Raw genomic sequence first — 130,000 nt, forward strand, 5'->3', positions numbered from 1 at the left:
GTCACCAGGATGGATGACAGAGAAATTATATTTTATATCATTTAAGCTGACTAATGGTGTGTACACACGGTCCGATTTCCTTTCCGATGTTGACGATATAGTCAACATTGGATCGGCATCAGAATCGGATGCAGATGGCAAGGGTTTTAACCTTTGCGATCCCGATCCGATCCCGATGAACGTTCACGTATCGCAAGCCAGAAAGTCTTGGCTGCCTTGACTATATAGTGCAGATCTGCACTATATAGTCAAGATTTTATGCAAAACGGATGTGCCTTAAGATCCGATCTGATCGGATCTTGGATCGCATCTTAAGGCACATCTGACCGTGTGTACACACCTTTAGTGAGTTTACTTCTTTGTGTTTGTGTGTTCTGTTTGTGTGTTCTGTTCTAAAGGGGTATTCAATTCTGAATCTGACTGTCGGGACGTTCCTGAAAGTCGGATTCAAGGACGTTTTCAACCTAAAATTTACAATTTGTGCCCGTTTACGACAATTTAGAGTCGACATAAAAAAAAAAAGAAATCTGAAAGCCTTAAATGTTGTCGGAAACAGTAGCCCTTTACAGGTGAGTGACACTATTTCTGTTGCCAGAAATAGCAGCACGCACTTTATAGGTGAATGCCGTTATTTCTGCCAGCAGAAATAGCGGCACAGATTGAATACCGCCCTAAAACTCTCCTGAAAATAGTCAATTATAGTTAAGTAGTGCCCCAACAAAGAGACCTTCAATAACAGCAGTCCCTGAACTTTTCACAGATTTTATTTTATCACTTGAAAATGGTTCCTTTTTCAAGTGAAAAAAAGGGCTATAATTGGACAGCAAGTGACCACCGGGCTAAAATTGCAATAAAAGACCATTGTTTGGAAAACCTGTGATATTTAGTATTTTCATAAATGCTAAATATTTTAATTTGATACTGTGGTTCCATTTTATGTGTTTCAAGAACTGACTTTGTAGTCATGTTACACAGCAAATCAACCCACCTCTGATCCTGTTGTGTTTTCCAAACATGTTCAATCTTCTGGTTACTGGTTTTCAGAGATGCTTTTGTGTACATTTCCAACCGCTTCCGTTTTGCTAAAAGAGCTTTGCTAATATCAGCTATATTTAAAACATCAGCACAAATAATAATTAATATTTGCAATTGCAAAGCTGAGCTACTGTACTAAAAAAAATATTAACAAATGGTCTACTTGCATGATGAAAATAAATAATTCTTCTTGCTTCTTAACATTAAAAATATATAAGTGGACTTTAGTGAGTTACGTTAGAAGCCATTTATTATTCAATATTTGTTCTTATTCTGGAGTTTTGGGAGGTGGGGGGAGACACCATGAAAATTTAGTACAACCTCCATGTATTAAGGAAGGTTCTCTGTTGTCTGCTGTGGTTTTTCTGTGGAGATGCGATGCGGACAGGTTTAACAAGCTTCAGAATGCAAAAAATACCTTAACTTGGCACCTGCAAATTATGTCATGAAAAAAGCATTAGCCCATTGTAGCCTATGGGCACAATTTGCAGAAAGCACTGAGAAAGGGTTCCTCTGGAATCCTCTCTGGCAACATCCACCACAAATACGTGTTATCTATCTTCCCCAAATCACATTGTAAATGCAGCTGCCTTCCCCTGCATTTTTCTGCCCGCCGTCGCCTCTCCCAGCACTCCTCAGACGCTAGAGATATTTGACCTCTAGCATCTAACAGGGAGCACAGCAATATGCACTCCTGGGTAACGCTTCAGTGCTTTGCTCTGTCAGACGCTAGAGGTCAAATATGACCTTTAGCATCTGTCTCCTCCAAGGACCCCTTGGCAATGAGCATGAACCCTTGGCAAAGACCATTAACCCTTGGCAACGAGCATTAATCTCTGGCAACAACCATTAACCCTTGGCAACAAGCATTAACCCATGGCAATGAGCATTAACCCTTTGGCAATGACCATTATCCCCTGGCAATGAGCATTAACTCTTGGCAATGAGCGTTAACCCCTGGTAACGACTGTTAACCCCTGGCAGATCCTTGTGCTACATTACAAAATGACTTAGACAGATACTAATAGCCATAGAAACAATAATACAAATTATGATCATTTATTTTTTTATCCGAGTAAAAATTAATTCTCTGGATATTAAAACGAATTGAATTAAATCAGAGATGAAAACTTACCGCCGAATCTTTCCAACATGTTCTGCACTTCTCCACTATAATTTAGAATGAAAATAAAAATGTTCTGTTAGTAAATAGCCAAGATTTCTGAAAACAAAAAGCCAATAGGAGAAATTTTTTGAGTTCAATTTCCAGAAAAGTTTTCAGCGATTTTTTATTCTTTTCTTTCTTAATGTGTGTTTAAATGCAGTAAGTAGATACAATTTTACATAAAGAGAATAGTGGTTGGAATCAACCCCATTCTGTACAGTGGGCCTTATTCAGACCCGATCGACCATCTGCAAATTTGCAGATGAATGCAAGTAGTTAGGCGCAGCACAGAAAGAGAAGAGAAAACCTGCCCTGTGTAAATTTGAAAGTGAATTGCAAAAATATAGCAACCCGGTATCCTGTTGCGCATCCATACGCATTTCCCTCACCACTGAATGATATTCCCAGTTTGTGCAAATGTAGGCAAATCTGACAACTCTGCAACAGAGACAGGTTTATCGTGGCCAGCTCTGATGTTACAGACCCTCCCTTAAAATGTATGGACATAGTATGTGTGTAGGCCCTAAGATCGCTTAGAAAATTACCCTACATCACTGTGCGTGTGAAGGGGCGATAGTGACATTTCTTCCATAGACATGGAACTAAAGGGATAAGATCAATGCTGCTCCAACCACATAAGCTTGCATCCATATCCATAGTCTAATCTCATATAGGGCCTTATTCTAGTTCTCTCTTAGAGGCAAATTCCTTCCATGTGCACTGCAGTGGGGCAGATGTAACATGTGCAGAGAGATTTAGCTTTGGGTAAGTTATTTTGTTTCTGTGCAGGGAAAATACTGACTGCTTTATTATTACACTGCAATATAGATCTCACTTTGAAGAAAAACCCCACCCAAATCTAATTCTCTCTGCACATGTTACATCTGCCCCCCTGCATTGCACATGGTTTTGTCCAGCTAAGAAGGAATTTGCCTATAAGAGTGAACTAGAATAAGTCCATAGAGAGAAGACTACCCCATTGATGTTTTGGTCTCTCATGCTGCTTTCAGACCGCATAACTGGCTTTGACCCTGTATTTAAAAACGTTTCCAAAAACGGGTCTGCCAGATAAAACCCCTTTCTTCTACGATCCCATGGCAGCCTTAACATTGGGATTTCATCCCTCCTCCTCGTAATTAGACAGGTTACTTTTTTCCCAGGGACCTCCCCTTCCTGTATAAATCCCTGCTCCTCCCAGACCCTGGTGTCTTTTTTTCCTGTCTCCTTGTGTAGTTAGAGGCAGGAGTGGTTACTTTATTTTTGGCTCACTTCATAGATACAGGAGGTCACTAGGGGAAGAGCAACATGGAAGCGTGGCTCTATGAGTACTGTCCATGTAAAGAGGTCAGGAGCGGATGGGTAAGTCTCCTAAAAAAGGCATATATGTATATCACCTGAAACCGCTGCAGAGATTCAACCAGCATGGTACTGCTACAGAGGGATGCGGCGTCCAGGACAGCGTGTGCGACTACAAGCACCAGGATTCACAGCGCCGGAGGCTAACTTCCGCCGACGCCAGGCTTTGAGAGTGGCGGTGACGCGCTTCCGCTGCGGCAGGACTACAACGTCCACAATGCATTGCGGTACGCCGCTTCCGGCGATAGCACGCTCAGGCGCGCTCTGCACAGTTAAAAGCCGCTGTACTAGCGGCACTATGGCAGCTTGGATGGAAGCAGAAGGATCTCTCAGCAAGCGGTGGTGCAGCATTACTGAGAGGCCAGTGGCAGTGACTTTATTAAGCTGGTTTAAGGTAGGACACGTCCTTTCTATTCAGATACCTCAGATGCTTTAAGGATATCTCTTATGGGAATATGTTCATTCAGATTCTGACAGCATGGAGCAGCAGATACTGCCTTCCCCCACTAGAGAAGAGAGTGCCCCTGTGAGGTGAGCCTTGTTATTTTTTATACTATAAGAGTAGGGTTTTTGTTATAGCATAGTGACAGGCTTTCTTTCTCCATAGTGTGCCGGAGAATGAGGTACAGACTGGAGCTAGAAAGAAAACAATTAAGAAGAAGCATAGAGAAACAAGCTGCATGAACTGTGACAGAAAGTTTGAATTTGTACAAGGCAAAACTCTATGTGAACAGTGTGAAGTGCAACCTAAACGGGACTCAGGAGCAAGTAGTGATAGTCATACTAAGATGCTTAAGGATTTGATGGACTGGATGAGAGACTCTTTCGTTTCTAAAGCAGAGTATAGGGAACAGCAGGGCTCTAAGAGGTCCAGGGATCAAGCAGGTCTGGCATATGATGATCCTAATACGTCTGATGAGCCTGACGAGGCACAGGTTGCCGAGGATGAGCCTGGTGAAATTAAGGAGGACACTAGGATATTCAACTTTGAGACAGTTGAGATTATTCTAAAGAATATATATAAAACCATGAATTATGAAGATCCGGTAACACCCGTGGAGGGGGCGGATGTATTATTTGAGGATAGGTCGAAAAAGACAAGATCCTTTCCTGTACACCGTGTAATCAAGGAGGTCATTAATAAAGAATGGACAAATGTGGAGAAAAAACAGGGCAAGTTGTTCCGAATCGACCGGATGTATCCCATTAAAGATGATGAGTTTATTAAATGGTGTGGATTGCCAAGAATTGATGCAGCGGTGGCGGAGGTCACATCTCGCACTACCTTACCGTTGGAGGACGGGGCCTCCTTCAAGGATCCAATGGATCGAAGAATGGAGAACTCATTAAGGAAATTACACTTCTCCACGGCTGTATCTTTGAAGGCTGGTGTATCTATGGCATCAGTAGCCAGGGCCCTTAGGGTATGGTGTACCACTCTTCATAATGACATTGAGGAGAAGATCTCCAGACAATATCTATTAAAGAATTTAGATGTGATCCAAAGATCGGTGGAGTTCTTATGCGAGGCCTCTTTGGATGTGACAACATTTGCAGCCAGGGCTATGTCAGCGGGAGTAGCCACAAGAAGAGCTCTATGGCTAAGACCCTGGGCTGCTGACTCCAATTCAAAGAACCGTCTAGTATCATTACCTTTTGAAGGGGCATTTCTATTTGGGACCAAATTGGATGCGCTAATTCATAGGCTCACGGGAGGTAAATCCTTGAAATTACCTCAAGATAGGAAAACTCGTTTCCAATACCCTTCAGGCTCTAGACAAGCGTTCAGAGAAGCCAAGTCTTATAGGCCGGGTAGGCCATACAGTCAAAGAGGGGCTTTTGCCTCTTCTCGCCAGTCCTTTCGTCAAAACTTCCGAAGAGGTGGCAGGCAATGACAGTCAGCAGTTTCCCCCGGTAGGAGCCCGGCTGTTACTATTTGCCAGCATTTGGGGGAATTCAGTTCAAGACATTTGGGTTCGGAACATAGTGTCCGAAGGTTATCTGCTGGAGTTTGCTCAGACACCGATCAAGAATTATTTTATGGAGTCGAGAGATCCAAAATCAGGGTTGGAAGAAAGAGAATTGAAGAAAATCATAGTCAATCTGTTACTAATAAGGGCGATAGAACCGGTTCCATCAGAACAAAGGATGGAGGGGTTTTACTCCAATCTTTTCCTGGTAAGGAAAAATACAGGGGGTTTCAGAACTATAATAGACCTGAGGCGCCTGAATCAATACCTGGAGGTAAGGAAATTCCAAATGGAAACTATGAAGACGATCACAGCAGGAGTAAGAAAAGGAGACTTTATGGTGTCCCTAGACTTGAAGGACGCCTACTATCATGTTCCGATCCACAACAGTCACAGGAAATTTCTCAGATTTTCAATCAAAGGGAAACACTATCAGTTCACGTGCCTCCCCTTCGGGTTAGCCTCATCCCCGAGGGTATTCACGAAAGTGCTAATAACAGTTATAGCGAATCTCAGAAAGAAGGGGATTCTGTTATGGCCCTATTTGGACGATATTTTGATAGCTGCTCCCTCCAAGAAGATTCTAATGGGACAGCTCAAGATAGTCATGGAATACTTACAGTCACACGGATGGCTAGTGAACGTAGAAAAGAGCCAGCTGGAGCCAGCACAAAGAATAAAGTTTCTTGGAGTGATGATAGATTCCCTGAGGTTCAACATTTCCCTGTCAGAGGAAAGATGTATGAAGATAAGAGATCTAACAGTCGCCTTGACAGGAAGAAGGGTGGTAGTTCTCAGAGATTGGGTGAGGCTTCTGGGAATGATGTCATCCACGATCGGGATAGTTCCATGGGCCCAATGGAATATGAGAGAATTACAGTGGGCGGTGTTGCCATACCTAAAGAGAAGATGGGCAAAAACAGAGAAGGTGTCAATTCCAGACAAAGCGAGAAAATCTCTGTCATGGTGGAGCAAGCCAACCCTGAGGGACAAGGTGACGTCGTTGCGGGTGCCCAAGTTTGTAGTCATTACAACAGACGCGAGCCAGTCGGGCTGGGGAGCCCATTCCGAAGGAGAGACAGTACAAGGGCTATGGACAAAAGGAGAAAGTCTGAATTCATCCAATTGGCGAGAGGCCGAGGCGGTATGGAGAGCAATCGAGTTCTTTTCTCCAAGAATCAGAAAGTCAGATTTGAGAATCTTCTCGGACAATACCTCAGTCGTGGCCTACCTAAATCATCAGGGGGGTACGAAGAGCAAGTCCCTAATGAATGTAGTTGCGAAGATAGTATCATGGGCAGAGGAGAATCTGAATTCCCTAACAGCCTTATTCATGCCCGGGAAACAGAATGTGCTGGCAGACTTTCTCAGTCGAAAGCAGATCCTCCCAGGCGAGTGGGAGTTGAATGGAGAGACCTTCAGGGAACTGACCAGCCGGTTCGGAGTTCCAGAAGTAGACCTCATGGCAACACATTTGAACAAAAAGGTAGAGAAATTCTTCTCCAGATATTGGCTACCCCAAACATCAGCAGCAGATGCCTTATCAGTCCAGTGGACGTTCCGGCTAGGATATGTGTTCCCACCAATTCCATTAATTCACAAGGTGCTAAAGAAAATAATGGAGGATCAGGTAGAGGTGATAATAATCCTTCCTTTCTGGCCTCGGAGATCCTGGTTCGCAACAGTACAGAGATTGGCGATTCTAGGTCCATGGACCCTCCCTCTCATGGACCACCTTTGAAAAAGCTGGGAGCCCCCCAGCGAAACGCGTTAGGTGCAGTGCCCCCACTCTACCTTTAAACCTTGGATTACAAATCGGGTAACCACCCTGTACCCGGGACTCCCTACTATCGGACCAAGAACCATCATTGGGACTTATCAAGGAGATCCAGCAGCAACCACTGACCCACGGGGACCACACCAGCCCAATCGAGCAAGTGGACTACATCCCAGATATGTGAGTGTCATTTGACTGCAACTCTCCAGCTCCCACTAACATTGTCCGAGGAGTTAAACAACCCATCCCTATCCAGGTAGAACTATTGGGGACACTCTTTTCAGAGAAAGAAGGGCCCACTATACAAGTGGAGCCACTAAGTGCCGCATATGCACAGATATCATATCTAATGGCCAAAAAGTGCACACTTCATGATAATTTCAATTTTAATTTATATGTGTATTAATTGTGTATTATTTATGTGTATTAATTTATATAAAGACATTTTTTAAATTCATCAATTGATTGTTTATTTAGTTCCTCAAACAGCGCAGTTTTTCACCCCAATTTTCTACCCTCCCTCTCAGACCAGATTTGTTAAGACAGGATCAAGTGCTTCACCCGGATCCAGCTACGCTAGCTTTGACGGCTTGGAGATTGAGAGGAACTCCTTGAAGCAGAAAGGTCTCTCAGATCAAGTGGTGGCGATCCTGCTACAAGCAAGGAAGAAAGTTTCTTCGAATATCTACTATAGGGTATGGCGTACCTTTATTAACTGGAGAGGGGTAACTTTACCAATCCAAGAGACATCCACAGCAGAGGTCCTACAGTTCCTGTGTAGAGGGTTCTCCGAGGGTCTGGCCAACTCTACATTAAAAGTGCAGATCTCAGCCTTGAGCGTTCTGGTGGAGAGGAGGTTAGCGGAAGAACAGTTGATTATAAGATTCTGCAACGCAATTAAAAGGATGAGACCTCCAATTAGAGCGCTAGTAGCATCATGGGATCTGAATTTAGTTCTGACGACCTTAATGAAACCTCCATTTGAACCCTTGTCCGAGACTTCATTGAGATATTTAACATGGAAGACAGTATTTCTAGTTGCCATAACATCGGCAAGAAGAGTCAGTGAACTACAAGCCCTTTGGGCTGAAGAACCTTATTTAAAGATACTTCCAGGAAGAATTGTTTTAAAGACAAATCCACATTTCGTTCCAAAGGTGATTTCTGAATTTCACCTCAATCAGGAAATCTCACTACCTTCATTCTATCCTGACCCGCAGAGTGAAGAAGAAGAATTGTTACACAAACTGGACGTGGTAAGATGTATTACCATTTACCTACAAAGAATGGAGGAAGTTAGGCAATCAAGAAGCCTGTTCATCATCCCGGAGGGAGCCAGAAAGGGGCTTACACCTACCAAGCAGACCATCGCTAGATGGTTGAGAGAAGTTATCTCATTTGCATATAAATTGGAAGGAAGAGAAGTTCCGGCAATCATTTCGGCACACTCCACGAGGGCTACGGCGACGTCCTGGGCTCTGAAGGCGAATGCATCAGTCAAGGATCTGTGCGACGCCGCTACTTGGTCCTCAGTTCATACATTTTCAAGGCATTATGAGCTAGATGTATCAAGAACTCAATTTGGGGGTCAAGTTTTGCAGAGTGTGTTTAAAAAGTAAAAATCTATAGAACATGCTATTGTGTCCCTCCCTTTCTTAGTGGCTTTGGTATTTTCCCAATGTTAAGGCTGCCATGGGATCGTAGAAGAAAATGTCGGATTATACTCACCGATAATTCCTTTTCTTCTTAGAGACCATGGCAGCCATGGTTTGCCCTCCCTTTATGTTCTTTTTTCCCAGGAATGGAAGGAGACACTCGAAAAGACACCAGGGTCTGGGAGGAGCAGGGATTTATACAGGAAGGGGAGGTCCCTGGGAAAAAAGTAACCTGTCTAATTACGAGGAGGAGGGATGAAATCCCAATGTTAAGGCTGCCATGGTCTCTAAGAAGAAAAGGAATTATCGGTGAGTATAATCCGACATTTTCACACCGCAGCTCTTAAACGGTATATTACCGTTTAAGTGCCGATTTTTTGACACTGGCAGACCCGTTTTTGGAAACTTTCCAAATACAGGGTCAAAGCCAGTGCAGCCTTCAGCCCTCCCCTCCCCTCCGTGCAGCTCCCCCCTCCCCCCCGCGCGCGTGTCGACACCCCCCGCGCGTGTCGACGACCCCCCCGCGCGCGTGTCGACGACCCCCCCCCGCGCGGGGGGCAGCCATTTTCCAAGTGACTTTTGGAAAATGGCTGCCCCCATACGAAAGACAGTTTTTTTAAAACGCGCGGGGGTGGCGCGGGGCGGCTCCAGTGCTGTGAATATTTAATGAGCGCTCATTAAATATTCACTGTGCTGAATTTAGGACCCAGCTCATTGGCTGGGTCCTAAATACCGTTTCAGAATCCAATTTTGAGCCTAAAATACCGGTTCTGAAACGGGTAGGACCCTGCATTTTAACCGGTTAGAAAAAACTGTATTTTCTAACCGGTTAAGTGGTCCTGCACCTTTCAGACCGCACAGATTACCGTTTTAAAACGGTAAAAAAACGGCAATATACCGTTTACAAAGTGCGGTCTGAAAGGGGCATCAGTTACCAGGATCAAGTGTCAAGTCTGCAGTCAGACTAATGATCTGAATATCACGATCAGTTCTCAACCATCTAGACCAGTGGGAGCCAACTCCAGTCCTCGAGAGCAACCAACAGTTCACATTTTCTATATCTCCTAGCTGGGGCATAGGTGTATTCATTACTCACTGTCACATTATAAATGATCCGCAGGTGGAGCTAATTACTTCACTTGTGATTCTGTGATACCTGTAAAACATTAACTGTTGGTAGCTCTCGATGACTGGAGTTGGCTACCCCTGATCTAGTCAATATCTATAGCTATAAAGGACTGAAGCAGTGAAAATAGTCAAAATACTGTTTCAAAAGAGAACCTAACTGGGTAGGATGGAAAACTAGTAACATATTACGGTAATTGAACCTTGCTTTGGCTGTTAGCCGCACTTACCCGCGGCACCCTCGGCGTCCCCGTCGCCCTGGTGTGCGGGTTTGTCGGCAGCGGGTCTCCCATTGGCACCCTGCTGCTGGTTGCTTTGGCGCTTGAGCCCGGCGGCATTACAACTTCCGCACAGTGGTTGCCGAAGTAACAGGAGACGCCTGGCGGGCGAGCCTCTCTCCAACTGAGGCACTCAGAACAGGGGGAAGGACGGATTTTCCACAGGTGATTTGTCACCTAATCTTTTTTAATGGATTCAATGCAGGCCAGCTCCGCCGGTGATAGTTTCTCTTTGCAGGTACCTTGCTGCTACCTGTTTCTGTTCCCCTGCATTAGCCTTCTGACTATAGTTGACATCTATATTTTGGACTCCTATTTGGACTCCTGCACCCAGTCCCGTTAACCGTAAGTGTTCCACTTTTAGAGCCCCTGGGTTTACTTTCATATTCTGGCTGGCAGGTTATTGGGGTCAGTTTGTTTGTGTTTCATATGGGTGCTTTGAGCAATTCAGAGTATGCCGCAGGTTGTGCACCCGAAGGGGGTGTTTACCCCAGTGGGGTTATTTCTTATTTCAGTACCTCTTGTACCTCTTTGTGTGGTTTGCTGTGCTTATTTGTTGTGTGGTATTGTGATCTTGTGTTGTGTTGTTTTGTTATGTTTGTGACTAGGTCGCTTGTGGTTTGCGACAAGGTCGCCTGTCCCGTTAGAAGCTCCCTCTCCCAGGTTTTGGCTCAGGAGACGTTAGTTAGTGTCTATTCCAAGTCAGGCCCTTATTAGTTAGTTTCACCTTTTGACTGTTCCTGGGGGGTTTCCAGTGACTTGCTCCATCTTAAGACCTGGTGGCACCTGAGTTGGGGTGGCCCTAATTCACCCCTTCAAACGTGGCTATTATAGGTGAAGCCTAGCATCTGCAGGTATTAGCTACCCCTCAGGACAGATCAACGGAGCCAGTATAGGGTTCGCTGTGGCTGTCCTAAACAGTGGTCATAAATGCTGGGTAACACCCAGAATCATAACAGTGACAGTTTATGTTCTGTAATAGACACAGGTATATATATCATATGTTTAGCCACAATTAAACTGGTATTTGGGTAAATAGTTATTGAATAATGGGACTACCAGATATATAATTGCTGTTATACACTTCAGAGACACAGACACATAAATGGCCAATCATAGACACACTAGAGTAACCAATGGACAATGTAATGCTTTTTAACAACAACAACAACAACAAAAATTTACATTATTTAAAAGCCAGGACGTGCAAATTCGTCAGTGTTAAAATACTGGGCACTTGTTTAGTTTCACGGCGGCAGCGTCTCAGTCGCAGCAGCATCTGTGTCCCCTTGCGGGGCTCGCTTCGCTCGCCCACGCTACGCTCGACATGCTATATAAAATCAACTCCATGCCAACGTGGATAGTGGGGGTATGAACTATTCACGTTGGCATGGACTTTATTTTAGAAAGTTTGCCGAGCGCCGAACCCGGAATTAGCTGCCGTGAAACTAAACAAGAACCAAATACTGTACACAGTCACCCCATGTGATCTTCATCTGTTTCTTGGTCAGTCACTGGTGCAGGACGCTTTTTTCCATGTTTATCAGTAACAGTAGTCTTATCTGCAAAAAATCAGAGCCGTACACAGCTTTTATGAGCAATTATACAGTATTAATACGAATAACTAACATTCTAAAGAATATAAAAAAAGATGACAGTGGAGAGACAGATTGAACAGAAAAATATATACATAGAAACATAGAATTTGATGGCAGATAAGAACCACTTGGCCCATCTAGTCTGCCCCTTTTTTAAACATGTTACCTCAAACCATATTTGATCCTTATTTTTTTGTAAGGATTAAAAAAAAAAAAATACAGTACGTATAAATGTGAAATACAGTGTTAAATATCAACACTGACATCCTGGTGCAGATTTGGAAATAAATCAGGCATGTAGTGTGCCAAAAAATTGTGCACAGAAAAATTGTGTCAAATATATTCGCCTGTATGGAGTTGTGTCCTTTTTATAGTCTGACTTTCTACAAATCATCATCAGGCATCTAAACTATACTAATTGCAGATTAGATGCCTCCAGATGGGTGTATATTTGTTTACATCAAGCAAAGAGACTATTACTGGTGGAATTACCAGAAAAATATGAACTACAATTAAAAACGGTACTTATGTATTATCTGGACTCCCATGTTAAATGCACCCCATTTTTTCATACCCCTACTATCCAACTATGCATGGAGTTGATTTTATATAGTGTGGAGAGCGCAGCGAGCCACCGTGCCCGAAGCGTGGTGAGCGCAGCGAGCCCCGCGAGGGGCCGCGGTCTCATAAGAAAAATAGGAGTCCAGATATTACATAAGTACCTTAAAAACACAAACAGAAGATCAGAAAGATCAGAAAACAGGTTGCACAACACCTGCTGTTGAATTTGAAAAGATCTTGCATTATACTGTAGTGTTGGATTCTACCAGGTTCATGAAGTCCCTGTTTGTATCTAGATATTGGGTGGGATTGAATAGGAGAGATTCACAAAGTGAGAGATTTGGTAAGAAATCTCCAGGTTTTTTTTTAAAGTGGCAATCATTTACACTTCAAAATCTAACTGGTTTTGCAGTGTAAATGGTTGCTGCTTTAAAAAAAAACTTGAGATTTCTTACCACATCTCTCACTTTCTGAATCTGTCATCCTATTAAATTTCCCCCTCTATCTAGTTCCAGTGTCCAGCAGCATTCACATATTTGGGGCTGATTCTCAGTAAAATATTTGAAAAGTCTCTGTGCTGTAATAATGTAATAAGACAAGACTGATATTGTATTGAATAAATATAAATTGATACTTATTTAATTAAAAAATGAGTTTCTTTAATAAGAAATAATAAAGAGTATATACATCCTAAATGTATCACTGTAACATCATATAGACATACATTATTCTAATCAATAAAGGAGGTGGATCAGATGAAAAAATCACATACAAAAATAAAAAATCATTGAAAAAGTTCTGGCAATGTCAGAATATATAGGAAGTTTCGGTATTTATATGTTAGTTGGGCACCCACTATAGTTATTACGCTCATACCCCCACTATCCATGTCAGCACGGAGCTGATCTTATATAGTGTGGCGAGCACAGCGAGCCACTGAGCCCAAAGCGTGGCGAGCGTAGGGACGCGCAAAACTAAGCAAATAGTTTAGTGGGCGCCCAACTAACATATACTGTAAGTACTGACGTTTCCATATCATATCAATATACTGGTACTTTCATTTTATAAGTGATATTCCCATGGAAACCATCTCTGGCTGCAATCAATGAAGAGTTCACTGTAAGCACAATTGATTTCCTACATCTCCTGTGATAGAGATGGGAGCTGCATATGTTACCTCTCCCGATCAGAGTGAGTGTGCCGCTGTTGTACGGCAATCCTCCGCAGAAGGTGCGTGCGGCTGAGGGATGGCTTCCGACCTAGTTCACACTGGAGATACGATGGTAAGTATGTGCGGTCTTAACTCTGCACTGACTGGCGGCAGATAGGGGTCCCGGCTGTATTCCAATTGCTCCTCAGGAGGGAACTTGTGGTGACAGCAAAGTGCAGATTTGTCCAGTGCGTGATAGTCAAAGGTTCCACAGGTTTAAAGTGCAATAACGGGGGGTCCTGTAAACGATCTCTGACCAGTTTCGCTCCAGCATGGGAGCTTTATCACAGAGTAATTTTCTGTTCAATTTGGACCCTTTTTATTCACTCAAAATGCATGCCGCCTCTCCCCCCACAGGTATTGTCCCCAGCAAGACTCTTGCTGTACGTTGCTTTGCTGATGCTACAGAGAAATTCAATCCACACAGGTCCTTTTTAGCGGACAGACAGGTCCCACATGCACCTGTCCAGTGATAGTGTTATCAGCACAGCAACTAATGAAGATTTGACAACAGAAGAAATACTGGGTACACACCTGAACTATATATCATTCATTGAAGCAACAAACTATATATCAGGGACAATGCTGAAATTCTACTTATGATTGTTGGAGTACACTCACAAAATCTATATGTTCATAAAGAAATGTTGCAGTCTACCGTAAGCAGAGCAGAGCAGAGCTATATCGCATGCGATCCCATTCCCCAATGCTGGAAGGCTGTCTGAGTCGGAGGTTGGACATGCAAGCAGGTCCGATCTCCGACTCCACTGTGCATGGGACTGTGCATCGGATCGAATGTAAAAAACATGGATTTGCCCACTTTTAACCTTATTTCTCAGCCTGATCCATCGGAATCAGATGAAAAGTCTCCAAACTGCACTTGTGTCTGGCCAGCATTACAGTCCTATAGTGATCCTTCCAGCTGCAGGAATAGTTACTGCAAAACTTTAAAAACTCTGTGGGAAACTGTAAAAAATTCTAATTAGCCATCTCATCCCATAGAATTGTGGCTGTTTTGTATCACCTTTCAAGCAGAATATAACAATAGCCAGTGTATTTAGCAAATAATGAACTGTCCATCCATATACGTATTATATAAAGTGTTAGTAGTTTCAAGTGACCAAATTTATAAGTCAGCCTTCTGTGTTTGCAGTTTGCATTCACATTTAACTCACTGCCTAAGATTACAGATCATTCTGCTCTAAAAAATTGCGTAGCGTGATGCCAAATCTCAGGTATGACACTCCCCGGATGGCAACAATGTATTACTAAAACTTTTGGGCTGTGAAGGGTACTGGTTTCAGATGAGACTTGAAAGAACAGTAGCAAACGTTAGCATATTTATGCTGGCAGGTTGATGGCTTCCCTAGCAAAGTGACATGTCCCTCCTTTAGGATTGCAATCAGCAATTCATGACCCTTCAATAAAAAGGGCAGGGATAATTTCTTCATCAATTAAATGGGCAGTTCCCTATTTAACAGCCTAGTAGAAGCAATGCCTAATAAACTGTCACCACTGTGTGTACTCACAATATGCTTCAGTTTGAACCACTTGTATTATAAGAAATAAGGTAGCAGCACAGATGAAGGTGAGGCAGAAAGCACTATCGTCAAGATGTATTAACATCTCTGCTGCCTGAGAATGGTAGTGGAAACTCCCCTTTCTGGCGATGCCCGTCAGATCACTGCATAGTGCTGATGCGCTGTGTCTCTCCCATGGCCGGCTCCAGCGCACATGCGCAAGATCTTGTGACCGTTGCATGATCTCACACACAGCCTGGAGCCCATCAGGCACAACAGCCACTACAGTGGCTCTGAAAGGGGCAATAATGCCTTTTATTGACCGTTCTTACATTGCCCTGAACATCAGTATGCTACCTTAAAAATTGCTGTGCCTATATAGACATACTGTACTGCACCTATCAAGTAGCATTAACATTAATAACTAGGGGAGAAGAAGTATCAGCGAACATACCATGTGCTGATACGCCTTGCATGTGAGGGGGCATGTGATACCTCGAACAAATGTATGGGGGCCTAAAGAGTACATAAAGCAGTATCATGAAGCATATGTGGTCATTCAGTATTATACCTTCTGTGATGTCTTCATCTGACCCACTAGGAGACTTGTGTTCTGTATCTTCAAAGTTATAAGAAAGTATTTTCTCATCTTGGACTGTTTTAACAGGTTTTGCTGACTTCCTTCCAGGGGCCATGAACACAATACCTACTATCTTTATGGGAAAAAAAAACTTCATATATTAAATTAATTCACATAAACAAAAAACAGGATTGCATAGCTCTACAATGTAGCAAGATGGAATCTCCTGCTTTTTGTCTGCCAGCCCTCGTGGGGAGGAAAGCGTAGCTTTACTTATCTTACATGCATAGGCTAATCCACTTTCAGATGGTGTTAGCCCATTAGCTTCAACGGGACAGTCATGTCCAGAGCCAGATTTGCCCCATTGGGATCAAGCCTCCCTTCACATAAACTATACAAAAACAACGGTTTAGCTGTGCCATCGATGGAAAACATCTGGTTCTCCCCTATCGATGGCAAAACTATTCAACATCAGCCATAAACCATCAATGATTTCAGATCATCGATAGCCAACAGCCATCCCTAGCCCCAAGCCCAGAGGGACACCAGCATGTACAGCAGCACCTGTGTTGCTCATATAGTTAATTGGCTCTGTCCCAGGAGCCCTGATATCACCTTCAAAAGGAGACAGGACAGTTCCAGCCTAGTACCACTCACCGGGGCTAATATAGCAGAGCATCCTGGAGACAACCCATCAGTTCACACTGACGCGCTGTCTCCTTACCCCCGGCCGGCTGGACTGCATATGCGGGATCTCGCTACTCACGCAAGATCTCCAGCGCAGACCAGAGGCAGCAGGGAAAAGCACTGTCCTTGCTGTGGAGATAGGGCTTCCCCACCCAGATGCTGGCAAAGCAGATATCGGCAGCGGGTGGAACGGTCAGTGCTGCTGACCGTTCATACACTCTCCCTGCAGATCGGCCTGCTATCATTTAGCGCACACTGGCTCCTTCATAAATGGGGGAGAAGCGGTATCAGTGCACCTAACATGCCCTGATACCTCTTCTCCCCCATAACAACACTTCATACATCTGCCCCACTATGAGCTGCGGCCAGTGACAGTGCACCTGTTGGACTGGTGAAGACTGAATCTTGTGAGTCTGTCTCCGGCCTACCACCAGTCATTGTCACACAGCATAGCTGCATACCTCTCTGGTGTTGGCTGTTTCTCCCCCCTTCTGAATATAGCTGCATACCTCCCTACTGTACTTCTAAGCAAGGAATCGGGACTGCAACTACATGTTGAGTATCCCCTATCCCTGCATCCTGTATCCGAATTATTCCAAAAACCGTGTATTTTTTTGGAACAATTCAATTTTTTTGTTTGTTCCCCCCAACCCTTTTTTTTATACTAACCAAGTCCCCCGGCGTCCATGGCAGGCCTTCAGCATCCTCTCCGGCGTCTCCAGCGGTCGCAGGAGTGCTGTGCACGCGTGCGCCGGTGATGTCATCGGCGCGCCTGGGAACTCGCACAAAGCACTCCTGGGACCGCTGGAGATGATGCTGAAGGCCTGCTGTGGACTCCAGGGGACCACTGGGCACCACCTGTATTTCTAAATGGGATGTGGCTTATGAACCACAGAAATGTACAGAGCTTAAAAAAGTAAAATACACAGGGGCACTGAATTATGCAAGTATCCTATTCAGGGACCGCAGTCCTATGTATTGTATGCTTAGTTGTTTCATTATGTGGCCATCATTTTACTAATCATCCATGTTAGTAATAGCAAAGGGATAGGGCATGCACTTATTATGTATTAGTGAGAAGTCTCCCTGTACACGGTACGGGTACGTAGACATTATAGAGAAGAAATGGCATATGTGCAGCAGCTAGCCATATGCACGGCTGCTACTTCGTATGATACAGTTGCAATGAATAACCCTTGATCACTTACACAGGCTGCTCCTGTCACGGTGTCTGCGACGTATACACTACACAGCGCTGCACATACGCCGCAGTCTTACGCGCGCCTCAGGTGCTAAGAAAGGCGGGAAAGTGCAGTTATCGGGAGTAAACCAATCGCGGGCAGGTGTGGGCGGGGCTTCAGCGCAGACCCGGCGCCGCGCTTATCACATCAGGGGCAGAGATATTGTGACCATAGAAAACTTACATAGCTTCTACAAGTTTAAAGCATACTGTATTCAAGTTTAATATTTCAGTTAATATATAAGAAGCTTAATTCAGTCTACACTGCTGTAGGAATTGTTTATTGATTGACAATATTCTAAATATTTAAGAAATGCAGTGTATCTACCATGAGTTTGCTACTGTTCATGTAAATATATAAATAGAAACATGAACAGAAAAATATTTTTTGTAGTAACTATGTGCCTGATTCAGACCTGTTTGATAGGCTGGGTTTAATCGCTGTAAGCTTGCAGCAGGGCCCTCCTACCTCCAAGTCTGTCTGTTGTTACCCAGTTTGTCTTATCACTGTCTACTATTGTAAAGCGCAACGGAATCTGCTGCGCTATATAAGAACATCCCCTAGCAACTGGAGCAATTGGAGTCAGTGAATAAATCACCGGCTCTTTTTATGGGGCGCAGCTACACCCAGTAAAATAAACACAATTTTTAATAATGATAATAATATTTTTATTTCATAGAATATCATCAATCAAAAATATAAAAACAATTTTGAAGTGCACTTCTAACACAATAAAATAGACATATAAAATATCTCAGTCTTCTAATATGAGGCTATTATGATTCTATAAAGAGGCTTTGGTACTTATGGCTTTAGTTTTTATATATAAATGAGGCAATGGAATCTCATAGTTACCAGTCACGCATCAAGAGTTAATATCTCCTATGGCCATAGAGATGTTATATAGGCATTTCTTTATGGTGTATTCAAGGCAGTCTCTCATATGAGGTATAATTGCCCCCTTTCAGCTCCTTGTGATGGACTCCAAACACCAAGGGCTAGAAGATAATAGGTCCACAGTAACAAGATGTTCAACCAATCACTCAGTTCTTATTAGTGAGGTGCAGATTAGCAGCGGTAACCGGACTCCTCATTGAGGCTTACAATACGCGTTTCTCTGACTGTACTAAGTCGGCGGCTTCCTCCGTTATCTGAGGTAGCCGCCGACTTAGTACAGGTGGAGAAACGCATATTGTAAGCCTCAAGAAGGAGTCCGTCACCGCTGCTAATCTGCACCTCACTAATAAGAACTGAGTGAATGGCTGAACATCTTGTTACTGTGAACCTATTATCTTAAAACCCTTGGTGTTTCTAGTCCAGCACAGCCTTGGGGTGGTTGCTGGTCGGAGGAGCATGCTCATGCGATCAGCAGCGGGATATGGTCATTAGGTCGACAGGGTCAATAGGTTGACAGTCAAAAGGCCGACAAAGGGTTTTTTTACATGTTTTTTGGGCCGACGTGGTATTTCATGCCCTACCATCCACTAGGATGTGTGGGAGAATAAAAAAGCATGGCGAGCGCAGTGAGCCTTGCGAGGGGAAACGGTGCTACGTTTCAGTTCCCATGTCGACTGTGTCGACATTAGGGACAAACAAATGTGAAAACACCATATCAACCTTTTGACTGTCGACCTAACCTATATCGACCTTCCTGCATGTCGACCAACATGCTGGTGACCTTATGATCCACACCCTAAGCAGCATCCCCTAGCAGTCAGCTGTTTCTTTGGGCGCTGATGAAATAGGACATGGAGCAATATACATATACTGTATGTGTACATAGCTAAAGAGTTAAGGGTTGCATATACTGTAGGAAATGTATAATCTGAAGAGAACATTTTTTTTTGTCAATTGTTATTGTAGTTAGTAGTGTAGGGTGCTGCTATACCAACAAATCTACCCGAAGAAGTTGTCAAGGTAATTTTTTTACATTGAGAATATTACATTTTAAGCCATCTACACAAATAACTATTTTAGAATTACCCATTTTTACTGGTCACATGTAAAATTGTCTGTTCTGTTTGGCATCTCAGTATACAAATAATGATAAAACAGCTTCACACAGAGGAACATGTGAGCTTGGCATTCTATTCCTCTATCTAAGTACCCTTTCTGGTACTTTCACGGTGCCACTTACATAGTTAGCGTAGCGTGCCTTTCAGAATCGAGTGGTTAGCGTAGCGAAGTTTTCCCGCGGTAGTCGCGTGAGCGTCCCTGTAGTCAGTTCCCTAGACTACGCGGCAGTGTCCCTGTCAGGTGCAGCATAATGTTCCCGCGGACATCGTAGCGTAGTCAGTCAGCTGTTATAGTGAGCGGTATGCAGTTAGCGTATCTGGTAGTTTGAGTGGTACGCAGTTAGCGTAGTCTAGACATTCCCAACCACGGTCCTCAAGGCACACTTACAGTGCAGGTTTTTGTGATATCCTGGCTTCAGCACAGATGGTTTCATCAGAATCACTCAGGTACTAATTAAGTCACCTGTGCTGAAGCCTGGATATCACTAAAACCTGCACTGTTGGTGTACCTTGAGGACCGTGGTTGGGAGTGCCTGGCGTAGTCAGTCAGCTATTGGAGATTGTAAGAGACACTGTGTGAGATGCATTGGAGTCATGGCTACTGAGAAGCTGACCTTATTTTATCTGCCCCAGACTGAGGAGGATGATGTGGCATTTTTGCAGAGGCAGAAATTCCTGCCTGACACACAGACCTGCCCCAATGGACACCCTTATGAGGCTGAGTGTCAGGGAGCGGATGTGGCGCTGCCATATCCATAGCTGCAGGAAGAAGGTCAGTGTCAGGGCTGCCCAGTGGTTAAGAGGGTGCCATTGGACGTTTGTGACATTGATCAGATTCGTCTTCTGCTGGGCAGAAGAGCTGACGAGCATCCGGTTCTGCGAGCGACACCTGGGCATCTTGCAGAAGACAACTGTACAGTATAACAGCTTAATGTGGGAGGCCTGCACCTTCGACCTCCTGTCGCAGCCTCACCAGCCTATTGGAGGGCCAGGCACCATTGTGGAAGTGGACGAGAGCCTGTTCACCAAGCGCAAGAACCAGGTTGGGCGCGTTCTGCCCCCGCAGCGGATATTCGGAGAGTGCTTCATAACGGCAGTTGAGAGGTCGTGACGCCAGCACCCATCGAGAGGCACGTGCTCCCGGGGACCACTATTTATTCTGACTGCTGGAGGACCTACAATACACAACAGTTGGAGCAGGCTGGGTATCACCACGCCAGGGTGAACCACCGGTACCACTTTGTGGTTCCGGACACCGGGGTTCACAAGCAGAACATAGAAAGGTTGTGGGGTGCTTGCAAGTGGCACAATATGCACCAAAGGGGAACAGCGCGCCATCAGCTGGACTCATATCTCCAGGAGTTCATCTGGAGGAAGACAGTTGGCGCCGAAGACTCTTTCCTGCGCATCCTGCCCGCTTTGATCCTGCACACTTTGACCCTGCTCCCCCAGGCAGAGAAAGATGACGCCGAAGAGGCAGAGCCAACTGCCAGTGCAGTTTCACAGGAAAGACTTTTTTTTGTGTGTGTGTTCTATATTGTTCTTATTAATTGTATTGTTATTGAATCATTAATCCTTCTTTATTCTTCAGTAAATTACAGTTAACACATGTCGTCATTACTGTCTCAGGTGTATATGTCAGGTGTGAATGTGCTCCTGAAACACCCCCACTATCCACGGCAGCCCAAAGCGTGGCAAGCGGACGCAGTATATGGCCTCCCGACCTTTTCATACCCCCACTATCCCCGCGGCAGGGAGTTGATTATATATAGTGTGGCGAGCGCAGTGAGCCACCAAGCCCAAAGGGTGGCAAGCAGACACGGAACAAATATGAAGTTATCCACTTCCCCTCGCCACACTATATAAATCAACTCCATGCTGACGTGGATAGTGGGGGTATGAAAAGGTCTGGAGGACGTGTACCGCGTGAAAGTACCCACTTTCTTTACACCCACAAGCAAAATGTAAGATAAAACGGTTATTAATATGAATGAATACATGATAAAGAATATATATTTTTTTAATGTATCTGTTTATTAACAGTTACTTATATATTGTCAGCATGATGGGCGAAATGTAATAGGGTGTGATTTTTGGACGAGTTCCAAACTCGCCAGAAATCGCACCTTTAAAAATTGCGTTTTTTGCCGCGAATTTGCATATGTAATGAGATGCGAATTAGCGGCAAAAAATGCGATTTGCCGCGATTTCGGGCGATTTTCAGTCATGAAAATGTGCGCATTTTCATAAATGCGATTTTGTGCAAAAAAAAAAAAAGTAAAAAAAAAAACGGCGTGGGGTCCCCCCTCCTAAGCATAACCAGCCCCGGGCTCATTGAGCCGGACCTGGTTCCAAAAATACGGGGGACAAAAAGCATAGGGGTCCCCCGTATTTCTGAAACCAGCCCCGGACTCTTGGACCGGTCCTGGTTCCAAAAATACGGGGGACAAAAAATCTGGGGTTCCCCCGTATTTTGAAACCAGCACCACGGTGTCATGCCACAGCCGGGGGACACTTTTTATACAAGGTCCCCCAGCCAAAACATGAGCACCGTGGCTGGTCAGCCTTGGACGGGGTACCTGGAGGAGTGGGGACCCCCCCAATAAAGGGGTCCCCCCCCCAGGCTTCACCCGTCCAGGGCTGAAGCCCGGGGCTGTCACCGGCGTCCGTGGCCAGTGGACGCCGGCCTGATAGGGTTAAATCGATCATAGTTACATTGCTTTATACCGGAGAACTACAAGTGCCAGCAGACCTCCCCCGCATGCTGGGACTTGGAGAACCACAAGTGTAGTCCACCTGTAAAAAGAATGTTTATAAAAAACACACACACAGAGAAGTAAAAGTTTATTACACACACATCCACACACCTCACTTTTACACCAGTGTTACTTACCATTCCTGGATCCAGCGCTGGTCTGGCTGCTTCACAGCCGGCTCCCCCCGCACTGACAGGCAGCGGGGAGAACCGGCTTTCTCCGTTGCCTCTAACAGCTTCTGTAGCTACAGAGGCTGAGAGCGCGATTGGCCGATACGTCTCCATGGAGACGCATAGCTCAGTCCTGATTGGCTGAGCTATGCGTCTCCATGGAGACGCATAGCTCAGCCAATCGCGCTCTCAGCCTCTGTAGCACTGGGACAGCGCTACAGAAGCTGTTAGAGGCAACGGAGAAAGCCGGTTCTCCCCGCTGCCTGTCAGTGCGGGGGGAGCCGGCTGTGAAGCAGCCAGACCAGCGCTGGATCCAGGAATGGTAAGTAACGCTGGTGTAAAAGTGAGGTGTGTGTGTGTAATAAACTTTTACTTCTCTGTGTGTGTGTTTTTTATAAACATTCTTTTTACAGGTGGACTACAAGTCCCAGTGGGCTCATTAATGCCCCGCATGCTGGGACTTGTGGTTCTCCAAGTCCCAGCATGCGGGGGAGGTCTGCTGGCACTTGTAGTTCTCCGGTATAAAGCAATGTAACGTATGATCGATTTAACCCTATCAGGCCGGCGTCCACTGGCCACGGACGCCGGTGACAGCCCCGGGCTTCAGCCCTGGACGGGTGAAGCCTGGGGGGGGGGGGACCCCTTTATTGGGGGGGTCCCCACTCCTCCAGGTACCCCGTCCAAGGCTGACCAGCCACGGTGCTCATGTTTTGGCCGGGGGACCTTGTATAAAAAGTGTCCCCCGGCTGTGGCATGACACCGTGGGCTGTTGGAGCCCGGTGCTGGTTTCAAAATACGGGGGACCCCCAGATTTTTTGTCCCCCGTATTTTTGGAGCCAGGACCGGTCCAAGAGTCCGGGGCTGGTTTCAGAAATACGGGGGACCCTTATGCTTTTTGTCCCCCCGTATTTTTGGAACCAGGTCCGGCTCAATGAGCCCGGGGCTGGTTATGCTTAGGAGGGGGGACCCTACGCCGTTTTTTTTTTATAAAAACACTTTTACACATTTTTATTAACAGGACCATGCACAGATCTCAATGATCTGTGCATGGTTCTGTCAAATTCGCCTGTCAGAACCTGGTCTATTTTTTTTGCGATTTTTGGTAACATTTACCAAAAATCACACCCTATTACATTTGCGAGTTGTATACTTTATAATGGGAAAACATCTGGATGTGAATTGAAATGTGACTAAAAATCGCACTTCTAAAAGTGCGATTTCGCGGTAAAAAGTGCGATTTTTTTACCGCGATTTTCAACCTATTAAATGTGCGATTTTCGGAAAATGTGCGATTTCGGCCGTTTTTGACCCAAAATCGCACATGTCCAAAAATCACACCCTATATCATTTCGCCCATTGTGTTTTATGGCATACACACGGAGAGATAGGATATCATAAAGAGCAAGCGAATTCTAACTATATAAAGCCTGTAATTGTCATTATTAAACCAGCGCATCTAGGCATAGCTATGTGGTGACAACCGGTGCACACCATTCACTGACACATCCAATCCCCCCAAAATGGGTTGTGGTCTAATAAAAGGGGCATGGCCTCGTGGAAACCCCATTTTTGTCACTCCAGGGAAGTGTCTAGCATCTCCATAGATGAGTGTTTCTGACGTGCCTGGTGAGGGCTGCACCACTCGCACCCGGCTAGTGATTCCATTGGTATGCAGCTATACAATCAATCCCTGACGCCACACACAGATCTGTTGCGTCTGGACATGCGCAGTGCCCATTAGTTTCACAGGAGTTTTAGGGCAGGCTTAGAAGTGTGTGAAACCTTATGCTGATTCCAGCATAAGGTTCTAGAATGATCTGGCACATCTCCAGATCATTCTAAAAATCTTGAGAGCACTGGCTTAGATCACAAGCTAAAATGAACACAAAAGTGACTGAAGTGCTATATAGGAGTGAGAGATAGTGGAATTTATTGTAATACATATTCAGACTGGATGGTAAGTGAGAATGGAGGAATAACATTTATACATTTGTTAAAATCAAAGCCACCATCTTGCATAGTGCAAAAGACACTTAAAGCACGGTCAATTTGCTTACAATCATTTTTGGACTTTTAGCTAAATTTAGGGGACAATTGTGTTAGATAGGATTCTCCTTGTGGCATAAATAAGCAGGGCTGCCATCAGAAATTGCGGGGTCTGGGACTGTCAAAATAGGCAGGGCTCCGGGCCCCCTCTCCCCTCCTATGCTGTTTGAAAAATTACCTTTCCCCTTGTAGCCAGCATCGCAGACAGGCTGCTCACTTCCCTGCTCTTCAGGATGGTGGCCCTCTCAGGCTGCTGTTCTGACGTGACAGGAGGCAGGCGTGTGGCATGCAAGTGCTGCGGCAGCAGATGACCCGTGGCCTGTCACTGTCAAAACAAAGAGGCTGGTGTGCAGCAGGCTGCGGCAGCAGGCAACCGCCACTGTAAATGTAGGTTGCTGGCAGGAAGGGGACGACCATCAACCAGGGGGTGCAACTGAACAACCCGGGCCCACCCCTCTTTACTAGTACCCTTGTCAACCCCCTGATGGCGGCACTGCAAATAATGCTGGGTACACACCAGGACGACAAGGATCCGATCCCATCAATCTAGATCCAATTCCGACCAATTGGATGTAGATTGTGTGGTGATTGGGCCCTTTTCCGTCCTGGTGTGGACCGATACCGATCCGATGCGCGGTCACGTGGGTCGGTCATTATTCAGATCCTACCTGCTGCAGGTAGGATCTGAAGAACGGGTGCGGGTCACCATCGGATATATATATATATATATATGTTTAGGGGAGGACCGGCACTCTGTCCCTAAAGTAGGCTGCTGCTGCTGCTGTGCCTTCCGAAAAAATAACAATCCAAAGTCCAAACAGACGGCGGCACTCACAGACTTAAGTACAAATAAATTATTTTATGTACAAAAGGGTACATGCAAAAAATCCCAACGTTTCGGGCACTAGCCCCGTTTTCAAGGTGCAGATGCATCTGCACCTTGAAAACGGGGCTAGTCCCTGAAACGTTGGGATTTTTTGCATGTACTCTTCTACATAAAAGGATTTCTTTGTACTTAAGTCTGCAAGTGCCGCCGTCTGTTTGGACTTTGTATGTATATATATATATATATATATATATATATATATATATATATAAACAACATACAGAAACCTCCAGGGGGTAGCAAAATAATATACAATATAATGTGATAACTTCCTAAAATATAAAAACAATCACTGATAAGAAAGTGTTTTTCAATAGAATAAAATGGAGTGGATAATTCTTCAATTGTAAATCCACACATCCATTAAGTTTATATTATGGTGAGCAAATGTTTAGTGAAATCAGCAATGTATACCTTTAAATGCTGGTATTGGATGAACGAAGTCTTGATCAGTGCAGAACCTCTGTACTTGACTGTGTCTGTGCTTCAAGTTTGGCCTCCTTAATAGGCAGATGGCTGGCACAGCTAGCGAGGTGTTGTAAGGCACACTGCCTGGTTCTTTATTCAGCAGCAGACTGGTGTACCTGTTCTGCTCTCGGTGGGGTCGCCGGCAAGGATGGAGTCTACAGGCGAGTGAACTCCATTTGTGGTGAAGCTGTAGAGACAACACCACAGGCAGGCTGTGGCCAGGGCCGGCAACAGAAATCTTGGGGCCCGGTACTTTGATATCTCTTGGACCCCTTCAACCGCACACCCAGATTTTCATTACATTGAATTTGTTTTTATTATTAGATAATATTCATTATGCAATATAATACGGCAGGGCAGATGGGAGGGCACAGCATTGTGCATTGTATAGTTTGCTGTGTTGCGTGATGTCACTTAATGCATTATTACTGGTGGTTGGACAGGTGACCAGACCGAGGGGGTTACTGGATTGGGTTTCCTTGTAAGTTACCTTCCATGAACCCAGGTTTGCAGGTAGCACCTTTATAAAACATTGCTAGGGATGCACTACTGGAGCCATGTGTTGGGGCCCATCACGAGTATCCCCTTTGAATCAACCTGTCGCCTGCCCGTGCTGTGGCTGGCCATGGCTGTCAGTGAGCGCTACAGACATGGGGTGAAAGGTCAGCGGGGCCCGAAAGTGCTACAGATCTCGCAGCAGATGTCAGCAGGGTGAGTCGTGGGCTCTTGTATTGTATGTGATATTATCATCCATGTGTCCAAAACCTAAAGGTGGAAGCATGCTCCATGACCAAAGGTTAAGGCCATGCCACCTGGTTTATTACCAGATACTGTAAACAAAATTGTCAGACGTTGGTGACATACGTTCCTGTATCTAGAATTACTTGTGTTTGAGAATGGAATGTATAAGCATTACAGGGTGAATGTTAGGTTGTGTGCTAGGATGATGTAAATATAGCCCCTGAAGGATATTGTCTAATCCTTGCTGTCATGGTGTCAGTCACTGAGTTCTAAGGAACTGAACATAAAAGGTTAGGTCCCGTATAACATATTGCTTTGGCTTCAGCTTTCAACACATGTAACAGAACACTTAAGTAGCTAGATGATCAAGCTCTGCCTGCGGTGAATCTGTGCAAGCTGGGTGGGGCCCTAAAGTTCAGCTATGGAAGAACAAAACTAAAATGTAACAAGAATATAAACAATCACTTAATAGAAAATGCCATCTTATTTTTAGATAACAAGTATCTGTACACATAGATTTACATGGAATTTACACAGTACGGACGGTGTAATGGTTAGGATTGCAGCCTCACAGCACGGAGTTCATGGGTTCGATTTCCACCATGGCTCTAACTGAGTTTGTATATTCTCCCCGTGCTTGCGTGGGTTTCCTCCGGGTACTCCGGTTTCTTCCCACAAACTAAAACTATACTGGTAGGTTAATTGGCTCACAACAAATTAACCCTAGAATGTCTGTGTGTGCGTGTACATGTGGTAGGGAATGTAGATTGTAAACTCCGCTGGGACTGATGTGAATGTTCAAATATTCTCTGTAAAGTGCTGCGGAATATGTGTGCGCTATATAAGAAACTGTAAATAAACAAATAAATAGACGTGTAGGCAGGACCTGATGAAAAGCTTCAGCCACCCTAAAACGAATGCACTTGTATGGCCCTAGTGCCAGAGGCCGATCGTTCACAGACCTTAACTTAGTTGCTAGGGCTCCATGAGGCTTCCTGCGGGGCATCTGATCACAATTTGATCCCAATACGTGGCCTACAGCATCAGAATCGAAAGTAGAAGTAGAATGTGCAGCACAGTCTATTTCTGCTATCTAGGAATGAGGGCCATGCTGCCCAATGCATTATCACTCCCAAAAATGTTTTATCTTAAAAATCCTCCACGATGCCGTAACAAAAACTGTTCCAGGTACACATTTGCAGCATTCCCAGACATTGTATAGTCTGGGAACGCCACCCCTCTGAACTCGTTTTAATTACAAGACTGTCTAAAGCTGGGGTAGCCAACCCTAGTCCTCGAGAGCTACCAACAGTGCATGTTTTGCAGGTCTCCTCACAGAATCACAAGTGAGCTAATTAGCGCCATCTGTGTATCTATTAAAATGTGTCAGTGATTAATGAGTGCAGCAGTGCAGCAGCTAGGTTGTCTGGAGAAATGTGAACTGTTGGTAGCTCTCGAGGGCTAGGGTTGGCTACCACTGGTCTAGAGTAATCCCGGATGGGTGGTTGTAACCCTAGGCGGAATGTGTCTGTGCTGTCAGAGGGGGTGAATTTTTTAGTCATGCGCCTTGGCAAGGTTATATTTAGTAACTATAGTGGTAGCCACTTCCTGTATTGCACCAATAACAGGTGACGTAGAAGCAGCATTACCCGCTAAGTGCCAGCTTAAGACATAGACCCCTATATTCCTCAAAATCGTGAGCGACAGGACACAGGTGGCATCCATAGTGCATTCCATTCCACACACATAGTGCATTCCATTCCATTCTGCACACATGTACATTTCATATCACACACAGCTCACCCGAAATACATACATAGTATATCACACATACAAGCACAATGTATGTGCAGCCGGACAGTGCACACACAAGGGAGCTCCAGGCTGTGGCTGCTCCCGCTCACCAGGTGACTTCATCCTGAAACCGGGCACACACCCACCGTGCTGCAGGCACAGCCCACCCTACACTGTCTGTGAGCAATCACGGTGGCAAACCACCTAAGTTACAGCCCACCAGCCAATAGGACAGCAGGATGGGGAGAGAAAGCCCAGCTATATCAGCTACTGGGTGAGAGGCGGCGTCATCACCTCCCCATCATCACTACAATCATTACTTAGTAGGTGCGGGTCGTCAGTGTCTCGTCCGACCCGCTCACGGTGATGCGGGGGGGCACGACCCGCTCACGATGTGCACCGTGAGCGGGTCCGATCCAATGGCGACCCGCACCCGGCTGTATGGTCGTCATTGAGATCCTACCTGCAGCAGGTAGGATTTCAATAACGACCGACCAACCTGCGGGACCGCGCATCGGATTGGTATCGGTCCACACCAGGACAGAAAAGGGCCCAATCACCACACAATCTACATCCAATTGGTCGGAATTGGATCTAGATTGAGGGGATCGGGCCCTAGTCGTCCTGGTGTGTACCCAGCATTAGCCTTCAACGGTATAAAAACCTAGATTCCCACCTTTCAGGAGGTGCTGGGGACTTGGGGATCATAGATCAGGAGCCAGAGCAATCCATTGACAAAAATATAAAACTGTACACCAGACTTTTGGAGCTGGAGCAGGGACCGGCTGTCGGAAGACCGATATCTCTGGTTCTGGGTATGATAGAGACAAGCCGCTAGTGTTGCCGGAGAGGGGAGAGTCCCAGCTCTCAGAAAAACACTAAGTCAGAGAGAACCTGAGAAATATGACTGGGAATTGCAATTAACAGGTTGGATGTGGACTGCTGCTTTGAAGTTGGATATCTCCAGTTCCCCAGGGCCGATTTTAAAAATTCTGGTATCCCTGGAAAAAGGGGATCCTCAGCTATCAGTATAGTCATATAATCGTGCCATTATAGCTCTAGCCCTCTGTCTGAAAATGTCTGTAGCATTGCGAAGCCAGGGTGGGTCCATAATAATACCAATTTGTAGAAATGCCCTCATCCCTGACCCCCATCAACCCCCCCCCCCCTTCCCCGCACACACACATTAGCAACATCACCCCACAATGCCAAGCGGATTGCTTCCCCAGATAGAATATCAGCAAATATGGATATACAGAGTTTCACACATTTAAACAGCTAAAAATGCACCACTATCCATAAGCTGGTTAGAGTAGCCGCAATACTATCAGACAATATTAGCCTGAAATTATGCTGATTTCTGTGAAATCTCAAGTAAAGATTCCACCCGCAAAAAGCAGTTGCTCCTACTCTCCAACTGTACTGATTTAGTCAGTACTGTTCCATTTTTTAACGGTCTGTACTGGCTATAAACCCCTGTACCGACTGTACCGGTTTTTAGCTAAGACCTGTGATCAGACAGAGCGCTACTATGCAATCTGGAAGTCCGCACAGGTCACAAGACAATGAAAGCCGAATAATGAAATTGTCTCAATACAGTCCCATAGCGAGGCTTGGAAAGCTTCAACTGTGTTTCTGGTTTAGGGATCTAGGTCAGTGTTGGAGAGAAGAGATTATAGCGAGACAGTATCTGGATCTGATCTGCAGGAGTGGACAAGCCTCTGCCTAGCGAGAAATGAGCTGTTACAGGCTGTGGAAGGGCCATTAACAGCCTGATATGCCCCATTCATATATAGGGGGGGGGGGGATCTTGAAATGCACACCCTAAAAACATACATGCATCATGAGGTGCTATCGTGCTGGGACTTGCAGTTCTACAAAGAAGGACATGCAGTGTTGGTGCACACTCCATTATATTAAGTTCTGCTATCTAATATAGAGCAGTAAATTGAGGTTCTTAGAAAATTTGTTGGCCAAGAAATACTAGCCCACCAACCGTGTCTAGGTGACCTTGTATATTTCTGGTAGGTCCCTAATACTGTTTGAACCCAGGGCACAGCACCACAAAAAAAGACATTCATCCATTCATAACCTGCGTTACTGTGTTAGTTCAGACATGTCTACGTGAGATGGGGCAAAAAAAAAAAAGTGTGGTCATTGCCTCAGCTGATAGAATGGTATTTACAGAAATATAACCTAGATGGGCATTAGGTTTCATTATATTTGTGGTCATAACGGAAGTGTAGAGGACAAATAGACATCAAGGATATTGATATGGGTCTATTGTGCTAGACCTTGGCTTACAGCATGCTTGCTTTAAGTGCATAGCATCCTCAAAGGCAACACAGCAAAACTTAAGGTCCATACACACTGGGCGATTATGCCCAGCGTGTATGGACAGCGATGATCGCATTCATTGCTGCGGGGAAAGCCACTCAGTGCATACACACTGAGCAGCTTTCCCCCTGCCCAGCACCAACAGAGGCGGGAGGATGGCATTGCATAGCGAAGCGCTATGCAAAGCCGTCCTGAAAGCAGCTCATCTGCTGGTATAACCAGCAGATGAACAGCTTTCCAGGCGATGAGCGCTGCTGCGCGCTCCCGCAACATCGCCGGGAAAGCCGTACACACAGGGCAGCTTTGAGCTGAAAGCTGCTCAAACCTCCTGATTTGAGCGCCTTTCAGTTCAAAGTCACCCAGTGTGTATGGGCCTTTACTGTACATGTGTTTGTGTTCACTCTAGGATGTTGTGCGGGCAGGGCGCCGCTGCACGGGGGACGGACCAGGCCTGCCGACGTCACAGTTGTGGGCGGTCCCAGGCCTGGGAAGGTCCCAGGTTGCTGTGCTGCCGGGGAAGTGCCGGGCATAGCCGTCTACGGCGGCGCTGGGCTTCCCCGTGCTCACCGTTGGGGCAGACACCAGGCTCTTTTAGCGGGGCGCTGCTAGAGGGGCAGGTCGCATTTTGCCCTTTAAAAACATTGGGCAGGGCGCAGCACCCCGCTAAAGCAGCCTAGCCTAAGTTTGAATTTTTATTTAACACTTTTAAACAAGACAGATTACATTAATACATACATATACTGCTGACTCGGTTTATCTTTACAGTGTATAACATCTTATATACATTACTAGACATACAGAACACATAAATATATATATAAAAAAAAAAAATACAATTATTCCCTTGGACAGATCGAATAAATGAGGACAGTGGGGCACCAGGCTACTTTGAATCTATAGCTGCAAGGATTGGAGATTTATAAGGAATCCACTCCTGGATAATCCTTCACTAGACGACACCCATATTGCCCTTGTGTGAATTTCTATTCCACAAGGCCGAATACACACATCTTTATAGGCGTCTTGCATTCACACAATCTAGGGGTGCCAGTAGTCCAATTTAATACACCAACATTATTACATTGTGCACACGACCTTAAGTTACTTTTGGATTCCACAGTATGATCCCGCTTATTAAATTTACACATTTTATTATTATTTATCGATTAAAATTTTTTTTTTTTTTATATATATAGATTGCAGTTGTACTATCTGGGTGCTCTTATTGTGCCTTCTTGCTTTGTGTTTAGTTATCCTAGTGCCTAATAGTGAACATATACTTTACATTCAAATGTGCCGTGGTTCTTTGTGACACTTCATTACATATAACGTGTACTATACAGATTATACCATACTGTTTAGCGATATACTTGTTATAACCAGAATCTTGCGGGAACACTATGTTTAGTGCAAGATCAAATCATGTGCAGTATCTCCAGCGTTCTATGACTTTCTATTACGGACACGCCCACTTTACTTATCTGTACATGTTATTAGCCAAGAGATGCTGGAGGGTATGGTTGTCCTGCCTCAGCCTTGTTATTTTAAAGATCTTATGTTAGCTGCAATAATCCTCCAGACTTTTCCTTCCGAACCCACTAGAGGGCCTCATAGGTCAAACAATATTATAAACAGTAATTATGTTTTTTTCTCTCCTGAACTATAATTTTTATACTTATGAATTTCTGTATAATTTCAATGAATAACTGTTTTGCTAAATATTTATAAAACTCCAATAATTTTTTTACAAATTCATGCCTCCCTAATATAAAATGGAGAAGAGTGCATAGCAGCCATGTTTCTAGGGGATGCGGTTATTTGGTCTACAGCATGATGGTCGACATGGGTCTAGGGCGACAGGTCATTAGTTTGACTGGTCATTAGTTCGACAGTCAAAAGGTCAACATGGGGTTTTCCACAGTTTTTTGAGCCGACGTGCCGACAGGCAGTATTTCATGCCCTACCATCCACTAGGGCGTGGTGGGAGAACAAAATAGTGTGCCGAGCGTAGCAAGGCTCCATGCCCGAAGCTTTGCGAGTGCAGCGAGCGATGCAAGGGAATGCGGTGCACTTTAAACTGTGTCCATGTCGACATTTCGGTAAAAAAAAGCCATGTCGACCTAGACACAGTCGAACTAATGACCTATTCGACCTAGAACCATATCGACCTAGATCCATGTTGACCATTTCCCATGTCGACCAGGCATGTCCAAACTGTGGCCCTCCAGCTGTTGTGAAACTACAAGTCCCATCATGCCTTGCCACAGTTGTGCTATTATGGAATGCTAAACCAATGGCAAGGCATGCTGGGATGCATAGTTTCACAACAGCTGGAGGGGCCACAGTTTAGACATGCCTGCTGTAGACCAAATGATCCCAACCAGTTTCTAGACCACGCATAAATAGAGCCTTCTGACATATTCCATAAAGTTGCGTTCAATGATGGAGAAAGGCAATAAAAGAGCGCAAATTTTTTTAAAAAAAAATAAAATAAAAGCTAGGACACAAGAAAACCTACCTTATTTGCTGGCGTATAAGAGGACTTTTTTCCCCTGAAAAACATGCCTCCAAGTGGGGAGTCGTCTTATACGCCGGGTGCACTTCGTTGGGATAGACAAAGCTGCCCCAGGGATACACTTTTATACATTTTGCGACTCTCTCCTCGCCCCCCCCCCCCTTCTTATGCCTACCTTGATACTCCCTATCCAAATCTATTATCAGGTCATATAAGAGTCCTGGCAGTGCTGCCGCTGTCCCCCCCTGCCTAATCCGCCTGTCACATTCAGCAGTGACGTCGGCGCGGCTCGGGAGCGCTCAGGCACCCGAGTCCTCCCAAGCCGCCGCGAACATCCCCAGCCTGCCGCAGACGTCACTGCTGAATGTGACAGGCGGCTTAGCCAGGGGGGACAGCGGCAGCACTGCAGGGAAGCTCCGGCGCACTAACGCCGGAGCGGAAGTGAGGGGGCTTACAACTTTATGGGGTGGGTTTTGCTGGGGCAGGACAAACCTGCCCTGATGGGTTTGTCCTTCCCCAGCAAAACCCACCACTCAAGGGGTATAAGAAGGGGGGGGGGGGGGGGCGAGGAGAGTCGCAAAATGTATAAAAGTACCCCTGGGGCAGCTAGGTCTATAATACTGGTACTATCCATAATATGGAAATCAAATGAAAAAGCATTAAAGAGTATGCCAAGGGGTAAGTGTGCATTAAGAAGGTGTGCGGAAGAGGGGGTAGTCTTATACGGCGAGTATATAACAAACTCTATATTTTGAGTGGAAATGTTGGGGGGGGGGGGGTCGTCTTATACGCTGGCAAATACGGTAATCTAAAGCCAACATTTTGGCTTTCTGCCATTATCTGATAATGTGATTTAAATTCTGCAGCTACTTGGCCTATTCAATTAATGACAGCTAAAATCCCTGCGATGTGGGGAAAGACAACTCAATTAAATAGCCTTTTCCGCATGCCTGCAATCAGGGATTACTGCGCAGAAACCCACTGCCTGAACGTCAATGGGTTTTCCCTGCATGTGAACCTCTGATTTTGCGGTTGTCTAACTGACGTTTCTTGTAACTCATGAAGCTACGAGTTTCAGACCATCAGGGAATCCACGCTAATTAAACTGGTCTGGCCAAGGCAATTAGCTGCATGGTTAATCTTGCCGTCAATTGAATATGCCAATAAACGAAAACTAATGGCAGAGCTGATCCTTTATGGTGGAAGTGAACTGCTGGAGTTAATGCTTTCCTTTCTTAAATCTATGATTGTTAACAACGACTTCTCTGAAGAATAATAAAAATGTCTATATAGTTCTGGAAGATCCAGCTGCCTTTGTCTCTAAAGCCCTGTGCACACGGGGGAGTTCTATTGCTCAGCAATATATTGCTCAGTTTCTCAATATATTGCTCAGAGATGGTCGCTGATGAAAGGGAACCTCTGCCGGCAGTGCCGCAGAGGTAATCAGCTGGTCGCAGGAGCGATTAGAACGGGGCTGAAAACGGGAGCACGATTTATCGCCGGGGCACACTCCCATCACTGGCGATATGGTCGCCAGCAACCATATTTCCAGCGATTTCAGCCCCTATCGCCCCCATGTGTACACAGCTTGACAGATGCTCTTTACCGGTGGATCTGAAGACCATAAAAACGATTCTGTTTCCATGACCGGCCCCATCACCTGTATCATACCTTTTTAAAAACTTTCGTGAGATTTCCTGCACTACACCCTGCGAAGTCATATTAGTCAATACAACATCAATTTTTGGCAGTTATTGAGGCTATCGCTCCAAGACATAAAACTAATATGTCTATAGATACAAAATGTCCCTTCATATGTGCCTTGGATTTCTCATATATACTCTAGTTCAGCGGTTCTCAAACTGTGGGTCCTGACCCCAATGTGGGTCCCGACCTTCTCAGCATGGGGTCGTGACTCCATGTTGCGGGCCATCAGGCTGATGACTTTTCTAATGTCATTCAGTGATTCAAGGAGTCTGAAACATCTGTTGAATTGTCTGTTATTTTAGACTCCTCCCATCACTCTGTGCCTCCACAATGCTGCCATGTATGTGCTGTCTGCTGCCTACACATGTGATATGACGACCTTCTGCAGTAACTTTCTGGGGTCCTGTAAAAAAATTGTATTGTCTGATGGGGTCCCAGAGCAAAATAGTTTGAGGACCCCTGATCTAGATCAATGTTTGACTTGTTCACTTTGTCTGCCTATTCAATGCTCCCCAGTATCTGTACAATATTTATTTATTAACAGTTTCTTATATAGCGCACACAGATTCCGCAGCACATATTTGAACATTCACATCAGTCCCTGCCCCAGTGGAGCTTAGTCTATATTCCCCACACATGTACACGCACACACAGACATTCTAGGGTTCATTTTTGTCAGGAACTAATTAACCTACCAGTATATTTTTGGATTGTGGGAGGAAACTGGAGTACCCGGAGGAAACCCACGCAAGTACGGGGAGAATATACAAACTCCGCACAGTTAGTGCCAAGGTGGGAATCTAACCCATGACCTCAGTGCTGTGAGGCAGTAATGCTAACCATTACACCATCCGTACTGCCCAATATTTAACATGATGCAAACTTGTTTGCTTGTCTATAGTAAGAGACCTGAACCAGTTTCTTGACTCGGCAAGCAGCTGCCCATGCATGCAGATAACTATCACACCCACAGCTTTTCTGCCAGCATCAGCCATCTTTAATATCTGGACATGCACCCACCCCATGCTGGGTATAAAAGATCTGTCTGAAACAGACCCACCACATAAAAGTAGCTTGTATGAAAATCAAAACCATAGTAAAAAATCAATAGACAAAATATACATGTCACAAAATTTAATTCATGATCTCATTTCGTAAGAATTGTTAAAATGACATACTTCTGAAATTATTTACATGTGAACACTTATTTCAATTTAATTATTTTCTAAAAATGAACAGAAGCACATTCTCATTAACCCATTTCACTGATCTACAGAGATGGGTAGCTTAAATAAAGAAAGCACTCACCAAGTTAAGACATTTCGCTTACATAAAATGGGTCACGGGACACCAGACATGCAGCCATGTTTTTGGAGGATGATGTTTGGGGAAGGATTGGTTCAGTCAAACGTACATGCATGTCATTAAGGTTTTCTATTGAAAGAAGGTATAGCTACATTAAACAAATTGAAAACAATAACTCTAGTCTTTTTCTGCCATAGGGGAAATCCTAGAACCCGGCACTACAATTCGTTGACAAATAGGGCAAACCATTATCTGTACACAGGCACTTGACTTGTAGTTACATAAACAAAACAAATACATTCTTAGTGACACAATTTTTGATATCAGTCACAACTTCGTACACAAAATAAATTCCATTCCTTTGAAAGGGAAGCAAAACAGTCCAAACAGAAGGTAATTTCAGCTACGTAATTCTTATAGTAGTTTTCTTTCACCAGACTGGCCGGTCACTTTTAATGGCACATGAATTCAAAGTGTTGTCATTTCCAAATCCTTTGGTTTTTAAGGTCAGATGCTCAAAGCAATAGCTGACCTTGAACAGGTTCTTTTAGATTATATTCCACTGGTAATAACATGATGCATTCACACATGAGCTCTCTGTAATAGGATACTTAGAACGTGGAACCACGTGGACACAGCCAGACGATTCAGTCCCTCTCGTTTTTGACATACTATGATGACTGTTGATGTGGAGACTTTTAATTTCTAACCTGATGACATTCTGACATTTCCACATCACAGTAATGAGGTAGTCTAAAAAATAGTCACTTTTGTTTTACACTTTACTTCTCTCTGTGCTTACTTCGATATGCATTCTCCTCCGGGGAAAAATCTTTCTTTTAAGTGCAATCAACTATCAGACAGTAGAATAAAACACAAATTCAGTTATTACTTTATCTTTCAGTTTACAGTAAATAAAAAAAAATATATATAAAAACAAATGTATAGGTTGGTGCAATATTTGTAAACGATGTTGAATTCAATATGTAACCAAGGCTTTAAAAAAATATTTACTTTCACACAAAAACAATTAAGGTAAAATATAAGAACCATACTGGGAGAAGAATGTCCATTCAGCCATTTTGTTATCCTTCTTTGTTTTTGGTTTTATTTTTAATAACTTGGCTTATCTATCTCCTCCACTTTTCATTTTGATTCTTCCAGTATTTTTTCAGTGTAGTTTCTTTTCAAACACTTATAATGGCCCTGGGGTACATTATTTAACCATCTTCAATGGTGTTCACTATTTGTTTCTATGTAAGAATTAGAATCCGTGGCTTTCCGATGAGTTTTCGTGTGAATTCTACCGGATTCTATATAAATTATCGGTACTTGTTTCCTAGCACGGCCACAACGATCATGATCGTGGGCATCGTGAGTAAAAATCGGGTGCATCGCGGCCATCGCATGCACTAAAAAATCGGGTGCGATGGTACCGACGCGATGCCTGTGATTTCCCATAGGGAACAATGTTAAATGCCTCAATTTACCCGCGATGCCCCCGATTTCCCATAGGAAACAATGTTAAATGGCTCAATTTACCCAAATCATCATAGGGAACAATGGTAAATGGGCTAGAAACCCCCCAAAACACCCCTGAACAGTGAAAATGTCCCCCCAAAAGTAGTTGACGCCACCCCACGATCAACACGAACCCGAAGCGTGGCGAGCGCAGCGAGCCCGCGAGGGGCGGCGGTACGCGTCCTCCGACCTTTTCATACCCCCACTATCCACGTCGGCGCGGAGTTGAGAATAGAATAGTGTGGCGAGCGCAGCGAGCCCGAAGCGTGGCGAGCCCCGCGAGGGGACGCGGATACCTGTGAAGGCCGCGAAGGGACGCGTTTACCTGTGAAGGTATCCGCGTGCGCTCGCCACGCTTCGGGCTCGCCACACTATTCTATTCTCAACTCCACGCCGACGTGGATAGTGGGGGTATGAAAAGGTCGGAGGACGCGTCGGGGGCATCGCGTCTGGACCATTAAAGCCTTTTTTAGCCGCATACGACGCGACCGACGCGATTTTGACTTTTTTCAATGCATTTCAATGGGAAAATCGGGGGCATCGCGTCGGTCACCACTAAAAATTACACCCGATGCCCGCGATTGTGGCCGTGCTAGGAAACAAGTACCAAATTATCAAATCTAAAAAGATTCATTCTGTCTTGCTTATATTAAAAAGTTAATTTAATACTAAAATTATTTTGATTTAAAAACTCGGAAAGGACACTATGGTCACTATAGGACACTATAGTACCGCAGACAGCAGCGGAGGCTGTACACAGCCCCTGCCCAACCTCCGGACTGACCTCAGGGAGCTGCAGTCCGGAGGTGGGTGCTCCCTGATTGGAGGAAATGGGTCCCTGGGTCGGATGACCCGGGTTACCCATTTACACGGCCCCTGACCCCGGGGAAGCCCCGTGTCCGACCCTGAACATTTGCTGGGTCTGACACCGGGTAACAGGACCCGGGCTATTTTTTTTGCCCTTTTACACCAAGCCCTACCCCGGACTGGAGCGGCAATAATCCGGGTCGCGGCTTTGATGTAAAAGGGGTATATGGAGTAAGATAATGCCACTGGGGTGGGCATTGGTGTGGTGTAGATGGTTACTCCCCAGAAAGGTCTATTAGATCTTGGGAAATGGGGCCAATGGTGACCAGAAGTCAGTGATGGTTAGTAGGATACCGCTAGAGATCAGTAGATGGACCATTCGCTTTTGTAGTTTGCATTTGAAGTTTGCAATGTGGGCCTATGGAACCATGCACAATAAACTGCACAATAGAATATTTTAATACAAGACAATGTTAATTAATGTCAACAATCTTAAGAGCGTGTGTGTGTGTGTGTGTAGAAATACAGTTTAATCTGTGAGTGAAAGCATGTAGCTTCAAAAAATTGAGCAGCAAAATTGTAGAAATGTGCCGTGGCATTATTACATTTATTATTTATATAACCTCTAAAACCAAAGTGAGTAAACTGGGATTTAAAAAATAGCAGCTCTAAAAGATTGCACAATGAAATGTAGCTTTTTTAGAAGGATACTTTTAATGCACTTTATATCATTATAATATATGCAAATACTTTGTTGTTGTATAGTCTCTTGATGTAAATGTGCACCGGAATTAGTTCTATTAAACCTACTCAGGGAATCTCCTAGTAGGTTAGAAGGGATGCAGTCAAAATCCCGACGGTCAAAATACAGACAACCATTGACAGACGGTCAAAATCCCGACAAGGTCAAAACACAGACATTTAAAATCGAGGTCGACATGGGTTTTTTTCACTTTTTTTTGACCCGACATGTACTGACAGGCGGTATTTCATGCCCTACCATCCACTAGAGCGTGGTGGGAGAATATAATATAGTGCCCGAAGCATTGCGAGTGAAGCGAGGGGCTGCGGTTGACTTCCAACTGTGTCCATGTCGACTGTGTCGACATTTGAGTAAAAAAAACAGTAAAAAAAACCATTTTGACCTAAAGTCATTCACCGGCTACATTCTATATGTCGGTATTTTGACCTTGTTGGGATTTTAAATGTCGGTATTTTAACCATGTCGGGATTTTGACAATCCCGACATGGTCAAAATCCCGGCAAGGTCAAAATACCAATATTTTAAATCCCGAAAAAGGTCAAAATACCAACATGTAGGGCAGTATTCAAGGATTCGCTGCACTGTCGCCGTGTTCCAGAGGGCTGGAGCCTTCACTGCCAGCCCTCACTGTCCAAGTATTCAATGCTGCAGGGGGATCGCTACCCCCTGATGGCGATTCTTAACCCCTGCGCCCGGGGGATGGCGGCAGGCAGGGAGATGGAAGTCTCCCTGCCTGCCCCAGAATGTATGTGGGGGGGAGGAGGGCTCCCCGGGACCCAGGCAGCACAAGCTGCCCCCCGGGAGAGCTAGCAGAGGACTGGGTAGAGAGTCACAAGCACTGCTACTGATCGTGCATAGGTAATGATCGGGAGCAGTTACTATATGAATATATAATGAGCGGCTCCCGGCCCCCTGCTGGCTGTAAAATATATATTTTTTAATTAAATATATATTCCTGTACTGTAAGCACATGAATAAAAATAGCATGCCCCTTCAGATAATAAAATAGCAAAAAAAAAAAAAAATACATTTTTTTTTTTTTTAAAGTTCATATTCCACATCAGCATAAAAAGATGGCGATTGCTACACGGTGACACATGGCGGAAATCACTTAGAAAGCAATTTGCCATCTTCTCATTGAATACACTCACGGCGAATCACATTGAAAAACCCATTGAAAAACTGTGGAGACTATAAGATGGCGAATTGTCCGTCATTCACTGTTCACAGACAGTGAAAAGTGCACGTTGAATAGGGGGAGTCGCTTTCTGACACAAAAAAATCACCTTCCAACGTGAAAATAGCACAAATTCGCCATGAAACATGGCGAATTGGCCTCATTGAATACTGCCCATAGAATATAGACAGGTGAAAAAGTCAACATAACTTTCGGTCGACAGATCGTGAGGGCGACATGGGTTTTTTCACTTTTTTGTTTAACCGAATGTCGACATGGACAAAGTTGGAAGTCAACCGCAGCCTCTCGCATTGCTCGCGATGCTTTGGGCACGGTGCCTCGCTGCGCTCGGCACACTATTTTATTCAAAATACCGACAACCATTGACCGACGGTCAAAATCCTCAAAATCAGTCAATAGCTGTCGGTATTTTGACCGTCGGTATTTCAAACCGAATCCGGTTAGAAGCAGTGCACTTAAAAGAATAACTTAGTGCAATTGTTACAGGAAAACTTACCTGTTCAGCAAAAAAAGAGATGACGGTAAATACAATCAACGTTCCCAAGACACAGTGTGTCCAAAACTTTAACTTGTCTCTGTAACTCCTCCTAAGCAAAATAGAACATTATCATTTTGAAATTAAAAAATGAAATTAAATATGTACATTAATGATATGTTGATCAGCCACAGCACAACTATTCTCATACATACACACAAAACACAAGCAGTAATGAAAAAAACATAAGCTGTCCAATGTATATTTTATACGCACAATACAGACGACTTGTCAACAATCCCTTTTGCGCCACATGGCTCAAGTCACCCGGTGCAGTTCCCATGCCAAGTACTTTTTCCTCAAATTTACATCTAGGTTTGTATATAGTGTAGTACCAGGAACTTGGGATACGTATTTGCACAGTAAAGGAATTGGTATATACACAGTAGTTGTAATTTTATCATAAGGATGGAGCAGGCCTTAGTCCTGTCCTTTTTACCTACTTCTTGTCATCATCCCCTGCCCCCACACACACTTGAGCTTGACACCGCTTAACTCTGTCTCTCTACTCTATTGTCCATGTACTTTTTGCATTCCGTTTTCTCATGCGTAACATGCTGTATATTTTCTCCATAAAAGTGAGAAGATCCATCTTTTAGACATCTATTTAGAAATTTACTTCTTGTTGATTCAGACTGTAGAGTTAAGTTCCCAGTTTTAGGCTTACACACGGAGATGGATTCTGAGGTAAGAGTAAATCACAAAACAAATAACTATGCATCTTAAAAAAAACACCTGGAGCAGATGTAACAGGTGCACAAAGATTAATGCTGGGTACGCACTAGACAATCCAGGGATCATGGCCAATAGAAAGCCCAATGGGACAAGATGTTGGTTGGCCATACATACTAAATGATGGTGCATGGCTGCATTCAGCAACATTATGTTGTTGTTGGCTGAGTTGTCCCAATAATAACCAGTATTTGTGGGCTGCATGCAAAAAAAAAAAAAAAAGAAAAACAGCTTGCTCCGGATAGTTAATTTTTTTTTTTTTGCTTTACTACAAGTTAAGAATCATGCCAATTGTTGCCATCACTTCTTATCCTCTTGACTAAGTAATAGTTTCTCTTTGGTAAGTTTTTCTGCCATCTTTCCACTCCTGCCATACATTTATTTGGTGCATTTTGCTCAGGGCAGCCGAGAGATGGTGGGAGGTGCTGGCGGCAGCTGGATGTAAGCCATGTCTTTCTCTCTTCATCCGTCTGGCAGGCGCCCGGCGGTGATGTCACACACTAGCCACGGCTTGGGCTCAGATATCGGGCAGGCAGGGGGATAGCAGGCGGTCCAGGGCAGCGGGTTACACCGAGTTTCATGCTAAATGCACTTTTTCAAGAGGTTTGTTGCTGCTAGTTTTTATTCTTTTTGAAGGGTGAAAAACTTTATTGTAAAAATAATTGTCACCATTTTAGGTGGGAACCTCATGGAAATGGTGCCATCTTGGGCTAAAAAAGCTCTTTGCTTTGTATAGTTTGACAAATAGAGTAGAAACAAAAAAATAAATATGCAAATCAAATTAGAAAATGAAAAAATATATAAAATGTAAAAAACATAAAAATAATAAAATAAAATGAAAAATAAATATTAAAAAATAATAAAAATGAACGAGTGAAAATGAATATAAAAATAAATTAAAAAAGAAAAAATATAATGAAAAAATATAAAATAAAGAAAAAGATAACAATAAAGGATTAGAGATCGAGAGAAAGAAGTAAAAGAAATAAAGATCATAGAATAAGCGAGGTTTATAAATGCTGGTGCTTCGGGAAAAAGTTGGGAATAGAAACCGAAGAATATTAGCTGGATTGTGACATGGTACGGAATATATCTTTATAAAAGAAGTATTCAGTTCGAAGTCGATATTCATATCCTGTGGCTATAGAGTTTGTAATTCAAAAATCCACTTTGACTATCTTTGTTTTAGTTGTTTTATAAAGTCTCCGCCTCTCCAGGTTGGGATCACTTTCTTAATCCCCATGCATTGTAGACCCTTTGGATTTTTTTTGTGTGCTAGTAAGAAGTGATTGGAGAGACTATGAGTTAGTCTTCTTCTGATGTTGTACAGTATAATGTGCTCTGAGAGCCATATATTCAATTGTCTTTTTGTTTGGCTAATCTATTGTTGGCCGCAGGGACATTGGAGCCAAGTACACAACGCCCTCGAATTGGCATGAGACCAATTATTTTATCTGATATTCTTTTTTGTTACAGAGGAGGAGTATGTTTTTATGGGTTTGGTTGAAATCATTCCTTGGTTTCTGCAGGCCTTACATCTTAGACATGGGTGGAAGCCATTATTTATTTCTGGTCCTTTCTCTGACTTGTCTGGTTTTATTAAGCTTGAGACTAGTTCTTGTCTCAAGTTCCTTGCTTTTTTATAAATGACACGTGGTCTATCGGTCAGTAGGGGTTTTAGATCATCTTCGAGTTTTAAGGTGTGCCAGTTTTTTCTAATATTCTTTCAAATGCTTGGTGGCTACTGTTGAACTGTGTGATAAAGGCGATTTCATGTTTCGGTTTTGTGTCTTATTTGTTTTGTATTTGATGATTTCTTGACGATCTATGTTGGTGACTGAATTTAGTTGGTTTTGTAGGTTCCTTGCTTTATATCCTTTTTCTAGAAAGTTTCGTCATCACTTCACTTTGTTTGAGGAAGGTCGTCTTTTCTGTGCAGTTTCTTCTTATTCTTCGGTATTGTCGCAGTGGGATGTTGCTTATCCAGTTCCTATGATGGTTGCTATGGGTCAGAAGAATATTATTGCCATCTACTGGTTTTGTGTAAGTTTTTGTGGTGATGTTGGATCCTTGAATGATGATTTCTAAATCTAGAAAGATTATTTTTTCTTTTGTTGGTGGTAGTAGTGAAGTTCAAGTTTAAAGTGTTGTTGAGGCATTTTCTGTAGTCATCTCTGTTCCTCCCCAAATGAAGAACATAATCGATGTATCTCTTCCATAATATGATGTTTTTGAGATGTATGTTGTTAGACCAGATCACGTGATAATCTAGATTTCAGTGTCTTTATTGCTGCTATTTTTGTCAAAAATGCATCAAGGTCACAAAGCAATGATGATCAATTTGATATAGGGCACTTGTGTGTGACTGAATCTCTAAATCTGTATACTGTATAAAGTGCTACAATGTTCCAATACAAGTTCTGTTCTACTCTGTATGCTGACTCTGTATGCAGAAACATGCCTATCAGGATGCCAGACACTAGCAGTGCTTCACCGGACATGAGATCAGATGTATGAGGACACATTTAGTTTATTCTATCTGCTATATATGCAATTCAATGCCCATAAGGTAGGCCTACTGTGTACATAATCCTCTTTGATAGTGGGGATTAACTTTTTAAAATATTATTCTCAAGTCACCTGAAAATGTATTTTGTTTTTACAAAAAATTGTATTTCAGTATTTCAGTCTAAACCATTTTTAAAAACAATAAAAAAAAAAATTAGCCACAGTCCTCACCCCCACCAACTGAACCACCAACTATATTACCCGAACCAAAACACTCTGACTAAATCATCCACAACACCTTGGGTCAAAAAATCTTTAGATGCCAAAACCCACCCCAGTGGCACCACAGTTAATCTAACATGGTCATTAGCCCCTCTGATTCCACATGCAGAGAGGGTCACCGGAGGACTGATCTCATTGGTCCCCACTGTTAATCTCTGCACTAAGCAGTGCTCAGAAGGGAATTTAAGGTCCCCTCTTTTTTACTTAAATTTAACAATGGTCAAATTGTGATGGCTTGACAACCGGTGTTGGGCATTAACAAAAGGTCAGGTCCTGTGGAGTTCTTGGTATGACAATAGGGAAGCTGGCCACTGAATCATGGAAGTCCAAGGCTCATTGCTGTGCATGGGAAGTAAAGGCTAGCCCAGTTGTAGCCAACTCCAGTCCTCAAGAGCTACCAACAGTTCACATTTTTCAGACAACCTAGTTGCTGCACAGGTGCACTCATTACTCACTAACACATTTTAAAAGATCCACAGATGGAGCTAATTACTTCACTTGTGATTCTGTGAAGAGATCTGGCAAACATTAACTGTTGGTAGCTCTCGAGGACTGGAGTTGGCTACCATAGGTCTAGTTGGTTTGGTCCTATCCCATAGAAAGCTGCTGTACTTCAATTTTCTTAAAAAGTATTCAATGCATTAATTTGGATGTTTCTTTATCAATCTGAACATTGTCGTCAACCAAGCACACCCCTTTAAAGCAACTGTATATATTATTTAGCCATGGTTTGTAGACCAAAAGTGTTTGTGGACCAAAAGTGTTGATTTGGTCTTTAAACTCCCCAGATATCAATCCAATTAAGCATCTGTGGGATGTGCTGAAAAAATAAATCTGAGGCATGGAGGCCTAACCTCGCAACGCAAGGATCTTCTGCTAATGTCTTAGTGCCAGATAACACAGGGCACCTTAAGATGACTTGTGGGATCCATGCTTCAATGGGTCAGAGCTGTTTTGGGAGCACAAGCCAAATCTACATAACAATATTAGGAAGGTACTTTCACTGTTCTAACTAATCAGCTGAGGTACATATCTACAATAAGCAGCACCATAACAAACCACACCTTGTGCACTTCCTTTCACTCATATCATTATCAGAGACATAATGCAGATTACCATTCCTGCAGTTCATGCGTGTGTAGGAACCGGTTACGATATTCTCTTGGTAACTCAAACTGAGAAGGTATTGGAAACATTGACTCATAGAAGTCTCGCAAGACTGCTTTAACAGTTTGTGCATCCTTGTGAATATGATTAATATTATCGTTCAGGCAGATGAATTTCCTGGAAAGGTGAAAACCTCTGATTAGGTTATATACATATTATTTCTGGAAAGAACAATTTCAGATGAAAAGCACAGCTAACTTTTTAAGGCACTCTGACTCTGTGTGTCTCTGGCTTTATGTATAACAAAATAAGGAAAAGATAATAACTCACCAGACCAAGAAAAGGTGCATAAAGATATGTATAAATAAGTCATATACAGGGGGGTATTCAATGGGTGCCGATTTTGCACTTTTTTGCTGTTATTTAGGCTGAATATTTAATCGACATTCAATTAGAAGTGAAGATTTTTTGCCTATTCGATAAATCTGGCGTGGACGGAAAATATGTGGATATTCAAAGCCTTATGTTTTTGCTTATTTTCATGCAAAATTGCAGGCATTTTTCAAGCCAAACAAAAATACACAATTGAATACTAAACCCCCGAAATAGTCCCTAGCCGACAAAACAGCATTAATTGAATACCCCCCTAGATTAATAACATTTTCAGTAGCACTCCACACCAATAAACCAACCTTCAGCTGCACCTATGAAAGACATACATTTAAGAAACCTACTACAGGGGAGAGAAAATGTTCCTACCTTGGGTTTTTCCTGATATCATCTAACTGGCCAACAACATGGGACACATTGGTACGAATCATTTTGAATGCAATGTCCTCTTCACCCATAATTTCAAATCTTGCAAAAAGAAAGAAAGTGTCCTTAGAGCACTGAATGCAACTATATCTCAAACATGGAGAACATCATCCCCCCCACCACCGCAGCCTAAAGCTACCCCCAGTACTTACCACCTGGATCCTGACAGCATCCCCTCATTCATATGCTGCAGCATAGCTACTTGTATATACATTTATACGGACTTCTTTCCAAATCCCCCTTTTTTTTTGCATTTTTCAAACACAAAACATATAGGATAACATTACCTGTATTTATTCTTATCCTTGTATGCTTTGCGTATCAGATCAGTTACTGGTTTACAATTAATTGCCAGCTGTTTGGTAACAGGAGGCTGAAAAACAAGAAACACATTTAATCTAGGGCTGTTAGCACAGATATACAAAATAGGCCTTGGATTACTGAAATGTTAATTACTACAAATATAAAATTATTAAAATAAATATTGCAAACAACATAAGGAATATACTAGTAGAATGGGAGAAATCAAAGAACAAATCAATCAAATAGTCAATTCACCCTACCTCCCATCTATTTTTATGAAAATTTGGAAAATTTTATTTTATACTAAGCAAAACTATTATTTATTTCCATTAATCTTAAAATCAATGCATTTCAATGGGTCCCGAAATCCTAATGAAATTACTTTCCCATGGATTGGCTTGGGAGAACTGAATTCCAGTTCCAGTGAAAACAGTTGGAGACAAAGCATTTAAAGCAGCAGTTCTCAGGGTAGCTGTCTCAAGCCTTGGCGGTGGAGAAGTTGCGCAAAACAACAAATATTAGCTTCCAGCGGTCATCTAGTCTTTGAAATGAGTTAGAAAATGATTTGTTGCTTTGGGCAAGTGCTCAACTTATCTCTTCTCCATGCCATGCTTTATCTCCCATCCAGTTTTCCTGGTCTAAAGGTGCCCATACACAGTACAATTGCTGGGTGCAATGAGATGCGCGCTCCCATCGCACAGCTCATAAAGTATGTGCTGCACATGTTTTTTGTACTAGATCTCATCTCATTGCAAATCCGGTGCGATCTAGTCCAAATTGTATACAATAATTGTACTGTGTATTGGCACCTTAACACAGCATGCTAGTGCTTGTAGTTCTAACAGTCACAACAAGCCCTGTCTGACCAGTGTTTTTTAGTTCCACAAGAGCCAAAAAGTCAAAGCAGATGCCAGGGCATGCAGGAATTTGGTTTTCCATAGTCATTTTTTATTTTTTGGTTTTAAAATATCATTTTCTTATTTGTTCAAATGGCAAAACAATTATTTGGGATTACTGTTTCCAATGAAATGCACTATGCATTGAAATAAATCTTATATCTTGATTGTCTAAAGACAGTAATATGTACAGTGTATCAGTCCTCAAGGCACGCAAATGCTCCAGGTTTAGTAATATCCATGCTTCAGCACATGTAACTTCATTATTACTTCAGCTATTTTGATTTAAACGCCTACTGTATGCACCGATATCACTAAAACATGCACTGAGCACATTTACCTGGTCTGAACCACGTGTACCCTTGAGGACCATGGCTGAGAATAACTCATATAGAGACAGAGATCTATCTATCTATAAATGGCTAACCTCTCCTCGCCTCTATGAGGTGAAGTATGGCCACTAACCACTAGAGTCCACTCAACGGACCAAAGTACTCCTTTGAAAGTGAAAGAATTTTAGAATTTTTGCATGGACACGGATTCAAACTTGCTTGATATGGAGAGAGGGAGCTGTAAAGACAGATTGAAGGTAGGAGCAGATAGGGACTGGGGGTGGAGAGTTTGTAGGTTAAAAACCATCACAGCTCAAAGTGAAAGTACATTGCAGAAGTCGTCATTTTGACAGGCTTTTAATTAGTTGTCTATAAGTTATTGTGATGTATAGAAAAGTGGAGATAAATGTGTTGCCATGAAAATAACATAGCTAAAGCTTAAAAAAAATATATTTACCAAATTTGGATCATAATAAGACTCTTGTGTTGTTGAGGCAACAGAATCTTCAGTGCTGTTTAATTGGAGTGATTTGGAGCAGTTAATTAGCATATGTTCTAAACCAGTCAAGTCCTAGGAGGATAAAACAATGAATGTTTTTACAAAAGTAGAATGACCATATAATGCATACATACTGGGGACATTAACGCAGTGTTCACTAGAGATCCAGTTGTCCTCAGCGGTTTGTCTCTTTATTTTACATATCCAAGCTTGCATTAGTCTCTCGAGTACAGTACTTCACACTAGAGATTTTCAGCATCAAGACAGGTAACATTTATGAGGAAAGTGATTGGCAACCAATAACTTCTTGTGACACCATCTATAAAATGAACTAAATGTCACATGCTTAGCTCATGTGATATATAACAAATTATTTAGCAACAGCAGCTCTGTAGTGTGTACCCCTGCCCTAATTCTCTGAAGGAGAGGACATGCAGGGAAAAAAAAATATTCCTAAACAAACCACAAAAATGAATAAATGCAGGTGACAAATAACGCACCATATTCTAAAAGACTATAGCGGGCAGTTAATTTGTTTGAAAAATAACTTAATTTTTCATCACTTGTCTAGACTATCTTCCTACAGTTGTCTCCGTGTTTCATGTCAACCAGGAGATCGTTCTGTTCTGCTGGAGGTTGCTTCTAGGGAAGGTGATGCTTTTGTCGCCTTTGCTGTTGTTCAGGCCTTGAGTTCCTATGTGGATCGCCCAACATCGTTTCATAAAATGGACTCTGTTTATCCTTTATGACAAACATCAGAGAGGTTGGCCGGTTTCAGAGCAAATAATTGCCCAGTGGATTAAGACACTATCCGCCAGGCTTATCTGCTATCTGGGAAGCTGGTTCACCTGTCCATCAAGGCTCACTTGAGCCTTCATGGGCTCCCTGTCGGGGAACCTCTGCAGAGCAGATGCGTACTGCAGCTTTGTGGTCCTCTGCAAATACATTTATTAAATTCTTCAATTGACACCTTCACCTCTGCCGATGCGGCTTATGGGTGTCGTGTCCTCTGTGCAGCTCGGGAGCTTTCCTACTATATAGTAAAAATTAAATAGAAAATTATTTAGAATTGCACTGCGTGTACACATTCTGCAATGCTTTTGGTTTAATTTGGGGAGATAATAGGCCAGTGGTCAGGGAACTCGGCCCTCATTACCCCACACAGTGCATGTTTTGCTGGTAACCCAGCAGGTGAACAGGTGTACTAATTACTCACAGACACATATTATAAGGTCCACAGGTGGAGTTAATTATTTCACTTGTGATTCTGTGAGGAGACCGGCAAAACATGCACTGCGTGGGGTAATAAGGACCCAGTTCCCTGACCACTGCAATAGGCTGTCCCTGACTACAGCGCCATGAAAGCCTTACTTGTTCAGTCATGGACTTTAACAATTGCTTAGTTGAAAGAGGTTTCTTGGTCCCTGAATGTAGATTTTGGATGTCTTATCAATTCTTGGAGAAGCACCTACTTGGGTAATTACCTTCAGTGTTCTACACAGTCAGTTTACTGACAGTCAAAATACCATAGACTATTGGCCAGGAGAGCCCACCATTAACCAGCAGCATTTACATTAAAACACACCTTTTTTAATAAAATAATTTAGCATCATGACAAGCCACGAGCATAGCCCTAAGCACCATTGGCATTTACTGATCGCCTAATTACATAAGGGTTCCGGGTTCCAGAATCAGGTGTGAATAAGATGACAGGCTTGCGGTACAGTATCTATAATGGTCTAGCCGTCAAGCCCACAGCACACTCTGGCAGCGCTTGGTGACAGCGTCAGATCCAAGAGCTGCCTCCTTCATACTGTGAACGGGATCCGGGTCGCTCGACTGGGGTTACCCATTCAAACTGCACCGCAACCTGGGTCCAACCCGGGATTAACCCTTTCTTTAACTCAGGTAGGAATGTCGGGTGGCTGGACCTGGGAAATTGAAAAAAGGCCCTTTTAAATTGCACGGAGAGAAGGGTCGACCCGGCAACAAGTGTTATTTTTTTTATGTGAAATGGGTAGTAGTACGGTAAAGACATAATACCTGTAAACTTAAAGGCAACTGGTGTATTCTGGTAGCCAGAGTTCGGATCTCTCTGTCAGAGAGGACTCCTGACCCATCAGTGTCCACTTCCTGGAAAACCTGGGAGATGTTCAGTGGTTGGATGGCACTCATTAAATAGTAGAAAAAGGAGAAAGCAAACTGCATATCTTCTGAGTGACGCACTTTATGAGCAGACGTCTTGTCAAATTCTGCAGGATATCTACAAAAGTGATAAGGAAGATCAGAGACAGGAAGCATTATTCTGGAGACCCTTAACTGATGCAGATAAAGGAAACCTTCAATCACAGGAATTACTAGTATGCAGATGATGTGCACATATCAGGCCCGTCCACTGCTCTCATGGTTCTGGTTGATAGATCTACATTGTCTAGACAGAAAGTCAGTAGGTCGACACAGACAAAAGGTCAACATGGTTAAAAGTTTGACACATGAAAAGGTTAACATGAGTTTTTAACTCCATTTTTGAGACTTTTACTGTTCTCAACTGTGGTCCACATGGATCACAATTGAGAACAGTAAAGTGTGCCAAGCAATGCAAGGTAACAAATTCGAAACATGGCTGTCTAACTAGGCACAAATCTAATAATCAACACCACAGCTGAAATTTTTAGTCCCGGATTTTAGGTATTACAGTGTTCCATCGATATTTCTACTGGGTGATTGCCTGGATGTTCTGCTCCTTTAGATCAGCGACAAGATTTTTCTCTCTTCTGATCTGAATAAAGCACTTAAAGCCATCATCAAGCAGCAACACAGCCACTGCCTGACTATCCTGACAGATTACATGTCAATTTGTATTAGCGTACAGATGCCTAGGAATTTTCCTTGTAGTAGTATTAGGTATATTAAATGCTGTAATTAAAAGGGAGGAGTCTGATAAGCAGACAAAAAAACCCTTTTCAGATGAAGTGGTAGTAATCAATTAGCTGCGGTAATTACCACAGCTGATCAAACCTCAACAGTCATGGCAAGCTCTTTTTACTTGCCCATGGAGGTGAAAAAAATCCCAGAAATGACCTGTTTTCCCAATCACGGCAGCAGAAACACCTGAAAAATGGAACACTGGGCTTCAATTGAATTGCCCAATAATGAGCACCGGGTACAAATTGCTGTAAATGCGTGCCTTTTGCTCCTGATAATTTGGCACTGGAATTTGCTGGGTCAACCTGGCTCCTTTACATGTGTGAAAGAGTCTACCCTGATCCAAAGAGCTGGGGCTTTGACACTGGTTGCTACAAGGGTTTACACAGGGTTTTCACAGCTCAACTTGGTTACCTCCACTCTGAAAGGGTATAATCTAGGGGTTTTGACCCGGGTCAGGCTTGAATAGAGAAGCTTGGCAGATAATGAACACAGACTCATCAGTCTGACATTCATTTTTGAGGACCACGTTGTTGCAAGGCTAAAACAGGTTAAAGCTGCAATGTGAAAGGAGTATAGGAGCTAAAAATTGGGTCCAAATAGTGTTCATTGTTAGAAATTAAGTGTTTTATGTGTGACTGTCCAGTTTTTTTTTTTTGTTTTTTTTTGTATTTTTACCTGATCTATAAAACAAATGGAGGGGTTGATGGCTAAAGAGGCATACACATGGAGCAAATTTGTGCTATTCAGCTTGCTTAGAAAGTAAGCACAGATCTCTTCATGTGTATGCTCCAGAGATTAAATATATCTTGCTAAATCAGTGCATGCAGTCAAAATCTAGTCAGATTGCTTAGCAAGTGACTACAAATCTCTCTGTGTACAGAATGAGAGATTCTGATCACAATCTCTCATTCTGATCCACTACCCGGCCTTTTTTTGCTTAAGCAAAATTGCTTAGCACATATCTCTACGTGTGTATGCCCCTTTTCAGATGAGGATTACAAATTTTGATAAATGCATAAAATATGCCCAATGAAAAACACAGTTTTTCTAATGCATACCTGATAACCATACACAGTGAGTGTATCAATATGTATTATTTTTTGCTAATAAATGCATCCAGACAGTGGGCATCAGAATGCAGTAATTGGGTGCCACACCTGCCGATCACATACATGTAGCCTGCTGTCTATTGAGCTGCTGCTGTGCAGAGTCCCTCATATAGGAGACTTGCTGAACCTGTACATGGCAGATGGGCACTTCAGACATGATTGGCTGACAGTTCAGAATGCTGAACTTCTCTTTTTACATGTTCTGCTACGATTGGTTGTGTTCATAATACAGCCATGCCCTACCAATCACAGCAGAGATAAAAGTTGTAAAGCTTTTTATTGACACTATTGCAGCTATTGTTGACAGGACACATTTGACAAAACATTTGCATTTATGAAAATGCTTTTTTTTTTTTTTTTAAAGAAAGACTTATTTCATGCAAAATTGCAAACTACTGGACTTGCATTACCCAAAAAAAGTCTGTAATAAAACTAACCTCTCAAGAACCGAACTACCTCTGATTTTAGAAAACATGAAAAAAGGTGTCGCTGCATACAAAAACCATGTACTGATATATTGTTAAACTTGCTGTGAAATACTTTAACATTTATTTTCCACGTTTGCATCACTATAGCTGGTAACACTACCTACATGCTGCTAAAGCCACTAAGTTGTGTTTATAATTGCTCATGATCTTCGCAATACTTGGCACACTGACTATAGCTGCAGTAAGTGATCAAGGGGGATCTCCTTCAGTGCCAGCCACCTGGTGACAGTGTATACTCACAAGTCCTGCAGATCCTGCATAACGATACGGTCAATCATGTGTGGCATGTGAGCAGGAACTTTCCGAGATGTGAAGCCAAATTTACTATTAAGGAGTTTATTCACATAACGGAGGGAATCGGCAAATGTGTCTTGAAGTTTCCTGCCAACTTGCTTGCCATCAGTGAAGTAAGCAAGATCACGTAATAAAGCATCTGTCTCCTGCAAAAAAAAGCATGATTAATAGATGGGGTTTGTGTGATCATACAACTACAATCATTTATCACAACAGCACTCACATTACCCAACCGGATCACATAGGTGCAGACAGTAACTATGCAGAATGTGTAACTGTCAACACTGATCCAATCAGCTGTTCTGTGAACTTATATTACTTAATTATAAAGCTTTAGTTCCACGGTAGTCTCACTGACCTTTAAGATAACAGGGTATTCTGCAATAAGAATTAAAGGCAATGTTTCAATAAAAAGCTACCTATGCACACTTTTAGGCATTGTTATAGAGGAGCATTTCCCAATGCCAGTCCTCAAATGTATGTTTTATAAATCTCATTATTAATTAGGGCGGTATTCAATGCAGCTATTTTGTCGAAAACATGCGAAAAAGCATCCGTTTCCGCAAAGAATCTATGCATCATTCCATCAAATATGCAATCTACTTCCTCTTTTTGGAATCAATTCGAGAATCAAAAAAGACGTGGATCCCGAAGTTAAGTCCTTTTCAATGTAAATGGCCGCTGATTCGAAAATTTAGCAACTGTTTCCATGAAATCAGATTTAGCATTTCAAAAAGACGGGTCTGTGGTCGCGAATCCCGTCCATTTCCTTGGCTCCATCAGCAGGGATTAAATAATGAAATAAGGGGAGTAACAATAGATGAAATAATTAGCTCCAACTAATTGTATATTTTAAATTGTGTCAGACAGAAATTATTATATCTGGAGATCTGTAATACTTGTACCATTAGGGATGGATCCCTGAGGGCTGGAGTTGCAGCAGTAGGCACAGAAAAGTAATGCCGCCGAGAAGATTGAATACATTTTAAAAAAATGCTTGCAGCAGATATAAAGTAAACTAGATGATTCATCGCGCCCTATGGGCGCTCTTCACACCGTCGTAAGGGGCTGCGCCCCCTTAATTTGTGAACGTTTGTATTGTGTGAAATATGGTTAGAATTGTATGAAAGATGGCCTGTATTGCAACTTGAGTTATAGGTGAAATGTGTTAAATAGAGAGCATATGATTTGGAAGGGGGTGTGTATTGTATTGTTTTGTTTAATTCAAAAGCGGTTACAGAGTAAGATGTACATTGATCGTGTGGAGGGTACAGTGACATTTGTGGGTGTGTGGGGTGGGGGTGGGTGCGTTTTGTTTAGGTGTGTGTGCAATAGTATAGTAGGGTGTTTTTGAGTCAGCGGCTTCCCACTGGTGGAGGTCACGACACAGAAAAACAGGAGGCTGGGTAGTGATAGGGGTGTGTGGGCATAAGGGGGACTAAATAGGAGGGTGGGGGACACTGTGCAGCTTCTGCCAGTGGGTGAGGATCCAGCGTGACAGCACAGGAGTACAGCACGGTGGCCCTGAGTCAGTGTCTCCTCCTACTGGGTGGGAGTTAGGGTGCATGAGAGCAGGAGGCTGGGCTATGAGGCATGATAGGGGTATGTGGGCAACACAGTGTCAGCGACTCCCCAGTAGTGGAAGTTACGGTTCAGGAGAGCAGGAAGCTGGGTAGTGATAGGGGTGTGTGGGCATACGGGGGACTAAAGAGGAGGGTGGGGGACACTGTGCAGCTTCTGCCAGTGGGTGAGGGTCCAGCATGGCAGCACAGGAGTACAGGAAGGTGGCCCTGAGTCAGTGTCTCCTCCTACTGTGTGGGAGGTAGGGTGCATGAGAGCAGGAGGCTGGGTGGTAAAGCATGACAGGGGAATGTGGGCAACACAGGGTGAGCGGGTCCCCACTGGCGGAAGTTACGGGGCAGGAGAACAGGAGGCAGGGCAGTGATAGAGGTGTGTGGGCATGAGGGGTAGTAAAGGTTTTTGATTGTTGCAGAGTAGGGATGGGCATTAGTGCAGACGCCATCAATGGTTGGCATTGATTGCGATTTTGCACCCTGACATCGATAATAGTAAAATATTACTTGGATAACCATCGATTGTTGTAGCTATTGATGGTCATCCATTATATCTGACTGAATAGGCCGTGGAACAATCAGAACTCGGTGACGGGACGGAAACTTGATCGGTACTCCTTTGCCATCAATGTAGGGAAACCATCTGGTCCTCCCACATCGATGGCAAAAGTATTTAACATCGGCCATAAACCATGGATGATTTGAAATCAGTGATGGTAGATGGGTATCCCTAGAACCGGAGGAGGGCCCGGGACCGTTCCTGGCAGTGGGTGAGCATCTCCTCCCATTGGGAGGGAGTAAGGGGGTGCATGAGAGCAGGAGGCTGTATAATAGTGGTATGTGGGCAAGACCTTGATAAAAGTTGTGGCGCTGGTGCAGAGGACCGTGAGGACACTTCTGGCAGTGGGGGAACCTGCAGCGCGGCAGCCAGGGCCAGAATTCCCACCTAGGGGGGCACCTGCTTGTGGCGGTACAGGATCCCCCATTCTCACAGGGGTACGTGAAATGTGGGAGCGGGGTCGCGGGGGTCTGCTGGGGGGTGGAGTTGCCGGAAGGGGGTCAGGGGGGTCTGCAAATTGCGGGAGGGGGGGCTCCACGAATTGTGGGAGGGTGCAGGGGCGTGAATCGCGGGAAGGGGGGGGGGCGAAAATTGCGGAAGGGGGGTTACGGGGGTCCGTGAATCGTGGGAGGGGGTGCGAGGGTGGCGTGAACCGCGGGAGGGGGTGCGAGGGTGGCGTGAACCGCGGGAGGGGGTGCGAGGGTGGCGTGAACCGCGGGAGGGGGTGAGGGTGGCGTGAATCGTGGGAGGGGCGCAGGGGTGGCGTGAATCGCGGGAGCGGCGCCGTGAATCGAGGGAGGGGGGGCGCAGAGGGGGCAGAATTGTGTGAGGGGGGCGCGCAGGTGTCCGCGAAGGGAGGGGGGCGGCGTGAATTGCGCAAGGGGAGATTGCGAATCATGGGAGGGGGGGCGCGAGGGGTGCCGTGAATCATGGGAGGGGGGGGGGGGGGGGGCGTGAATTGCGGGAGAGGGGCCGTGAATTGCGGGATGAGGGGTCTGCAAATAGTGGGAGGGGGTCGGCAAATCACGGGAGGGGGTGGTGGCGTGAATTGCAGGAGGGGTCGGGGGGGGGGGGGGTGCCACAAATCGCGCGGGGGTCGCTGGTTGTTGCCGTGAATGGTGGCTGTGGAGTAGCAGTGTCTTTGCCGGGCAGCATGGGGAGGCAGAGGGTGTCTGGCACTGTTGGCTCACTGGGCTGGTTCTCTGTTACTATGTGAGTGTGTTTCGGCCGAGTCAGAGGCTCCACCCAGAGTTATGGACACACTCACACATTTTGAGTGACAGATGTAGCCAAATATATAAGAGATTGTTAAATCCATAAATAAATTTAATTTTTATTGACATTGATTTGAAGAGCACTTCATTCTTTTTGGACTACTTATTTTAACCTTTATTTTGGTTCTCCGCTAAGACATAATGGACTTCCGCTGCATTTCGCACAAGGTGATAATCCTAATATGGATATACTTGAGGTAGCCTACGATTACCCTCATGGAAGGAAAACATGCCACAAGAGCATCTTATCTCAAGCCTTGTTGGACAATTTGCCCTTGATTGTGTTTCAATTATTGATACTCGTGGTCTATACCAGTGGTATACTGGTTGTGGACCCACAACAGTGCACGTTTTGCAGGTCTCCTCACAAAATCACAGGTGATATAATTAGCTCCACCTGTGATCTTTTAAAATGTGTCAGCGAGTAATTAGTGCACCTGTGTATCTGTGAGGTGACCTGGAAAACGTGCACCGTTGGGGGATCCCCGAGGACCGAGGATGAGAACCACTGGTCTATACTATGTCCACATCACTATTGTTGATACTGTATGACAATTGTTTGTTATTGAAAAACTTGAAAATCCAATAAAAATATATATTGAAAAAAAGAAAATAAATTTTGAACAGTCAAAATTGCAAAAATGATGTCTGAAATTCACATATGAGGAACTACACTACTGCATCAACAACAAAAACCCTTAAACATACAAATGAACAAGTCATGCATGATATACTCACATCTAAAAGGTCTTTAAAGTACTTGCTTCTTTCCCATGGTAAGAACCCTTCATAAGTTGGCAGATATTGTAGTTTTCTACCAGGAACAACACTGTCTTCCCTACTTCTTTCCAAAGTATCTTTGTTGCTTCCGTGTTTAGAGAAGGCATTGATATTCTGCCCACCAATCTTATCCAGCTGAGATTCGTTTCTAGAAGCAAACTTCTCAATCTGTTTCTTCCTACTTTCAGTCACATTATTGGGTACATCTACTTGGCTGATAAACTGCTTTTTTACATTTAAGTATTGATCTGTATCTGAAAATAAGGCACCAAACGGTTCAAGAAGAGCCATTTTTGATAGATTGTAGCCTTTCCAAGTAATGTCACCATTGCTTAGTTGGAGGTCAAGATTTTGAAGGGACAGTTGTACATCATCTGGTAGATAGGACACATTCACATATGGGATTAGAATACTTAAGTGTGCATTCTCAATTGGCCCCTGTTTCTTGTACTTTGGGAACCGGTCTTCTTCAGGAATGTCCTCAAATAGGATTTCTGCTTCTGGCGTAGGTGTTGTTCCTCTTGCATCTCTCTGTCCTTGAATAGGTAAGGTATTGTCACGTTTCCGGATTTCTGTTGTGTCAACATCTATGGAAATCAGCATTTTGAATATCTTGTCATTTTGATCATGAAAGGTGAGGTTGAAATGGACCACAGTAGCATTTATTCCAGTATACATGATGAGGTGGACAGTTTTCCACTTGTTAGCAATTGAAGCGTGACGGATAATTGGGTTATCACTATAGCCGCCTTCCACCGCTTTCTTAGCGATATTAGCAAAGCTGAAGTAGGGCAAGCACTCCCCTTTTGGAACAACATAGTGGGTTTGATTTAGTATTAAGTTTACTTTATACATCTCCCCGAAATGATCTGTAAATATAGATAAGCATGTTAAAAATAATAATAATAATAATAAAAATATTGATGTGATATGTAGGCTACTTACTAAAAGGACTTTCTGCAATGCCATATAAATAAAATACTATAAAACTTTTCAAAGAACACTGTTTTTAGTAATATATTCAATCTTTTTTTTACACAATTGGTAAAATGGGAATCACGGTTACTACGGCTTTCTTTGATCTGATTAAACTAATTAAAAGCTTTTCAAGGATGTAATTTTCAAGAGAACTCAAAATAAAAATGCATTACTTAAAAAGTTGTTTTCACTTAGACTCCATTTTGTACAAACTAATATATATGTAATAAAGCTTCTAAAAATGAAGAGATGTATTAAGCCTTAAGAGATGTACCAGAGTGTGATAAAAAAACGCCAATAAGCTCATCACTGTAATTTTCCAAACACCATCTATAACATGACAGTTGGGGGCTGACTGGCTGGACTTTTATCACTCTTTGAGGGGTATTCAATGTAGGGTCACGACTGTCAGGCTGGCCCGACAGCCGTGACCCTGTCCCATTTTCAACCAGTTCGATGGGAATTTTGCAGGATGGATTCAATGTCCCGCAAGCCTAGCACCGAAAAGGGGGCGTGGCCGTGAGAAGATGCCGGAAGCTTGTCAATTCCTGGCCATTCTCGGCAGAATGTGCTTGACTGCTTGTGAAGTCGGGCACGTTCTGCCTAGATCCCTGTTCAATACTGTCAGGGAAGACAGCATTGAATAGAGCCCCGCCGCCATTTCCCCTGTCGGGATGGAAGCGGGAGATTGAATATCACCCTTAATCACCCCAACGTTTATGTCTTTTTAAGGCTTAATATATCTCCCCAGAAATAATAGTTTGCTTTTATATTATTTTATCACTGTATAAGATATCAAGAAATTACAAAAAAAAACAAGATAAAAACCACAATAAAGCCAAGCAAATGCTTTCTACCAAATGCATTCAATCATAAACATTATTTTAATGTAGTTTGGGCGAAAATCTGGTAATGTATGAAAGTAAATGAAAATTCTAAATTTGCTCCAAAGCACTGGAAAACAGACAATGGTCACTCAATCTATTTGATTTAACCAAATTATCTGAACAATAACATTTGTCTATTTTCCAGTGTTTGGGAGCAAATTGTTGATTGTCATAGGCTTCCATAAATTACCAGATTTTGCTCCCATCACAGATTGGACAGACAAATCTGTAGGTGTGTATCCATCTTTAGAAACTAATACAAACAATGTTAGAGTATTATTTTGTATTCTATTGGTCACATCCAAAGATAAAAGATGCTAATGAATGTTTAAAAATTTCCAATTGCCCATCACCCTGCATCATGTACGTAGGAGTTCATCCAAGCATAAGATGAATCATTCTGCTAATGGAAGCCTTAGAATATCAATGCCATACCTTGTCCGCAATCTCCTGCATCAAACCCGCAGTTGAGCACATTGCAAGCCTGGTCACAGAACTTATCAGCAAGCCATGAATTGGCACAACCCTGATTACAGTAAGATACTCCACTTATTCCAACTCCATGCTGCCAACCTTGCACATTTAGACCGGCACCTGCCAGCGCTGGGGCAAATCTACCAGCAGCCGTGTTTCCTGTGGGGATTAAAAAAAATTAAATAAAAAAATATAAGATTAGAAGCACATACATTATAGAGCTCATATATTATAGTACAATGTACAAAAATAGTTTCAAATTACCTAGGCAATCACCACCATCCCAGTCACATGCAGAATTATTACATGCCTTGTCACAGTAACCATCCTTAATCCAAGATCCTGGACATCCCTCTGCACAGTTAGGAACAGGCCAAGTCAAGTAAACCTTATTGCAAAGAAGTGGGGAAATTATTACATATCTACATGATTTTAAAATATTATATAGTTTCCAAACTGCTCCAACATTTCAATCTCTCAGGGTCCGCACTATTCAGTTCAGTACTAACAAAAAATGGTCCTGCTGTACTCCACTGGCACTGTTGCAGAGGTGTGAGGATGGGGTAGAACTGCCGTAAATGCACAAATTAAACTTCATCTTTCAGTGTAAGGGGATGTACACACACTTAGTTCTGGCGGCTGACGATACCAATTCAATATTGACAGCTGCTGGGACCCGGCGGATGCAGACATCGAAGAGGAGGGGGGGGGGGGGGGGGCAGATGGTGTGAGGGGGGATGCTGCATTGAGCAGCATGGGGCTGTGTTCGATCTGCTAGCAAAAAAGTCTATTTCTGCTTACGTCCTGAAGCCGCGAGGACACGCGTCGGGATCGAATCTGCATCTTATGCAGCTGAACACCGTTTGATTCAGGGTAATTTTCGATTAGATTTGGACTATATAGTCCAAATTGAATCGAAAATTACCCTGAGTCAAAGTGTGTGTACACAGCATAAGGCAGTGGCACTTCGACATCTCAGAAAGGTAAATAAATTTGAGCAGTGTGTTGCAGAACACACATGTGACTTGACCATCGATTAATCACCAGTACTTTTTTCCTTTACCTTTTGTCCCTTTGAATGGCTATAGAAATCATCAGGCCAAACATATGTTCCAAACATGACATCATCATTCATGTATATGAATTTTTGGGAAAGTCCTGGTATTCGATGAATGTGGCTTTCAATTGCAGGAGAACTAAAGGTAGGTAAATGACTAGTGTTCAAGAAGATTTCCTGGCAAGAAAAAAAAAGGTTTAAAAGAAACACATATTTGGAACATATGAGGTCTTCACAAACTGTTTTTTAAAGGCCTGCAGAAAAAAACAAGCAGAATTTACAGACAGACTTATGAAGATATTGAAATGGGTAAGACATCTTTCACCAAAAACTTATAACCTGGGTTACTACTGGGGTAACCCGGGTCCAAGTATGGTATGAAACGGTCTACTTGGCTTGTGATAACCAGGAATTTGACCATGGTAGCTACCAGGGTCAAACATGGCACAAATCCGGGTAGTCCGCATTTTGTGAACTGGGTCAAGTTAAAGGTGTACAGCGAAATGGATCACCAGCGTTTAGAGATTAGATCATCTGCAAGCTCCAGCAAAGAGAAGACCTGGTAATAGCTTGGATCCAGGCTGTGGCATGAACGTCATTTCAATAACCAGGGTTGGGCCGGTTCTTTAATTATTATTATTTTTTTGTGTGTGCGTGTGTGAAAGGTAATGTACTCCCAAGAGGGATTAGTGATTCTTTGTGATCTGTTTCTGCAATGTGTGATTTGGAAACAAATAATAAAAAAACATTACTTATATAGGGTATCAAACAACTGACTAGATTCTATTGGAGATCAAACTCGCCTTATGCAGACTGTGGGGAGAAAGCTACCAGTCTTCACATTGGACACTTACTATAATACCAGCACAGGGAAATCAGAAGCTCTTTGCGAAGCGTAATATACAAGAGCTTGCATTGGATTGGTTTGGATTAATTGAGGACAGAGATAGCAGATCTGGCTCAGTGTTAAAGTGAACATGTGTAATGACATACAAAGTGCATGGGCTAAAGCTGTAAACAAGCAATGATCATAGCTGTAAAGATCAGACACAAGTGTTTATACAGCAGCCTCACTGTGGGCCAGATGCACTAAGCTTCATAACCCAGCCTGTAACATGGCAGGTGGGAGCTGATTGGCTGCTAGCTTATCACTAGCCACTTTGTCTCTTTTTGAAGCTTAGTGCATCTGGTCCTACGTAATTCCTGCTTCTGACACTACAACACATACACTTCACATTGCAATAATGTATCAGATGGAGTAAGCCGTTTTCATAACTCATTACAGAACGGTATCAATTCCTATATTTTTGAATGCCAGCATGAAATAAAAAAACAGAGGACAAAGGGGATGCCATAAAAATAAGATACAGTCTTACCTCATGGGTTACAATGGTGACGCGCGGATTGTCCAGGTTCAGCCAGGATGGGATCTGGCCATTTGTTACAATGAAAACATGACGCACCCATGGAGCATGTTTCTCAATAGATCTCAGGGAATAGCGCAATTCCTCATTATCCTCAAAACGACTGGCTGATATGTCCTCATCCTGCTTTAGCTATAAAGGCAAATGGCAGTGTTAATTCACAGGTGAAGTTAGTCAAAGTGCAATAAAATCTACGGAAGCTGTGTCATTGCCGTCAAATACAAAGACCTGAAAGAAAAACCCATTTACTGCTGAACATTATGTATAGGAAAAGCCAAATTGATGCTCTTATGGTGTGTACACACTTGTACAATCATGACTATATTACAATTCAGACTATCTGCATACAATTAGACTATATAGTGCAGATCTGCACTATATAGTCTATGCAGCCAAGACTTTCTGGCTGCGATACGGGAGCGCACATCGGGATCGCAAGGGTTAAAACCTGTGCGATCTGCATGAGATCCAAATGAGATTTTGACTATATAGTCAAAATCTCATGCACATTGTACAAGTGTGTACACACCATTATTTGGCAGAACTTCCAGGAGATGTGATCACTTAAGGCAGGCATGTCCAAAGTCAGGCTCGGGGCCAATTGCGGCCCGTGCTGTAATTTCAAGCGGCCCGCAGCCTCCAGCTGAAAGCGGGCAGAGCATCAGATGTGGGAAGCACAGCACAGGACACTAAAGGTGGGGCCCCGGCGAGCGCGCCTTTACCTTGCTGTCTGCTGCAGTGAGGAGGTGCCAGCCACCACAGTCAGATGTGTTTGGCGTCCTACACCTGCTGCTGCAATCGTATATCACCCTACTCCACAATCTCAGTGACAGCAGTGTTTGAGGAGGGGGGCAGCAAGGGGGAGGAAGCTTGCTCCCGTAACATGCAGAGCGGAGGAGGGAAGCAGCAGGAGCCCAAGCATCTCCTGTCCTTGCAGTGCCTGCTTTGCCTCTCCTTCCTCTGGCTCACACAAGGGGCGGGGAAACATACAGAGAAGGGAGGGGCAGAGTGGGGACATAGAGTGAAGGAGGATCAGGCTGGGGGACATACAGTGAATGGAGGCAGTGATGGCCATTCAGAGAAGGGGGAGCAGGGGCAGGCTGGGAGACACAGTAAATGGGGGCAGAGTGGGGTACATAGTGAGTGGGGAACATACAGTGAATGGGGGCAGAGTGGGGGACCATTCTGATGTGATTAATGATTCAAAGAATGTCAGGCTGAATGTTCGGCCCCCACACATTTACACTTCACTAAATCTGGCCCTTGTCGCAAAAAGTTTGGACACCCCTGACTTAAGGGAATATGAGATTCAACTGGAGCCTTAAGTTGTGTAAACATTTAGCAATATTACAAACAATATTGCTCATTTTGGCCCTTCTGAGCGATATTGTTAGTAACAACTGTGGGGACAGGAGGAGGTCACTGAGCGATATTGTTAGCTATATCATTAGGTGTGTATGTACTATATCGTTTGCCTGGTAGTTCAAAAGGAAAACACTGCAGATATCGCTCATGGAGCTACGGTGTCCAGAGGGGTCGCTAATCACATGCGCCATCATTGTGGGACTTCTACAGCTACCTGGTAACTACTGCTACAAATTTCCCATTGAAGAAGTCCTAGTCCAGTTAATAAGGTTATTTCATGTGTGTACTAATGGCCAAATAAGCGTACATTCACTTTTTGTGCTAAAATACCATTCATTTGTTATTATGGTTAGTGTGTCCCAACATCATTTTATGCAAATACATTTCCATTTTTTAGAAAATACCGTTCTCTACCTATTCATCTTACTAACCTATAAGTGTATAAGACTAATTAAGCATTGTTCAGTGAGTGCCGGTATTATTTTTATTTGGTTTTTGAATTTGTTTGCCTAGTGAGGTCTGAAACCTCTTACCGGCTGCCGTTAGCAGCGCACCTTTCCGACAAAACAGAACTGATTGCTTTATAGTCGGATCTGTTTTGTCAAAAACGTCCTTCAACGTGGTCGGAAACTGCAGCATTGAATAGGCGATGACCGCTATTTCCGACGGCGGGACTGAATTCCGCCACTTATCTCTTTTGTACATTTTTAGCTAAAGAAAATATGACTGGTGAATGAGTGTGGGAGAAAATAGGCCTCTAACCCCACTCACAATGGGAAAATGGGCCTGTTACCAAGGTATCGCACCTATGATACCTAATATGGAGGGAAGCAATCTTACAAGATATATATATCTAGATTATGGGCTTGTGTGGGACAGTGTGACATACTTAGTACATCTAAACAAGAGCAAATGTTGATCTCATTGCAGAGATATTTGTCTGACATTATTTAAGAAGTGACACAGGGATGGGTTACTTGCAACAGCGTTTCGATATGAATGGCACCTAACTGTGAAGCCCAATGCCCCCCATCTCCTATGGTCTTAAGATCAGATAATAATGATATATGAGATTAGTATTAAACCTATAATACATATTTGTCCTACATAGAAACTGTCTGTGAAGGACAAGTGTGGACACATAGGGCCAGATTCTCTAAGCTTCAAAAGTGATAAAATGGAGAGTGATAAACAGCCAGCCTATCAGCTCCTGTCTGACATTTTTCAAACACAGTCTGTGACATGGCAGGTAGGAGCTGATTGGCTGGCTGTTTATCACTCTCCATTTTATCACTTTTGAAGCTTAGAGAATCTGGCCCATTGTTACAGTGTTAATTATGTAAATATCATGTCGTCATGCATGTGGTCCGATACAATGGTGCCGGTAGGCACGGTTGCCAGTTTTCTTAAACATAAATAAAAGGAAGAGGTCACACTGACCGAGGGGAACTTTATTGTTGGGCACGTTTGGCAGGAACAACAAAGCTAAAGAATGTTGCACTGCCCAAAATGTTACATTAAGCTCTCACATGACCTCTTTCCATTTATACATGGGAAGCGTTGTCTCTGCTCTATTTGCTTACTGTAAAGAGCTGTGAAAGAAGCCATAACTATACAAACACTAGTTACCAATACTAGCTTGCTGATAATAATAATGAGAAAAAGCAGACTATATGCATAAACTCAATGTTCTGCACTATCCCATTAAAACATGACATAGCCCTTTTATTGAATCCCACTGACCATTGGTAACTTTTCCACTAAAATGCATCTTATTCACACCGTTCAAACAAGACACACAAGCATACCTTGCGGATTAAAAGGATATGCAGCATATCTATATTCTGTGTGCAACTGTAACTGTATGAAATGCTATTTTGCAGAGTTTTCCAGGAAAACACTGTAACATGATAATTTGTATGCAGATAGCACTGCAGCCACACACCGAATATAGGTATTCCTCATGTAATTTTAATTAGCAAGTTCTGCTTGTCTGTATAATACAAATTTTAATGGCAACTGTATTCTGTAGAAAACTAATACTGATTAAAGGATGCCTAACCTTGTGTGTATAGGTGTCCACACTAAATAGGTTTCTTTGAAGTAATACATAGTCATGGAAACTGCTGCGAGATACACAGTCATGGAAAGAGCTGCGAGACAGGCAAATATGGATTCCACCAAATTAACTGTTTTAAAAAGCTGTAGTGACTTTAGCATTGTTCAATTTGGCAAGGGAAGATGGTGAGCCTTTATTATGTAATTTTTTCCCTAGATTTGCTACTTTGTCATACACAAAAAGCACAAGTTGTGTCAGCGTTAGTAGTCAGTGCACCTATGCCGCATGTAATATGATTAAGTTGCATATTTAATATGAAAACCATTTGCGGACATAAAAGTCGCAAAGTCTAAGGTGTTCCATTTGGTACGATTCCTGCAAATGTGTGCATGGATACATCTGCAAAGAGTTTACCATCTGACTTTGCAACCTATTTGCCGCAGGACTTTCCAAGAACAATTTTTTTAAATTAGCTAAAAGTGTGGAAATGAGGAAGATATCAGTTTAGATCTGAAAAGTAAAATGACCATACATCTGACCTTCCACTGTAAAGGCCCCCATACACTATGCGATTTGGTCCCGATTTTACCCGATTCAGATGGACCGGGCAGTGAAATCGGGCCAAATCGCAGGTATAGAAACCCGCTCCGACCCAATGCGCGGTCCCGTGCGCATCGGGTCAGAGTCAGGAGGTCGGACCGGCTGCACATAAGATTTGCTAAATCTTATGTGCAGCCGGGCAGGGGACACAGGCGGCGGATGCTGGCGAGGGAGATGGGCAGGGGGAGACGGAGCAGGGAGCTGTCATTGCTCCGTCCGGTGAAGGGAGCAGGGGGGGGGGATGCTTCTAGTAGCGCAGAGGCAGCGGGGGACACAGGCGGCAGTAACGTAGAGGCAGGCAGGGGGAGCCGGGAGCTGTCAGCGCTGGAGAAAAAAAAAGCCCATACAATGAATGGGCAGACTGTGATTGGCTGAGCGCTCTCTCAGCCAGTCAGCAATTGGCTGAGAGAGCGCTCAGTGTCCCCCGCAGCACCCGCTGCCTCTGGGCTACTAGCAGCGCCCCCCAGCCACCTTGCAGCGTCCTCCACCCGCCACCTGGATGTCCCTTGCCCCCCTGCTCCCTCCACCTTGTAGCTCCCCGGGCAAAACTTGGTATATCAGTGCCTAATCGTGTGTCCCCCTCCCGGGGAGCTGCAGGGGGAAATCAGGTCCGACTTGTCCTTAGGACAAGTCGGACTAATGTATGGGGGCCTTAAGAGTTATCTGACCTGCAAATTGCATCGGATTTCCCTTGAACTTCCCTGGCAGCTTCCCAGGAGGCCTACATACAATTTAACACTTGATGTGCCATTTTTTACATCCAATTTGGGTCAGATAAATCACATGTGATTTAACAGATACAAATTGGATGTACAGATGGAGCCCCTCTCTTCCTTGCCCGGCTTTCGCCAGATCGCCCCCGCTGGCGGAGAGGGACTCCATCAAACTGGGACCCGCGTGCAGGTTTAGGGGGGAGGGGGGCTTGGGGCGGTGATGGGGGACTATCGATGGAGACTATGGATGGTGACCGGGGAGGCGGCGTACGGTGGCACACGAGTCTGAACAGTGCTACATGAAGCAGGGGAAATTTTAACACTTTTTAGGTAGGTTTAATGGTATTTTCTGAACACAAGATTATAAATTATGTCTAAACAAATTCCTCATATAGATGTTGGAATGTGAGCAGCCCATAAAGTACCAGGCTAAACCAAGCACATGTGAGAGTCCCAGGCGAGGAGGAGTTACAGCTGCAAGCTGCAATGATTGGATGTGCCCTCCATAGGTCAGAGAAAGGGCATGTACAGTATAGAGACAGGTGTAATGTAAGCACAAATTTTGGGGAAATATTGGCTCCTATGTCTACAGGCAATATCCATAAGCAACTGGTTAACTATACCAGGAAGTTTACTTCTGTACTTGAATAAAAAGCAGTGCTCCATCGCCTCAGCGCTGAGCTCCGGCAGAGTACGGCACCTGCGCGGCTCTCCGTGGACTCCCGTGTTAAATTCTTATAACACTGGAGTCTACGGAGAGCTGCACAGGCAATCAGGTGACGTACTCTGCCGGTGCTCATCCCGGAGACGACGGAGCACTGCTTTTTATTAATGCTCAGTGCTCACTTTAATTTCAGTGACAGGACGCTGCGGTGGCTTCTCCCTTCTGTTTCCAGTGACATTCCCGAACTGTGGGGGGTGAGAGGAGGGTCCAATTACATAGATATATCAGATCCGATACATCATTGGTGCAAAAGCACCAGTGATGCGCCCATGATGGGTAGGATTCCGATACATCTTATGTTCAGCAGGTCCAATGCGCACGGGACCGCGCAACGGATCAGATCGGATGTCACCCGATTTATCATCCCAAAGTGCCAAAATCGGGTGAAATCGGCCCAAAATCGCAGTGTATGGGCACCTTAAGATCCTACATATCATCATAGGACTGGAAAGGACCAAGAATGGGTGAATTCAAAGTAACTTGACGAGTGCTCACATGACCTTATTTAAGGATGATTCAGTTTGGGCAAGAAACATGTGCAAGTTACACAAGCCCATGTCATTTCTACCATGTTCTGGATGGCTCCCCTGCTGAAAGATGCAGATTAGTCAGGCATGAAACATGATCTGTGACCTTTGAGCCCCAATTATAGATAAGGTAGTTGTCAATTAGCAGACCAGGACCCAGACAGCTTGGTACCCAGCCTAGTAACCCAAGTAGGAAGTTGGTGACTGCATTGCATACCTGGCTGACAGCACTAAGATCCCACAGCAAGTAAGCAGGATTCAGGGTCACCTCCTTTCCTTCTATAGTCATATTTTTTCTTGACTGTATGTTAAGATCATGGAAGTCTTTGGGATCGTTCAGCTGTAGAAGTGCTACACTTGCTTCAGAGTACAGCTGTATCTGCAGAGAAGCAAAAAAGAACATTAAACAGTAATTCTACTGCAAAACTGTACTGTAAGCTTTACTATCTGTCAACCCTTTGAATGGCAATTGAATTTGTCAAAATAGGTGCGAAAATGTTATTCATCATAATGACCTTGTATAACATATTTTTTAACACAACAGTTTTTTATTTAAATTGATATAATAAACATGAGAGATTATGGCATTTTTAGCAGATATTTTGCGCATGACTCACAGAGATGTTGGCACTCAAAGGGTTAATAAGCTGCTATAACCAAAATGTATGTTGCTTTTTTTTTTTATCAAATGCCGGTCACAGCATATAGCACGCAGATCAAAGTGCTACAAATAACTTAACAGGTTTATGTTCTTTATGTGAGGTTGACTCACTGAGCAGCATAAATTCGCTGCTTAGCAAGCCATCTAACGCCTCCTGATGCTACTGTATATGAACATCCCCACCGCAATTCAAATGGATGTTTAGCATAAACATCCATTTGCAGGGGAGCGTACAGAGGCCAAATCATTCGATGGTCACTGATATTAGTGTTCCCGCTAGGCTGTTTTAGCGGGGCACTGCGCCCTGCCCGATTTTTACAGGGCAAAATGCGCCCCGCTAGCAGCGCCCCGCTAAAACAGCGTGGTGCCTGCCCTGGCTGTGTGCACGGGGAAGTGCAGCGCCGCCTTAGACGGCGATTCCCAGCGCTTCCCCGGCAGCACGGTAACTTCGTTGGTGCTGGCCCCGCCTCCTTTAGTGACTGAGCCGGCCGGGCCCGCCCCTTTTTGCGACCCGGGCACGCCCCTTTCCGTGACGTCGCTGCCTGGGACCGCCCACAATTGTGACGTCGGCGGGCCCGGTCTGCCCCCCTTGCGCTGCGGTGCCCTGCCCACCCTCATTTCTAGAGGGAACACTAGATATCAAATGCTTTTTCTCCTGTTCGCAAATATAAGCCAGTCTTGACTGAATGACTAAATTTGCGGCGTCCAGCTCCGAGAATGGGGCTGGCACTGACATCATGCAGAGTCAGCCGCCCGACCCCAGAAGCCGTGTTCGCATGGGAACGCCCAGCAGTTTCCTGGGCACACCCACCGGCCCGCCTCCATCCTGTTCGAACGCCTCAGGATAGGAGAATATATGTATGGGCAGAGCGCAAACATCGGTCCCCAGTGTGAATACTTCGTGGACAAGCTAACCTGGCCCATAGGTTCGACATGACAAAGTGCCATAAAATAGTGTACGGGTATCTACACATCATAATCTCTGCATGGAACTAGTTAGCTTGATTGTAAAACACTATAATTCGACAAATAACAGAAAAACAGAGATACAACACTGCAGGACATGTGCTGGGAGCTGAATTCCACTGACGGAAGCAAGCAGGTCTGTTACTCAGGGTCTAAAAGCAGGACATGGTAAATGATGCAGGATCTCTGCTACTCAGGTCTGACAGCGGGGAATTGGGTAGCATTCAACAAAACCAGTTTAAAACAAGAAAACCATTTGTTTATTAGGGGAAAAGTTTTAGAATAGAAATACAGTAGGTATTTTTTAGGACTGCCTGGTCACCAACATGCTCTGAATGTAAGACCATATACATTGTTGGAAAACGCAAAAATACTCTGCAGAAGTCCTGCAGTGTCCCCTGTTATTTGAGACTGACAGGCTTTCTCAATTTGTCCCAGGGCAGGGAAAACAGGAATCCAAAGGCCTTCTAAAAACAGAACAACATTTACATTGAGACTGGCAGACAATACGCGGAGAAGCAGCTGACTGTGGTGTAATATTCCCGTTATTTGGCATGGACTCTTCTGCTATCCAGGAAGAGCAAAGCTCGACATGAGCAGATTCTATTTCAAGATAATACACAAGTATTCTAGCAGAAAGCAACTGATAAAACACAAATATAGCTGTATATATAACCCAGACGGGTTCTAAAATATATTGGATCTATATATAGCGGCCCATTTATCAATTTTAATCTCTGATAAGGATCAAAATAATATTTATTAATTAACATTTTCTTATATAGCGCATACATATTCCGCAGCGCTTTACAGAGAATAGATGATCATTCACATCAGTCCCTGCCCCAGTGGAGCTTACAATCTATATTCCCTACCACATGTACACGCACACACAGACAATCTAGGGTTAATTTTGTTGGAAGCCAATTAGCCTACCAGTATATTTTTGGAGTATGGGAGGAAACCGGAGTACCCGGAGTAAGCCCACGCAAGTACGGGGTGAATATACAAACTCTGCAGTTAGGGCCATGGTGGGAATAGAACCCATGACCTCAGTGCTATGCGGCAGTAATGCTAACCATTACACCATCCATGCTGATGGAGCTTGTTAAACCTATTGCTAGAATTAAAATCTGCTATCACAACACCATTAGCTATTACAAGGGATGTCCCAAACATTGGAGATAAATCAAGTGGAGACAGAGAAAGTATCAAACAATCCTCTGTTACTTTACAGGCTGAGTTTGAAATCTCTCTCCTCCAAGGTTTGATACATCGCCCCTATTGTTAAAATGTTGTACCAAGTGAAAGTGGAAGTTTAGTTTAGTCAAGTTCTTGAGTAACTTCCCCAGGGCACAATATTGTGGAGAAAACTAAATGAGGTGTATTCAATGCAGCTGGCAAGGAGGTTTCTATGGCAAGGATGGCATGTTTTCAGCAAAGATCGCCAAAAACAAGCCACACTAGCTGTTCGCCCTATTCTATGTTCCGAGGGATGCTATCGCCGTGCTATTAAGATCCAGCATGCTGGATTAATCTAGTTAGATCACCAGTCATGGCCAGTGTTTTCACTGGAGAACACTGGCCCTAACAGATCTTTCAGCACATATATCGCTGACACATCGCTGTGTGCTGAGCCATCTACAGTGTCACCTTGTATGTAGGCTCAGCAGTGTCACCATTATTGTAGATACCGTACTTAACCTGATAACAGTTCAACTTTACTTAAACTAGTCTTCCACAAACAAATAAGCATTATGGGTAAAATGGATTTGCAGCAATAAGTACAGCAATTTTTTTGAGAGATAAATAAATAAAGAAATAAATGGAAGGGTGGTCCATGCTGATAACATAATATAGAAGTACTATATTAGCCCCAGATCAATCTAAATAGATGCATTCCAGCTAACATCTCCATCTTACAAGTCAATCGAATAGAACGGCATTTATAAGGCACCACAAGTGTTTCACAGCGCCACTATAAATACTGAATATGCATCTATGGCCAGGAGTAATACCATACAAACAGTTGCAGCTCATGATGATATCGTGCAACTCCCCCCCCACCCCCCAAAAAAGTTGCGATACAAAGGAAAGCGTTACATATTTAAGTTGCCCATTGTTTAATTGAACACGACATAAAAGATGCCACTGCAGGAGAGGGCACTGTGCCCCAAGCGACACAGGCCTGGAAGTTGTAAAGTTTCTCCCACAGGTTACTGTAAAGCTGCTAAGAACTCTGACACTACTGGAATTCTGGGTGTTAGAAATTCTGCATCCCAACCTGGATTAGTGGCAGTACATGGACGCTGTGTTCTGTACAAAATATTTTGCTTTGAAGATTAGACAGGATACTAAATCTGTCCATAATGTATAAGTAGATATTTAAATCGTTCTTTAAAAAAAAAAAAAAAAAAAATCTTTCATTTGCACAGCCCGCGTACAGTGTGTGCTATGATATTATGAACACTGCAAGCAGAAAAATATCAGGAGTGAGAGGGCTCCACCTAGTGCTTCAAGCAAAGCAAGATTATCTCAGCAGCATCTTATAATGTATTCATTGTATTTAAAGGACTTTTGACCTTCCACTAAATGGCCGCTAGTCGTAACCCTTTGAGTGCCAACATCTGTGAGAGATGCGCAAAATATCCACTAAAAAATGACTTCACACCAATTTTGGCAATTTGGTACTTGTTACCTAGAACGGCGCCCACGATTTTGATCCTAGGCATCGCAAGCGGCCAAAAAAATCGCATGCGATCGACGCGATTTTACATAGGGAACAATGTTAAATTGCCCACAGACCCCAAATAGCCACCCTGAACCACCCTGAAGTGTGAAATGGCCCCCCAATTGTTAACGTCACCCCACGATCAACGTCAACCCGAAGCGTGGCGAGCGCAGTGAGCCCGCGAGGGGCGGCGGTACGCATCCTCCGACCTTTTCATACCCCCACTATCCACGTCGGCGTAGAGTTGAGAACAGAAAGTGTGGCGAGCGCAGCGAGCCACCGTGCCCGAAGCGTGGCGAGCGCAGCGAGGGGACGCGGATACCTTCACAGGTACACGCGTCCCCTCGCGGGCTTCACAGGTATCCGCGTGCGCTCGCCACGCTTCGGGCACGGTGGCTCGCTGCGCTCGCCACACTTTCTATTCTCCACGCCGACGTGGATAGTGGGGGTATGAAAAGGTCGGAGGACGCGTACCGCTGCGCTCGCAAAGCTTTGGGTTGACGTTGATCGTGGGGTGGCTTTAACAATTGGGGGGGCCATTTCACACTTCAGGGTGGCTATTTGGGGTCTGTGGGCCATTTAACATTGTTCCCTATATGAAATCGGGTCAATTGGGCCATTTAACATTGTTCCCTATGTAAATCGCGGTAATCGCATCGGTCGCATCGCATTTGTTTTTTTGGCCGCATGCGATGCGACCGACGCGATTTACCTTTTACCATTCATTTCTATGTGAAATCGCGGGCATCGCATCGGTCACATCGCATGCCATTATAATGGCATGCGATGTACATGCGATGCCCGCGATGGGCGCTGTTCTAGGTAACAAGTACCGGCAATTTTACTTGGCACTCAACTGGATAATAAAGGGTAAGATTTCGTGCTAGAGTATGATTAATTTCTGTGACTTTCCTGTGACAACATTTTTTTGACAGATTATTTACAAGAACTGGCGGAGTGAAAGCTGATTACATTCTGTGAAAAGCTTCAAATTCAGTTGATTTAAGTGATGTATTGAAAGGAATACTCTTACAGAAAACGGTTAATAGTGGACCCAGAACAGTATAAAGTTAGAATTTCCTGTATTTATTGTGATACAGTAAATAGTCAGGGCTGCCACCAGAAAGTCTGGGGTTCCAGGATAAGTGGGCTCACCAGCACCAATTAGGCAGGCTGTGGACTATTTTATTTTTGACTGGCTTTGGCATATTGAACAGTTTGGGTCAGAGATCACTGGTGCCAGTGGGTCCCATACATTAGTCCAGCCTAAGGCGGACATAATAAGCAGAACAAAATAGTAGCACAGACTTGTCTGCTACATAATATCATATCCATTTCACAGTTACCCCATGATGGGTCAGCTACAAGCTGAAGAATACTTAACCAGCTGCTTGCAATCAGTTTATTTGTCCCATAGCCATACCCAAAAGATATCAAAGTTATGCTGTTTCCACCTCATAATATTTCCAGATAGTATTTCCTTACCCGTCTAATCTTAGAGGACAGACTCTCCGGCAGTTTTGCTTTCAACTGATTTGTTTTTTTGAATGATGATGGAAATCCACTCAGGAAAACCAGATCTTGCATGAATGCTATCCCTGGAGCCTCTTTATCTGTGGTCTGCATGACAAAGACAAAACCTCAGTAATTATGAACGGGTCATGCAGTCACCATGTGGAAGCAGGAAAATGTCACATCTCTACTTTACATTAGACACAAGCAATCCTATCTTCTAAGTTAATTAGTTTTCACATGCTTACTTGAGATGTTGCCTTCTGGCTGTACTCTAAAGGCCCCCATACACTGTGTGCTTTGGTCCCGATTTCACCCGATTCAGATGGATCGGGCAATGAAATCGGGCCAAATCGCAGGTTTAGACACCCAGTCTGACCAGATGCGTGGTCCCGTGCGCATCGGATCAGAGTCGGGAGGTCGGACCGGCTGCACATAAGATTTGCTAAATCTTATGTGCAGCCGGGCAGGGGACACAGAGGCGGTGGACACCGGCAAGGGAGACGGGCAGGGGACGCCGGCAAAGGAGTGGGGCAGGGGGAGCCGGAGCAGGGAGCGGTCAATGCTCCGGAAGGTGGAAGGAGCAGGGGGACGCTGCTAGTAGTGCAGAGGCAGCGGACGCTGCAGGGAACACAGAGGCGGGCGGGGGAGCCAGGAGCTGTCGGCGCTGGAAATAAAAAAGCCCATACAATGAATGGGCAGCCTGTGATTGGCTGAGCGCTCTCTCAGCCAGTCAGCAATTGGCTGAGAGAGCTCTCAGCCAATCACAGGCTGCCTATTCACTGTATGGGCTTTTTTTTTTTCAGTACCGACAGATCCCGGCTCTATGTTACTGCCGCCTCTGTGTCACTGTCCCCCGAAGCGTCCGTTGCCTCTGCACTACTAACAGCATCCCCCCCAGTGGCCTCGCAGCCTTCCCCTCCCACCACCTCGATGTCATAGAATGAACATAATACAGTACAGAAAAGCATGGAGATACTGTAGGTCTCTAGGTCGACACAAAGCATTAGGTCGACAGTCAAAACGTCAACATGCGTTTTTGAATTGTTTGGTCTCTAATTTTGACATAAGTATCAGTGTACCGCGTTTTCCCGCATGGCTCACCATGCTTCACTCAGCACACTAATATATCCTGCATACACACCCCAGTGGATGGTAAGGAATGGCTAAAAAAAAAAAAATATATGAAAAACTCATGTCGACCTTTTTCACTGTCGTCCTTCCCATTGTCGAACTTTCGACCCTCTCGAACTACTGTATCCCCCATGCTTCTCTGTACTGTATTATGTTCATTCTACATGTTTAGTACCTCAAGTCCTTTATAAATAAAATTATTAATAATACATATAAATTTATTATTCTTGAACTGTCTCCAATAAGGAATAATTGTTTTTCCTTTCCATGTACTATACATTTTGTGCAGAAGAGCACCCATAGATGAACTACTTAAATGTTGATTTGCCACATATACCATACAACAAAACAACTTCATATGTGACTATTAATTAATGACACCAGTATGCAGGTCATCCAAACCCTTTTCCTAGATTTTAGAAGTGTTTTAGTAATAAATCATTCAAATTGTGCAAACATGGAACAACATTAATTAATACATTTTTTATTACCAGGACTGATGTAAACAACTTTTGATTGAAAGTCAAGTATAACCATTCTTATTAGTACTCCCATCGAATGATTTCACCTGCCTTCGCAAATAAAAGTCAGGGGAGACTGAATTTTATTTGCAGGCGGAACGCGACACCAGCCGGCCGCCCCAGGCACACTTTGTCCCGCCCGCATTCCCATGGGAAGGCCCATTAAGCGCTGGGCATTCCCATGGGCGACACCCAACCCCACAACTGCAAACTGCGCGGTGACTATGCAAGTTGCAGAAGCCGTTCGCAAAGGGAAACTGCACACGCGCAAACCCCAAACTATGGGAACGGGGCCAAATTCATCCCCATCCGAACAGACCAGAATCAACCCCAAGATGCGACACGATCTAGTACAAAAAGTACGGGCTGCACATACTTTTTGTGCTGTGCAATATAATGTGGGCGGGAGCATGCAACACACGGGCAAACCTTTTTCTTTTAACATAAAAACAAATACCTACCATATATGCTCTCCAAATAGTTTCCTTGTTAGTTTCAAAGAGAGCATTCAGTTGTGCAGTTTCCGCTATAGAAAAAAAGATAAAAAATGTATAATGCCCTGTACATCTCAATAGGTCAAAAAACAAACAAACAAAAAAAAACCTGGTCCTGTCCAGAACAAAACACGGCAGGAAGTTCTGTATATTGTGATCTAGGAGTCCCAGCTGCTATGTATACAGGCCCATCTCACAGCAGCAAGAGGAAGCATCTAGTTATTGCTTATCTGGCTTCCAGAATGGGTGAGATACATTGTTATTACAATGTATTATGCTGCTTTCCCACTGCAGACCCGTTTTAAGTTACAGGTAATCTTAAACGGTATTTAGCATTCCCACTGCAGCAGATTACAGTTTTAAATGCCATTTAAGTACCATTCCCATTGCAGGTAAAACGTTTTAGCTCTTCAAAACGTTTTTACAGCACAAATGAGTGCCTGTGACTTTAATGGGCTTTTCAGGGTTGTGGGAAGTGTCACAACACAGGCAACAACCAATCGCTTGAATTGTAGCCTGTTTACATTAAGAACACAGTTTAAGATGCATTCCCATTGCCTCTTAAACGGTAGATTACCGTTTAAAACACTGCTTTGAAAACGGGTTGAAATACCGTTTAACTTTAAACGGTATTTCAACTCTGGCGCTTTCCCACTGCAGCCTTAAACGGTATTTTGCCCTAAAAAATCGGCAATATACCGTTTTAAGGCAGCAGTGGGAAAGGGGCATTACTGTCCGTTTGCTTTTGTTTGTTTTTTTTGTTACATAAACACAAACATATTCAGATTGTAGAGAGATCTATAGAGAGAAGGTTGAAGACTAGTAATAAAACCACAAACCTATTCAAAATGTTTCCAAATAATACAAATAAATATAAAAATATCCGCTGTCTGCATTTTGGGCTCATAATGGGGCACACATTTAGCATGAGAACCAAATGAGTATGTTGGTCATTGGACTTCAATTCATGACAGTCCATGCTTACCATCCTGTTGTGTTTCAAAGACAATGACTGTAACATTAGTTGATGGATTCTTGGGTTTTGCCACATGAAATAAGGAAACCGCTGCATGAAAGAAAGGCTGGGATGTTTGGAGATCCTTCAGGGTTGTGTTGGCAGGAAAGGAAGGATCCAGAACGAGCATGGGAACACGAATGCAATGCGTCAGCAGGCACTCCAACATCTTATCACTAGAACTGAGAGATTAATGTTAGTTATTTGTGTAGTGTTATTAACTTAATCTCCCACAATGCCGTAAGTACTACAGGAACTAACCCTACAACACATGGGGAGATTTCTGCTAGCCTGCATGCCGAGAGATAAAGGCTAGGGAAATCGACCTTGTGCTTTCCAGCGGCTAGATTGTCCATGCACACGTAGCAATGTGTTTATGGGCTATCTGTGCTGACCAGTGTTCTCTGGTTAGAACACTGGTAATCTGACTAGATCTTGACTACATGTAGTACCATGAATAGCTAGGGGGCATACACACGGAGCGATCCGTGCTTAATTTCTAAGCATTGTAGACAGATCATTCAGAAAGAGGGATAAAACTGCAATGTGTGTATGCCCCCTAATGCATGCACGTACACAAACACACAATTTACATCGGGTCTAGTTTTAACTACAGTTTTCTTTTGTGAATAATGAGCAGCCATGTTGGAAGGCAGTTAAAAAATATATATTTTTACTTTGTAGTTATACAATTAGTGACCAATAAGACACTTAGGAGCAGATTTATTAAGCTTGGTGAAGTGATAAAGTGTTTGGTTTTTAATCACCAGCCAATCAGCTCCTACCTGTCATTCTTCAAACCAAGGCTGTAACTTCACAGGTAGAAGTAGAGAAACAAAGAGAAATCTTCCAGGGAAATAATAGCACTACATAGCGATCCGTTTAACTATACACAGACTGAAGTGATATCTCGTCCAGATGTTATAATTAGAAAATATGTTTGGTACCCTCCACATAGCGCGCGTGACTGTAACAGCAAAAAGCAGAGCTGCATAGAGATTTAGCCATGTATTCGATGCGGCCGGCAAGGGCGTTTTTATGGTGAGGATGGCTTGTTTTTGGTAGGGATTGCTGAAAACAAGCCATCCTCTCAGGTTAATCCCCTCGCCCTATTTTACAGTCTGGGGGAATCCTTGCTGTCATTCCCCCGAACGGCGAGGTTCTCGGCTAATGCAACAAGCCCACTGCATATAGCCGCGAGCCTCACCATTTTGTCGGCCACACACACAGTTTCCACCTTGATTTTAGAAATAGCAAGGTGGAAAGGCGAGTGCAGGGGGTCAGTTAAATACTGAGGACAGGCTATGGCGGTGAGCAATAGGAACTGCACTCCGTCATAGCTCGTCTGATCAGCATTGAATATAGCCCATACACTGCAGTGTACTCTTCCAGGCAGTTACCTTCATAAACACAACAAGAAAGATGAAGGGATGGATGGAGGATAGCAAGACAGAAGGAAAGGTGACAAAATACTAAAGAATATTTACCCTTTCCTTGTTGGCTCTGTTCTGTTACTTCCAAGAAGTTCTCTAAACAGAAATAAAATACAGCAGAACGTATTAAAGTTTAGAGACCATATCAAACCAAGCATACCGTGTACTAATGTAGGCTAACCCCAATAAAGAATAAGAAGGAACATTCCAGATAAAGGGGGCACTCAATTTCCTGTGGTAATTTATCATGGACTAATTGATCCCTGGAAATATTCAATTGTCCTTGATACTGGCTTGTCATTGGGAATTTTTTTTTTTTTTAAATACGCCTGAGACAGGCGGAAAAAATATCTCTGATAATTGGCCCCTATCAGCCCCATTTTTTGGTTGCAAAAACTCATGGGTCCAGGAACTTATCCCAGGTTTTATGTGTTTCGGCCAAAAATATAAAAAAAATTGCGGGCACGAAAAAGAAAAAGCAATAATTTAATTGGCTGGAGAAAAAATAGTGGAAAAAGTATAAGAAATAAAATACTATTTTACTATTTTTATCATAAAATAAAATTCAACTTTTAATGAAATAGTTGATGTTTGGATGGTACCTCAGCGCCCTTTGCTCCTCTTCCATTTGTTCCCGTACATCCCGTAGTTGCTTCACAAGCTCTGGATCAGTGCCATTAACCCAGGTGTATACGACGTCAATGGGCATGGGAAGACATAGCCTGGAACCAAACAGCAGTCAATGTGCAAAACTATTAAACAACACGCTAAAAGGTAAATAGCGTCAATAAATAGTGCACACACACTCTCATTGACAATGTATTACTGTTCCAATGTTTTTTAATGTTATCAAATGTATAATGCAAAAAAAAAAATTCAGCATTTTGGGAAAAATAGCAAATAAAAGGGCATATATTTCACAGAACTAGTTTCTGCACTAGAGTGCCATGATCCAAGAAAGATTTGGAACCACTGCATTAGACAATATGCTCTATGAACAATATCATTAACGATTTCCCTTGAACATTCTGGAGCTCCCTTACAGAAGATATCCTTTTATAAAACGTGAAAATTTCACAATAGATATCTAACGATATCTTCATTAGGACGGGACGTCCATTAGTATAGCGGTCGTTGACAATATAGGGCCTAATTCAGCTTTTTAGCAAGGCTGCAATTTTTGCAAGTGGCCAAAACCATGTTGCACTGAAGAGGAGGCAATCGTAACATGTGCAGAGAGTTAGATTTGGGTGGGGTGTATTCAAACTGAAATCTAAATTGCAGTGTAAGAATAAAGCCGGCAATAGAAACAAAATAACTCCCCCAAATCTAACTCTCTCTGCACATGTTACATTTGCCCCACCTGCAGTGCAGTATGGTTTTGTCTATCTGCATAAACTGCTGCCTTGCTAACAGGTCTGAATCAAGCCCATAGTCAGGATTGAGCTGCATGTACAGACGATAGAGGGGGGAGTTAACAACCCGCGGAGGTGCGCATTGTTATATAGTGCATACTCACTAGACGAAATGCACAATTGTGCATATAGTCAAATATAAATGGTCTTGCTTAACTTGGCTATATGAAAAAAATAATTTACATTTATTTTCTTAAAAAAAAAAAAAAAAAAAAAAAATTGGTTAAAACATTGATGGCTGATCTATTGGATTACCAAAGATCGGAACATTTTCCTGCTCCTCTCTGCAGCCGCTGATGGGTAGGTGCTGTTGAGCTGCCTGGTCATTGGTTATTGGCAGGATGGCAGGCACTTTGGGAGCAAACCAGGAAGAAGTGGGGGCCGGGAGACCCCTTCGAGAGTGAAAGCTGCTGGAAGATCTTTAAGCAGCCGCACAGTGTGCTTTCTGACTGTTTGCATCTGGACTGGACACCAGGCAAGTGGTTAAGGAAGAACCAGTCAAGCACTTTGTTCAACAGTGATGATAATATATAGGTGCTTCTACTACCCCCTTTCAGATCTAAACTCTAGATCTGAGCGAGGATCATAAACATGGTTCAAGCCATGTTGATACCCGTTTCAGACCCTTTCACATTGAGGCAAGGACCTGGGATTTATGTCAGATACTGCCGGCCAATCCGGGTCATGTGGATAATGTTACACAGGCATGAAGGAAACTCAAGTAGAGTAACTCGCTACCCCATTTCACACCACGGCTTACCTGAATTGGTCCTGCGGCCTGGGAATAACTTAATCGCAGAGATCAAGATCCCAAGACAGGCCCATGTTGCCATGGCAATATCCCGGTCCAGTGTGAAATGGATATAATACAGCTGTATAAACTATTTGAACTATATTTTGACATTGTTTTACAGTTAGAACCAGGATTTTACTAATATTTGTTCATGGCAACGAAGGGCCTGATTCTGGTTCACTGGCAAAAGCAAATTCTCTCTCTAATGGGAAAAACCCCTGCGCAGGGGGCTGATGTTACATGTGCAGAGAGAGTTAGATTTGGATTACGAAAAACGACTATAATGGAGAACGTTTCCTAATGTACCATAGCCTTTTGCAGCTAGTTTTTGGCAACTGGCATTCATATGAACTAATTATAGCAAGCAGAGCCAATGACAATGGAGCGGAGAAGACTGTAGCTGGGTGACTGAGCTGAAAGCTCAGTTTTGTCGTTTGAGCCACTTTCAGCTCAAAAGCGTATGGGTCAGTAATGAGGGCCGATGCGTAAACCACGCATAATCGCCGGCCACCGCAGCTCATCTGCAGGTGTTACAGCAGATGAGCGACAGGGTGGATGGCTTACCGTACCGTCCGGCTATGGAAAGTCATCCACCCCCTGTGAAAATCGCAGGCAAGGGGGAAACGTTTTTTTAAAATCGCTTTGTGTATATGCACCGAGCGATTTTCATCCCAGGAAGAAGTCACAACAGGAACAAGTCACAATTAGAAAACAAAATCTTACTAATGTGTGTTGCAAGGCTGGAACTGCAACAAGTGGGAGGAGAAAAAGGAAGTGCTGCACACACTTGAGGATATGAATAGAACCCTCAAGTCCACAGTCTATGCAAATGCAGCCATCATCTGAAGATGGCATTCGCTAGATACTTCAAAAATTCAGAGCTGAATACATTTGGGAAACATTGCCATTCCCATAGAGAACATGGAGGTAAATGTGTTAACAGTATATCCGAGACAAATTAGGAAGCAATAGCTCAGATATGAAGCCACTAAAACAAGGACAATAGAAAACGTAACCTCTGGTGAACTCAGCAAGTCCCATAGTGTATCATCTGATGGCTTATGCCATATGCCACTGCTCTCAGAAGACACACTGCAGATGTTTAACAATTATGAATTCCAACAGCGCATGCAAAAGAGATCTTGGAGTCAGCCACAGAACTGACGAGTTACAGCGCTGTGTGTGTGTGTGTGTGTGTGTGTGTGTGTGTTCGGTGACAATTGAGGTTTCCAGCTCTTTGTAAGTGCACCATAATGCTTTTCGGTCATTGCTGGCTAAGGCAACAGAATTATTGGTACTTATGTAATATCTGGGCTCCCGTTTTTCTTATGAGACCGCATCCCCTCGCCACGCTTCGGGCACGGTGGCTCGTTGCGCTCGCCACACTATTTAAAATCAACTCCATGCATAGTTGGATAGTAGGGGTATGAAAAAATGGGGTGCATTTATCATGGGAGCCCAGATAATACATAAGTACTGAATTATTTAATGAAATCACAGCTGGAGGATCTTCTAATTTCTCCATGATCAGCCTATGGGCAGTATTCAATGCCTTCTTGCAACAGCGAGTATTGCTGACTGCTCACCGTCACAGCTTGCAGGTCAGTATTCAACTGCCCCCCCCCCGCCCGCACCCGCCATTTCCACCTCGCTAGGTTTTTACAACTACATGGAAATGGCATGTGCAGCCGCCAAAACAGCAAAGTTTGCGGCTAAATGCAACAGGTTCGCTGCATTAGCTGCAGACCTCACTGTTTGGGGGAATACTCGCCTTCCTCTGACAGTGAGGATTCCCCCGGAACATTAAACAGGATGAGCTGGTGGCGCGGGGATTAAACAACAAGGGTCACTTGGTTTCGGCGATCCTCTCCATTTGACACCCTCACCGGCCGCATTGAATACAGCCCTATAAATACATTTTTAAAAAGCAGCAACAACCCCACTGGCAAAGACACAGGGGGAAAAAAAAAAAAAAGGATCGTTATTGCTTGATCAATGTGTGTAGCAACTAAATGTAATAATTTCAGCCAAGGCATTGTGCATTGTATTCTTGGCCACCTAAGATGCAGCGAGATAGAGAGGAGCTAAACACCCCTAAGCAGGCTTAGGCAAATAGGGCTGCTAGTTTGCCTTGAGGACCGAGGACGGGAATGCCTGGGCTACCTGCTAGTATTACCAAGGTGGGGTTATTCATATCTGTTCGCAGATGTGCAATTTTGCAGAGCCCTGTTATCAGATAATTGCCGCCCAGGCAGTAAAAACTGCGCTGTGCAAGTCTGTGGATGGCTTGCAATAATATCGCCGATAGTCATCCAGCTGCAAATCCACACACAATGCACTAAACATCAAATGATTATTCCAGTGTCTGCAGTGTGTACGTAACCCTGACCCTCCCAAAAGTGTGTGATAGAAACAGTCTGATCAAGGCAAGAGCTGATGTCACATGCCCTCCCTGAACACGCTTGCGCACGCCTGCATTTTCACTTTACTAAAACTGGGCACTTGTCCCTTAAGGACTATGGGTATAAAAGTAAAGGTGTGTACACATTAACGATGTGCGGCCCCACTCCGTCGCTATTGGCTGGCCAAAAAGATACTGCAGGCAAGAGTATTTAGACTAGATGCTGCAGTGTCTATTTGTATGTACATGCGAGCTGCTGCTCGGGATGGCAGCTGGCTTACCTCCGGCAGCAACATCGCGATTTTGACTAAGCAATATTGCATCGTCAAAATCTCCCGGTTAGTGTCCCGTGTACACCCCTTAAGTTATCGCAAAGATAACGATAGTCACTATGTACTTAAAAAAAAAAACATGTTGCAATGCAAGGGGTGCAAATACTGTATATACTTTTTTTTGCATGTGGGGCAAATACTGGTTGCTTTTGCATGTAGCCCACAAACACTGGTCAGCTTTATTTTTACATTGCAATATAAATTTGCGTTTGGACACGCCACTATTAAATCTAAATCTCACTGCACATTTTTAATCTGCACCACCTTTACTTCCTCTTTCTTACTTTGGGGCAGATGTATTAAGCTTTGCGAAGAGATAAACTTGAGATAAAGTGGAGATAAAGTGGAAGGAGATAACGCACCAGCCAATCAGCTGTGTTTGAAATATGACAGTTGGAAGTTGATTGGCTGGTGCGTTATCTCCTTCCAATTTATCTCCACTTTATCTCAAGTTTATCTCTTCGCAAAGCTTAATACATCTGCCCCTTTATTCCCAAATCAGAATCAGGCCCTATGTCTGCAACCCTACGTTGGCTTGTCAGCAGTCGGAGCCAAGCCAAGGGACTCTGGGACTCATTGCTTCATTTGATAAATTGTAAAAGTGGTAAAACAAAGAAACTGCAGTATGTGCGACATATCAGCTTCAGGAAAAATAAACTTGTCTCTGGACCATTCCGCAAATATTTTCCAAATTCTGTAATAAAATGACAAATGAGACCTTCTTTCGGGCTTGCAGAAGAATATCAATCACCATTGAAGAAATGGTAAGAACTTTATTTTTTATCTGCCGCCTTTCAATTTCCAGGCCGCTAACCGCAACTTCTGAGGATCCTGACACATTATGGGACCCTGACTCAAGAGGTTGGGTGACACTGGTAGAAACCACAGATCTGCCACCACCATCGGGAACCAAGCCCTCCTGGGCCAGAACGCAAAATGGCTATTACTTGTCCTTGTTCCATCCTGATCTTCCATAACACTCTGTGTATCAGAGAAAATGGAGGAAACACTTATGCCAGGGGAAAATGCCACATCTGGCATAGTGCATCCACTCTGCACGACCCCTGGGTCAGATATCTGGAGAAAAAGCGAGGAAGCTTCTTGTTGACTGCTGACGTCGTCAGATCTATCTCCGGCTGACCGACTCAAAGGACTATGAGGCGGAATATCGACTCCTCCAGCTCCCATTCCCCTGGCATAACGTATTTTCGGCTTAGGAAATCCGCCACCCGATTGTCTTCTCCTGGCACATGAAGAGCGGATATTGACTGAAGATGTATTTCGGCCCAAACCATAATGTTTTGCACCTCCTCCAACACCGCCAGACTTCGAGTGCTTCCTTGTCGCTTTATGTAGGAAACTGTAGTAACGTTGTCCAAGAATATGCGAAGGTGTGACCCTATGACATCTTCCTGAAATAATTTTATCGCTCTTAGCTCTCTGTGATTGGAGGACAACTCAGTCTCCTGAAGGGACCAGACACCTTGACAAATCTTGCCTAGACAGTGTGCTCCCCAGCCTAGCGCTGGCGTCTGTAGTTATTACTTTGTATTGAGGACTCATTAGAGACAAAGTTCTTGATGCCAATTGACTTCCTTTCCACCAATCTAGGGACTGTACTACTGGAACTGGAATCTTTAGTCGATGATCCAGGGAAACCTGATTTATGGAATATTTCAGCAGACTCCATTGCAGAGGTCTCATTCTCCGCCTCGCCCAAGGAACGATATCTACAGTGGAGGCCATCATCCCTAGAAAACTCATTGCCATCCTCAGCGATATGGAGGCACTTTCTTGGATTAACAGAATCAACTGCTGTTTTTCTCGCATCTTTTTTCTGCCAGGGAGATTTAGAAATCCACTGTATTTATAACTACTCCTAAAAACTGGATCTTCTGAGAGGGAACTAGGCGACTCTTTTCCCAATTGACTAACCATCCGTGGTCATGTGAGAGTTGAAGGACAATGTCTGCTGCCTCCAAGGCTTCATTTTCTGATCGAGCCGAAATTAGAAGATGGTCTAGGTAAGCCCACACCATGATCTTTTGTTTTCTGAGACATTCGACCAGAACCACAAGGACTTTGTAAAAACTCTTGGTGACAATGTGAGGCCGAATGGCAGGCAAATAAATTGATAATGACCTCTTCCCACGCAGAATCTCAGAAACTTTCTGTCTTGTACAGCGATAGTAATGTGAAAATAAGCATATCTGAGCTCTATTGACACTAAATAGTCAACTTTTCTTAGGTCCATCAGGATTGACTTGGCAGTCTTCATATGAAATTTTCTCTTTCTTATTCGGTCGTTTAAACCAAGTCAAAATGATCCTGAATCCTCCAGAAACCTTGTTTATGACGAAGAGGCGAGAGTAAAAACCTAACTCCCTTTCTGCTTCTGAGACTGCTTCGACTGAACCCGAGTCGATCAGACCTTTCAAACTTAAATAAAGAGCTTCTCTCTCTACTCCTGAAAGTGGAAGCTTCAAACTCAAAAACTTTCCCAATCTTGGCTTGGAAAAGAATTCCAGATGGTATCCCGCGTTTGTCCCGAATGGTTTGTCTCCAGACATGTGAAAACTTCAGTAGTCTTCTTGCCACTGGGACTTGTTCCACAGGTGGCACACCGTCACTGTTTTTGTCCACCTTGGACGTAGCAGACGTGTATCTCTCTCGAAATGACCTACCTAAATGACTGTCTAAGTGTAACCAGAAAATCTTCCTCTTTTGTCCTGCGGCAATCTGACTGATTTGCCCCCAGACATTATTTGGATCATTTGATCCAGTTTTCTCCCGAATAGAAATGCACCTTCATAAGGGAGGGTAGCAAGTTTATTTTTTGAATGGGAATCTGCCTCCCAAGCCCTTAGCCACAAGCCTCTCCTGGCAACTACTCCAGATGCTATCGACTTTGCTGAAAAGTTCAACACATCACATCACAGATGTAATCCACCTCCAGCTGTACCTGGGCCAAATTTTTACTAATTTGGTCACGAGACACTTCATCCTGTAAATCCTCCTGAAGCAAGGCACACCATATTCTGAGTGCTCTTGCCAAAGAGGCTACAGCAACCCCCGATTTCATGGAAACTGAACTTGAGATAAGCAGTCTCTTAAGGGCACTTTCCATTTTCTTTTCCATTGCGTCTTTCAATGTCACACCATCCTCCAAGGGAATGGTTGTCCATGTTGTTACTTCAGCCACAGCAACATCAACCTTGGGGATGCTACACCATTTCAAAAATTCCTCTGGGTATATACAATCAACTTTTTTGAATGACCCGACTCTTAACTGTGTTAAGCCACTCTTTAGTCAGAATATCTTTGACAACCTTATGTACTGGAAAGCACCTGCCTTTTTTGAACCTGTCCTCAAATAAGGCGTCATACTCCGTCCTGACTGGTTGTTCATAATTTAGTGTTCTGTAAAGGTCTTTCAACACTACTTCCACCAACTCCAAATTATACAGACGTTCATCTTCAATTATTTCACCAGACTCTGCAGTAGACCTGCCGGAGCATCCATCAGAACCAATATCACCAGAATCCAAATCAAAATCCCGATCCAGACTAGTCTGAGATCTAGACCTTTTGCTACCTAAAAATTCATCTTTGGTAACAAAATTATTTTTCATCCAGTTCAGTAAGTTGTGACGACACATTAGGACCAGTTGCCACTTTCTTAGCAAAATCCTGACACAGGGTCTCTTCACCCACAAAAGTTTTGTCACATGCAGGGCAGCTCTTGGCAACATGTTTTTTCTTACAAACTTTCTTCTTAGGTGCAGAGGGCACACTAAAAAAGAAGAGGAGACCCTTACTACCTAGCTAACCAGAAAACAAATAAATACAACCAGTCCTCAGGACTTACCTGGGCAGCGATACATTAGCCTTACGAGAGGATTCTTCCATACTTGGGGCTGCGTGATCCATGAATCCTGTACACCAGCACCTCTTACACCGGACAGGCGCTTTAAATACAGGCACTTCCGCCTGCTGGAACACACACGGGCCGGTTGTGGAATGCAGGCTGCGTGTCTACTATGCCGTCAGCCAATCTGGCACTTCCGGCCAATGGAACGCACGCGGCCTGCCTATGGACAGCAGGCCGCGTGTTCTACCAACGCCGGAAGCTGTCAGAGCCGCGACTCCAGCATCTGCTCTGCAGCTCCGAGGACGCCATGCCGCCAACCCAGCCGCGTCTCCAAACCCTGCCAGTGGGGACCACCATGCTCTAACCCGCCGGGAAAAGGAGCAGGCACCACACGCTGCTGCAGGTCAGTGTCCATGCCGCCGGTTCGGACCATATTATGGGGTAAAGCGCCACCAGTCCCATCGCTGCCCAGGACCAGCAGCACACTAGCCTACAGGTAGAATAAGAAATAAAACAAAACCTACCTGTACTAAACTGAAAGGAGACAGGAAAAAGACTACAGAACATGGGGAGGAGCTGAGTTATATAGAGATGAAGGAAGAGGAGGGGCAGGGATAGCTGTCTAATTAGAGGGGAGAAGGGGACCCATTGTAACGGCTGCCATGAAGTATGAAGAAGAAATGAAAATACCTTTTGAAACCTCTAGAACGGCCTTATGGCATAATCAACTAATCAATATGTACTTAATAAGAAAAGCATGCATCAGCTAGATATTGTTACCTGTTTTGAAAAGACTTCCCAGCAATGTTGTCCCGATAAGTATCAAATAACACATGATACTGATCCCGACTCCACTCAAGAACCACCTGTCAAAAAAAAAAAAAAAAAAAAAAAAAGGAAGCACACCCTTAATATCCTATGTAACATCCAATTCTTGCAATGTCAGTAAAGTTACATTGGAAAAATAGCACCTCAGAGACAAACTTTAGCAATTGCTTTCTTGCAGTTCATAGGAGGTATATAAAGGAAAGTTAGTGATGTTGGGATACGGCAATTCTCAGGGAGGTGGGCAGCTGAACAAAGACAACCAAATTGTGCAATTACTTCTTCCAGAAATAAAAATGGAGCTTACAAATCTTGTGATGTTTACTCACTATGTACTATTGAATCTGTTTCTTTATTAATTATTTAAGCACAGTGAAATGTATGAGGCACCAAAGTCAGTAGAAAGGATTATAAAGCACAAGCTGTGTGCAACAAATGCTTTAACATGGGTTAAGCACGTATCTCATCTGAAACCACAACCTTTAGTTGAAATGGATAACAAATACCCTTATCTCTGTCTGGCAGGGAAACGGTTGGCAGAATAAAGGAAGTGAAGTAACTGATGCAAGGCTTAAAACAATATGTGTTCACATTTGTGTGTATCCACAATATAAAATATACAGTATATTAGATACATATCTCTCAAAATGTTACATATTATTATTCTATATTCACCAATTATTGTTATAGCACTTTGCAGGAAATATTACTGGATATCATATTAGTCCCTACCCCAATACAATGCAATCGCATTGTAGACATTCAGAATGTGGATGCTGTATTGCCAAATCATTCTGTATGTTGGCATGTAACTGACATAGTGTTGTCATGTCCCTTGTCTACATTATGAACATAAAGATGTCCTCTTTCAAATTAGATGCAGATTGAGTACTCGCTCCAGTATGGGTCGCTAATTAAAGAATTTGCAGTCCGGTTGATTATGAAACAACTGTGAGCACATATGCATATTGAAATTAAATATACATACCCATAGCAATCGCAGTTAAGGGATAGAAACATGGCATTTTGTGGGTGCATTTGTAAATACGCAGATGTGCCAAGGGTTGGTCTCTGATGTCAGCGATGACCACTTCCAGCTTGTTTCTTTAGCAGATTAGTGTGAGCCTTAGGCTGGAAAATAGTGTTAATTCGGTACTTATGTAGTATCTGGGCTGCCGATTTTTTGATTGTATGCCTTAAGTTAAGGCATACAATCAGATGCGATGCGATGCGATATCGCATCGCATCGCATCGCATCCGATATCGGATGCGATGACCCGATTTTTCCATAGGAATCAATGTTAAAATGATTCCTATGGAAAAATGGGTCCTTTTCATACCCCTACTATCCAAGTGGGCATGGAGTTGGATATAAACCTGTGGCGAGCGTAGCGAGCCACCGAGCCCGAAGCGTGGCGAGCGAAGCGAGCCCCGCGAGGGGACGGTATTCGTCCCCTCGCGGGGCTCGCTTCGCTCGCCACGCTTCGGTGGCTCGCTACGCTCGCCACAGGTTTATATCCAACTCCATGCCCACTTGGATAGTAGGGGTATGAAAAGGACCCATTTTTCCCATTGAATTCCATGTTAAAATGGACTCAGTCCATTTTAACATTGATTCCTATGGAAAAATCGGGTCATCGCATCGCATCGCATCGCATCGAATCGCATGGTCGCATGCGATGCGATGCGATCTCCCGATCCGACCCGATTTAGAAATCGGCAGCCCAGATACTACATAAGTACCGTTAATTCTAGCACCCGCTATCTTTGAAAACCCCATGCAGTTCCTCTTCCATGCCTGGGGTGTCGCTGTCTGCTGTAGTGCTTCTAGCACAGTGTGGTCTGTATATCAGCACTGAGGAACTGCATGGATTTACAAATATAGCGGGTGCTAGAATGAACACTAGAGCAGATAGAGGGGTTTTTTCTTTTTTTTTTTTGGGGGGGGTTCAACGTTTCAGTTTTTGGGAATGGATCTCCAATTGCATCACTATTTGCAAAGCATTCACACATCTGCAATGGGTGTGTATTCATTCTGTCTGGGTGGTGACTTTTTGATTGCAGGCAACTGCTTTTTCTTTAATTAGAAAATGATGCTGAATTAGGTCCTATGTACTATTTTTAGGATTAGTGGCAGAGGTATTGGGTAATGGAACTCATTTCCCCAATCACTTACCAACCTCCCACCATTGCCATTAGGTGGACACAGGGTCAGCATAGTGTTGTTTTGGCATCCCCCATGCAAACTATAAATGTGTTCACTACCTTTGTTCCCCTGTCTAATGTGAAAGGGACATAGTATCCCCAATTTAATTTATGCCAAACAGTAGAACACTTTTATTCACATTACACGGCATGTAGTACACCCCTGAACCATATTATAACACACAGTAGTGCTTCTTATTCACATTACACCACTCAGTTATGCCCCTTATTCATATTAAGGCAGTCAGTAGTGGCTGTAATCCAAATTAACCTACAAAGTAGTTGTGCCCTTTATACACAATGCCCACCGTAGTGCCCCCTTTACACTTCTGTCACTCCAGCAGCTCCCCACCCATGTCCTTCTAGTAGCTCCATGCCCTGTGGCCCCAGTAGCCTCTATTCAGCATGCACAGAGCTTGTTCCTCTTATGCCCCCCTTTCAGACCGCACTTATTACTCGTTATATTGCCTTTTTTTACTGTTTCAAAACTGTAATATGTGCGGTCTGAAAGGTCCAGAGTGAATTTACCGTTTAAAAAAAATGGTCGTCGAAAACGGTAAAAAAGCAGGGTCCTACCCTTTCAGACCTGTTTTTTTGCAGTCTGAAACGGTATTCAGGGAGCGAGGACCCGCTCATTAAATATTCACTGCACAGAGCAGGTCCCGCTCATTCCATATACAGGGGGCGGGGACACGCTCATTATTCACTGCGCTGGATCCCACTCATTAGATATGCACAGAGCGGGACCTCAGTGGCAGTGTTTAACATGCCATGTGAAAGGGGTTTTAATGCTGCTTACACAGCGCAAAACCTTCTTAGAACCGGTATAATACCGGGTAATATGTGCGGTCTGAAAGGGGCATAACCTAATTTGACCCATTTTAAGAAACTTTTTAAATACCGGGTCTAAGCAGGTTTTGCTGTGTGAAAGCAGCATCAGTGGCTCTTCACTTCAGCAGTGGTGACGGCATGGCATCACAAACGCTGTGTTGGAAAAGGAAGCCGCTGGGACCTGGTGAGGAGACAAACCCCTGGCTGCATCTGCACGCTGCAGCATGAGTGTTACCACCTGCATAATCTACTGCCATGTGTGATGCCGCAGGCAGAAATTTAATTGTTCCGATGGGAACCCATTAAATAATTGAATCTGACCCTTAATGTCCCTATACATACAACTCATTCATGCATACTGACATACATTTACAAAAGGTGACTATCAGTGACAATTGATGTGAAATAAACCTTTCAATATTTTGAACAGTCTTTATGGGACATACAATGTTACAAAAAAAAAAAAGGTCTATGGACACAAATGTATACGCTCATGTATTTTATGCCTGATACATGGTGGATGGACTTGCTGGTCACTGCAGAAGCAATGATAGATCTCACAGGATGCAATGACCATATGTGTCTTAAGTGCAACATACATTTTATAAGTGCCCATAAAAACAAAAATCACTATAAACAAACAGAGCATATAGTAGCATGTATTTAAAATAGTTGATTTTAGAAGTGACAGCGTTATAGGATCCAGCTAAAAGCTCAGTTTTGTAATTTTTCAGCTCAGAAGCCATCTAGTGTGTACGGTCCAGTGATGTGCGGTGAACGATGATGCTCATTCCTGCATCATCGCCGGTGGCTGCCACTAATCTACTAACAGCAGATGAGCGATTGGGTGGAAGGCTTTCTAAAGCATTCTGCTATGGAAAGTTGTCAACCCCAGGGAACATCACTCAGTGTGTATGCATTGAGCAATTTTCAGCCCAGCAATTTTCCCCATCAAGGTTGTCCATTATGGTTAGAATTAATGCATCACAGCACTAAGTTCATAAGTTCGATTCCCAGCATGGCCCTAAGGCCGGTTTCACACACTCCGGCTCCTGCCGGACGGTGAAATCCCGCACGGCCAGGGAGCCGTGCCGCACACAGTGGTTTATCATGGAGGGGATGGCCACAGCCCAGCAGCCGTCCCTTCCAGTGGCGGGATCCGGCTGCAGCCGTGCGGCCGGGCCGTGGCCGTCCCGTGTGAATGGACACAATAGTGTCCATTCACAACTAATGTGTGCTGCATGGCTCCCTAGCCGTGCCGGATTTCACCGTCCGGCAGGAGCCGGAGTGTGTGAAACCGGCCTTACTGTGTGGAGTATGTATATTCTCCCTCTGCTTGCGTGGACATTAACACATACTACAGCATCAGCTTATGTACATCTTAAGCCCAAAAATATAGTATATAAGAACAGCTGCTCAGGTTCAGGACCCCCAGTGCTAGTACAACTAAACTGTCCACCTACACTAACCACATGGACATGTAATCAGGAATATAATAGAGAGTGAAGAAAGACAAGCCACCGTGCCCAAAGCATGCCAAGTGTAGTGAGCCCGTGGGGCAACGCAATTTAATGATTTTCAGATGCAGTTTAGCTATTCTATCAGAGTAACTCTGGGAGGCAACAGAGTCACCTGCTGGTGTGCTTCTGCTCCCAAAAAGGGCACCTCTCCTCCCCTAAATGTTTGAACCAGTAAATTGGAAGCAATCGGCACCAACGGGGACAAACTTATGCCACTGAATTCTATCCATTGGGTCCCATGATCTGAACTTCCAAACACATAAAAAGACCACATAATGACTTGTATTATCTCATATGAAGTCTAATCACCCATGTAACACCAACAGGTTCAGCATATGGAAGGAAGAGCTGCAGGTGATGCAGTGAATGCCGCCACCTGTCAGCACATGAGACAACCGCAGTACCCCCAGGTACTGCACACACCAGCAGCTGCAGGCTAAGGGGAGGGGAACAAGTTATCACTGACCTCTCCAAACTGCAGAGCGGAGACGATCATCAGCACCAAGCCCCCAAAGCAGAGGTACAGGCCATACCTGTGGGACAGGCAGGTATAGGTCTGTCTCTGCAGCAGCTTCAGCAGGGAGTTGAGCAGCATGGCAGGACGGGCAGCAGCAGCATCACTCACCCTTCTGCCACACTGTCACGTGAGGCAGCGGCACAGGCAGCACTAGCCGAGCGGTTGTGTCATGTGTCACTGCATCCCGGAACCAGTCCCCGGGAGCAACACAGAGCCGGTCCTGCGCATGCCCTCTTCACCGGCAGAGACACGCTTTTTCCTCACTTAGGCTAACATAGCAGAGTATCAGATTGCTCTAGTATAGCGGCGAGGTGCAGTATCAGCTACTTTAGTCTAGGAGAGGGAGAGATATCCGCAGCAAGGAATGGTAGTGTCTAGATCCCATGCAGTTTAGGTAATTTTCCCATCATGCCCTGGGTCCACGTATACCTGGAGGGGGAATATAAATCTGTGGCGAGCGAAGCGAGCCACCGTGCCCGAAGCGTGCGAGCGTAGCGAGCCCGCGAGGGTACAATGCTGCAAAAATAAAACAAAATAAACGACACCTACATGAATTACACATAAATTTAAAAACGTTGTGAGGGCATCTAACAACTTCCGCCCTCACTGAACGTCACTTCCTGTAAGCTATACTGCATGGGAACTAGTCTCTACCAGCAAGGAATGGCCGAACATTCGTGCAATCGGCGCGCTCTGTTGGTTAGGTCTACTTGCTGAGACATGTCATGTGAGAGTGATTGTGTACAGCAGTCGTTCTCAACCTCGGTCCTCAGGGACCCCCAACAATGCACGTTTTGCAGATCTCCTCACAGAATCATAGGTGATATAATTAGCTCCACCTGTGATCTTTTAAAATGTGCCAGTGAGTAATTAGTGCAATTGTGTATCTGTGAGGTGACCTGGAAAACGTGCACCATTGGGGGTCCCTGAGGACCGAGGTTGAGAACCACTTGTGTAAAGTACATACACACAGCGCTGTCAGAGTATTAACTTGGAGTTAGGTCAACGTGTACAGTAGGTTGTTGGTATGGTCAAACCCGTGAAATGTAATTTTGCACTCCTGTCAGGGATAGGATTAGGCTAAGATATTTAAAAAATATATGACAATGGACATCTGCAAAAAAATTCAGTAGTCAAATATTATACATAAAAAAGGGGTTGCCCAGATGGGAAAATCAGGCGCAGTTTTGCTTATGTATGCAAATGATTTATATGAACAAAAATAAATATAAACTTGAATCCACAGCTTATGTGCTGCTCCCAACAAAAGACTAATAGGCCTTGCTGGTGAAACAAAATACCGAAAATAAAGAGAGTGCACTGTGTTGATCTTTGTTATTAAATTTTTACTTGATTATTATTTTTTAATATAATAAGCACCTTAAAATACAAAATTACAAATACATACATGTACACAATAAAAATAAATTTAAAATTAAAAATGCATTCTGACTAGCACCAATAATAGCCCAAGTTCATATTCAGTTGCCAACCTTGTATATTGCTCCCAAATAGGTATAATGGATGTCACTTCCAAGTGAAGTTATTGTGATTATCCAATTTAATTAGGAAACAGTGTTTGTATGAAGGTATATTACCGGCTGATGGTGAGGGTAGCAGAGATCATGCAGCTGCGTGTCCGCTTCCACCGGTGTTGCTCCGATGGACTGGGAGCCGGTACCGGGAGCAGACACTCCTGAAGCAGGTGAGGACTGGTCTGCTAACAACCAGCGTGGCCCCGATGTTATGGGAGCCGGCGCTGGGAGCTGACACAGTTGTGGATGGTATACCTCTCCCGGAGTATGCAGCTGCAGGCGGGTGACGTTTGGTCCACTCGTTACCAGCGTAGCCCCGAGATGGAGGGGGCCAGCGGAGAAATCGCAGAAACCAGGGCGTCTACACCTGTGTCAACTCTCAGCGCCGGCCCCCTCCATCTCGGGGCTACGCTGGTAACGAGTGGACCAAACGTCACCCGCCAGCAGCTGCATACTCCGGGAGAGGTATACCATCCACAACTGTGTCAGCTCCCAGCGCCGGCTCCCATAACATCGGGGCCACACTGGTTGTTAGCAGACCAGTCCTCACCTGCTTCAGGAGTGTCTGCTCCCGGTACCGGCTCCCAGTCCATCGGAGCAACACCGGTGGAAGCGGACACGCAGCTGCATGATCTCTGCTACCCTCACCATCAGCCGGTAATATACCTTCATACAAACACTGTTTCCTAATTAAATTGGATAATCACAATAACTTCACTTGGAAGTGACATCCATTATACCTATTTGGGAGCAATATACAAGGTTGGCAACTGAATATGAACTTGGGCTATTATTGGTGCTAGTCGGAATGCATTTTTAATTTTAAATTTATTTTTATTGTGTACATGTATGTATTTGTAATTTTGTATTTTAAGGTGTACTTATTATATTAAAAAATAATAATCAGGTAAAAATTTAATAACAAAGATCAACACAGTGCGCTCTCTTTATTTTCTGTAAATATTATACATATTAATAATGCACCTGAAGGAACGCAATAGGAAACGGATGGCAAATAATGATAGTCTTAAGGGGCGTACACACATCTCTAAAGGCCCCCCATACACTATGCGATTTTCGGCCGATTTCATCCTTTGGCCCGATAAATCAGGTGAAATCAGCCCAAAATCGCATGTGTTTGACATCTGATCTGATGCGCGGTCCCGCGCGCATGGGATCACGGCGTCGGACCTGCAGAACATGAGATATATCGGAATCTGAGCCATCATTGACGGCTACCGGCGGAGGTAGTGCAGGCGAGGACCGCAGGCGTCGCAGAGCAGAGCAGAGACCACAAATCCTATTCAAAAGACTTCATGCATAGTGGATAGTGGGGTTATGAACAGGTAAAAACTCGCATCGGATCGGCCAATATCGCATCCGATATATCGTCCGCCGTGAAACTAAACAAGTACCCGTTTTTATTATATTGTATTTAAATATTAGTATAATAATCACTATAAAAGTATATTAAAAAATCATTTGACAAGTGTACTGATTGAAATAACCAAGTTCAGTTATAATAAAAGGTTGTACACTTATTCATTTGGAGTTCCACTTTTCACAGCTTTTATTTGCTTTGTGGCTCACTTGTCCACTGGATTTCTTTATTTAGCAGTAGGAAATTTCGGTACTTGTGAGTTATCTGGGCTGCCGATTTTTTTATTGTATGCCTTAAGTTAAGGCATACAATCAGATGCGATGCGATGCGATATCGCATCGCATCGCATGCGATCATCGGATGCGATGACCCGATTTTTCCATAGGAATCAATGTTAAAATTGACTGAGTCCATTTTAACATGGAATTCAATGGGAAAAAGGGGTCCTTTTCATACCCCTACTATCCAAGTGGGCATGGAGTTGGATATAAACCTGTGGCGAGCGTAGCGAGCCACCGAGCCCGAAGCGTGGCGAGCGAAGCGAGCCCCGCGAGGGGACGGTATTCTGTGTCCCCTCGCGGGGCTCGCTACGCTCGCCACGCTTCGGGCTCGGTGGCTCGCTACGCTCGCCACAGGTTTATATCCAACTCCATGCCCACTTGGATAGTAGGGGTATGAAAAGGACCCCTTTTTCCCATTGAATTCCATGTTAAAATGGACTCAGTCCATTTTAACATTGATTCCTATGGAAAAATCGGGTCATCGCATCGCATCGCATCCGATGGTCGCATGCGATGCGATGCGATGTGCCCGATCCGACCCGATTTAGAAATCGGCAGCCCGGATAACTCACAAGTACCGAAATTTCTCACAAGGGTCCATAAACCTTGCAGGATTGGCCGCTGGAGGGATATTGCAGTCCTCAGATGTTGTAAAGAGGCATCCTCACAATGTTGCGATATTTGTATCCAAATGATACAGATACCGCAACATTGCGAGGTTTGCAGAGAGATTTGTAGTCACCTGCTAAGCAATTTGACTAGATTTTGACTGCATGCACTGACATAAGGTGTGTACACACTTGTACAATTTAGACTATATTACAATTTAGACTATCTGCATACAATTTAGACTATAAAGTGCAGATCTGCACTATATAGTCTATGCAGCCTTGACTTTCTGGCTGCGATACGGGAGCGCTCATCGGGATCGCATCGGGATCGCAAGTGTTAAAACCCATACAATCTGCATGAGATCCAGATGAGATTTTGACTATATAGTCAAAATCTCATGCACATTGTACAAGTGTGTACACACCAGTTAGCAGGAGATAATAATCACTTGGGGCACACACGGAGAGATCTGTGCTTGCTTTCTAAGCAATCTAGTCAGATTGCTTAGAAAAGAGCACACAATCGCTCCATGTGTATGCCCCTTTAAATAGAATGGGTGAGAGAAAACCTTTAACTCATGTAGTCAGATTTAATTATTTTCTAATTATTAAATAATTGTTATGATAGTTATGACAAAAATTCTCCTTTGTACTGGCTTTGTATATTATTTTCTTTGAATGCTTCATAGAGGCTATAGTTATATATTCTTACACTGTGAGTACCCCTACTGGCCACCTGATAAAAGTTTCCAAAACTTTACACTTAAAAAAATAAAAGTTTTATTTTCCAATCTATTTTTATATATTTGTTTTCACTGTTCGCGGAACACTCTATTCTAAAGATTTTGATAACATTTCTAAATATATTTTGCATTGATTTAGGGATTCTGTTGTGTTGCAATAGGTCTGATGGAATCTTTCAGCTCATGTCACATCACAACCATGGTACTTCCCACATCACCCTAAAAATGATTAGTCTATAGGCTTTTAACCCAGTTCTTTATTTATGGGAATTTTGCAAATTGAACATTTGAATATGCATCATTGTTATTAATTTAACAAAAAAATTAGGTACAGTATTATTAGTGAAAGTAAACCATATCTTGCTTCAAGCACCCACTACTTCTGCAAGCTGTTACATGAACCAATGATGAATCCCTCATCTCCTTACAACATGTTAAGATCCATAAACTGTTTAGCATTTTTACACATATATTGCAGAATTGATTGACTAAATATTACACATATTGCACATTTATCTGAACAAAATCCTGTGTAATGGCGCCCATACACTAGGGTGATATTGCATACGATCCTTAGATTTTGTCTGCACCTGTGCGATAAATCGAAGGATTGTATGCACGTTGGTATTACTATCGTGTACTACCATCTTTTAAACAACACCATACCCAATTTCTGATTGATTCATAGGTTACTTTTTTTTTCACCACAACAATGCACCAGCTCCCTCATCAGGAATTGTTGCGGCCAAATTGCATGAATTGCACTATGAATTTTTTTCTTTTTCCCGCGAGCCACATTTTCAGTTTGGGGAACAGAAAGAAGTTGCAGGGAGCCAAGTCGGGCGAGTACGGTGGATGCGGCAACAATTCATAGCGCAATTCATGCAATTTGGATGCAACAATACTGGATGAGGCTGCTGGTGCATTGTCGCGGTGGAAAAAAAAAACGAACCTATGCATCAATCTGAAATTTGGTATGGCGTTGCTTGAAAGATGGTAGTACACGATAGTAATACCAACTTTCCTCAGCAACGCCACCTGTATTCAAACACAGGTACTTATTGATCCACCCTTGTATAATGTCACCATAACTTATATCTACAATTCCGCATGCCTGCAATACTATTACGGCATCATTCCGCATGCCTACATGGCTACTATAGAACCATTCCGCATGCCTGCAGTACTGCTGCACCATTTTGCATGCCTTCATTACTTCTATAGCACAATTCTGCATGCCTGAATTGTTACTATGGAACCATTCCGCATGCCAGCATTACATCTACGGCACCATGTGCATGCCTGCATTTCTACAATGGCATCATTCCTCGTTCCTGCATTGTTGCTACAGCACCATTCTGCATGCCAGCATTACTTTTTGGCACCATTCTGCATGCCTGCATTACTACTATGGCACAATTTTGCATGCCTGAAATATAACTACAGCACCATTCCGCATGCCAGCATTATTGCTATGACATCATTTTGCATGCCTGCAATATTTATTCAACACCATTCCACATGCCTGCATTACCACTACGGGACCATTCCACATGCCTGCATTACCACTACCGGACCATTCTGCATGCCTGCATTACCACTACCGGACTATTCCGCATGCCTGCATCACCACTACGGGACCATTTCTCATGCCTGCATTACCACTACGGGACCATTCCTCATGCCTGCAATATTTATATAGCACCATTCCACATGCCTGCATTACCATTACGGGACCATTCCGCATGCCTGCATCACCACTACGGGACTATTCCGCATGCCTGCATTACCACTATGGGACCATTCCGCATTCCTGCATTACCACTACGGGACTATTTTGCATTCCTGCATTACCACTACGGGACCATTCCGCATGCCTGCATTACCACTACGGGACCATTTTGTATGCCTGCATTACCAAAAACGGGACCATTCCTCATGCCTGCAATATTTATATAGCACCATTCCACATGCCTGCATTACCACTATGGGACCATTCCACATGCCTGCATTACCACTACGGGACCATTCCGCATGCCTGCATTACCACTACGGGACTATTCCGCATGCCTGCATTACCACTACGGGACCATTCCGCATGCCTGCATTACCACTACGGGACTGTTTTGCATTCCTGCATTACCACTACGGGACCATTCCGCATGCCTGCATTACCACTATGGGACCATTTTGCACAGTGGCGTAAGTTCATCCAAGTTGCCCGGAGGCAAGATAAATATCGGTGCCCCCCCCCCCCTCCTCCCAAACACACATACCACCTTATATAAATATTTTTGCTTGTGTGTATGTTTGTATGTTATGTGTAATACAGTATGTTTAAAATAAAGATAGTGTGACCTCTATGGTCCTGCTAGGAGGGGGAATCACACACAGAAGCGGTATCAATGGATTTCAATAAACTGATTTAAACTAGCAGATGAGGATAGGTGCCCCCCTTGGGAGCAGGAGCTCGGTGGCAGATTACTCCATTGCCTCCCAGAGTTCTGCCTCTGATTTGGCATGCCTGCATTACCCCTACGGGACTATTCCGCATGCCTGCATTACCACTACGGGACCATTTCGCATGCCTGCATTACCACTACGGGGCCATTTTGCATGCCTGCATTACCACTACGGGACCTTTCCGCATGTCTGCATTACCACAATGGGACCATTCCACACGCCTGCATTACCACAATGGGACCATTCCGCATGCCTGCATTACCATTACGGGACCATTATGCATGCCTGCATTATCACTACAGCACCATTCTGCATGCCTGCATTACCACTATCACACCATTACGCATGTCTGCATTACCACTACAGCACTATTCCACGGCTTCGGTATGAAATCCCGACAGGGTCAAAATCCAGAATGGGTCATAATACCGACAAGGTCAAAATCCTGACATTTAAAATCCCGACAAGGACAAAATCCCGGCATTTAAAATCCCGACATGGTCAAAATACCGACATATAGAATGTTCAGGTGAAACAGTCAACATGACTTTCGGGTGACAGGTCGCGAGGTCCACATGGGTTTTTTCACTGTTTTTTTACCCGAATGTCGACATGGACACAGTTGGGAGTGAACCGCAGCCCCTCGCATCGCTCGCTGTGCACGGCACACTATTTTATTCTCCCACCACGCCCTAGTGGATGGTAGGGCATGAAATACCGCCGGTCGGCATGTCGGGTCAAAAAACAGTGGAAAAACCCATGTTGACATCGCGACCTTGTCAACACAAAGTCATGTTGACTGTTTCACCTGTATATTCTATATGTCAGTATTTTGACCTTGTTGGGATTTTAAATGTTGGGATTTTGTCCTTGTCGGGATTTTAAATGTCTGGATTTTGACCTTGTCGGGATTTTGTCCTTGTCGGTATTATGACCCATTCTGGATTTTGACCATGTCGGGATTTTGACTGCATCCCCTATTCCGCTTGTCTGCATGATCACTGCGGCACCATTTTGCATGCATTACTACTACTGTACTGCAATCTCTTACTTAGGATTTTCCCTCCAATCCAGTAGGACGACCAAGTATGTCTGTGGCAGGAGCACAGAAGGTTATAATGTGTTTATGAAAACATCCTGAAATGGAATAATTATCTCTGTAGCTATTTGAAGACCTCATATGAATCAGAGTTTAGTGTCCACCCCTTTCTATATGGTGCACAGTAATAACACATCCGCATTACTCCTGGTGTCTCTACTGAATCAGGTTTTCATTGTAATACTTCTCTTCATTTGAAGAATGCTTCTCTGCTGGACCTTGTTAACGCCATTGAAATATTTAAAAGTTTTCATCATGTTTATTCGAAGCCTAGCGAGCAGGTTAATGCTGAAATTTGCAGTTATATCTGAAAGCAGGCATATACACAGTACACTTCTGGTCAGCTACTGTATGTAGACAGATACTGTATTCCATCAGCACGTATCCACATACTGTAAGAATACCCTATTCAGCCCAATAAATGTACAGTCATCAGCCGCTGTGCCTTCAACTCGTTAGCTGTTAAGCATACAATAGTATCTACAATAGTATTTAAATAAAGCCAATCTGTCCTTATTCTGCGGTCAAGTAGACAAAGTCTGTGACTTTCATTCCTCACCCCTAGATGGCTGGAAAGTAACTATAAGAGTAGTCATCAACTGTACAAGCTAATATTTACATTCTTTGCATATCTCCTACTAAACAAGAACAGCTAACAGAAGAATTTGTCAGAACACTTTAGATATCTCTAAGTGTACTTTGATGTTCTATGGAAGATACAATACATTTTTTATTTTAAAAGCTGTTATTTTCACAATTCTGCCGTATTCCACTGATTTAATTAATACAACTGTGACTGAGGTTTGTTAATGAAACCAAATAATGGCCACCCACAGGCCAATACAGGGTTATATGATCATTTGGTCTACATCAACTTGGTCCACAATCGTTAGGTCGACACCATTAGGTCGACATGGGTCAATGTCGACGGGTCATTAGGTCGACACAAGCTTTTGGCCAACATGGTCTAGGGCGACAGTCAATAGGTCGACATGGGGTTTTTGACTTTTTTGACCAAACATGTGCCGACAGGTGGTATTTCATGCCCTACCATCCACTAGGGCAGTGATGGCTAACCTTGACACTCCAGCTGTTGTTGAACAACACATCCCCGCATGCCCTGGATCAGTTTTGGCATGGCCAAATAGTAAAACTGTAGAAGGGCATGCTGGGGTGTGTAGTTCAACAACAGCTGGAGTGTCAAAGTTAGTCATCACTGCAATAGGTGGGAGAATAAAATAGTGTGCCAAGCGTATCAAGGCACCGTAGCCGAAGCATGGCGAGCGCAGGGAGCCATGCAAGTGGACGTGGTGCTACATCTCAGTGTCCATGTGGACACGACATGTGGATACGACATGTGCGGACAGGTGGTATTTCATGCCCTACCATCCACTAGGATGTGGTGGGAGAATAAAATAGTGTACCAAGCGAAGCGAGGCACCGTGCCCGAAGCATGTCGAGCACAGCAAGCGCATGTGAGGGGACGCATGTGATTTATCACATATAAAAAATGGCACATCAAGTGCCAAATCGTATATGAGCCTCCCGAGGAGCTGCCGGGCGGCTCACAGGAGAATTGGGTCCGTCGGCCTATACAGTATACAGTTGTAACGCTAGTTTTATGGAAAAAAAAAAATGAATTGCAAACATAAACCAAGTCTGAGGAATCTAAGGCCCAGATTTATAAACACTTGGAGATAGATAATGTGTAGAGATATAAAACACCAACCAGTCAGCTCCTTGCTGACATTTTATGGTGTTTGAGAAATGACAGTTATGAGTTGATTGATTTATACCTTATATCTCTCCAAGCTTTGATACATTTGGTTCTATTCAGGCAAGGATTGGGAATTAAAACCAGCCCGGGAAATATTCTGAAGCAGCCCTAACGTGGGGGGGGGGGACCTGTTGCGCGTGGAATGCGCGCGCATATTTTTTTGGGGGGGGGTGTGGTCTAGCAATATGGGGGTGTGACCTATTTCAACTAGGTCACGCCCCATTTTCGCCGCTGTGGGGGGCATGGCTAGTGGCTCTCTGAGCTGCTGGCTATGTTCCCAGCCCCTCAGGCTGCAGAATAGGCCCATGGGAGGGGGGGCGCAGGGTGGCGTAGAATGCTGGGAGGACATATGCAGGGTGGCATAGGACGCAGAATGTGAGGGGGGCATGGTGGCACAGGACGCAGAGTGTGAGGGGGGAACGCAGAGTGACAGAGGATGCAGGGAGGGGAGTATGCGTGTATGGGTAGAGCAAGGCTGTGTGTGTGTGGGGGCATTATGGTTAGGCTATGGGCGTGGTATGGTTAGGATTAGGCTGCCTGGGTGGGGTGTAGATATATATATATATATATATATATAGAATGCAGAAGGCTGTATTATTATTTATTGCACTTTACCCGGCTCCTGTGGCTGCCCTTAGTCAGTCAGACTTTTTGTGCTGCTGACTGTCTGCTGCTGTCACTGCTGCTCCTCCGATCCGGCTCCCCAGCCCAGCGCGCTGTTGCTGCTGCTGGGGAGCATCACATGGGTGGGCAGGCAGCGCTGCCATACTTCTGCCAGACCGCGGGAGCGGCTGTGGGCGCTCGCGCATGTGCACCAGCCCTCCTGCGGCCATTTTAACTCTGGGAGCAGCCGAGGCTGGCCGTGGCCATCTTCAATTAGGGAATAGTGCTGCGGCCGCGGCCAGCCCGGCCCGGAGATAGCAGTTCGGCGGGCCGCGGCCCATATAGGGTAGGTGGGCGGCCACTTTTGATTTAAAATGTGCCGGCCCACCGGGAAACGGCCCGGTTTCCCGGTGGGCCAATCCACCCCTGGTTCTATTGCTCTAAAGGCCCGTACACACAGGGCGATTATGAGCTGAAAGCAGCTCAGTTTTGTCGTTTGAGCTGCTTTCAGCTTAAAAGCCACCCAGTGTGTAGGGGCCAGCGGTGAGCGCTCCCGCATCATCTCCGGTGACCGCAGCTCATCTGCTGGTAGTATAAGCAGATGAGCGATGGGGTGGACAGCTTTCCATAGCTATGAATAGTCATCCACCCCCAGCGATTTTCCTCATCATTGCTGTCCATACACGATGGGAAAAATCTCCCAGTGTGTATGGACCTTAATCAGCATTTTAAATAACAATGTACAATATTTTGAATTAAAAATAATTAAGGGTGTGATTCACAATACATGTAATTGAAAAGCTTATTAAATAAATATACTGTAGCTAATGCTTACTTATTCTGTATGTACAGTGGCATAATTAGTACTACATTTCTGGAAAATAGGTTCAGGAACTCTGGGTGGGGGGTGGAGCTACCTAAAAATATGTATACACACATACACAACTGGGAATGGGGCTCAATGCCAGGAAGTGCCTGCCCCCATTAGGTACTGTACCTCTACAGGGTCAGGTGTAGTGCTCGCTCTACCTCCCTCTCTTTCTGTCTCTCCCTGACACTATGGGCGGGATGCTGTATCATCCGCTAATCCCCTAATTATCGCATATGCTGTAACATTTGCGATAATTATGGCAAAGGACAGCTCTTGCGTTAAGAGCTGTCCTTTGCGATCTTGCCGGCGATGTGCTGTGGGTCCCACGGCTCCCTCCATTACCCGGAGCTGCTGCTGCCGGGTGGCCTCTTCTCCTCCTCCCTGCACCCGGAAGATACAGTGCAGGGAGGAGGTCACAGGTCCGGGCAGCACACACTGTGTCACCATCAGTCTGTGCCAAACCTCCTCTATTCCAGCACTGCACCCACGTACTACAAAAATGTTCTTGCTTTTAACCACATTAGGAGAAAATCACATTCACTGATTTCTATTACTTAAAATAAGTTCTTAGCCCTTACCACCACTGCCAAGAAATCTCCTTACTACAATCTCCACTCGCCCCTTCCTTCTCACCATGACTACTTGTTTGTTTACATTACCCCATGTCTCCAGGGTAGAGTTCCATACTGTTCTCTTTTTATCTCCATTTGCCTCTGACCCTATCCCCTCTTACTGCCTAAATTCCCTCCACCCTGATGCCTGTTCACGCATTGACCAACTGATACCTATATCTTGCCATGCCCTGGTCTTCTGAATTGTTAAAAATACCTCTATTGACCACTCCTCCCTCTCTAATTAGTAAGTGTCACATTTCGTGAAGCACCATCTGGAGTGTAACGGAGGCTGGGTGCTTTGATGTAGGGTTGTTGCATTAACGACAGAAGGGAGTAAGGCAATTGAATAAAAATAAACCTTATTTAATGAAGATACTGCGGTACAGAAGATGAATAATGACACAATGGTAAAACTGTAGGTATTGGTAACTAATAAAGTCAATAATATACAATGCTTTATGAAGAGCTTGAAGATGACTGGTAATTGAATAATTGGGTAACTGGAAGGTTGGAGGATTGGTTGAAGAATTGGATGATTGAATAAGGATTGGATGATTGAATAATGAATTGGATGATTGGAAGAAGGATTAGATGGTTGGATGAAGGATTGGATGATTGAATGAATGATTGGATGATTGGATGAAGGATTGGATGGTGAAGTCCGAGAGAAGATATGCTGATTGAGATCGTACCTGCAAACCAGGGATGACCCCAGAGAATAACCGTCAGGAATAAGGAGAAAGATATTACCCCTTTGGGGGGTTAACCTTGTCCAGTCCGTATAGGCGGCAGCAGGTTCCATGATGGATGGTTCAGGCAGTGTGACGATCAGCAGGATACCGGAGGAGAACTTTACCAGAGGCGCAAGAACTGCAGTGGTAACTACAGACTCTCCAGTCAATGATGCGTGTGGATAGACATCATTGTACTGACTGCCGGTCTTGCCCGGCAAGTCAGTATTTGAAGGGGAAGCTGCGTCTTGATTGGCTGACACTTGAAGGGAGCCGTGCAGCATAGGCTGGGGAATCCTAAAAGATGGCCGCCGGCAGAGGTGGCGACAGAAACCAGCCGGCGGTGATTATGCGTGGATGCGCTGCAGCCGGTGTATCTAGCCAGAGGCCTAACCTGACACGGACCCATCATGGCGGCTCAGGTCCCACGCCATCCAGACCCCGCACGGCAACAAGGCACACACCACCGCTGTCATCTTGCGATGACAGCGCGACAGCATGCACACTACCAGCATGAGGATTGGTAGCGGAGGTGAGCGCCAGGACAGAAGATACCCTGTCAGTGGACCCAGGGCTAGACATAGCACAGAGGGAACGGGTAGCAGACATGGTGGTCGTGACAGTAAGCAATCTGTTTCCTCCCCATTGCTTCCAAGCTACATAAGTGGGTTTTATACAAACATCTCAGCTCTTCCTCATATTTTTTGATGAGATACATTTTTTGCAACCAATCAGCACTATAATCCTGCTACTGAGGTTGGGAATATTGGGGGTGATTCAGGTTGGTTTGCAATGTGTTTGCAATTAGTATGATCACGCCTTCTGCTCCCTGGACGTCTGTACTTCTGGTCTCCGTCCCTTGCCTCCAACGCGTTTCGAGCCTAGGCTCTTAGTCACGAAGCCCAGCATCTTCTCCATCCTGTGTTAGCTGTGTGGGGGCTATGGGAGCCTTGTGACGGTGAGATGGGTTCATCAGCAGCCAGAACTGGAAGTCTCCAGTGCAGCATGGTTTTATCCATTAAATAAGGAGTTTGCTTTTTGCAAACTAACCTGAATCACCCCTATTGTGTAAGGATGCGTGTCTAGGAAGTGACACCCGTGCTGTTGAGCCATCGGTCAGGAATTTCTAAACTATTGTAATGATAATTCTCAGTATACGGATTAGCAAGAATCAGGAACTGGAAACAAAGTTCAAATAGTAACCAGACACTTCTTTAAATTATAGTTCTTCATGACAATACAGTAATACGTGTTTGTTGTAATCTAAGAATAATTTTTTCTTTTAGTATATGTAAAAAATAGTACGTAAAACTAACAATCTCCTAGCACAACATGCTTCTCTTTTGAGGTGGCCATACACTACTCCAAGATATGGCATGCTAGTCTCCCATGCACTACCCCGGCAACTGACCTGGTAGTTCTGCAACGATTCGTTGGCATGTAATACATTGTATGCTGTCATTTTGAATATGATGTATCGCATCCCATTCACCACTCTGCATATGATAAATCGTTGATGGAGCAGTCACAACTCCAGATACAATGAACAATGCAAGTCACCACACATCAGATCCGAATCATAAGTAAATGACGCACGATTTGACTCTTTTTACCCAATTTATCGGCCCAATGCATTGAAATCATGTAGAAAAGAGCCAAATTGTACTAATGTATGGCCACCTTAACTTGTTTTCAGGCTGGATCACATGAGCTAAAAAAACAGATGGAAAATGTAACAGTATAAATATATACACAAATCTTCCAACAGTTTACAGTATCATTTTAGAGTAAGTGATTTGGTTTGTTTTGTCCATCAGTAAGAGGACATAATAAATGTAACACTTTATTTTCTGAGCCCTTTCTCTTCAAACTTCCATGAAGAACGAGTTTTGAAGGGGAAGCTGCGTCTTGATTGGCTGACACTTGAAGGGAGCCGTGCAGCATAGGCTGGGGAATCCTAAAAGATGGCCGCCGCCAGAGGTGGCGACAGAAACCAGCCGGCGGTGATTATGCGTGGATGCGCTGCAGCCGGTGTATCCAGCCAGAGGCCTAACCTGACATGGACCCATCATGGTGGCTCAGGTCCCACGCCATCCAGACCCTGCACAGCAACAAGGCACACACCACCGCTGTCATCTTGCGATGACAGCGCGACAGCATGCACACTACCAGCATGAGGATTGGTAGCGGAGGTGAGCGCCACATGTGAATGTGAGTAAAAATAGGTGGGAAAAATGAAAAATAAATTAATAAAAGAAATCCTCTAAGTTTTCAGAAATCCAGTATCTTACATTACACTCACATACCACAGTTATGTGACACTAAAACATACAGTATTCTCTTATTTTATCCTTAGACCATGAGAGGGAGGCAATTTCTCCCCTAACAAATTAAGAATAATTTATTTCCCTCCATTTAATGCGACAAGCCACACAGTAGAATAGGAGGATAATGAAACAGAACATATAGGGGCCGATTCAGACCTATTCCTACCGGTATGGGTCATTGAATCGACCAAATTAAGGGCGATGTACATTGGGTTGACCACTGAAGGTCGACACACAGACAAAAGGTCGACATGCCTATGGTCATCAGGTTCAAAAGGTCGACACAAGCATTAGGTCGACTTTGGGAAGGTCGACATGTGTTTTTCACTTTTTCTATACCCGAATGTCGACATAGTAGACATGGACCCTGTATCGGTGCACCGTGCGCTCGCCATGCTTCAGACACGGTTCCTCCTTATGCTCGCACACTTTTATATTTCCCCTTTACACCCTAATCAAAAAAACATGAAAAACCCATGTCCACCTTTTGACTGTTGACCTTCCCAATGTTGACATGATGCTCGCATTGACCTTTTTACCATGTCAACCTTTTGTCTGTGTCAACCAAGGCAACCCAATGTATGTCAGTGGTTGGCCCAATGTATGTCGACCTTAATAGTGTCGACCTAGTGACAGTATACCGTTTATACGGGTCCAAATTCATCCCCTTCCCCAATGTTCAGGGTTTGCGCATGCACTAGCCCCGGGGGCTTCAGCTAGTTTAACCCAGGGGGGAGAGCAGGGGGCAGCAGCAGGGGAACACCCAGCATTTTATGGGTGTCCCCATAAAACAGTTGGGTGTTCCCCTGCTCGGGCTGGGCGGACAACCTCACATGACGTTAGCACCTGCCCTAAACTTGGCGGATAGCGGGCATCTGATAAGTAAGCAAGGACTTACTCATCAGAGCGAAAGCTACATAAATCATTTGATGGTCAGACCATCGAATGATTTCTCCCCTGTTCGGCCGCATCCGAGGGATGTGTTCGCATGAGGGGTTCCGGCGCCGGGGTGGGGGGAAGTAACTTACGCCTGTTCCCTGACCACTGTCCTAGTGGGTTGTCACATACCTCCCAACTTCCGTCCGGAGGAAATAGGGACACTCGCGCGGCAAAGCCGCGCGAGCGCCCGAAAAGGGGGCGGGCGTATGCAAATGAGGGGGCGGCTTATGCTAATTAGCCGCGACCTCATTTTCATGAGGTCATTTTCATGAGGTAGTAATATTCTACTGGATTGGGGGGTCTCCCAACTGCCACCCCCCGCAGCGGGACAATGCCTGCCGCGGGTGGGACGTCGGGACAGGACCCGAAAATCGGGACTGTCCCGACGGAATCGTGACAGTTGGGAGGTATGTTGTCAACCTGAGTTAACACAGTAAATCCAATTTAATAAAAACAATACTTTTCTCTAAAGTCAGAGCAGACTGACATTGAAGGAGATTCATGAAGTAGGTAAAATATAAGCAAGAAGGTATTAAAAAATAAAAAAGTAAAAATGACTCTTAAAGAGTATATATGCATAGACAGCATGTGTTAAATTATATTTTTCACAAAATACAGTAGCTTTGTATCAAGATATCATTAAGGTCATAACCCTCCACCCGCTGATGTTTAGTGTTCAGATTGCCTTTACTGTAGGAGGATATATATTTTTGTTTTTGATATTTATTTGAGTGTACTCCTTTCATTACAATAGGTGAAAATGAAACAGATTTTGTCCCTATTGGTTATTGGGAAATTTGGCAGTAAAATGAGACCATTCCTGCATTTTTTTAGGTTTTGTGGTAAGCTTGTTTTATAGATTTGTCATTACTTCATAACACCTAATGTCATTGTGCAATTTGGGTGTATTTTAGGGAATTTATCATTTGTAATGATAAAAAAGACTATTTGCAGTAATAGTTTATTTCAGTAATAAGATTGCCTTGATTATCGATAATAATAGATATAGGAAGGTGATGTAATATTCTCTTATCTCAAAGGTGATATTATAGCTCAGTGACCTGAGCCATTCCATATAAGGAGTACATCGTCAATATCCCTATATCTGTAAGTGATATGAGATCTTCATTGGTGTCAGGGAAAATGGGGTCTAATTCCCACCACCCTAGGAATATATTGGCATACAAGGGCACCCAAGGACGTGCTTTCGATCTAAATGCCTTTTTTTCTTCTTCATGAAATGAGAAATAAGCAAGTAATTTAAATCTGACAGGTATTCCATTTGTAGGAAGTACTCAAACACTCTCCATCTTGGTGACCTATGCTGGTGCATGTCTAAGTTGACAAGTAATCGGACCTTTTACAGTTTATTGTTGTGGATTTTTCTTAGTATGTCCGAGGTATCTTGTACATAGAAAGCTAATGATGTAACAAATCAAGTGGATATTGTTAAAGTTACTCATGTGCTCTGATAGGCCACCTATCCTGGACACTATTGACTCTGGAGTGGTTTGGGTTTTGTATACTATAGGTAAGAAGTAAAGTTGGTATCAGGAGGTTGGTTATATGTAGAAAACCATATTTAGTTTAGTAATTATTCCCCTTGTCATAGATCTATCAATTACCTTATGCAGCCCACACACGCACCGATTATAGAATGCGTTTTGTACTTTTAAAGTACAAAACGCATCGTGCGTACAATTATCGGGGTGTTTTCGGGCGGCGTGTGCGACGCGATGCTTTGCTATGCGCGTTCCCGGGGACCGATTTTGGATGTCCAAAAAAGTATGTGCAGCAGGTACTTTTTTGGACATTATCGCATAGCATCGGGCTCAGCATTATACAGCAGTAGCGCACGCAGGGGGGGGGGGGTTCTGAGTACCCAGAACCCCCCCCAGGAGTCTAAGGGCCCTAGGCTGAAAGCTGAGGGTCCCCTCTTTCCATAGGTACAAGAATTTTAAAAATCGGCCCTTGGGAACCGGAGATATCTGACTTCAAAGCAGTGGTCCCCATCCAAGCCTGTTAATTGCTCTTCCCAGTCAAATATTTCAGGTTCTGTCTGACTTACAGTTTTTCTGAGAGTATATTCCAAAAGCTGGGACTCTCCCCCTTTGATGGACATGAGAAGCTTGTCTCTACTTTTCCCAGAACCAGAGATATCAGCCTTCCAGCAGCTGGTTACTGCTCTAGCTCCACCATAGGCGTGCGCACGGGGGGTGCCGGGGGTGCACAGGCACCTCATAATAACCGGCACCCCCGCACAATTACAGCACCTCCTTGCCTGGCAGCAGCAGTGATGATGCGGCTGGCTGCTAAGCTGACCAACGCATCGCGCCCACGTATTTTAGTCCCCAGTCCCCACTGAACAGCATAGAGCCCGTTGTGCAGCACCCGCACCCCCCCCCCCCCCTCATTCTATCACAGTCACTGTCTCCGCCGGGCATAGAGCTGCCTGCCTACAGAGTGCAGCTTTATTGTGAATGAGTCAAACAGACTCATTATACACCTCCGCGCTGCGTGCTCAGCACACTCTGGCCGTGACAGCACAGCACACTCGGCTGGCGCCGCATTCCGGGCAGTCAGGAGGAGGAGGCGGAGCTACCCTCTAATCTTTCCCCAGCTCCTCTCCTCTGCTTCCTGTATGGCTGCTGGGGAGTCGGGACTTGTTGGTGATTCTGCAGTGCTGGCTGTGCTGCCGGGGATAATGATTGTGGCCAGGTGGATGCAGAAACAGCTGAACCCTGTCCCTGCCTATAAAAAGAGCCAGCCCATCTCATCCTGCCTAAGGTGTAAGTAAACTTATCAATGTCACAGCCTGTTGCCATCTCACAGCTTTCATCCAATGCCCCCCAGTCACCCAATATCTCACCATCACCCACTATGTCTGTGTCACCCACCATGTCTGTGTAACCCACTATCTCCCTGTCAATCACTATACAGTATGTCACCCACTATCTCTGTGTCATCCACTATATTTCACCCACTATCTCTGTGTCCCCCACTATCTATGTGTCACCCACTATATGTCACCCACTATCGCTGTGTCACCCACTATATGTCACCCTCTATCTCCATGTCACCCACTATTTCCCTGTCTCTCTCTGTCACGCACTATATTGTCACCCACTATCTCTGTGTCATCCACTATATTTCACCCACTATCTCTGTGTCACCCACTATCTATGTGTCACCAACTATATGTCACCCACTATCGCTGTGTCACCCACTATATGTCACCCTCTATCTCCATGTCACCCATTATCTCCTTGTGATTCACTATCTCCCTGACGCACATCACAGTCACACACTATATCGACACTCACAGACTCCCACTATCTCCCCGTCACATTATTCATCAGAGGCATCCCTCCCCGGAGCGGCCCAGATGCGTCTGCTTTTTCCCGGGTTGCTCCCATAAAATGCGGCATCCTGCAATGCTTTGACGCATTCCCACTCCTGTTGGACATTTGAAATCATCTTTAAATAGACCCCAAATATGGGTGTTTGGACAAATTTTCCCATAATTTCCCATCCTTCAGTGAGGAAATCTGGGGGAGAGACTTTATCGCTGAGACATAATTTTGCCTAGGGCATCAAATTGGTCAGGGCCGGCTCTGGTGCCAGGGATGGCCACCAGGGAGCCGGCGTGTTTGCTGAAACTACAGGGGGGAGGGGGGTCTCACCCAGATAAAGATGGCCCTAGGCATATGCAAATGCCTAGGGGCATGAATTCTATGCCTAGGGTCGGTTCAGCTCTGGGTTGTATTGTGCCAAAAGCAAATATCTTCTTAGATAATACCTTCAGGTCCTGCTCAAATTATCCCCCTCTGATACATATTTCTGCGGCTGTGATTGTGTCTAGAAGCACTGCATCTCCACATGGCAATGAGCATGTAATCCCCCGCTGGGCAATGAGCATGTAATCCCCTGAAGGGAAATGAGCATGTAATCCCCTGCTGGGCAATGAGCATGTAATCCCCTCTGTGAAACAAGCCTGTAATCCCTCCTAGGTAATGAGCATGTAATCCCTCTGGGCAACAAGCATGTAATACCCCTGGGCAATGAGCATGTAATCCCAGCTGGACAACGATCATGTAATCCCCCTTGACCAACAACCAGGAAATCCCCTGTGGAAACAAGCGTGAATCCTCTGGTATCAAGCATATAACTCCTAGCAATGAGCAGTGTAGGTAATCAATACTTATGTGGCGTAATATGTAATAGGCATTATGGTGTGTGGCATAATGTGTAATGGCATTATGTGTAATGGGCATTAAGGTGTGTGGCATAATGTGTAATGTGCATCATGGTGTGAGACAGAATGTGTAACGGGCATCACAGTGTTTGGTATAATGTGTAATGGACATTACAGTGTGTGGAATAATGTGTAATGGTCATTATGGCATGTGGTATACTATGTAATGGGTGTGTGACGTGTAATAGGCATTACAGTGTAAATTTTTGGTGTGCACCTTCAGCGCACACTGTACCTATTGTCCATGTTTTACAAAAATGTGTCAAGCCCTGGCATAATGTGTAATGGGCATTATGTGGAATGACCATTACAGTATCTAGTATGTGTGGGGAGGAATGATTCCTTCTGAAGGGCATTTACATAAATAAGTTACCTTCTATTTAGTTTGCATTAATGCCCAAAATACATTGATTGACATGCCCAGTAGGCGGTGATGGACACGCCCAGTAGGCGGTGATGGACACACCCAGTAGGCGGTGATGGACACACCCAGTAGGTGGTGATGGACATGCCCCTCCAATGGTGCACCCCCTAAGAAAATGGGCTGCGCACGCCTATGAGCTCCACACACCTGGTATGTAGTTTTATATATTCGTTGGCAGATTTGCTCTGCCTCCTGAACTCTGATCCCCTAGTCCCCAATACCATTTGGTTTCTCTAGTTTTTAATTCCATTAAAATCTAAGAAATCTATTTCTGGAAACTGGAGATATCTGCAGTCAAGCAAGCTGTCCTCCAACCAGAAAATTATGAATAATAAGCCCACTCCACTATACACCCCTCCTCTGTGTATTAAACATCCTCTACCACCCTGGAAGTTATGTATCAGGGCCTCTTCATTCAGCCCAATGCCCCCTTCTCCACCTCATCTCCCACCATCTGTGCAGTAAAGGGGTAATTAGTGGAAATTACTGATCCAGGCTCTACATGCTGAGCGGTTGATATAATACCCCCTACCACCCGTGGGACATCAAAGCTTCCCCCACCCCTACCGCTGGAGGATAGGTAGGGGCCCCAATACATTGCTATGCCTAGGGGTCTACACGGCTGTTGACGCCCCTGTATGTATATATATGTATGTATGTATGTATGTATGTGTATATATATATGTGTGTGTGTGTATGTATATATATATATATATATATATATACTGGGGGAAAGGCCGGCACTCCTCCTTGTGGTGTAGTAACCTGCCCAGGTGCCTTCCAGGATGCAGCAAGCACCCAAAGTGATACAGCAAATGGAGACGGCGGCACTCAAAGGGACTTGAGGAAAATGAATCAGACCACTCTGGGGTTCAGTTCAACGTTTCGGTCAGTTAGACCTTTATCAAGAATATGCATTAAGTTCTTGATAAAGGTCTAACCGACCGAAACGTTGAACTGAACCCCAGAGTGGTCTGATTCATTTTCCTCAAGTCCCTTTGAGTGCCGCCATCTCCATTTGCTATATATATATATATATATATATATATATATATATATATATATATATATATATATATATATATATATGTATATTGTATTATTATTAATATACATTTGGTCTATCTATAATACTTTAACTGACCCGGCATATACTGGGTCACCTAAGTGTCCATCTCCGTTCTTTGCTCCGCCCCTCTGGAAACCCCCTTCTGAAAATCCTGCGTTTGCCACTGTACAGGCATACGAGCCGATGCTATACGATGCTTTTTTTTTTGGGGGGGGGGGAATAAAGTACCTCAGACTACTTTTTTTCAACATACAAATTGTTATCAACAACTTTATTGCAGGTTTAAAACATGTGAACTAGAACAAAATAAAAGTCAGAAAAAGCAAGTGAAAAAATGTGCTTAAATCGCACAGCATCGCATCGTAGACATCAAAATAACCATCGCATCGGGTCATGCTTAATTCTGGCAGAAAAATTGTAAAGAACCATTGTAAAGCCAAAATCGCATAGCACTGAAATCGGTGCGTGTGTTTATAGTCAGGGAATTAGATGTTTGAAGCATGTTTGCAGTTGGCCTCTCTGAGATAAAGTTCTATGGACCAGGGGATAATATTTCCACCTTAATCTGACCTTTTTACTATAACATACAGTAATCCCATTGTTTGATCTATTGGATGGTTTGTCTCTCCCTTTATATGAGATTGTCATTGGGATTTTTCTTCAGGTCAGGACTTGGTTGTCCATATATGATGCCACCATATCCATAAAACTTCTGCCTGCAGGGCATGTGTTTACACATTCGTCTTACACAGTAATGACAGGGGATATGTCCTACCTACTAGATTTCTCCTTCAATTCCAGTATAGGCCCCATACACTGCAGCCTTGCATGCTGTACCACATCAATGGTGGGTGGACAGCATACAATACATCATATGTGGTCATTTAGCATACGATATATCCTATGCAACACCCAACAAATCTTACATGCATAACTTGCATTCTCTGGATGAGATCCGATGTGCACCGGAATTGGAGTTTAGGCATATATGATTTGGTCACCTTTAACCCAATTTCTCGGCCTGATCCATCGGAATCGGGTGAAAAGTATATGGTCAGCTTATGGCTAGCACTTCGCATTGAGGGTTACTCTAATCAGATTTGCAACATATACAGTAATATGGTACACTTTCAGGGGCAAACGCAGGATTTTCAGAAGGGGGTTTCCAGAGGGGTGGAGCAAAGCCGAGTCAGTTAAAGTATTATAGATAGACCAAATGTATATAAATAATATATACAGTATATAAATAATAATAATAATAAATATATATATAGTATATAGTGGAGTGGGCTTATTATTCATAATTTTCTGGTGGGAGGACAGCTTGCTTGACTGCAGATATCTCCAGTTCAGGATAATAGATTTTGGAATTAAAAACTAGAGAATCCCACCTACCAAATGCTATTGGGCACTAGGGGATCAAAGTTCAGGAGGCAGAGCAATCTGCCAACGAGAATATAAAACTACATACCAGGTGTGTGGAGCTGGAGCAGTAACCAGCTGCTGGAAGGCTGATATCTATGGTTCTGGGAACAATAGATACAAGCTACTAGTGTCCATCAAAGGGGGAGAGTCCCAGCATTTGGAATATACCCTCAGAAAAACTCTATGACAGACAGAACCTGAAATATCTGACTGAGAAAAGCAGTTAACAGGCTTGGATGGGGACCACTGCTTTGAAGTCAGATATCTCCGGTTCCCAAGGGCCGATTTTAAAAATTCTTGTACCCATGGAAAGAGGGGACCCTCAGCTTTCAGCCTCCTGGGGGGTTTTTCTGGGTACTCAGAAACCCCCCTGCGTGCGCTACTGACTTTATTCTGGGACATACCGAGCAAAAGGCTTTCTCTAAATATATACTCTGAATAGTGATCCGCCCCTGCTTTGCACGGGGACATTTACATTTTCAGGTACAAGTCGTTCATCCTCCCTGGTATGTGTCACCACGACAGCCATCGGCTCCCTTCCAACTTCAGGGCCTGTGACCGGGTACTTGCCAATGCTACCCAGGAAGGGAAGTCACTCTCATGACTCTCACTTCCCACTAACACAGATGGCGGCATCAGCCCATCCACTCCACTCAGCGCTGTGCTCCTCTGCAAAGGCACCTTAGTTTCCCCTCACTGGCTCCTGGCTGCTCTCGGTCCTAACTACTACTGCTGCTATCGCTGACACCCAATTGGCTAGGCAGCCTTAGCCAGAGACACCCCCACCGCGCCACGTGACCCGTGCCGGCCAAACAACTGCGTCTCCCTCTCTCCCGGCTCTATTCTAGCAGCAGCAGTGCCACCTCCCTTCCTGGAGACTAAACTTTGCCAGCAGCCAGAAAGGGAGAGTTTGGCCTGTAGTTGTTACCGAGTCACCCAGCCCCTTGCTGAGTCTTCTCACATACTGCCTCAACCTGCCACAGTAAGTTTTCTTGAACTTGATTAAAAAAAAATAGTTATTGCTTGGCTCCCATATGGGATAGGATGATGATTAATATATCTAAACCTTCCTCAAGAACTGCACCACAAAAATTTGTCCATCGGTTTTTGCGGCAGTGGTTCAAGTAGAGATTTTTTCTTAGTGGTACTGATAGCATGCCACAGGCACGTGCAAAAAAATGTCTGTGGCCACATGTCACGAGAAGGTGTTTTCACATGAAACTAGGGAAATGGCTACAGTACATGGCAATAGGTGTGTAGCCACATTATGACATACACCATAATGCCCATTAAATATGCCACACAGCAGAATGTCCATTACACATTATGCCACACACCTTAATGCCCATTAAATATTAGGCCTCACAGTAAGGCTTCTAATTAGTTTCATAGTACAAGATGCACTTCCTGGTAACGCTATACACACAGTGGCATAATTGTACATTTTGCCGGTACTCTTTACCTAGAAGGGCGCCAGCGATTGAAATCGCGGGCGTCGGGGGTAAAAATCGCGGTGATCGCGGTCATCGCGGGCATCGCGGGTAAATCGGGATGGCCGCGATGCCCGCGATGACCGCGATCACCGCGATTTTCCCATAGGGAACAATGTTAAAACGGCAGATTGACCGCGATTTTACTGTTAAATGCCTCAATGGACCCGATTTGGGGCCAAATAGGCCAAATTAACCCTTAAATGTCCCCCCAAATTTTTAACGCCACCCCACGATCCACGCCAACCCGAAGCGTGGCGAGCGCAGCGAGCCCGCGAGGGGCGGCGGTACGCGTCCTCCGACCTTTTCATGCCCTACTATCCACTAGGGCGTGGTGTGAGAATATAATAGTGTGGCGAGCGCAGCGAGCCACCGAGCCCGAAGCGTGGCGAGCGTAGCGAGCCCCGCGAGGGGACGCGGATACCTTCACAGGTAGACGCGTCCCCTCGCGGGCTTCACAGGTGTCCGCGTCGCCACGGACACCTGTGAAGCCCGCGAGGGGACGCGCATAACTGTGAAGGTATCTGCGTCCCCTCGCGGGGCTCGCTGCGCTCGCCACGCTTCGGGCTCGGTGGCTCGCTGCGCTCGCCACACTATTATATTCTCACACCACGCCCTAGTGGATAGTAGGGCATGAAAAGGTCGGAGGACGCGTACCGCCGCCCCTCGCGGGCTCGCTGCGCTCGCCACGCTTCGGGTTGGCGTGGATCGTGGGGTGGCGTTAAAAATTTGGGGGGACATTTAAGGGTTAATGGGCTCTGTGGCCCATTTAACATCGTTTCCTATGGCCAAATCGTGTGGATTGAGCCATTTAACAGTAAAATCGGGTCCATCGCGCCTTTTAACATTGATTCCTATGGGAAATCGGGAGCATCGCGTCGCGGGCATCGCGGGTACATTTATGGCCGGCCGCGACACGACCGACACGATTTCCATGTTTAACATGGGTTTCAATGGGAAATCGCGGGCATCGCGTCGGTCGCGTCGCGGTCATACATAAATGTACCCGCGACGGGCGCCCTTCTAGGTAAAGAGTACCATTTTGCCCCCCTCCATAGCATTTTAGTGCCGCTAACACACATAATGCTCCCTGAAATGCTGCTTACACGCATAATGCCCCCTGCAGTGCCACTAAATAAAGACCACTGTAGTGCCGCTGAATAATGCACCCTGTAGTGCCATTGCTTAATGTCCCCAGTAGTGCATTGCTTACTCACCCCTATAGTCCCGGGCCAGCCTCCTCCTCCGCTGCTGCCACTGAGAGTATGAGAACAGAGTGCAGTGCTGCAGGCTCCCCTCAAACCCCCCCCCCCTCCCCGGCGGCCCTCGCCCATTTCAAATAGGGCACCAACTTGTGAGCTACTCGGAGCTTGGGGCCCGGCAGCCAGTCACCATGGCTGCTGATATGCAAGCTCTGATTGGCTCAGAAGCCGCGTTGCATTTGAAATAGCCTCGAGTGGCCGGAGGGGTGGGGGAAGCCTGCAGCAATGGCCTCTTGTCTCAGGTGTAGGTGCTGGCAGGGTGGGGGAAGCCGGCTGCGCTGTTCTCCTACTCTCAGCGGCGGGCGCCGGAGAGGTGGAGGAAGAATGTGACAGCCGTACCACACCGTACCCCCTAACTTGCACCACTGATTAGAGCATTCAGACAGAGGCGGTTCGGGGACTTTTTTTTATACTATGTAAGGCAGTGGTCAGGGAACTCGGTCCTCATTACCCCACACAGTGCATGTTTTGCAGGTCTCCTCACAGAGGGCCTTATTCTGGTTAGGTCTGTGAAACATCTCACCGTACGTTTCCCGTACAGTCGCGGGGAGCGAAAATCCGCCCACAGAACAGCCGCACACGGAAGATCACAAACACCGACAATGGGGAGTAGCGTACACTTGAGCATACGCCACCGTACACGGACGGATCTCCCTCTTAGCCACCGATACCTGGTGTACATCAGAGCGTACGCCAAAGTGCACGGACGGATCTTGTCCGTTTTCACACTGACACCTTCCGTATATCTGAGCGTACGCTACATTGCAAGTAGAAATTGAGTCCAAAAACATCCTTGTTGCTCTTAGACGTGGTTTATGTGTCTTTTTCATAATAAAAAACTGGTATGTTTGTGTTACAGTGAAAAAGTTGACACATGTCGACTTCTGTGAATTGAGTGTCCTGCTTTTTAAAGTATACAAAAACACTTTCTGATTGGATGTAGATGGTTATAAAATAACTACCTTGACATATATTAGCAGGTCTTAGAATGAATATTACCAAAAATCAACCAACCTTTACATGTTGAGAAGTGTAGAAAGATAAGGTTCCAATGTGTTTGAGGGCTGTGTGTGGCTTGCAGGTAGTGAAATAATGGTTTTCACTTAATAGCCTGCAGCATTGCTTATTACATTCAGGTGTATGTGTTTGAGTAGTAATCAGCGTTAATTAGCAGACCCAGGCGTCCGCTCTCATATTGGGTGACATTCTATGCTTTGCGCTAAATGCGCATGTTTTTTTCGCGCACCACATCGCCGCAAATCGCCTTTTTTCAATTCGCACTTTTCAGTCAAAATGCGCATATTTAATGTGATGCGCATTGGAGGCTGAAAAGTGCGAAGAGGGGCGCTGTCTTTAGTCCTGAAAATGTGCGATTTTCATGTCTGAAAATCGCACGTTTGAAGGACAGCGCAAAGTAACCAAAAAAAAAAACGAGCGCGGGGTCCCCCGCCCGAGCATAACCAGCCCCGAGCTCACTGAGCCGGTGCTGGTGACATAAAATCAGGGTCCCCGACAAATAGGGGTCCCCTTGATTTCATGAAACCAGCACCAGGCTCAAGGTCCGGCGCTGGTTCCCAAAATACGGGGGACAAAATGACTAGGGGTCCCCCGTATTTTAAGAACCAGCACCGGACACAACCAGCCAGCAAGGTAATGCCACAGCCGGGAGAAACTTCCTCGGCGCAGAGATGTTACTTCCTCGGCGTCTGTATTCAGAATGATTTCTGGCCAATCAGGAGCCGACTTTCTCGGCTCCTGATTGGCCAAGAAATCATTCTGTGCAGAGACGCCGAGGAGGAAACATCTCTGCGCCTGTCAAAGTCCTGCGAGCCGGGTACCAGATGGGAGCAGCGCTGTCACCGGAGAGGATTCCGAGGTCGTCGCCGGGGACCAGGTGAGTTGGATTTGCTTCTTTAGGTACCCCTGGGGACTACCTCGGATCCCGGACCCCGGATTCTGCAGCCCAGGAGCCCCGGAACCCCAGGACCAGCCCCGGAACCAGGACCAAGGCCCCGGAACCGGACTCTTCTGCCCTGGAGCCCCGGAGCCCGGACCCAGGACCCAGGGACCGACCTACGGGCTCAAGGTAGGTAAGTATCAGTGTGTGTGTGTTTTGTGTGTATTAAACTTTTATTTTACAGTGTGTCAGTGTGTTTTTGTTAACTATTTTTTTGTACTGCTGAACTACAAGTGCCAGCGGGCCCTTTAATGCCCCGCATGCTGGGACTTGTGGTTCTCCAAGTCCCAGCATGCGGGGTAGGCTTGCTGGGACTCATAGTTCGCCAGTATAAAACAATAGTTTTAATTCTTTTTTTTACACAAGCCATCAGCCCGATGCCCACCGCCCAGGGGCATCGGGGACAGCCCCGGACTATCAGCATGGGCTGGTAAGTCCTGGAGGGGGGGGGACCCCTTCATTTGGGGGGGGTCCCCACTTCCCCAGGACCCCTGCCCATGCTGACCAGCCAGGGGGTTAATGCTTTGGCTGCGGGAGCTTATATAATAAGTTTCCCCCGGCTGTGGCATTACCCTGCTGGCTGGTTGTGTCCGGTGCTGGTTCTTAAAATACGGGGGACCCCTAGTCATTTTGTCCCCCGTATTTTGGGAACCAGCGCCGGACCTTGAGCCTGGTGCTGGTTTCATGAAATCAAGGGGACCCCTATTTGTCGGGGACCCTGATTTTATGTCACCAGCACCGGCTCAGTGAGCCCGGGGCTGGTTATGCTCAGGCGGGGGACCCCGCGCTCGTTTTTTTTTTTTTTTAACACTTTGTTTTATTTTTTACAGCAGAACCCTGCACAGAACATTGCGATCTGTGCAGGGTTCTGGCTAATTCGCCAAACAGACCCTGGTCTGAAATAAGTGCGATAATTAGGCACCTAAAAAATGCGATGTGCAAATGCGCATTGCATTAAATAAGCGACTTCTATACTTTTGTATTGGAAAACATCTGGATGCGATAAAAATGCGAATTAATCTCGCACTTTTACTCAGCATACCTTAACGCACATAATATGCGATTTCAGTCCCTTAACGCATCACATTAAATTGGCGATTTGAAGGAAAAATGCGATATCGCCATTTTCTGCTCTAATTAACGCAAAAAAAGCCAAATCGCAGTCCATAGAATGTCACCCATGGTATCTCTAGAGCTGTGTACACACGGGGGCGATAGGGGCTGAAATCGCTGGGAATATGGTCGCTGGCGACCATATTGCCAGTGATGAAAGTGTGCCCCGGCGATAAATCGCCAGGTGCGCGCTCCCGTTTTCAGCCCCATTCCAATCGCTGGTCGCAGGAGCTTGCTCCTGCGACCAGCTGATTACCTCTGCGGCTCCCCCGGCAGAGGTTCCTTTTCATCAGCGACCATCTCTGGTCGCTGATGAAAAGGAGACACTGGGCAATATATTGCTCAGCAATGTATTGCTAGCAATATATTGCTGAGCAATATATCTCCCCCGTGTGCTGCACATACTTTTTGTACTTGCTTTTCATCACATCGCATTGCATTGCATGCACAAGGCATGCAATGCGATGTGATAGATGCTATTTTAGCCCAGAACGCACGCCGGGATCGGAGCATGTATGGGTACCTTCATACTGCTGTCACATTTAAAGTAAAGTGATGCCCAGTACATCAAAGGGAATTTGTGAGTTTGGGTGGGTGAATGTGATGTCATGAGATCATGTGGTAGTCACGCAATGGCCAGAATATCTTTATGGGGCCCCTTGGGACCTGCTGGGCCCTAGGCAAGCACCTAGGTTGCCTTGTGTGAAATCTGCCTATAGATAGATAGGTAGATACTGTACAGTTAATGTTATCATGCTAGCTGTGCAGGGAGTTTTCCCTGCCTGCAACATCTGTGCATCGGGATGTGGTCATTTGGTCTACAACATTATGGTAGACAGTCATTAGGTCGACATGGGAAAAGATTGACACAGGTCTAGGTCGACATAGGAAAAAATTAACATGGTTCTAGGTCGACAGGTCATTAGTTCGACAGATTGTTAGTTCGACAGGTCATTAGTTCGACAGTGTCTAGGTCGACAGTGAAAAGGTCGACATGGGGTTTGTCACAGTTTTTTTGAGCCGGCATGTGCCGACAGGTGGTATTTACTGCACTATGATCCACTAGGGCGTGGTGGGAGAATAAAATAGTGTGCCGAGCAGAGGCGGATTGGCCCACCGGGAAACCGGGCCATTTCCCGGAGGATCGGACCAGATGTCCCTCCGGCTGGGCCGCCTTCCTTGGTTCCAGGGCTGTATCGTCAGCACCCCCCCCCCCCCGGGTTGCAGCGTCAGCACCCCCATCAAACACCCCCCCCCCCCCAGGGCTGCAGCATCAACACCCCCAGAGGCGGGCTGGGCCGGGGGGCAGGGTGCCATGTGCCCCCCGGGCCACTTGGTTTACGAGTGTCCTGGGCCGCCACTGTAAAATGTAAATAGGTCCCTGGTGGTCCAGTGTGCCACTGCCGCCGCCTTTACCACAATTTACGTTCACTTGTGGAAGGCGACGGCCTCTCCAAACATGGCCGCCGCCTTCGAGGAGACAGACACTAGAGCTAGTGTCTTACCTCTAGTGTCTGTATAGGGATAACAGCGCGTCAAGCGCTACTCTGTTTGAATTAAAGGAATCCCATCTAAAGCGTGGATGCACGGGGCCTCGTGTAGGGGACACACATGAATGGGATGATGTCGCACGACCCCAGCAGCATTGAGACAGAGGCAGGGAGGAGGAGGAGGACAGAGTATCATTTACTGTACATTCCATGAGGTACAGTATCTACCCTGCCTGCGTGTGATGTGAGGATGGATGGATGGGAGGAGGAGGGGGCACTATATAATCTGTGTGTCTGTATTCATGTATGTTGTTGTGTACAAGTATCTGACTATGTATGTGTGACTGTATGAGTGTGAATGTATGTGTGTCTGTATGTATAAGACATGTGTGTGTACTTTTGTGTAACTATATTTATATTGTATATATGTGTGACTGTATATAATATGTGTTTGTGTGTATGACACTGTGTATGTAATGGAGGTGGAAAACTGGCGGTGCAGCCGGTGTATTGCACCCTTTTGTTGCCATGGGCCCACACCAGCCCACCTTCTCTGCAACCAGGGCCACCAGTTTAGTAAAGCAGAGGGAGGCATAACTGTGTGTGACATTACGTGTAATGAACATTACGGTGTGTGGCAATATGTGTAATAAACATTACGGTATGGCATATGTAATGGGTATTACGGTGTGTGCCATTATGTGTAATGGGCAGTACGGTGTGTGCCATTATGTCTAATGGGCATTACGGTGTGTGCCATCATGTGTAATGGGCATTACGTCAGCTTAATGGCACGCCCCCTTTTGAATGACCACACCCCCTTTTTGGGCCAGTACTCTGTACTTGCCCCCTAGGCTAAAAGTTGCCAGCCAGCCCCTGAACACCCCCCGTATTTTAATGGGGGCAGAATTTCTATCCCAATCCGCCCCTGGGGCCGAGCATAGTGAGGCTCCGTGCCTGGCGCATATCGAGTGCAGAGAGCGATGCGAAGGGATGTGGTGCACTTTAAACTGTGTCCATGTCAACTGTGTTGACATTCAGGTAAGAAAAAGTGAAAAACCCCATGTCGACCTTTTCACTGTCGACCTAGACATTGTTGAACTAAAGTCCTGTTGAACTAATGTCCTTTCGACCTAGAACCATGTCGACCTAATGGTGTCAACCTAATGACTGTCGACCATCATGCTGTAAACTAAATGATCCCAACCCTGTGCATCATGCGTTCTAAGGTCAGTGTGTCTGACTGCAAGGAGGAAGAGTGAGTTTATTACCGGAGGAGGTGTGCGTTATGATCTGTAAGTTTCAGATTTGTGTTGAATAGTGAAAGCTAACTGTAAAACAAATAGAAGTTGTTGAGAAAAGGGAAGTGTATGGGAGGAGGCAGCCTACGGAGGGGACTATGAAACTGCACACAAATAGGTCACATGGAGGATGATATAGTGTTATAAATTCATGAAGGAGTAAGTTTCGTTTTGCTTTGGAATACACTTATGCTTTATGGTGACTTTCTGACACACAGCCCTGGAGAAATAGCCAGGCATTTCCTCCTCCTAGGGCTTTGCTGTTGCCTCACTAGCAGAAGAAGACCCCATGGTTTGCTGGGACACGGAAAGTGCAACTTTGTTGCCATGCATCTTGGTTATTTGGTCCTCTGCAGCATTTATTGCCTCCTACATCTTTGCAGTGCTTGAAGGACATGTAGTACCTTTTGTACCATATATAAGGTAAGACCTGTCACTAGATGACTGTGGGGAAGAAGTACATAGCATTACTTTATGTCAGTCATTTAAATACATTAAGGTAAAAATTAGTTTCTGATACACATTTGGTTTATGATTAATGTGTGATTCATTATGCTGTGATTGCTGTCATTGTGAATGAAATGACAGATCAGATCTGTGTGTTTGTCCATGTGACTTATTTCTATTGTTTCACCATTTCAGCTAGTGTTTCTTACTTCTGCATCACTAGATAACTGTATAGAGCTATCTCCTCTTTGTTGATTGTATGATAATGCTAATATAAACTATTATCTGTTGTATGGAAGTACATTATAGACTAGTGGTTGGTTCCCCGAACAATTTCAAATCACAGTACCCTAGAGCTTTAGAATTATTTCCCCAGCGCCCCAAGGACAAATGTTTCTTATTGTGTGTTTAGATTTCCTTAGGCTTTTATACGGTGAGGGACAGGATATGCTTCTATTTGTTCATATATTTTATGAACGAAAGCCACAAGCACTGGTTTTGCCTATTACATTGACCATAAATAATAAAAAATTAGTCCTGGACCACCAACCCAGGGTACCTCTGCAAGTACCCTGAGAAGCCCCAGGGCGCCGCAGCACACAGTGGGCCAGATGTATCAAGCTTAAAAAATTAAAAAGTGCAGAGTGATAAACAACCAGCCAATTAGCTCCTACCTGTCATTTTTCAAACCCAATCTGTAACATGGTAGTTAGCAACTGATTGGCTGGTTGTTTATCACTCTCCATTTGATTCTTTTTTGAAACTTGATACATCTGGCCCAGTGTGGGAATCACTGTTTATAATCTATGGACGGACACTATAGTCCAGGGGTAGGCAAGTAATTTTTAACGGAGTCCGGATAGTTCTAATTATTTTGATCGAGGTCCACAAATTCAAATATCTGTATTGTAATTAAGGGTCACCTTCTGATGAAAAAAACTAAACTGCTACATAAAACCTCATTTCCTGTGAGGGCCACAAAGCTCCATCCCATTAAACTAATATGAACAGATCCATCCCCCCCCCCCTTCTCCACCCCCTCCACAGCAAGCAGCAACCACATTAAAAGGAAAAAAAAAGCCAAACATTTTAAACTTATGCTGTGTACACACGGGGTAATATGATTGCTGGGGACAGAGGCGTACCTATATATTCCTGGGCCCCATAGCAAAAGTTTGTTAGGGCCCCCTATTTAGCAACTGATGGTGATAAATATATGTAAAACATATTACTAGACAGCAAAGATGGGCCCCCTTCAGCTCTGGGCCCCATAGCAGCTGCACCCCTTGCACCTATGGTAGTTACGCCCTTGGCTGGGGATATATTGCTAGCAATATATACCCAGCAATCATATTGCTCAGTGTCTCCTTTTCATCAGCGATGAAAAGGAGACACTGCTACGGGGCGGAGGGGGAGCGCAGCAGCAGCAGACGCTGCTGCTGTCACTTTGATGGGAGGAGGGAGGGAGCAGCGGCATGGGGCTGGGGAGATCAACGCTGATCTTCCCGACGCTGACCTCCCGGCACAGCGATCGCCGGGGAAAGCCGCTGGTCGCAGGAGCATGCTCCTGCGACCAGCGACCATTAGGCAGTGCACACGGGAGCGCTCAGCGACCATATTGTTAGCGATTTTACATGAAATTGCACCCATGTGTACTCACCTTTACACAGCAGTATTCTGCCCACTGCCGCCACTACTGTGTTCTGCCCGCTACCTCCGCCGCTGTATTCTCTGCACCGCCACCGTTCCTGCCTCTGCTGCTTGTGTTCCTGGCAGGCTGCCAGAGATTCTCAGACTTGCAGTGCGCAAGTGCACAGTGGCATCACCGGTGCACCGGCACACCCGCGCAATGCATTAGCCAGAAGAGGCTTCAGGAGGTGAATGGCGCCAGGAGAGACGTAATGGCCACATCTCGCCGGTCTGCATTTTTGCCCTTTGTGGTCTGGAGGTGGACCGCGGTCCGCCAGTTGCCTACCCTTGCTATAGTCTCTTAAAGCATTGCAATCACAATAGTATCTTGATTATTTAATTTGATTATAACATTTCTTCATGTGAAAAAGAGAGTACACCCTCTAAGAAATGTGCATTTTTTTCTAATTTAAATGTAAATTGATTTTACAGGGTAGGTAATATAAAATACACCATAAGGTAGGTTGGTGTAAGGGGGGTACAGGGGATTGAGGTACTGTATACATTTATACTAGCGGCATTGTACGCAGCTGTTAGAAGTCAGGCTGTTCTTGCCACTGTATCAGCCAATGCTTAGCAACAGACCCCAGGGCTGATGTTTTTCCAGCTGTAGCGCCAGTTTTCGGGGAAACCACGCTAGCATACTATTCTAGGCTGTGCCTCGCTCTTCCATGTCTATATCAATAATCCATCTTCCCTCATTATTATTGATGTATATTCATTAGTGTTATTCTTTATAGGTAGCCATATTCCTACATTAGTGGGATTTCTAATTATAGCCGCTAGTTATTTGTATGCAGCCCTGGAGTACAAGACTGCTATCCACCTGCAGAGTAAAGCTGCCCATACACAGTGCGATAGCACAGTACAAAAAGTATGTGCTGCACATACTTTTTGTACTGCCCGTGGATCGCATTGCATCGCATGCAAAACGCATGTGATGCGATCCAGCCCATAACGGGTGCGATGATCACACCATGTATGGGCACCTTTAACATTGCTTCATAGCCACTCGCCACTTCAACTTGCCCTCACTTATCTTCACATATTATTCAGAACACTAACACATATGACTTAAAAAGCCTTCTCGGTGCCAAGTTCTTCAGATATTTCCCCAGAACTCTCAATGTTTCCATATAAATTCACACATTGGGGGTATCTGATTACCGCAGATAAAACATACTTCTGATGTTTCACCAATTTTTCTGTTTTTCGTTCTATCCGATTAATGGATTTCACTGTGAAAACACACAGGTCTCACAGAGGTTTTGGACACTAGTCACACAGGTTCTGGGGATTTTCCCCTAATAAACCCCAGAATGAGCCGATTTATTGAGGCTAATTGGATAGCCCCCAGCCAGGCAATTACACTCAATCACTAATCGCAGGTAATTGAATACCGTTAATATGTAGGGTAGGAATGGGTTTCTATATACAAAGGAGGAGAGTAGGAGAGTACCAATTATATTCCATTTTTGTGTAAATGACATTGTCTATAAGCAGTATTTTAACTTGAACACCTACAAACTCTAGGGTCTAAGGGTGCCATATATTCTATGTTCTGACTGCAGGGATCTATTCACGTCTAGTATAATCCAGCTTGCTGCTATTGCATTAAAGCATATAGAAGGAGTTATTAGTTACTTGCCTCTATAGTTGGAACAGATCCATTTATATGGGTGCCGGACGGGGTCCCGACAGTCGGGCATTCACCCGATGTCGGGATCCAGACTGTCAAAATACAGACAGCCGGGTTCCCGACGGCCGTCGGCTATTTTCCCTCGTGGGGGTCCACGACCCCCATAGAGGGAGAATAGAATAGGTGGCTCGCGTAGCGAGCCACCGTGCCCGCAGCGTGGCGAGCACAGCGTGCCCGCAGCGTGGCGAGCACAGCGAGCCTGCAAGGGGCTTTTCTGCGCTCGCCATGCTGTCTGGGTCCGGACAGTCGGGATAATGACTGTCGGGATCCCGACTGTCGGACCCCATTTATATATGAGAGAGAGAGAGAGATCAGTAGCTGTGAATGGGTTAATGACACATTCTGTTTTACAAAAAAAAGTATTACACATCACTGCCATCAAATATGGGCCTTTGTTGCTTTGGAAATAGTACACACATATACAAACAATGGTGTAATACCGTTGATACAGTATTCTACAGCTATTGGCCAGGATGGCAACAGCTGTAGACAATCACGTGGCTAAAGTCTCCGTAGTTCATATTCCCAGGCAATCGTCACTCTTGTTTTCATGGGATTCCATGAAGAATGAAAACTTTGATTTCGAGACCATTCTGACACTAGCTCATAATAGTTT

General features: G+C 44.5%; 3 protein-coding genes across 7 annotated transcripts in view; 1 reads left to right on the forward strand and 2 right to left on the reverse strand.

Moving 5' to 3' along the window:
• SYCP3 (synaptonemal complex protein 3) overlaps window positions 1–17,856 on the reverse strand; it is a 48,851-nt gene extending 30,995 nt beyond the window's left edge. The window contains exons 1-5 of one of the 2 annotated variants that reach the window (XM_083182229.1): window positions 17,726–17,856; window positions 15,822–15,963; window positions 11,842–11,923; window positions 2,171–2,205; window positions 989–1,106 (exon numbers count right to left, since the gene is read on the reverse strand). In XM_083182229.1, the coding sequence (XP_083038355.1) occupies window positions 989–1,106; window positions 2,171–2,205; window positions 11,842–11,923; window positions 15,822–15,945 (359 nt within the window). In that variant the 5' untranslated portion in view covers window positions 15,946–15,963; window positions 17,726–17,856. The remainder of the gene's footprint in view (window positions 1–988; window positions 1,107–2,170; window positions 2,206–11,841; window positions 11,924–15,821; window positions 15,964–17,725) is intronic. The other variant, XM_083182231.1, reaches the window with a different exon arrangement.
• An 18,456-nt stretch (window positions 17,857–36,312) lies between these two features.
• On the reverse strand, window positions 36,313–94,071 carry GNPTAB (N-acetylglucosamine-1-phosphate transferase subunits alpha and beta). Of its 2 annotated transcripts, none has more exons than XM_083182232.1 (21): window positions 93,738–94,071; window positions 88,671–88,756; window positions 79,681–79,800; window positions 79,133–79,174; window positions 77,616–77,827; window positions 76,598–76,662; window positions 74,455–74,589; window positions 68,829–68,990; window positions 62,576–62,755; window positions 61,206–61,376; window positions 60,407–60,530; window positions 60,104–60,301; window positions 57,762–58,672; window positions 53,563–53,762; window positions 50,841–51,060; window positions 48,756–48,869; window positions 47,055–47,140; window positions 46,711–46,809; window positions 45,961–46,128; window positions 41,284–41,374; window positions 36,313–37,351 (listed from the first exon to the last, which is right to left on the reverse strand). In XM_083182232.1, the coding sequence occupies exons 1-21, from the start codon at window positions 93,864–93,866 to the stop codon at window positions 37,274–37,276; spliced, it is 3,591 nt and encodes a 1,196-aa protein (XP_083038358.1). In that variant the 5' UTR covers window positions 93,867–94,071; the 3' UTR covers window positions 36,313–37,273. The 2 variants fall into 2 exon arrangements, with proteins under 2 accessions (XP_083038358.1, XP_083038359.1); XM_083182233.1 differs by having other exon boundaries at window positions 93,897–94,069.
• A 31,538-nt stretch (window positions 94,072–125,609) lies between these two features.
• DRAM1 (DNA damage regulated autophagy modulator 1) overlaps window positions 125,610–130,000 on the forward strand; it is a 61,775-nt gene continuing 57,384 nt past the window's right edge. Inside the window, exon 1 of one of the 3 annotated variants that reach the window (XM_083182235.1) lies at window positions 125,610–125,708. In XM_083182235.1, coding sequence (XP_083038361.1) covers window positions 125,701–125,708 — 8 coding nt within the window. In that variant the 5' untranslated portion in view covers window positions 125,610–125,700. The other 2 variants (XM_083182236.1, XM_083182234.1) reach the window with 2 other exon arrangements.

The sequence above is a fragment of the Crinia signifera genome, chromosome 4 (assembly GCF_055691185.1).
Source record: "Crinia signifera chromosome 4, ASM5569118v1, whole genome shotgun sequence".
Lineage (NCBI taxonomy): Eukaryota > Metazoa > Chordata > Amphibia > Anura > Myobatrachidae > Crinia > Crinia signifera.

Excerpts from the sequence above, each read along its gene's own strand:
- GNPTAB (XM_083182232.1), bottom strand. The coding sequence starts at position 93,866 with ATGCTGCTCAACTCCCTGCTGAAGCTGCTGCAGAGACAGACCTATACC. Across the intron at positions 48,870-50,840 it reads AGTTGCCTTTAAGTTTACAG|GACTTGACTGGTTTAGAACA; the intron begins GTATTATGTCTT and ends TTATCCTCCTAG. Across the intron at positions 46,810-47,054 it reads AAGGATAAGAATAAATACAG|ATTTGAAATTATGGGTGAAG; the intron begins GTAATGTTATCC and ends TCTTTTTGCAAG.